This window comes from Falco peregrinus, chromosome 4, assembly GCF_023634155.1.
Source record: "Falco peregrinus isolate bFalPer1 chromosome 4, bFalPer1.pri, whole genome shotgun sequence".
Classification (NCBI taxonomy): Eukaryota; Metazoa; Chordata; class Aves; order Falconiformes; family Falconidae; genus Falco; species Falco peregrinus.
Genome location: NC_073724.1, coordinates 23,964,076 through 24,108,254, shown reverse-complemented (window position 1 = coordinate 24,108,254; position 144,179 = coordinate 23,964,076). Strand labels below are relative to the sequence as shown.

The following is a 144,179-nucleotide window of genomic DNA, read 5'->3' as shown; positions in this document are numbered from 1 at the left end:
ATATTTTGTTATCTAAAATAATTTACATAAGCTGAATGTTTCATAAGACATTTGTAGGGTATTGAAATGTGGTCAAATGGAAGACAGCCATGAATTCACTTACTATACCTTAACACAAAGAGGATGCCATGCTATCAACTACTACAATAAAAAGTACCAGCTTCCATAGCTAATTTAATATTGCCCTGTGGCTTCATTAAGAAGAAGGTATGCATATAAAAGTGTTCTGCTTTTTCTACCTGGCTTTATATGCAACATTTGTAGTGCTGTTAATGAAGTAAATAAAAGGGAAACAATTCCCTGCTGGATACTAGTTTGTTCACTGATGTGAAAGGTGTCATTAAAGGAATGGCTGTTGTGTAAAAGTATTTCACAACATTTTGGATATTAACATTAGAATAAGGAGTGCATTTGGGAGCATATAGCATTTTCTAGCCTTATCTTACTACCATTATCTTGCTATGAAATAAAATTGGAAACATTTAATTATTAAATACACAATTAACATTTCTGGCTTTCCATAGCATATTTGTATTTAGTAATTAAAGATTTGTTTCAAGTAAATAGTGCAAACATTGATATTTAATGCCTGATTGGCAATATTGCTGTGGTATTATTTTGTGAGCCATTTAATTTTTTTCTCTACAGTTATGTACTCTGTGCCACTACAGACACTCTGTGTCATCTAAAAGCTTCTGAAAACATTTTTCATATCATAAAACCAAGAGGAATATAGATAACAGCTGCGTCTACTAAGTGTAAATATACTGCAAAAATTTCTTTGTTATTATATGGCTAAAAATATTTCTAAAATGGTTTTGATAGATGTTTTTCAGCATAGAAGGGAACCATTCTAACTTTTCTAGATTGCTTTGTTCAAAAAACTGTGTAATGGTTAGGAAGCAATTAAAATACAGTAGTCATTGAGCATATTAACGCTTTAATTTTCAGAGAGTGTTAATATTTTGCTTTAAAATAACAATAGGCATTGGGCCCACATATATAGTTTTCACCTATAAAAGAATGTTTCAAAAAGTTCTGAAATGGCAAGGAAGTTTGATAGGGAGAGAGAACCTGTGCAAATAATTATCCCCAAGAAGCACTGTAACTGCAGCAGACCACTGTTGTTCCTAAAGCTATTGTTCTACTGTCCTGGTTTCAGCTAACATTCTCTCTAGGAGTATCTTGTCTAGGAGTGTGAACTTTCCTGGGAAAGCAGGACTGATGAATCTTATTAAAAAAAAAAAAAAAAAAAAAAATTGACTCTGTAAATATACTAAATGAACCTCTACTGGGAAAGGGAAGGAAATAGAGAAGATCAATGATGCTTCATGTGGTCATTCAGCCCTAACTCCCTTGTACAGAATGGGTTTGCTTCCTCCTCTGAAACAGCCTTTAATCCAGTGGCCAATACTCAATGCAGACCAACTACATCCTCACTCTTGGGAAAGAGGACATCAGACCAAGAAGTAAAAATCACCCTTTATCTTGTACTACTGCCTTGGGCTGACAGATTTTCCTGTCTGGTGCTGTGCTGAGCCCATAAAATGTCCCAATCTTCCTACCCATAACTTATGTAGTGTAAACCAGAGTAATTACAGGACATACAGGGACAGATTTGGTTTACCTATTTATTCTACTTCTGATCATGAACCTCTGATTTTTCTTTTTATTACTTTGAAGGCATGGATTTACTTGAATAGTTTCAGCTTTTCAAATGAAACTGTAGTGGGTGTTTGGAGTTGCATAGATTAAGCCTCAAGGGAATGCCTCAGAACAGAACTTCATACTCTGCATCACTTACAATTAATATTTTAGGTAAAAATGGGAGCTTACTTTTTTTTGGCCATGCCCTTCTCGTTCTAATACTTCTTTTTATCAGTCATTTCACATTGGAAAGGATCATTAGATCATATAACTGCAAATGAGTTACATGTAGTTACTTTGCCATTAAAATGAAACTCCAGTGGTCGTTCTGTGTGTTAGAAAAAGCTTCTCCTGCCAAAGGTTGTCTAGTCCAGACAATTTGTAATTGAATCTTAAGCATACCTGTCATGGAAGTGGTCTACTCTCATCACTTCCATTTGCTGCATGGTCAAGGAATCCTTGGAATTCTGACTTCTGGCCAGGATCTTGAGGGAAGTTGGAAAATAACCTGCACAAAAATGAACAGTGTCTTCAGTTTAGTGTGAATTTAAATTTTTTTGGAGAATTTTAATCATCCAGGCAGATAGGACATACTGTTGTTCTCATGCAGATTGCTTGTTTTAGCAACAGTTAAATACTGAGTATTGTGGAAATGGCGCACATTCCATTATTGTGGGGAAAAAATCAGGTATCTGGCCCATCAAAGAATACTAAACATAGATTAAATTCTCCAAGAAATCTCCTGCTTAGGTACAAACCTGCAAAATACTTTAAGTCTGCTTAGTTATGTTTGTGCGCTTGCATAATGTGTGTATCGGTTAGTATGTGCTAATCTTTCAGTTGACATGTATGTGATATGAGACAAAGTAAGATGGAGGGAGAAATTCTGCTAATGACTTCTGTTAGCATTAACTTTCCAAAGGGCCACAAAGACTTGTATCCATACTACAGAAAGAATTATTTTCAAGGTTTAATAGAACTTCTGCCACATGTTCTTTATGTAAAGTTACTGCAATTTTATATATATATATATATATGTGTGTATTTTACTAAACTATTGATTGATGAGCAGGCTGTTTTCTAAATAAATTCATAACTATTAGAAGACAGATCTTGAGGAAGCAATTAAAAAAACTTGGTCAGGGACAGAGTTTTTTCTCAATCTCCTACTATAATTATTCCTTTATTGGAAAGCAGAGGCTTTGCAGAGGATTTTCCCAAATGAATTATGTAGAAGAAAAGAGTAAGATCTTAAAAAAGTGAGAAGGAATACAAAGAGTTTCTGGAGACATTTGTTTTTTGATGAATCAGTCTAGTTATGGTTGTGTTTAGAGCTAAGAAAGGTTGAAGGATGATTTTCCAAGAATAAACCACCAAACCACATATTGTATTTGGGAAGTAGGGAATATGCACATTCAACAAGAATTGCAATACATACTGTAATACTTTAAAATGCTATGATGGTATCTATAAAACTGTAAAATCCTTTAACAGTCAAAATTTAAGCCTCAGGCACTTCATGAATAGTAAACATTTAACAAAAACAACTCCCATCTCATTTTCCTGCTCTTACTGTGTGCAGTTTAACTTATTTTATTGTTTCATATTTCAGTTGATCTCACACTACCTTTTCCCTTCCCACAATACTAGTCGAGAAAGTGTATGGTAATTAGATAGCATGCCTCTGGCACAACTTGCTCACTGCAGTCGAGTCAGAAGAAATTTCTTCCACTGCACAGTTTGGAGTTGCATTATGGGATAATTTAATGTCAAACTCCTATGTCTTTTCTGTGGTTAAAAGAAGCATTAAAGGAAGAAGTGTGAGGCAGGAAAAAAGAGGGGAATCTAGGTTTTTTCCTTAAAACAAGCAGAATTAGGTATGGCTGAAGGCACAGATGCCCAAATCATGCTTCCTCCTGCCTTTGCTGCTGGATTTAGTGAACCCTCCAATTCAGTTTCCACTGCATACAAGTTTTTTTTCTTCCCACATACATTCTTTCCAACTCTAGCACTTTTCCCAGCTGAACACATCTTTTTTTCAAGCAAACTCCCACAACTAATCTTGAGATTCTTCCCACTGGAGTGAATGTCTGGATTTTCCCTTACACGTCTTCTAGAATAGGCAGCAGACATAGCTCAGGAACCTTTGGGCAACAGTGCTAACTTCAGGACAGCAGTCTTAACAATACTTACCCTAAAGAAAGATTATTCTGGAAGACTTTTAAATATCTCCATATAGGAAAAGGCAACAGGAACAAAATAGAAGGGAGCGTAAATAGCAACTGTGTGTCTGTACAAGACAATCCCCTTCCAAAAAGAAAATGAAGTTCTAATCTACCTCTCTCAGGCCCCCAAAGTCATAAAAATCTTTACTTTGGCCTCACAAACTGTAGCTGGCCTCCAAGCATGTTCAGAAGGTATTTTTAGTGCTTGAGTTTCTGATTTCTCAGGGTCTTAGCTGGAGTGTGTTGGTGATACCCTATGGAAAACTGATAAACTTCCATTTTTCAGACATGACTATGGTTCATAAAGCAAATAGTCAATTTACTACACAGATATATCTAAACTGAGTTAACTACAGGGCAAAATGTGTTTTGGGGTATATTTTCCCTTAGCTCATTTTTAGAAATGTCAACAAATGTTTGCTTTCCTCAAAATGTCCAGGTGAGGCTGGCAAGACTTTTATTTGAATATTTTGCAGATATCTTCCGTGCAGATGAAGAGAAGATGAGGCAGGCAGTGGACACCTGTCTTAATAGCATTACTCTGCCAGAACTTCCCTGAGGGAGCCAGCAAAATTTTCCAGCTGGCCCAATACCTGACTTTCATTAATGATTATGTGGCAAAAGAGATACTCTTAGCATCCAGATAATGCCAGACCTGCTCCTGATTTGGCCACATCCTGGAAAAAGGGATGTATCCCAGGAGCCATAAAGAGGATGATAGCACTATTTTCAGTCTTCCTGGATGGTGGATTTTGTATGTAAGCCAGGCTGCATGTCACTGGGCAGGACTGTGGCAGAGATGGGGGAACTGAGCTGGCACATGAACAGGGCCCTGGCTAGGAACGAATGAACCGACCTACAAGTGTTGTGTGTTATCCACAGCATGTGTATGACATGTCCAGATTAGCTTTCCTATGTATGCTCATAAATTTACTAAAACTTGGCTTGGATAGAAGACAGTTCCATGCGGGTTTCATCAATCTGTTCCTAGCCCTCTGCCTTGCTCCAGGATCATACAACTATTTAGAAGGGACCTCTGGAAGTCAGTTAGTCAAAGCAGAGTTCAATTCAAAGTTAAATCAGGTTGCTCAGAGTCATGTTCAGTCAAGTTTTAAATATCTCTGAGGATGGAAATTCCACAACCTCTTGGGACAACTTGTTCCAGTGCTCAACAACTTTCTAGGTGATGTCCCTCACTTTATCTCCAGTTAGAATTTCCATTTTTGCAACTTGTCACTATTGCCTCCTTTTTTTTCCATTTCTGACTGAAAATAGTTTGGCTCTGTCTTCTCTGTAATCACCCATTAGATACTCAAAAAGAGCTATTAGATCCCTTTTTAGCTTTTTTTTTTTTTTTCCCTCAAGGCTACCCTCTCCACCAACACTTTCCAGTTTATCAATAACTCTCTTGCATCAGGAAGCCCACAAGTAGCACAGTGTTCAAGATGAGGACTCACAACTGCTAAGTAGGAAAGAAAAATCATTTCCTTCAACCTGCTGGCTGTAATCCTAATAATGCAGTCCAGCATTCAATTAGCGTTCATCTCTGCAAGATGTACTGCTGATTCAGTCAGCAGAGTTTTTCTGCATAGCTCCAAAGCTAGCCTGTCCCCAGCCTGCATGGACATGGGGAGTTATGCTGTAAGTAAACCTGTATCCAGCTGTGTCCAGCTGTTACTGAACTGTCATTTTGCTTTACCAGTTTGGCCTTGGACCTGACTCACCATCTCAACTTGTCTGATGATCACTGGAGCATTGAAAGACCGTGTTGCTATCATTACCCCTGTTCTGCTCACCCTGCTCAGACTGTGCCCTGATGCAGCAGTGCAACACCCTGCCTGGCCAGGCTCACCTTCCCTGGAGAGAAGTCCTGCTCTAGCTGCTTCCTGAAATGGACCTCAGGACAGGACTTACTTCCAATTGAACAAGTCAAAGTCTGTTCTGCTGAAAGCGGGGATCTTCATTTTGATACTGGTCTTCCTCAGTTTCCTCACGTTCTTAAATTTTGCCATCTCATGGTCACTTCAGTCAAGGCTGCCAACAGCTCATGATTTCTTCCTTGCTGGTGTGTGCATATTCTCCAGTGCACTTCCCATTGCTGTCTTTGAAACTTCATTGCTGCATTTTAACCATTCTATTTGCTTTGTGTTTTGCAAAACTTGTGAAAAAGTTTTCCAAAACTACAAGCCACTTAACCAGGAAATGTGTATGATATGCATTCCTGATAAAAATGTTGAAGAAAAATACAGTAAAGCAAAATTTAAGCAGCCATTTCAAACTTTAATAAAATATATAAAAGAGCTTCTAATTTTCTTGCTTAGTTTAAACAGACTATGATGAGAAGTATTATTTCCACAGCTTCCTCTCTTTACCTTTGAAATGCAAGGTGAAAAAAAAAGAAGCAAAAGCCCAAACAGTATCACTGTCCTACTTTGATAGTTTAAAAAAGCATGCATAAGTGGAATGTAGGCTGTTGTATGAAGGCTCAGGCAAAGTACTAACATGGAGGAAAGGTGGGAATTCAGGTTGCCTAACGAATATTTACTGAGCCAGCCACCTAAGCTACCTTTATAGTCGATGGGTGATACGTTGACAATTTTTGAACAAGATTCATCCAGCCTATTTTAGATGCCTATCTGAGGATGATATGAACCACAGTTTATAAACAAATATTTCTTTCTGCCAACTAAAAAGGAAGAATAACTTGACTATTCAGATGTAGATGTCTACATTTAACCAGATGAGCTGCACCCAAAAACTTACTATCTTCTTTTATTGACTTTGACAGGACATGTAAACAGTAAAGGTCTTACTGATTTTCTTTGCCCTTATCTAAGGCAAGAATATTTCTCTGTAATTTGCCCTGAGAGTTTCAATATATTGCACTAAGTAGGATGGTACATGGCCCTGGCCTCTCCTTCTGTATTGACATGACTTTTTTTGAGGGACAATATACAAACCATTCACCTTTGCACAAAGGAAAACCATCACATGTCCTATTAAAGTTAAGTTTCCCACAGATACACACAAGAGAGCAGAGCTTGTCCTTCAGTTGTACTTTTTGGCTACTCTATACTAGTAAATTGAATAATGTTTGGAAATGTTCCTGGATGCCTAAACTCAACCACCCATGCTCTTACATTGTTAGAATGGTCCTTGTCATGATTTTTACAATGGCCAAAAGGCTTTTTTATGGGCATCTTCTGGACTCATTGTAGGAGTTAGCAGAGACAAGGGATATTCCTCAATATGCAACCTACATACTAGCACCCTTTTTTGGGACTTAAGAGAATTCACCCATACAGATGCAGCCACTGCATGCTAATAGATCTCAATGCTAGAGAACAGTTAACCTTCTGGAAATATTTATTTTTCTACTGCAGACAAAATTCAACACCCTAGACACCTAGGTGAAGAAGCCCATATCTCTCTTCATCTTATCATGCTTGTCAGTATTTTTCTTCTTAATGATACTAAAAATTTTAACTACATGAAAACTTCTTCTGTAATCTCCTCTTTCTCCACAGTCTCCAAGTACTTTATTTTGCAGCAAAATGACTGATCATAATGGAGGAGGCTGTAATGTCAAACCCACCTGATTTTATTACCACTGAATAAAGCAACTGGGAAAATACAGTATGTGTTAATACTTCAGCTTCAAAACAGTCCATAGGGGTAAGGGATAATAAAAAGGTGTATCACAGAATGATGAAGTTTCAGTAAGTCTCTCTAATAAATGTAGCTGTTTATTTCCACAAAGGAACAGTAAAAATTATTATCAGAGGTGCAGATTATTGAAATTTAGACATCCTTAACCTTAAAGTTAAAAGTTGAGATTAATTTTCTGTACCAGTGCTATAGCCTTTCTGGTGTATTTTTCCATAACTTTTTTTTTATTTTACCCTTTTTCTTCCCCCTTTTTTTTTCTTCTATTCAGATTAAATTTATTGTGTAAAATAACTTCTGTCAAATGTGCAATGCATTCCTAAAGAAGAGCCATTACCACATACTGAAGTGTTTTATACTATGAAGGGATATGTAAAATACAACTGAGATTAACAAAAAGGTATTGTACTTCAGGCTGCATCTTCAGGTTAAATAAGTAGTGACTGCAATTAAAGGAGCAACAGAGGTAAATGACAGTGCAGCATAGCTGTTACTTTCATTCCTTACACTCAGTATTTTGCAAAAAATCCTACAACTGTTTCCTAGAAGGAGCATGAGGTTTTAGGCTGTTCCTAACAAAGGATGTAATAGAATTTGGACTCATATTACTTTACTGTAAACAAATGGAAGTCAAAAGAAGACAAGAATCTGGTCCCAAATCCAATTACACTGTCACCGTAGCATCTTTCTGGATCTTTCTTGTTACCAGTTCTATAATTCATATAGGGTTTTTATTCCTTATATGCTTTTTTATGTGGACGATTTTTAAATAAACAGTATTTCATATCTACAGCCTAATAGATTTCACTCCACTACGTGACAATGTATATTGTCTTAATTTTGTTGTGTTATTTAGATATTTGTATTTCTTTCACTATTCTTATCATGTTTTGTGGCTTCTTGGCATGAGGAAAAAAAATCTTTCTACATATCAGAATTGATTTAGAAATCTTTAAGACACTCCTTAGAGTTTTACATCTGAGACACTTCTTCCTCTCTTAGCAGTTCATTTATTTTTTTCCTTCTGTCTTTTATAACAAGACTTGAAAAATCAAACAAACCCAACCTTTCTAAGGAGTGTATTCAATCTGTTTTGTAGGTTATCTTTTTTGAATGAAGGCACTGACAAAATAGGAAGGAGTCTATGGGTCAAAATGTAAATCACAGTTCTCTTTGGCACCAGAAGGGAGTGATACATGTATTTTTTCCTAATTAGTATCTTAGAAGCAGAGATATAATAGATAAAATTAACAAGACATTTAGAGTTGTTCTGCTCTAATTTTGCTAGTTTGCTTTAGTCAAAAATAAGAGATATTGCTTAAGAATGTTGATTTCATATTTATTAATATCATTCATAACCATTCTAATAAAGTTTAATGGAACAAAGCTATACTGATTTTATATGCTATGAGTTTTTTTAAAATTTCTAGTTATTTCTGCAATACAACAATTATTAAATATTTAGCTGAGCAATGATGTATTCATTGAACCTAAGAAGTAGAAATTCATAAATCCAAACCCAAAGATTACTCTTGGTGCTCACTGTCAAGTCAGTTTGAGCTTTTCACCGACAATAATGTGTAGATACTGAGTTATTAAACCAAGCAAGGATTTTCTATCAAAGTCTTTTGGATACTTATCATGACATTCCTCAGTCCTAAAAAGTTATGTCATTAATGTCAAACTCTGTGTTACCAGTTTTTTTGGAAACAAACAGTGAAACAATTTTTTTTACTCACTTTGTATATTTGTGTAAAGTGCAGCTGTGAACTTCTAGCTTGTGTAAAAAATATTTTCCGTATAGTTACATACCAAGCCTCCCAGTCCAGTCAAAATGTGCACTCTATTTTGTATAGACAAGCGAAACTCCTGCTCATGACAGTTTCCTTTGCTCCCTGTGAGACATGGCTCTGCATGGCTACATCTGATAGGTATTGACATCTCCAGTTTGCAGTAACTAGTAAGTTACAGGCATTCCGTTTCTAGTGTGCAATTTGAAATAAGTCTCTTTTGCCACAATTTGCCATATTTTATCGACTGTCACAATGCCCATCACTCCAGAACAAGATGCCGAAGATGGAACATAATGCTTCCACACTAACCTAACAATGTTGTGAGGATATTGGTAAGGCAAATTCCAAATCTGCCAGGAAAATTCTAGGGGGAAAAATCAGCAAGGCTATTCCTGTTCACAGAGGCACAAAAGATTAGGATGCCTAGCTCCCAAGAGTCTTCACTAAGAGTGAAGAGTATTGAAAATGTGTCCACAGCTATTCTTTGTTCCTAGAAGAATGCAATTAGGTGTTGGCTTCTTGTTTTTCTTCTTCTTTTCTTTTTGCATGCTCAGTTTCTTGCCTTAAATTAATTTTAATATAGCTACACAATTAGATGCAAGCACAAGAACTTAGTAATGTGTAAAACAAAAGATTATTTCAGAAACTCATTGGAATAAAAATTGTCCTTCCAGAAATATATAATCAGTATTTCCAAATAAATGATATTTAATACAGCACGTTCAGTTCTGAAGCACGAGGTAGTTGCTTGAGCATATATTTATCTTATATTTCTTATCTAAGAAGACTGTCCTTTGCAAAATTCTTGCCAATTTCATCATGTTGGATGCAAACGTTAACAAACTGATTTTGTATATTTCTCCATCTCTGAATGTAAGGCACAGTGACAGTTTCTTCCCCCCCCCCATCCCCCCCTACCTCCCCCCCCCCCCCCCCTTTTCTGTTTGGTTTGTTGTTTTTTTAAAAAATTATATTCCTTCAAAGGCTAGAAATGTGGGTGCTACAAACTAGCTATATTTTCCTGTATCTATGATTTTCCTTTATATCTTATTTTCTCATCATCTTGTTAAATATTCCTTAGCAACTTGTTCATTAAAAGAACACATAATGTGTAACATTCTCACTAGAGAAACAAAGTTAATGAATTTTTGTATGAATGGTATTTCTAGGGTCTTTTTTTTTTTTTTATTTCTTCATAATATTTTATCCCAAGGCCTAAATAATTTGGTTTTATCCCTTGGTTTTATCCTATGATGTAAATGTCTTTTTTCAGCCCTTTCTCAGTATTCATTTTCAGTGTGAATAAAAGTTTCTAAAGAGTTTTGAATAGTCACCTGTCTTTCATTAATTGCTATGACTCTTGACAGAATGTCTTCTGATGTCTGTACTGCAAAACAATGGTTAGAGTTTTTCATGAGTTTTCAGGCATAAAAGTGGTGCTAATCCTTTTTTGGCACTAGTAGAGACTCTGGAAAAACAAGTTCTGTGTGGACTGTTGGCTGACCAGAGTTCTACAGTTTTTAGCTTAAATCTTTTTCCCTTTACTCAGTTTTTGTTTCCACTCCTTCCCCAATGTTGAAAAAACCACACCCCACCCATTGCAAACACACAATGAAACTGTGTTGAAGCTCCTTTTACTCTGCTAGTCCTTCCTCTAAAATCTGAAAATACATGTTGCATTTTTTTCATATTTTTTGTTCAGTTGCATTAAAAGTACACTTGTAATACAGATGTTTTGTATTGCTACAAATTGGTAATATCTATTACACTAAGTTAAAAGGTATCAAGAATTATGAAAGGAAAATGTAAATGTAAGAAAGATGAAAGATAGTCGTTTGATAATCTGAAAAGTAAATAATTTCTTCTTAGCATCTGTCAGTTCATATATTGAATATAGCTTCTAAATTTGCTTCTTGGTATAAAACTTAAGCCAGTGAATGTTTAAAGCAGGAGGAAGAAAGATGTATTTTAAACTCCACTAGAAAGTTACAATTTTTCTGATTGCCATCCTTCACTTCATTGCACCTCAAGAGACAACAATCAATAAAAGAACTATTGTTTATCAGTAATACTGATGGCTATTACTTTCAGATAGAAATATTGTCTCTAAAAGTAATTTCTAGGTAAGATCAGTTGTTTATATAGTGTCTGTTTAGCAGGAATTTATTTGGTGACTATATCTTGACTAACAAATTTGGGACAGAGTGTTTCTTTCTCACTAAACTAAAATTAAGATCTGTTGCCATTGAAAGTAACGTAAAAAGTCTGCATAGCTGAGAGATTGCACCTTCATTTGTCATCACCACATGATTGTTCATCTGTAGTCATCATCTGAAGATTGCATTCAACAACAAAATTATGACCCCAAGATACCGGGAACTGAAAATTTTTCCTTTTCAAAGAACATTCCCTGTGGGCTTTTGAGCTTAATAGGAATCCCTCAAAAGCCCCACTTCTGTCATGGTTGCATACTGCCCAGTACCTGGAAACTCAACTGGCGACCTTCAAGTTAAAGATACAGACTACCAAAGTCTGACTTTTGGTGAGCTGATATTCTAATTTATTTAGAACAAGAAAAGAGCACACCTTTACATGTAACTGTCACACAGACTGGCTCATTAAATAAAACACATTTTACTCCTACACATTTTTCTCTGTGATGTAATACTTTCCTTTCCAGTCTATTTTCTGTGAACTTCCCAACAGTTTCCACTCTTTCTATGGAATCTGACAGACCTGATCATTCTTTTCTAAGAGGGTAAATCACTGCCAATACAGTTACATCCACAAGGTCAACCAACCTAAACCTGTGACCTACTGATTCATTTGATTGAGACTGCATGGTATAGTATTTCTTTCTATGATAGTTGGTATAGATCACCTATTTTTTCTTCCAGTTTCTTTTTTTCCTGCCTTCTGACATATAATCCTGCATCATCATAAATCTTCTCAATTTATCAGAGGCTATCCTCAAAATTGTCTTAGAAAACCCTTAAGACTTTTCAGTTTTGGTTTATAGAATTTACACGTGATCCAAATTCTTCTTATCTTTCCAGGCAGTTCCATATAAGAGCTTAGCACATGTCCAAACATCTGTAGTGCCAGGTATCTTCTCTCTTTTATTTCTGCCTTGAAAGCTAGTATTCTGTATATACAGATTACAACCCTTTTAATACAGTCTGAAAAGGTGGATAAATGAAGATGCAGCATTTGCTGGAACAGTTGCCTTGGAAAAAAGGCATACCAGGTGGCATGATTTTGAATTAAGAAGGCTCATCTAATAATTAACTTTGGCTCTAATGAGTACCACCAAGCAAATGTAAAATAAAATAAAATAAAATAAAATAAAATAAAATAAAATAAAATAAAATAAACAACTTTGTTCTTCTTGCAAAAACAATCAATGTCAGTACTTTTTTCAACAGTCTAGCACAGAGATACAATTTACATATAGGGGCATAAAAAGCTAGCTCCACTTTCATTGTAGTTCCTTTACTAGTTAAATAGAGCAACTATCACAGCTGTGCTTAGTTCACACTGTCTTCTGTCTCTCCTCTTCCAGGGTACAGTCCTTCAACAGCGACAATGAAAATACTTCCATAGTCAGAATCCCTCTCCACTGATTTCATGACAGTAACATCCCTGCCCTCTTATGCAATGCACAATCTCCCTTTTCCCTCTCAGTCTTCTGACTACTTAAGGAACTTAAGACAGCTGGCTGTGTTAAAGTGGTAAGGTGCATTTATGATGTTGGGTGCTAATGAACAGCATTTTGAGCAGAATGTTCATTGTGCATCACTGTTTCCAGAGGCAAAACATAACTTACTTGAGGATTAGAGTTCTGGTCAGTCCTTTGAAGGACTCTAAAAACACTGATTTAACTCTACACTGCCTACAAGTTTATGCCTTTCTCTGGTAGTCTGAGAATTCTCTTAACACAATTCTATGTCTACAGCTTTATTATTTTGTTAATTTTTTTTATATCTTAATTCTATGCTATTAAAATGTTGACTGAAAGTACATTTAAAAGTAATTTAATATTTTTAATACTACTTTTTACTATTAAAACAAATATGGTATGAATGTATAATAGATCTAAATCAAAATGCCTTAAACGTGGTAGGAAATTGCCTTCTGATTTTGATGGCCACTGCATAAAGCCCTTTTTTTTTGGTGTGTGTTACTTGTATTTTGCTATTTGTTTTTAATTGTTTGCTGTTTTACTGTTCTGTCTGCTGATGAAAGGCTGAACTGCAGCAGGAGGTTTTGGCAAGCTGGGCACTTCTAGTTCCCTTACCAGTTCTCTTTCCTCCCCTGATCAAGATATTCCAACCTCCAGGTCTTTCTTCCTCTCAGTCCATAGGCTGAACTGACCTTTTGGGCTCCTTACATCTGCTTTGCCACAGACTACTTATCTCACCAAGTCAGGAGCAGCTGTCATTATAAATTTGCTGTACTTTCCCTTTCTGGCAAACCCCAGTGTACTCAGGTGCCAAAGTTGTGCACTGCATTCAGCTGTGATATTGCACTTTTGGCCATAGCTGCTTATTTTGAATTATTTCTGCATAGAAAAAGGCTTCTTGCTCCATGGAAGTTCTTTAGACTATGATTTTTTTTCCATCCTGAAATGGGACAGGACATAGATATCTTTGGTTTTCATAAACACACTCCCAAATTAGAAGAATTGATCAAAGTAGTTGAAAAATCTCAAGTTTGAAATATTTATTCTTTAACTTTTTTTTAATATTACTTAATATCATTCTCAGAATGAATATATTACAAACTGATGAAGGAAACAGACTTTAAAAAGTAAAAATAAAATGTTTTAGAAAATATTTTTTTTTCCTTTTCAATTTTCTTTCTCTTTTATTAGGACACTCACTTCAATGAAACCTCTCTCAAGGTGTATAGTTTCTTGATTAAGTCCACAGTTTCTGTTAAATTTTAATGGAATATTTCCAACCTGTTTTACCTGTATGATCAGTGATTCTTCATAGTTACTTGACAGGAAGGAATGTACAGATACTGAAGTGTAATTAGAAACCTGTAAAGAGTTTAGAATAAAATTTAAAAGAGAAAAAAATATCATCATATTTGAAATGATGTATGAACAAACTGTCAAAACTAAGCTGACGGGAATACTAGACATGCAAAGAACTAAGATGACAAAACCCATCTATGCTGTATTTCCCAGAACTGTAATCCTGAAATGTAAAGCATGACTGAGAAATCATATCTGAGAGTCATGCAAGAGCTTCTAATGGCTGTAGAAAATAAAGGGTTTTGAACATTTAGAAGGACATAGGATTGCAGGATAAATAGTAAATCTTTGCTTTGAATGTCACGAAAAAAATAAAACAAAATAAAATTTTAAAAGAACTAGGAAAGCTGAGAAAATGGAAGAAAATCTGAGAGGCAAGCCCTGTAGAAAGCAGTCTAGGAGTAAAAATGAAATTAGGTAGTTGCACAACCGCTACACGTTCAGGAGTCAGAAACTAGTAAGATTGTTTGCCTTTACATATTGATTGACCAGAAAGAAAAATAAAACAATTCACCTTAAAGAATAAAAGGAATAAATATAATATTTTGAATAAAGAAGATGGTATAATTTCATTTAAATTCTATGGCATTTATTAGGAACAGCTGTGTTCCTAACTGATCTCAGTTGCCATAGATTTCTGTTAGCAGACCTAAAAGAGTGACAAAATAACAAAGAGAAACAGATGTTAAGGGAAACTTAAGATAACTAATTTGCAGGAGAGTAAAATGCATCTCTTTGATTTTTTTGGTATCTTTTGTAAAGCACAATTAGTTTGCCTGTTTTAATACCACTTTTCCATGTGCTGCTGGTCAAAGTAGAGCCAGCAAGAACTGCAAATTCCTAAATGGTTTCTTATACGTATTTTTTAATCTGAAATTTATATTTATCTTTCTCATTTGTGTCTATAAGGTTAGCTTAAAATTATTAAAATTTGTCGAGTAACTAGTTCCTCTATTGCCATGATAATTATACTCCATTACTTGTTTCTTTCTGCTTTAAACTTTTCCTCTTCTACCTAAGTATTACAGGTTTGTCTGTTAGTTTTGTTTCTAATTAAGACTTTCCTGATCTAAATATATATTTAAATGCACAAAAGTATTTAAAAAACTGCATTTCACATCTCATGATCTTCACGCACTCTTTGCAAATGCAAACTCTGGCTTTTCCTCTGTGATTTTACTTGGAGAGAATAAAAGTTTGTAGGAGAATCCATTGAATCACAGTTTTGGTATCTCTGCCAATTCAATCTGCAAAGATACAGCTGTGCTTCCCCAGAGAGGTGGTCAAAATTTTCATGTGTGGAAATTTCTAACACTTTGAAAAAGCTTGCATTTCTGGCTGTAATGAAAATGGAAACTTAAATGTAGAAGGAAAAAACCCAAGCAAACTACAACCAAAACACCGAAAATGTAACTTAAATCTTTGATTTCAAGTGCAAACAAAGTCTCTATATAAGACATTTGTCCCAAAAAATATTTTTGAACTTTATATGTTGTGGGTTTTTTTTAAACTAGAAGACTCTCTGGAGAACTGAAACCATCAAGTGTCATAAAGACAGGTCTGAAAGAGACACTACCATCTCCCAGGGCAAGTTGCCAGCTTTCTTGTGCCAGGCTCTGTCTCAGTCCTGTCTTTTAGCAGAATTTATCCAAAATGTCTTTTCTTTTGTTTTGTTTTGCAAAGACTAGATTTTGCACAAAAAAAATTAGGAGGGGTTTTTTTGATGGTGGGCTTTTTTTGTTGTTTTGGGGGGTTAGTATTTTTTTGGTTGGTTGGTTGTTTTTTATTCCCTTTGTTTGCTTGACCCATTCTATTTCCCAGGACATTTCTCCAGGAGACGAGTAGATGAGTACTGAGAGGCAGGGACTTGCCTGGGCCAGCGGGCTATGTCCTATTCTGAAAGTTGTTCTGATCAACATCCTGCCTCGTGTGTAAGGAAGGAAATTAATAATAACTCCCTAACTTAGCACAAACTAAAGCACAATTTGCCTAAAACAAGAACTTTCTCTTCATTGAAACAAGTCTTTTACAACCTAAAAGGAGAGTCTAGTCATGGTGGAAATAATTTAAGGAGAAAACACCCTTGTGCTGATTACTGCAATAAATACAGCCCAACACACTCAAAGCCACAGAGTCACTGTGATACACTGTTTTCTGCTTGATTAGTTCTAACTACATAGATGTAGTGGACTTACAGTTATCCTGTCATTATCAGAAGGTGACAGAAAAGTCAGTAGTACTAAAAGATAACTGTTTCATGCTATCTTTATCTTTAAAGACTTCTGGATGCTGAGAAACAGAAGAGACCTTCTTAAAGTCAGCCTAGCATAAAAAATATAATACTGGCAGAGGGGAAAAAAAAAACAACAAACCAGAAAAACTCCTCTTCTCCAATGTAAAGAAATGTGAAGTACTATCTTCCTATAAATCCATTGTGTATCTGGATCAATAGATAAACAAAACATTAGGCAAGTAGAGGGATATATAGTATAATCATCTACCCTTAGGGATGGTACTTACAAATGCAAGTATTCTGAGCGCTTGTTCTTGTTCCTTACTTTCTTAAACATTCTTCTCTGGTAGTTTGCACAAATGAAATACATGAACAATCCTAGGATCCATCAGTAAAGCTTTATTCCCCTTTGCATGTGAATACTTGGTAGATCAAACAACAAAAGATATTAAACCTTGTATTTCCTGTGTCTGAATGACTCTTGTACTCTTCTCTGTGAAGTTCCAGCTGGAGCAATATTGATTGCTTCTAATACTGAACATTCCAAAAATCCCTGTAGCGTACTGATTAGTTGACCCACCAGGAAATAGGAAGAATCTGAATTTCTTCAGGCAGAATAAAAACTTTGATCTCCCACATTCTCAGTGGATGCTCTGACCATTACACTAGACTACAAAAAGACCATATTGAAGAGTGTGGTTGAAAGTCAGTTTGTGGGTCAGTCCAAGGGCATTTTGCTCAAGGAACTGAAAGAAAAGGGCGATCCTGCTAAACAAGGTTTCACTGTAACAAGCATAAGAAGAACAACATGGCCATCCAGGTCTTAAAAAAACCCCAAACATCACCAACACCTTCCAGTGTATTAGAAAGAAAGCAGTCAATTAGTCCAAAAGCATTTTTAGATCCTCAGCAATTTCTCTCACAAGTAGAAACTCACCAAAGACAGAAACTTAGGGCAATTAAAGTCTATTTCTAAATCTAGTGAGCTGACTGCCCCATGCAATCCTTCCATTTCAACATCATTTTTTTATCATTATTCTGTGAAGAACAGTTTTCCCACATCACTTGTTCTTATCCAAACATGTATGTACCAAATTCATACAGCCTCCTACATATATAATTAACCATAAAATGTGTATATGAGAAAAAGATGCAACTATAGTTATACCCAAATACTTTATCCTTTCCCAACACCATATCATTTTCAAAATGATTTCTTATAAGTTACGGTGGTTTTTTTTAAAAAAATCTTCTGTTACTGTCAGGATTTCAACTAGCTCAGAACTGAATGAACAGAAATACGGAGTGGAATAATTTAGCCAGTCAAATAAGGAATATGAATGTCAGTCACAAAATGTTTTTAAGACATGAGCTCCATGAATATTGATATAACATCATCTTCCTACCAGGAAGAGGTTTGTGTAATACAGAGATCTTGGATAATAACAGTTTAGAAGTTCCCAATAAGTTATTATAACATTACTGTTTTCTTTCTTAATTACAAAAAAATCATAAAATTGAAATTACAAAAAACAGCAATTTTTTTTTTGTAAATGTCAATGAATGGGTAAATATAAAGTACAGAACTTTGGTTTCTGGTCCCATATAAACAATTTGTTTCAGTTCTATTGATATCATTATGAATGCGTTTATAGCAAAGTACTTTTTTTTTTTTAAGACACCATTTGTTACCAGTTTAATATAAATTACAACCGAATCTTAATAGCTATATTAATTGCCAATAAAAATTGAAACATCAATAGACATTTAAGTCCATTGTAATTGCTTGCTACATATTTGTGTATCAGATATCCTATACACACCTGTATATTACTGATGAATTGTGTTATTGTTAAATGCAAATTGAGGGAGTAGTTCATAACTGTCTCAGGTATGCCTTGCTAGAACACATGCAAGTTATCGTAGTATTTTTTAAAAGCTGAATATATTAATAACATGTAATGGAAGTAGAATTTTAATGAGCTGTAAATAGAGTTGTTACAGAGGAATAATACGATATGATGGTATTTAGAAATGTGTACATTATCATAATTGCCTGCAACAATTCCTTGTAAAGACCATTTCTATACACTTAGATTTTTCCTTATCAACCAGTTTATAAAGTCTGACAAATAGCTGGTCACACAGTCTCACTGATTACTGCGTGTGTAGTCTCACACACAAATCAACACTTCCCCAGAAAAGAACCAGTGGAAGTCCTAATATTTCATTTTCTGGACTTTTTTTTTTGCATAGTGTCAAATCAGGAGGGCATATGGAAGTAGATGTAAAGAACCGGAGACTATGGAAATACTTCTGTTATGCACTGCCACGTGCTGATGCGCCAAATGACTCAAAATGACCTCTCTTCTGACCAATGACTTCAAAATGACCCCTTCGCTTAATACAAGAGGCCATGGATGCAAAAAGCAGCTTCTCTCATCAGGCTTTATGAAAGTGCTTTTGCGCTCTATGTGCCAAATAAATCATACATTTTTCAATGCTACCAGTATAAACTTTCCCTGTAGCAAGCATATAATCTTTCACTGAGTGAATAAATAGGTAAGGTGAGTCCAGCAAGTAGAACAGAACTTAACCAGAGGTGAACAGGACAAGAGAAGAGAGAAGGAGATAATGAGCTAATCCAGATCCAGAGGTACATCCAGATTCAGAATTGTCTCTCAGCCACCTGCTCCTTGGAGAGGAACAAGCAATGATTTACGCCTGCCACTGGAAATGCCTTCCCAGAAGTCAGCACAGTTGCTTCTTTTCACCTTAGCAGGAAATATTTTTCAGCTTCTTTAATTCCCTAGGCACATGTGCAAATCAATCCAGAATGCCAGCACATGGTACTTTACTTGGATTTTCTACTTCCATGCAGACAACACAACACGGATTTGCCAATCTCACCCTGACTTAACCTGTCCCTCTCAGGTTGAGGTAAGCACCTCTGAGGTTCTGTAAGAGAAGGCTTACAGTAAAACTAAGAAAAGATTCCTCAGAAGCAAAAAGGAAAGATAGAAAAATACTGGTTAGAAGATTGGAAATAAAAAGCAGCATGGAAACTAATAAGAAATGATATTTTAATTGGAACTTTACAAGCACTTGCTCCTTTAGTTGCTAAGTCTCTCCTCTCTAGAATTTATGGCATAATGCAAACAGCACAGCTGGGGATTCAGTGTTTGAGTAATCCTCTCTGTTTCTAGGTATTCTCTTCTGAATGAACTTTTACTTCCCTCACTTGCATACCTTTAGGGTTTGGTTAGGGTTATACATGTAATGAGTCACACTGCCTGATCAACTATTGAACTGAATGATATAATGTTTTATGAATTATTTTCATTTTTGTTCTGAGTGAAAAATTATTTGCAGTCCAAACATGATCTTCAGGTTTCCCAAAGCTGCATTTTTAGCACATGGACTGTATATTCATATAAATAGTTGCTGGTTTCAGTAAGAAAAAGTCAGATCTGTCTTAACTCAATCTTCTTCAGCCATTAGAGTCTAGCCATTAGAAAAACTCTAGCCATTAGAAAAATTTAAAAAAAAATAATATTTAAGCTATTTGGATTCATTTCCCAGCAACAAGAATATTCAATCATACTTGGAAATGTTACAACTAAAGATCTATCATTCTCCTCAACTGCCCCACCCTCCACACACACACATTATCAAATTGCTCTTAGGACACTAAGATGAAAAGTATATTCACTCAAGTGTTTGAACAATTGCTACTAAAACCGAGGAGACTGAAACTTTCCCATCTATTTATCTTGAAGTTCGGTTGCAAACACAGGTCTAGGTCTGGTTAAGGTTTAGTGCTTTCTGTTTGTGTATTGTCTCACTCAGTGTAGTCTTTTTCTCTTAAAAACAACTCCTATGAACCCAGACAAACAGTAATGAAGCAAAGCCAACTAAGCCCTCAGAGCGAAATACCAGCTGCGGGGAAAGTAAACACTGGGTGAAAATTCATATTGCTGGCAAAATTAAGCTTAGTACGTGGCTTTTTTTTCTCAGGGCATTTCTTCCTTTAGAGCAAATAGAAACAGTTCTATTTCAAGGTCATGATAGCATACACAGTATCACAGGATAGGATAACCACAGTAGTAGCATAACCACAAACTGGACCAGCACAGAAGATCTGAGACTTCAGGGATTTTTTGGTTTGTTTTTTTTTGGTTTGGTTTGGTTTGGTTTTTGGTTTTTGGTTTTTGTTCACAGTCGTGTGAACATTTCTTCACCTCAGCTTTAGTAAATCTTTAAAAAGAATCAAGCTAAGACAAGAAACTAATACTTCAGCATGATTTAAAATATCTAAATTTGTTCCCAAATATTTGATCATTTCACCTATGGTTGCTCTGTTTTCACATACCATCTATGTACCTGTATTTAAATTAATCATATAGGTACTTATGCAACCACATGTGCATATTTAAATTTTAGCATTTCTCTCAGTGTATTGACAATACCTTATACACAGAATTTAGACAGACACCTTTCCCTATAACATGACCTTATTAATAGCATAAGTCTACCAACTATCTTCCAGTAAATTAATTTTTGTGTAATCCAGCATGTAAGACCTTACATGTTTTGCTTTTCTGAGCAATATGAACTTTTATGAACAGTACAAACAATATATGTTTCCTATGGGTTTACTACAGCTACACCACCAACAAGGCTGACTTAAGCTAATTTAGTAGCCTTCTCAGTGACTTTTGCAGCCCACTGTAAGCTCTGAAAAGTGTAGGTGTACTGCTACTAATGCCCAAAACTGATTATAAAAAGTTTTGACTACAGTACAGTGAAGGCAGCTTTCTCATTGTGGCTGTTCTGAGCTTTATGGAAGTACACAACGTCCATCAAAAATACTGCATTCAAGAAACTGCATCAAGACTCAAGGCCTAGTTCTTCCCTTAGACCATTATTTTCCTGTGTAGATATATTTCTGACAACATTATTTCAAAGGAATTAATGCATCACATAAGTTAATTTTCATTTATTTCAGTGATTAACATATAGAAAAAAAAACAAAAAATCTCCCACAAATAAACATAAACCAACCAGTTACAAATAGAGAAAACCACATAATTTAAAATTGAAATTATTTGAAGGTATATAAGTCCTTAACGGTTCATAACAAGAGTTTCATTAAAGAATTGTTTACGGTATGAAAAGTATTAAATACAAAGTAATAACATTATTTTACTATGAACAACTGGTAATAAAATAATATTTTAAGAAAGTATATATCTATCCAGTAAAGGAGTATAGAGGTGAATAGAAAAAAAAAAAAACACAAAAAACCCAACTACTTGTGAAATATTAAAAGTGTGAATATTATCCATATAAGATCCTGACAATGTCACTGAATCAATTATCTTGGTATGTGACAAAATCCAAACACAAGCACATGAGATACCACACATCTGAGAAGAAACTCAGGCACCGGAAAAAGCAAAGTGGTAACATAATCGTTCAGTCCCAGGGAGTCCATAATTGTGTTTTCTCCATATATCAGTTCTAGTTATCTCTAAAATACCAGTATGGATAGAGATTAAGATAGTCTTCAGTGACTCATGGCCATTCAGAACTTTTCATATTGTAGTTTTAGAATAAAGACAAACTTAACAGTTACATGTATTTGCAGAAACTTTCTGAGGAATTTTCAGATATAGGTTTGCTAAAAGAAAAACAAAAAAAACCTGAAAATATTTCATCCAAGTTTAAGAAGATGAATTTTGCAAAATTTTCTGTCTGCTGCAGTGATAAAATGAAAAAGCAATTGAGCTCACTCAAATTACAGGAAGTACAAGTATGACATAGTTAATGAGATCAGCACAGGTCACAAAGATGACCAGAGGGCTGGGACACCTCTGCTATGAAGACAGTCTGGGAGAGTTGGCGTTGTTCAGCCTGGAAAAGGGAAGGCTCCAGGGAGACCTTATAGCAGCCTTCCAAGTACCTAAAGGGAACCTATAGGAAAGCTGGAAAGCAACTTTCCACAAGGGCATGTAGTGATAGGACAAGGAGCAATGGCTTTAATCTGAAATAAGGTAGATTTAGGTTAGATATTAGAAAGAAATTCTTTGCTATGAGAGTGGCAAGGTACTGGCACAGGTTGCCCCGAGAAGCTGTGGATGCTCTCTCCCTGGAAGCATTCAAGGCCAGGCTGGATGGGGTTTTGAGCAACCTGGTCTTGTGCCTATGGCAGAGGGCTGTAACTAGATGGTCTTTAAGGTCCCTTCCAGCCCAAACCATTCCGTGATTCTGATTCTATGACCATCAGGCTCTCTGCTGCTACTATGCAGTCAATTCATTAGGAACTTCAGCAAAAGACCGGTTTTCAGGACCACACTTCAGCAATACCTTAGAACAACGATATAGCAAGTTGTTGTCTGAGAGGCCAATTCCTTCTCGGTATTTATTCTATAGGGCTATTCACATGTTCTGTTTTCCCTAACTAAATGTATACAGTAGGCTTTTAAGTTACAGTCAATGGAGAGAATTAAACACTTCTAAATTGTGATTGATTTAATTTCAAAGAGATATTGGAAAAGACTAATACATTCTCTACAAGTGTCTATTTCTTCTCCATTGTCTTTAAAGGAAACTCAGGTTGATCAGCTCAGATGTGGATGTCTGCACTCTGGATGCCTATTTAAATTTAGTTATTGCATGCCTAAAGGTCTCCATTTCCAATTCTTTCTTTCCCAAAGTCCCTCTTCACAAAGTTTTTTTGAAAAAAAAACATGTCACATTCCTAAAGATATTTCACTTGCCCTTTATTTTGTTTCTGGGTCTGCATACCACACATGTACCAGACTACATCGCTAAATGTGTAGGTTCCAGAAGATCATTCTTGGTCCATAAAGAAACGTAGAGTCATGTTCCCTCTGTTTAGGGATAACTCCCTCTTGTGCAGCTTAGTCCCAGGTCATCTCGTGAATGCCTGGTGTGTTTACATGGCTACCATGCTTATGTGCTCCCTTCCTTTTGATTTAGCAGTGAAAGTGTTTAGATAGTAGTAATAAAGACATTGGTGTGTACAGATAGAAACACAAAATATTTACCTTGGGACTACTTTACTTTGGTTTAGAACAAGTTATGATTCATTTAGGTGTGCACTGTCCTTCAGAGAGCATGTCATTCAGTCCCCATCTGTGGAGGCAACATCCAAGGATCTCTGTTACCACCTTTACCTACCACTATCCACTTCTCTTTCTAGCCTCATTTTGAGAAGAAGTCTGAAAGGTATAAAAGTCTTCTTCATGACATCATTCTTTTCCTATTCAAAAATTGTGTTTGCTTATGTCCAGGAGAAGTTATTCCTGGGCCTACAGCACTTCACTCTAAACAGAAAAATATTCAAATAATCTAAAATGTTTATATGCTTTGATCCTTCAGAGTGCAAGACACATATTCCCATGACTGATCATAGTCCTGGCAGTGTAATGTCTCAGACTGTATCTGTGAAGTGTAAATATTTTTAAATTATACTCTAAATGAAGTTTTATGCAACATTCTGCCCTCTTTAGCTCATCTAGAGACATTTGTGCATAATTCTAAAGACTCAGTGTTTAGGAATGAATCATAGCCCCAAATGTTCTCATACAACTCAGAAATTTCAAAATACTTGTTCTAGACATGGACTTGAGAGCAATATTAGGCAAGATTTTGATATTAGATGTCTATTAAGTGTAGCATTTTAGAAAAGCATGACAGTAATTGCTTTATTTCCTCAGTGTCAGTGCATGCCTATCACAAGAAGATCTGATTTTCTTCATCAGCTGAAGCAAATATCTGAGTTTCTGAATCACAGTCCTAGTGCCTAAGAATTTAAAAATAGGCCACGGTATTTGATGCAGTTCCCCAGAGGTCAGAGCCTGAAGCCTGGCCTGATTATTATTAAAGTTTGACACACTCAGTGAAAACAGTGTGCATAATGACATAACTATTTCACCTAAAACTATACTTTTTATGATCAGAGCCCAGTATCTGCACCATTGAAGGTATTCTTTCTTATACTAGTTGTTATCTAAAAAACCCCCAACATTCTAAATTTTGTCTTCTCTCCACCTTAACCATTGTAAAACAGTTTTGTCTGCTAAACTCAGATGGCATGTTCCTACTTGTGTTTCATAAACAGGACAAAGTGGACACATTCTGTCTTATGGGTAGTTTACATACTTGGAAGCGATTAACTTAGAAATGCAGTGTAATTGAAGATGCCTCATTAAGATTATTGCCTGTTCTTTTTTTTTTTTTTTTTTTTCTTTTTCCCCTAGGCAAATACTTTATGTAGCATAGTACAAAAGTATAAATAGAAAACCTAGTATTCATACATCTTTGTCTTTGGTTTTCTATTTCTGACATACTAATCTTTGTAGTTAAAAAAAAATAATAATTAATAGCACATCTAGAAATGTGTTTGGCTTCCGAGACTGTGTCCAGTGACTGTCAATTTTCTGTTTTGTAAGGCATGTAATGCTTTCAATTAGATGGGTGCTCATGTCAGTCCAAGCTGACCCCTTTTTTTGGTTGGTCAATAACTTGCCAATGGCTTAGTGTGCACCTGCTAAATGAGTTTCCTTTCAGAGAAGTTTTGAAGAGTAGTGAAGTTGCCAGATGGCCATTTAACTTAAAAGCTGTCTCTGACTGAGGCCAAAAACAACTGGCAAAACAAAGAGAGGAACTGTCCGCACTGAATACACAAGCAGATGCAGGAGAAGCACGAGCAGAGTTCTTTCCAAAAGGAAAACACACAGGTCAGATATGAGAAAAACAGGGGCTACTTTCTACAATTAGTGTGATATAACAATGGGACCTATTTTGACAGCTCCATCAGAAGTGGTGGTTTCTGCCTCCTGTCCTGCCTGCCTATTGTATTATCTGCACTTCTTACCTAAATTATAGCTTACTGGAGATTGAGATCTGATACACGTTTTTCTTTACCAATTACTTGGTGGCTGTATGATATTAGAACAAACATAACTATAAACTTGGGTTGTTAGAGCTCTTGAACTGTGCACAACCAGTGTGTGTGGTACTGGGAAGATGAGACTCACGGCAGCACAGTAAAGTTAGACCTGATTGTTCCACAAATGAGTTAACAGTCATCTTTCAGTGAGGAAGACCCACGGAGAGGTGTTCATAGTACTCTCAGTGCTAAGGGTCTTGTTTTTATTGTGTCCAGAAGTCAGACAAGATGTATTTGAGGGTTTTTTTAAAACTTCATTTTAGTTGAGAATGAAGAGGCATTTTAAAACATAAAGTTCCTGTCTTCCAGAAAGTATCTGATGAGCACTGAGGAACTGAACATCCAAACTAATAAAGGGGTATTATTTTTATTTCAAAGAGATGTACATTCTCTCTCACAATTTTCTGATCATTTCGTGACTTAAAAGGCCTAAAATCATAAATTCCCACCAAGACAAGATTTCTTAGTTCAGGTTCCAGGATCAGAACCATGGTCTTCCTTAGCTGCTAGTAGCTGTTGTGAAGTTACACATTTTTCAAGATTCCAGAACATGCAACAAGATTTCCATATAAATAGTATCTGAGTTATAAGTAAAAATAATTAGCAGCAGCACTGAATGTTATATAGGTAATTGATAGTATAAAGCAATGTTTAATAGGTTGCTTTAGTAACCATCCTTCCTCAAGAACCATTGGCTTGCTTCTTTTACAAAAAAATCTCCTCAGGTCTCATTTTATACATAGTGTAAAAGATGGAGCTATACTCATGAAAACTTTTTATCTTCCATAGATGGCAGCTTATTTAGCTTTGCAATAATATAACCAGAGGCTTCTTCCTTCCCCAGAGTAGTTCATTACTGGAAGGAACAAAATTATCACAGCCACCCATACTCTTGGCTTTGGTGTGGGAGGGGGAAAATTAATTTAGGCTATTTTCATTGACATAGAAAAATGATTGGAAGATAAAATAAGAAAACTGAAGACAGCTATATTTTTTCCTGGTTATTTTCATTTCTGTCAAACTTTTTGAATAAAACCAGAAATCATTTAATGAGCAAAATAAAAGTAATTATTTCAAAGTTAGTAGCAGGTATGTTTATTTTTTTATTATTTATATAAAATAATCTTTTAATTATTTATCATACTATGGCATATCAGTAGTCATTTACAATTTTATCTTACATAATACTGCCACAGACTAGTTAAGAAATAGTGAAAACAATCAGTTACATAAAATAAAACAAACCTATACTTCTATTAAACTCAATTTTTTTCAGAACAGAAGATAATTCTTAATGTTACAAATTACTTAGAGATTACTGGAAGGGTTATCTTTTGAAATAAGAACCATTTAATTTTTCTCACAGAATTGAGTTTTGACCATCTTTGAATTTAATTTTCCAAGTTGAATCAAGAAACATGGCAGCAACCCACAAAAGCTGTTGGAAAGTGAAGCAATTCAAATAACATGCAGAACAACTCATCACATTGTGTCATCTCTTGTATCTTAGTTACATCGGTCTCATACCATACTAAGAGAAAGGAATAGGATCGCAGTGGATGCGAAGAGAGAGAATTAAGGGGATGAGTTATCTACAGTTTAAAAATGAGCAGTCCTCATAACTTTCCTAAAGTCTTTCCTAAAATATTTCCTTAAAAAAAGGCTTTGATCTTATTTACTTCCCTCAAAGGCTTAGAAAGAGGGGGAAACTCTTGTAAGAATAGACAAAGAAATAACAGCGCATAATTTGTACTTGGTGCTGAAGATCCCCAAGTGCTCTACAAACACTGAGATACTAATCATCTCAAGATCATTTTTCAAGGAGAGGTGAATGTTTCTATGCTAGTAAAAGAGTAAAAAAAATATTCTCCAATGTTGTGTCTTAACTTAAGGTGAAAAAGTCAGAGAATTTAGAGTTTAAATATTCACAGGTCTTTGACCACACCTTGTGCTTAATCTAAATTCAGCCTTAGAAGTGCCTTGTAATTAGCAGAAAAAAAAAAAAAGTAATTACATTGTTGATAAATGTTATTGTCACAGAAACTTACAATTATACAGTTTGAAAATTTTCAATAAGATATTACATTATAATATTTATTTATTTATTTATTTATTTTTATTTATTTTAAACCATGAAAGGCAAGGCTCCAATTCCCCCTGTGCAAAGCAGAAGAGTCGTTCCAGCAGCTAGAAAGTTGATAGGTCCTCCTATGAATACATCACCTCCTTTTCCTCCAGAGAATACCAGGGAGTTACCACATGGAAGCCCCCAGATTAGGGAACTGGCTGTTGGGTACATTGCTCTAAAACACCATGGGTGTCACCTTCATTTATCTACACCTGCTGCCTATGCTGGCTGTCAAAAGAATTTGAATTTGTATATCAGGCTGTCCTTTTGTTACACAAATTGTTTCATCCCAACACAGGGAGGAGGTGTCCTTAAAACTATAATACTCTGCCACCTATGTGGCATGATGGCTTGTCACAGAAATCAAACGGAGATAGAACAGATCTTGCACAGTGAAAAAGACCTTCATTCAGATCTTTTAGGAAGCTCCACTGGTCCAATGGAGATTCCATGGAGGCAATCTCTCACCTTTCTCTACAACAGAGACATCTCTCCTGCAGCTGCACTTCAAAGGAAGTGCTACAAAAGGAAGAGGGAGGGTAGGGGGGTGGGGTGGGGGGCGGGCAGGGGGAAGGAAAAATGAGATTTTAAAGAATTAGGATGTGTCTACATGGAATTAGGATGTGTCTACATGGAAGGGAAATCTTAGACTTCCTCTTTGTTTGTCAACTCCAAAACTGAAGACTCAGACAGGTGACAACTGTTCATTTTATATCTACAGGATATCTCGTCCGTGAAGGGTGATTATTACTGCTTTTTGTGAGCTTTTGAGCTACTAAAGTCTTTCTCTGAAGTGAAAGAGAAATAATCATCACCCTTCACTGAAGAAATTTTATTTGTTCTGCAAGAAACCATGTCTTCATAAAAGCCTACATTTTAAGACTGAATTAGTAAGCACATCAACTTCAGTCAGTCAGCTTTTATTTCTGCTTGCTAGCACCAAGGAGAAATGCTAGCCTTTACCTCTCCCACAGAAGGAGGCTAAGATCTCTGGCAGAAGGAGATGTCCTATGTAACATCAGGTACATATATGTCACAGGGAATAGCAACCCACAAGCTCTGTGGAGCTCAAACTTTTCCATTAGCTGAAAGCATTTTAAACTTTGAATGCTTCTTCAGATTAAAAATAGGAACAATTTCTTAACAATTTTTCTAAATATATTGGCCCTTCCCCCATGTCTTGGAGAGACAAATTTCCATTTTAAATTTACATATTAACATTATATGATTCCTGTAATGCTTTGAACAACTGCTTTTTTATAAAACACAAATAATTTTCAAAACTATGTGTACTTCTTGATGACTGACCTGGGAAAAAGCAGTGTGCAGCTATAATTTAATTTCTTGACATCCACTCAGGTACAAAATAATTTTCTGGGCTACATTTCTAAGGAGCATTATGTGCATTGTTAAAGGTACCTGGACTGCACAAGTGTATGAAGTTCTGTGTAGTATTATTTTATACTTCTGAAGTACTGCTGGCACTGAATATTGTCTTAATACATTATCACACTGGGTATCATCGTTGCTGAATCAAAAGAGGTTGCACTTATATGTTTCTAATTTGAAAATGGATGTAAAATATAAAATTCAGAGTAGGCTTTCAAGACTCTAATCCCTTAAAAAGGAATGGTAACACTAAGCCTTAAAGAGTGCAAGCAATATTTGCTCTGAGTATTTTACACTTTATACATGAAATAGAATTATATTAACTTCACTGAATTTAGGGTCTATCTTCCCCAATACCTAATTCTAGTGTCTTCACTCTGTAAGTCTTATCTGGATGATGTCACATTTCTATTCCTATTTTAGTTAGCCATTTGCTGTTTTAAACATTTAACAGCTCTAAATGCACTTAGGAGTATGGAGTTATGCTTTCAGGATCTTAAGCTTTTGCCATGCTGCTAGCTGAAAATGTAGGCACTGGCTCATAAGCTTTGTAATCTGAGCCTTCCTATAGGCTACACTTAGTGATTTGTCCTGAAATTTGCATACTGCAAAACACCGTGTTACTGCACAAATTGCCATTTGTAATCATTAGAAAACCATAACAATCTATCATATTCATGGTAAAGCTTCCCTCTTTTTAGCACTTAGAAAGCAGTGAAATCTGTTGGATATATTCGCAGGCGACTTCACTGCTATGAAGCTGCTCCTGAAAGCTGCCCCCTTGAAGCACCCCAGTTTTGATTGCCTTATCACTGCAGGCCCTAAAGGAAGCTCCAGAGACCTCGAGGGGCTTCCTTGCTGCACATAACAATATGTGTCTGGTCCCACCAGCTACCCCAAAGCCTCTGAAGTGCCCAAGAAAAGCCCTGTCAGTCATCTCTGAGCTTATTTGCCTTTATCCCATAAACCCATCATGGAGCTCCAGGTGGAAAGCCCTTAAATGGCCATCTGTGGTCTGCAAAATGACCCTATTGCAATGAGATCAAGTGAAACAATTTGTAACTCATGAACTTGAGAATGAAAGAAGGAAGACAGAGCAGTGGGAAAGACAGGTTTCATAAAGCTGTCACCCTTTCCAAGTCAGCACATAATGAACTCACTACCTAGGGAAAGATTAGGAAAGATACTGATTTTCACCTATCTGAATGCAGCTTGAAAAGCTAGCAATTCATTCAAATAAAATTTTTGAATATTTCTAATCTCACTATTGCTTGGAACAAAGAAATAGTCATCATAAAAAGCAATCTGAACCTTTCACTCCAATCATATCCAAAATGTCAAAGTATATTTCCCATAATGCCATACTATATATACTACATATATACCATACTATGATGTGGTGGTGTGACCTTGGCTGGCCACCAGGTACCTACCAAGATGCTAACTCACTTCCCCTCATCAGAAGGACAGGGGGATAAAATAAGATGAAAAGCTCGTGTGTTGAGATAAGGGCAGGGAGATCAATCACAAATTACTACCTTGGACAAAACACACTCATTTTTTTGGAAATTAATTTAATTTATTGGTGATTAAAAATAGATTAGGATAGTGAGAAACAACAAAAAAAACCACCTAAAAATATTTCTCCCAACCCTCTCCTCCTCTCTCCTCCTTCTTCCAGGCTCCAGTTCATTCCTGACTCTTCTAACTCCTCCCTGCCAAGTGGCACAGAGTGGGATAGGGAATGGGGATTGCAGTCAGTTTATAACACTTTATCTCTGATGCTCCTTCCTGCTCACACTCTCCCTCTGCACCAGTGTGGGGGTCCCTCCCACAAGAGACAGTCCTTCATTAACTGCTCCAACGTGGGTCCTTCCCACAGGCTGCAATTATTCAAACACTGCTTCAGCATGGGTCCTCTCCTCTTGGTGCTGTCCTTCAGAAGTGGAATGCTCCAGCGTGGGTCCCCCACAGGGTCAGAAGTCCTGACAAAAAACGTTCTTCTGAGTGGGCTCCTCTCCATGGGCCGCAGTTCAACCCAGGACCCTGCTCTGGCATGGGCTACTCATGGGCTGCAGAACACATCCACCTGCTTTGGTGTTCTGCACAATCTGTAATGAGGATGTCTGCTCCACTACGGTCTTCTCCACAGGCTGCAGGGAACGCTGCTCCAGTGCCTGGAGCACCTTCTCACCCTCCTTCCTGACATGGGTTTCTGCAGGGCTGTTGCTCTCACATATTCTCAATCCTCTCTCTCAGTTGCTGCACAACATTTTGAACCCTTTCTTAAATATGTTATCACAGAGGCACCACTAGAGTTGCTGATGGGCTCAGCTTTGGGCAGCAGTAGGTCTGGTTTGGAGGCAGCTGAAACTGGCTTTGCCCAACATGAAGGCAGCTCCTGATCTTTTCTCACAGAAGCCACCTCTCCAGACTCCCCATTATCAAAACCTTGTCAAGTGAACATAATACACACCAATTAAAAAAAAAAGAAAAGTCCTGTGGTGACAGGGAGGATTCTCAGATCTCTGATGTGATTGCTAGGTGCCTGTTTCCAAGTAAATGATTTCTAAATGTATTGATACTTAAATTTATCAGCTAAACAGATTAAAATATGGCTAAACCAGCAATTCAGAGTTGTGACATACATAGGAAGGAATATTTTATCTAGGAACAACAGTAAGTGTTAAAAAGGAAAATCAAAAGAAATATAAGTATTAGAAAATTAATCATACTAGCTTGTTATAATCTGTTTTCACTGGAAGTAGACCAGTGAGCAGAGTGATAAGCATATTTGCAAGAATTACAACTGGTCATAAATCAACATCCACACTTAAAAAAAAACGTGTTCTACAGTCTTTAGAACTGAAACTAGAGCTTCCTTTTTGTCAGGTAAGGATAAAAAAAAAATGTTTTTATTATATAATTTATTGCATTACGTGTCCAGATCAGAAGAATCTTAAAATTCATGCCTTTCAGATAATTAACTAATGACTAATGAGGAATGACACCTGATATATCCATGGTTCAACTTTTACCATTTTTCTCCCTCTGCTAACTAGTAAAATGCACTGTGTGCAAGGGGACTAAATTTGTTTGGTGTCTAAAAGAAATTATTACTTAACATATTTGCTAATTATTAAATATTGGTCAACAGGTATACATCCCCAATGACACACTGCATTTTTCATTGCAAACAAAAGGGAAGGAAAATATGTTTATATTTAGAAATAAAAGACCTTTCTGTAAATAGGAAAATACTAGTTTCAAGTTTATTCAAATAAAACACACTGAAGAGCTTAAATATCTTAGCATATGCAGTATAAAATTTACGTACAGAGGGGAACTTTCCATGGCAAAAATTCTGGCTTTGAAAAAATATTGTGTCAGAACAATAAAGAGAAAATCCAGAGCTCTATAGTTTTCTGTCAGACCTTGTCACTAAGCTGCTGCCACTCTAAAGTAACAAAATGGCTTTCTCTAAACCAGTATATTTCTTTTTCAGTAATTTTTAGTAACTGCTGCATAACATTTGGAACTTATTAGAAAAGAAGTCAAAAATTGTCAGAGGTTTACAGTGGTTACCAGATTGTGTTCTAAAGGACAGAAAAAGAAAATGCTGTGGAAAATAAGTACAGCATATGAACACAAATAGCTTAGTTGAGAATTAAATGCACAAATCTCTATTTTAACTCTTCCTTTTTTTAACAGAATAAGAGAAGTAATCAGCTAGAGATGAGTCAGGAGCAAAGATAACTTGTTTCTCAGTATGTCAAGGAAAAACTTTATATATATATGAGGTACTTCAACAACAGAACAAGAAAAGAAAAGCTCTGAAATCACTGTCTTTGGAGTTGCTTATGGCAAGACAAGACACCTCATCAGAGAAATCAATTCCCCAGAAATTCAGAAGGATTCACTAAAAAACCAACCCACTAAGAAATCCTTTTTGCCTGAATGCTCTGTGACTCTAGAAGAGTCTCAGAAGTTAAAATTGTATACTGAACAATAGGAGCTATATACAGTCAGATAAAACTGGTTTTCTAATTTTCTCATTTTTGAAGTAAGTTCTGATTGAGGAAAGCTTAAGTTAATGGTAAACTCCCTTATTTCTCTCAGTCCTGCACAGAATCCTGTTCAGACAAAACATGCAAAATGATATTTCCCCCTCATGATCTGGTAATAAATTGAACTTTAATGAAGATGAAAATTACAGATTAATGGAACCTTTTACAAGTGCACTTTCATCCTATTTCTCATTTTACTTATATGACACCAAAAGACAAGAATAGCACTAAAATATACTTGGCTGTTACTAGCATTTTGGCTTAACTGAGTGATAAAAGTCTGACAGCTATGAAAGAGGTGCAAGTATTCTGGATAAATATCTTAGCTTGTTTTATAACTGCATTACTTCCCTCTGTGCAGGTAAAAATTCCACTGACTTCAGCACTGTTATAGTAGCGCAGACAGGCTAAAACAATTTGTCCATTGAAGGTTTCACTACTTTGTCAGCTTTCCATTCACCAGTTACAGGTGCATTTAAGATTTAAGTCTGCTGATATGTATGGCCTTATTAACCTGAGTTCCCATTTCTGACTAAAGTAGATTAGTCACACAGAAAAATATGCTGCCAGGACCTTTGACTAATGCTTTCCAAACCTTATTTCTTTCTGCAAAAATGTAGTGCTACATTACAGGGAAAGCCACGTTGACCAGTGGTGTGGATTACAAAGGACTGACTGGGAAGGGGCTAGGAAAAAAGGGAGGTGCCCGAGAACAGACTTTCTGGTTCCTCCTCAAGATGTCTGATTCACACTGTCCAGTCAAAGCAATACCATAGTTGTCCATTTTTGGTTTGCATTTCATAGTGATTTCACTAGTCAGGGCTGGAGGATGAGGAGAGACACAACTTATTTCTAGGATGTGATCTGCCATCATTTTATATGGCCATGACCTGAAGATACCAGAGATGTAACTGACTCTTGGGGTTATGAAAGATTATTTTTTTTTCCTACAGGGATTAAAATACTGAAACTTTAATAATTTGTCTATCTTTGTTCACCTCATTTTCAGCAATATTTAGTTCATTGGTATTAGAACCATATAGGCTTGTTCTTTATAATGTATACTTAACGCCCAGTGTGTGTAAAAGAGCCAGGTCATAAAAATGTAAGAGCCCTGAGGTAACAGTGAGCAACATAGAAACAATAAGATTAGAGCCTGATAACCCTTCATAATGCATTTAAATGCCTTGTATGTGAAGGTGAGAAGAAGAAAGAGCAGATCATTCTCTTCTTCATTGTTGAGTGCCACACTGTAATTTCATTAACTAACTCTTTGTCAATATTAATTTCCATATGTGTCTTGATGTTTGCCTTTTCATTTCTGATTCTTGGAAATAGGTTACTGAATGCAGTAAAAAATGCATTAATAGAACACGAGGACCAAAATGGTAGAAACAAAAGTCACTGGTGAGAATGTGCCACACTGCAATGCCCTTGCTACTGCAACATGGTATGCTCTTAAGGTACCTCCAGGCCATCGCATTCCCAGTCTCATTTCAGACGGCAAAGCATATTACTGCAGATTGCACTTGTATGTGTACGCTCTCCTTATCTCTTTTACTGGTCTACTTCATGCACTACTGCCTTCACCTTGTGGTAGTTTAAAAATAACTCATAGCAGAGGCAATGTTTATTGGATTTTTATGCTATAGACTGAAAAGTTTGGATGAAGAATTAGCACACTTTGTTTAAAATACAATTACAACATTCATAGAATAGACATTCTTGCTTACATGAAGCAGCAATGTTTATTCACCTAGAAAGTATTTTGATTATAAACGCCCTCTCCTTCTTCCTTCTCTACTTACTGCAACAGTGCACACTTACTGCAGCCAACAAATGCAGACTTACTGCAACTAGTTGAGAAACAGTGCACTTCTGACATAATATAGAAATAGACGTGCCTTTCTTATGGGATCTGTACTGGTTTAACCCTGGCTGGCAACCCAGCACCACGCAGCCGTTCACTCACTCCCCCCAACCTGGAGGGGTAGGGAGGAGAATTGAAAAGGAATGTAAAAATTGAGGGTTGAGATAAGAACAATTTAGTAATTTAAACAAAATAAAAAAGTAAGAACAACATTAACAACAATAATAACAATAATAATTATAATAACAACAACAGTTATAATGAAAAGGTAGGGAAAAGGATAAAATCCAAAGTTAAAGCAAGAAAGGAAAACAAGTGATGCACAGTACAACTGCTCACCACCTATGCCTAACCAGTCCCTGGGCAATGATCCGCCCCCAACAGCTAACCCTCCAAGTTTATATACCCAGCATGACATCCCATGGTACGGAATACTTCTTTGGCTAGTTTAGGTCAGCTGTCCTGGCTGTGTCCCCTCCCAATTCCCCGTGCCCCTCCAGCCCTCTCGCTGGCAGGGCCCAAGGAACTGAAAAGTCCTTGACTTAGTAAAAACATTACTCAGCAACAATTAAAAACATCAGTGCCTTATCAACATTGTTCTCACACCAAATCCCAAACACAGCACTGCAACAGCTACTAAGAAGAAAGTTAACTCCATCCCAGCTGAAAGCAGGACAGGATCTTAATTCCCAGCTGTCACAATGACAGTAACACATGCCATGGCTTAGTGGAGCAGATTAAAAAAAGTGCTTGTTTTGAGTTCTTTGCATGGAAGCATTTCACTATTGTAATATTTATAAAATGTCATTAAATATGTGAGTTTTTTGCATGGACTGATCTTTTAAATTTAATAAACAGCACAAAGTATCATTGTTTCCTCATTACTTAGGGTTTTTATTTTACACTATATTTTCATTATTTAGAGCCCTGAGACTGCAAAGAATCCAGTTGCTCAAAATTATTGCTCATTTAACTAGATCTACTGTACTGCAAATATAATGTATAATGCACATTTATATGTGTGTAATCCCTCTTCAATAAAAAAAATTTTAAACTGTTATGAATATATTGTTGAATATAATCTTAATTTAACTAGCAGCTATAAAGTACTATTTTTTCATTCTTGTCTCTCTCTAACTCAAACTTTTTTTTTTATACTGGATTTATTTCAGAACACATTGCAGAGAATAATTTTTGTGGGTTTTCCCTACTTTTCAGCTAAACAATAAAAATATGCTCTTGTGTTTCAAAACAGGACAAAGGCTCACAAAACTCTTGACTTTTAACTCTGACAAGTTAATCAGGAAACTTAAGCTTCTTAGATCTTTGATTCTGAAAGTTCATATGATACAAATTATATGCTCTGTTTTATAGTCTTTCTTTGAGCTTGTAACTTGTACATCCTGAGAGACTCATTGATGAAAACTATGAGAAAATTATTATTTTTAATAATAAACTGAAATCTTAAAAAAATAAAATTTCATCAGAAAATTTGAAGGGTTTATTAAAGCTGAAAAAGACCACAGGAAAAAGCACACATTTTCAACATAAGAAATTACTTTTTGATCAAAATACTGATGAGAATGACTTAATCAAACCCACATTTACTGCCTATTTATAACACAAATAGATAAGTAGTTCAAATATCTAAATCAGATGCCATTCTTCTCATATATGTAAATTCCCCAAGCTCCTACTTCATCCTTGCAATAAGTATTTTAAATTAAGGTACTGTCTGATCTTTTGGATATTGAGGGTCCCAAGTTGCTACTCTATAGTGTATTTTCTAACACCTCTTCATCATTTGATTCTTGTTTCATTCCCAGAGGTGGCTCCACTTCCATGCTTCTGTAAATGTTTGAGCAGAACATTTCTACATAAATTTTGATATATATATATATATAATTCTATATATAGAGAGAATCTATATATATAACTACAAAATGCATTATTTTCCAAGTGGAAGCGACAGAATTGTATGTGTTGAATGAGGTATATGATGTAAATATAAGGCAGATGAGTACAATTGTGAAAGGACATTTAGCTCCTGCTTTCAGCACAGTAATATCCATATTTTCTCTGAATCAGAAAGTAGTTTTGTAGTAAAACCTATTTGAACTGGTTTAGCACCATGTATCTCAGAAATTAGTCCACTGACTGTTAAACACAAAGGTATTCTCAAGTTTTGTAGTGGAGGACTTTTAATTATTTGAGTGGTAATGTTGGTTGGCTATGTGAAGCAAACTTGTTTTCTGACTTGTTTTAAATAAATGTAGTGCTATTAGCTTAGGCAAAGATTATACTAATATTTCCATGCTGTTTGGTTTGAAAACACTAGGTCCATAAAATGCTATTAGATGTACAATTTTTTTTATTTTTTTTTTTTTTAACAGAAATTAGAATAATGATGTTTGAAACACCAGTTCAAGAGCAAAAGAACAGAAGATCACATTCAAGTTCTGGGAAAACCATTCCTCAGAAAAACAAAAAAGTAATCTTGCATTTAGATGAAAGTAATGCAAAATATATAAAATCATGTCTATTTCTGTGGAATAGCATTCTCTTGCACACTGTGTTTATAGCAAATCTAAGTTCATACTTAATATTCATACTGAAGAAAAATATAACCTCAAGCAGTTAAAATAATAATGTTACTATGAATCTGTGCATGTGCTCCATTTCACCTGGGTTTAAATGTTCATCAGTGAGGAAGGAGACAAAGTTATGCAAACCCAGTTACACAGCATCATGTTTGCCTTGTTAGCATACTCTACCTGGGATCCAGACCGTGCAGAAAAAGGTTCAGATGTCCTGTAAATCCTGTTTTATATCTATCTGTCAGTTCCATCCTGAAGTCTTTGGTACCAACACTAGGTGCACAGACTTAATCTGCAAAATCATTTCTTCAGATGACTGCACCACAGGGAAAGGATTCACCCTGAGAACAGCCGCCCCTCACTTGGGCAGATGTAGAAAGGTATCAACAGATGAACTAAGCTCTTTATCAATGAAGGTGTAATTATAATAGATAATGCAATCTAGAGAGCTATCAGATAACACTGAAACAATTACCTACTACTCAGTTTGACCTCCTGAACATACATAGGCTTTTAGTAATATTTGAAGTGACCTAATGTATCCTGTCTGATCTTGATTTACTGGTGTCCCATAGATCTTGTATTACTTCTGTTAGACTGACATCCTGGATACAACACAGTATCTCTAATATTGTTAAATTCTTCTGCTTAGAGTTAAGACGAACTTTTAAAGTTTGTTAAGGTAATCTAGTTAGATCGACAGCATAAGCATCATGCCATTTAATCTGTGGATTCTTAATTCTGCTCCCTCTTTTGAACGGTGAGGTAGTTAACCAAAGGTATATGCTTCATAAGAAGATGAGTTAATTCTTTAGGTGAGATACTTTGCAGCAACTTATTAATATACAAATATCACCTCTTACATGCTTGAGAATACTGAAGGACAGCTTACAGAAGCTTTGAGCTTGTGTTTACTGTATATATTGTGGGTTCTTAAACTATCCAAGACATTATTCAGTCATCATTGAAATACTAAATTCACTGCCGTACAGGAAGTATTTCTGATTCATTCCATACAAACTGTTTTTCCTATTTGTATAGACTGTTGTTTCCACCTCACAATGAACTTATTTAGAAATTTTTACTAGTAGTCACATTGTCTAGAAGTTGGTTCCTTTCAGCCAATCAAGCTGAAATTTCTGTTAATTAGCTGGCTTCAATTGATTATGTTGCTCAGCTTTATCTGCTTAGAAATTAGGCTCACCATCTTGTTTTCTCTAAAGACAAACATGGGAATGTCAAAATACAGTTTATTCTACCTAATGTTAAAAAACCAAGGTAAGTTAAAAGTTAATCTAAGAGTAACACCGTTCCCTATGTTTATCTCAAAATTGCAGAAATCAAAATACTATTTATTTCTGTATAACCTGTCACATACTCTGTCTCTGCTTGGTTCCAAACAACTGTATCTAGGCAGAGCATAAAATAATTTTGCTTCAAATGAAAGCAATAGAATGGCCTAAGTTGTAAAATGCAGAGGAACTTTTTACAGAAGTATTGAATTAAGTTAGGTGAACAGGATTTTACTCTGGAGGTTCACAGAGGCATTTATTCCCCTGCTGTGACAGTGAAAATAAACTAGGCTTTAAGAAGTTTACTGCTGTAGAGAACCAGAATTTGGATTCAGATACCTGTATAATAAAGATGTTCCATTAGCAAATAATAAGCTAGAGTAGACTAAGAGGAATCACATTTAAAAATCTTAGGGGTTTTAGACCTAATGTCTTTATTGTAACTAATTCATTAAAATGTATAATTTTTGTTTGCCCCATACAGAATGCTGTTTCTGGTATTTTATATAGGTACATACCACAAGTCATAAACTACATAAACATATTTGAGGCCATGTGTTCTACATCTTTTCAAGGGGTATTGAAGACATACTCTTTGAAAGTCAGCATACATACCTTCAATTCCTGGATATTTTTAGAATTTCACTGCTAACTAGCAGATGGAAACAAAAGTTTCTTTTTCTCTCAAAGAGCTAAGAAGCTTTATAGTGATGTTCAGCAAAGTTTACAAAGCCTTCAAATGGCTAGCACAGATGCAACCCCTTCAGAAAACACAAAAGACACAACGAAGCTCAAAAATCTCCTAATTCCTAGCAGCTGCTCTTTAGAAAGTCTGAAAATTTCATTGCTGGAGACCATAGGGATCATAAGCTCCAAACGCTCTAGCTATGATTTAAGGAACTTAAATCTCCATAGACAGTCTGGGCAGAGGAAATCAACTTTGTAGACTAAATATCTGTGATTTAAGGGGCTTTAACCTGACTCAAAAAACCTCCATAGGATACATCTTTTAAATAACTTAAGAGGAAATTCCAGAGCCCAGACACATTTGTTTTCAAAGAACTACAGGTGATGAACAGGAACCACAGTTTCACCATTTGAAGCATTCAGTGGCAACACTTTTGTCGCAGTGCTCACCACTTGGCTTCTCACTCCCACGCTGTTGTGTGACACCTCCAAGTTGTGCCAAAGCAACTGCTTCTGAGTACAACCTAGAAGACAGTGACTGACTCATTTTAAAAAGTGATTTTCCACTTCCACCTCTCTTTCAAAAAGTTTTTGGTTTTTTACACAAAGCAGTTGCTTCATCTCACAAGTACTGGTGTGAGAACGACTGAGAAGTGGCTTTCTATTACTGGCAACAAGGATCCAAGGGCTGGTAGTACAGTGGGAACTCCTTGCACTGTGCCTATCAGAGGCATCACTTGTTGTAGATTCATGGTCTGAGACTGACTGTCCAAGACCATGCTCTTCGGAGTCTTGGACAATTGACCTGAAGGCAAAACTAGCAGTTTCTTCAAACCACAGACTGATGCACAAAAGCTTCTGAAAGTTGTCATTCAGATTTCCAGGACACTCAGAAAAAATACATCTTTTTCTCCAATACTTAATACTTTTTAAAGAAATCTTGTAGTGGTGAAATCTAGTCACGAGATGTTCCTAGGCTAGAATGGCAAAACAATTACCTCCACCTGGTACTTGGCTTGCTGAGGGGCAAAACAAAAGAGCTTCAGGCCCATGCTCTTGGAGCAGTTGTTGACTGCATCATTCTTTAGTGTGGATCTACACATGGTGTTGATCTTCTGGTTATTTCACTGTCTCTATTCTACAAAGAAGTTGAGGAAAAGTGCTAAATAAATGATACTCTACTGTTATTCTTCTATAAAATAAAATTTAAAAATACAGTGATGGACTAGTTATTTTACTGTTACTCAAGAAAATTATTGCTTAATTGCCTTCCCAGGGCTCCAGCCCCCTATCCATTTTTACTACTTGTGTTGATTGCATTTGTTTGCATTTCTCACTAGAGAAGTTGGTCAGAAACCCAGGTCAGAAAAACAAACAAACAGACTAACAAAAAATCCCCAAATCCCTAGAGAACAGAAAGAATGGTGATGCAAGATGAATTTGGAGGAAAGGAGTTATAGAGTCTTTTTTAATGTTATGAAAATGTCCAGGAAGCCATTGCCTTAATTGACATACACTTTGTGCGTGTTTATAGAAGGGTAGTTAGAATAAAGCTGAAGGTGAAATATTTTTGTGCTGACTAGAAGGCTGGATATACTCTCAGCGACCTACATACATGGAAGCGTATATGTGTATTGCTTTATTGACCTTACTTTTCCAAGAAAAAAGTAAATGCATTAGTAAGCAAATAACACAGTCTTTTTTATTAAAAAGCATCAAGTGCACGCTATGCTCATACAACAGACAGTTTTTCTCTTCCACTGTTATTTAAACAAGAGATGTTTTCAACCCCAAAACAAAGACTAGCTTTTTGGTTGCTGTTCTGGTTTTTTATATGGATTTTAAGTAAATTATGCAAGAAAACAGTCTTGTATTATCTTTAGAATCCGTTTTTCCTAAATTTTCACACCTATTATCCCATCCAATGTCTAAGTAATTACATTTCCAAGAGAAGTTCTTGCCTTCCAGTATGGTTCTCCTATCTTAGATAAGATTTTTTATGCATGTCTGTTAACTGAAAGCTTGTAGGAATAGAATCACTTGAATAAATTAATTTTCCTCTAATAGACAGTAAGTAGCTTAAAATCTTACTGTTGTTATAACAAGTAGCTTCCCTCCATAACAGAGTCTATTATTATAAACCCAGTTATTAAAAAGAGAAATTATATCACTTATTATATAGGCAAAATGCAAACTGGTTTTCAGAACAGTTAAAATACAGAGAGAACAGGAAATCTATTGGGAAAGAAAAATGACAGTGAGCATGCAACACAATAATATTAGGTAACACATTTTCTGTAATAATATACATTATCCTTTGTCATAGCATACTAAGAATTTTATCATTACTGACAGTGGCATAGTAGAATTTCAGGATGGTACACTACTTTGTTGAGATCCTTGTAGACAAGGGAAACACTATAAGATAATGAATAGCAAAAAAAAGTGCTGACTTTCAAAAGTATTGAAATTAATGTATGTCCTGCAACCATCTCCAGCTGTCCTGGTGATTGTACTAGGTGTTCATTGTAGGTCCCTTCCAGCTGGAAGTATCATATTCTGTTCTGTTCTATCCTATTCTATTCTAACCCTAATTTGTCCTTCCCTAAAAGGAATATTTGTCAGAAAAGCAAATTAGACTTTGTGACCAGGACGTTGGCTTTAAGATAGCTTGCATACACTGCACATTATCACTCTCTCTCCCTCACTCTTTGTTGTATTTATGTGCCCTCTACATGACTTTGTATAAATCTACTGGACTGCACAGTAGCTACTAGACTATACAGTAGAGTATAAGAAAAGATAATGCCCTAAACACTAAAGAGGAGACACAAAGACTTAGACCTGCGCAGGAGAGTATTGCTTCCAGGTAGGCAACAAGCAGCCAGCAGCAGGGCTGAGGAACAGCACAGCATGGCCAAAGTGCACAGGTCTGGCTGCAGGAGAGACAAGATCAAATCCAGGTTAGGGGTAAAAATTTCATCTTGTAAAGCCATGTAATAAACGCACAGCTGGTTTCCAATCCCCGGGTGTAAAAGGCAAAAAAAAAAAAAAGGGACTGGTAACTTTTGGTCAGTGAAGAGTAGCAGCACCCTGACAGCTCCAGGCAGGGCTGCCAGCCGGGACAGCGAGCCACTATGGCCAAAGCCAGGCTGGCTTCAAGCAGTTGACAGGCTGAGAATTACTTACAGAAATATCTGCGTGAATAAAGGTAATTAATAAATGCATGGAATAAAGCAACAAATGGCAGCCATCAGTTCAGCAAGGTAGGTAGGTTTGACTGTAGGAAGCAGTCATCACAAATGACACCCAAGGAAAACCTGTCAATACAGCAGCATTTCAGGAAAACACCTGAATCTCATTTCCACCCCTACTAAGCTCAGATTTTCAAGGCAAATGTAATTTGGTGGAACATGCATATCAGAAAAGGGATTAATAACCAACCAATATGGGTTCAAATCCTGGTGAGGAAATTATATTAGAAGCAATTTGTTGGATGAAATTCAGAAACATCTTGAGAGGAGTGTTTTGGCTAGAAATAGTCAAAAAGAAATCATGAGAAAATATAGGAGCTGGATTTCTTTTTCATAGAGTGTAGGATTTCTCAAAGAAATTACTGTTACAGTCAACACAAGATAAAATGTATGGCTAATTTAATTTTTCTAAAACAGCATTTCAGCTGTCTGTGTGGAGAGGTGTACTGGATCTGGCTGTGATGGAGCTAATTTTCTTCACAGCAGCTGGTATGTGTCTGTGTTTTAGACTGGTGACCAAACTCAATGCTCATAACACAATCATGTTTAGCTGTTGCTGAGCAGTGCTTGCACAGTATCAAGGCCTTCTCTTGTTTCTCACTGTGCCCCTACAGTGCACGAGAGATTGGGAGGGCACACAACCAGGAAGGTAGCTTGAACTGGCCAAAGAGGTATCCCTGCCATATAACACCATGCCCAGGAATAAAAAGGGTGAAGAGGGCATTTTAGGGAGGTTAGTCATCTTTTGTTCAGGAACTGGCTGGGTATAGGTCTACCTGTAAGAGGTGGTGAGTGCTTGATTTTGCATCACTTGTTTTGGTTTCTTTCTCTTTTCCACTTATTAAACAATTTTTATCTCAACCCACAAGTTCTTTTGCTGTTACTGTTCCTTTCCTTTTCTCCCATCCCGCTGGGGGTGGAGAGGAGTGGACAAGTGGTTGTACAGTGTTTAGCTGCCCACTGGGGCTAACCCACAACAAAAGGGTACAGGGACAGAAAACTCTCTGCATAGATACATGGCTAGAAAATAAAACTGTTGCAATATGCGAAGAATCACAGGAATCAATACCCCTTAGGCAAAAAAAGAGGTATGCTGGAGTCCCAGAGCAAAATTTATAGTTGTAGCATCCATTCATTTATCTTTACACCTATTTAATTTCCTATATGGAGGTAAAAATAAATAAATAAAATAAATAAATAAATTGGGAATGTGTTTCCAATTTAGTTCGTAAAATTATACCTTCAATACTTACGTACATCCCCAAAGTTATAAGTTTCTATACACTTCACGGTGATTTTTTTCTTTGCACTGTAGTGACAGAATATGCTATGTATTTGAAAAAAAAAGCAAAAAACACATAAGTACATACATCAGTAGCGTAATACATTTAGCTCTAGATTGTGCTAATCACAAAGCATTAGTACACGTTCTGCCTGCTTAACATATCTTCACTTTCAATCTAATCCACTTCAGGGAAAAAAATAGAATATCTCAACATTTCTGATTAAACATTAAAGAGAAGAACCAGCTAGTGTTTTCAGAACTTAGAGGGGTTTTTTTCTTTGTAAAGATGAATATATTTAGTAGCACAGCAAAGAACAATGCCCTAGCTACTAAAAAAGGTTAAGTACTTGCATAATATTTCCATCCTTTCATTTTCTGAAAGAAGTCTAATAATAATAATTACACTTTATAATAGAATTTAGTGGCTGCTTAACTGTGTTTTGATTTCTTAGGATAGGTGCTGTAATTGTTATTCCTTCTGATTGCGAGAGGCACAGCATTTAACCAGTCGGTTCTTATTTAGCATTTCACATGCTGCATCCTTTTTGAGACTGATTTACAGGTAATGAAGTCATCTATATTTAGGTATTTTTCAGGGGATGATTCTTTTGATATTTTTAGTTCAAAGTTAAACATGTACTTTCTAGGTACTAAATGAATAATGCTAATATGCATAAAGTTATGGGATTTTTTTAAAGCTAATGTATTAGTAATTTTTAATTGTGTTAGAACAGAGAACAGAAAATAGACTTACATATCTGTGTTTTATTTAGTTGGAAAATCTACCCTTTCAACACACACAGTATACAAGAGCAGATCAACTGTTAGACTCATAAAATGGAATATTATAATAGTGATTAGGTGCTGAATTGATAATAATTTCAAACAAATGTATTAATTTGTTTTATTTCTTAGCTCGTATAGCACCTGTCTGATATTTAGCAATGTATGACTGAGAAAGGACAGATAGACATTATTAAGGTTTCCAGTTTTCCTTTCAGTTTGTCTTTTCCATAAGGTAAGTTAAAGCATCATTTTGCTCTTGCTCAGTAACAAATAACATTGCCTCTCCACCCAACAGGGACAAATCCTCACTGATTTCCTTATATGAGGCAGCCAGGATTCCACTGTTAAAATTGAACACAAGATTGGAATCAATAGATTTTATTTCAGCTTTTCCAACATTATTTACTGTTTTAAATACCACAGGACTGTGTAAAAGTTGGGGAGGGGGTAGTGGGGGGATCTCTGAAGCACGGCTATTGCCAAGATACATCAGTGGATTCATCATAGCTTGGCCTAATCTAATCTTGAAGGCTCCCAAGGAGGGAGGTTTCTGAGCCCCCCTGAGCAAGCAATTCCAGTGCTGTACAGTGGATTTTCTTTCCTGATGATCACCTGACTGTCCCAAGCTGAAAACTGCAGCTGTTGAACCTTCTGTTAGTGCCCCTTGCACTAACCAGAAAGATTTAGCTCTGTAACTTTGCAACTGCCCTTCAGATAACTGCAGGCCTGTGTTAGATCACAGTTTAGCCTCCTCATGGCCAGACTAAAGAAACCCAGTGTTCTTGGCCTCCCCTCCTGGGTGGTGCCAGCTAGACTGTGAACACACTGGTAACTTCCTCTGGGCAATCTCCAATTATGTCTTTCATGAACAGGAGAGATCAAAACTGAACACAATCTACTGGTGTAGCCTCACTAGTGCCTAGCAGAGGGAGAAAACTTCTCTTTATCTAGTGGCCATGAACTTGTTATAGCAAAGTATGTGGTTTGCAATTTTACCAGCCAAACTCAATTACCTATAATGTAGATACCCACATCTGATCCCATGCTATGTTCTTGTTCTATAATCAATGGTAAAATGAGTTCCATCCACCCCCACCCCCGCTGTAGTGTTATCTCTTACAATAAGGAATGCCTGTTTCTATCCTTTGATAACAAAGGATATCACCCTGTGGTAATACCTAGAGCCTTGTTAGATATCCTAAGGTTTCCAAGTCATCTTCATGGGCTGGCACAGGACATGTCAGATGTCTCTGTATCTTAGAATCATTACTAAATAGTGATCCTGGAAAAGATATTATACAAGAAATGTTGGATCTACTGGAGATATACATCTGATGCACAAGCTCTATGCGGTCAGTATTCAGTGATCTTTTCTGGCAGATACATACTACAGTTCTAGCTGTATTTAGTTTAGGGTAAACACATTCTAGATTTATACATTGTCTGTATTATTCTTGCCTTCGTCTTCTGTCCTAGTGGATTACAGTGAAATAAATTTGATCTGTTACAGTTTATTTACATTTCAGTGCTTGGATAGTTGCATTTGATTTCCTTTATGGCACTTCAAATAGTATGATATAGACAGCAACAAAGGAAAAGGTTTTTGTTCTCTGGAATGAAAGTCAAAGGACTCCAGTATTAGTAATAATAAACTTGAATGGGGTCAGATGGAGCCTTCATACTCTCTGCTTTTCTATTAGGTTTCCAAGAATAAAGAGTAACAGCTCTGAAGTATTTAAAATTCCAAATAGGTATATCTACCAATCTTGTGATTCTGTATTACTTGCAGACTACTACTAATGTCTGTGGAAATTGGTGCAGTTACAAAGGTCCACCTAGACAGAATGAAATGTAGGATGTGAGAATGACCTCTGCTGTTATCCCTATGTATTTTAGGACATGACGCTTTCTAAGGGTATGGGAGCACCTAAAGCTGCATACACTGACATAAACAGTTTCACAGTAAACTGTAATGGATTAATACTAGGAAAACTCTTCTGCTACAGCTATACAAACAGCTCACCCCTGTGTAATGATTTCAGAAAGAATATCTGCTAATACTAGAGGGTTTTTTAATGGGCATCTTTATTTTGCTCTGACAGTCAATTCATGCTTTTTAAAGGGCAAGTACAAAGTCTATGGACATTCAGGTCCCATTTGAGTGCTCATAGTAGAACCAAATGGGAAGTAAATGGTCATGTTATGGACTCAAGGTAAATTCTGCACTGATTAAACAGACCATAGTGTCTCAGTGAGAGACAATGGTTAGCAGTAAGGGTGGAAAAAAGCTGTTCAAGTGATAATGTCTTCTTAAAAGTGCCCTCTTTTCCACTTCAGATATGTAAAATTAAGCCTGATGAATTTAGGACCTTGATTATAGCATCCACCATGAAGAACTTGCCGAAATGCAAACTGCTATCAGGTAAATTGGTGTTTAAGTGCTATCACCTAATTTCACAGAGTACACATACTTACCCTAACTAGTTCCAAACCTCTTTGCTGGTCTATGTTTGTATATGCCACTGCTTTCTCTGTCATCTGTTAATCCACTTGAGAGACTGTTTTCTGTGTTGTCTCCCACAGAGCCTGAGTATCGCATTCCTGAGAGTTAGGACTAACAGCTCTAATTCTTAGTGTTCTAATTGTATTTTGAAATAAAAGGTAAAAATGTCATTTTAATAAAATATGAAATAAAATAACCTTTTAGATAAACAAAAACTTCCTCTTCTGTTGACTCTTTTATTTTCAAAATATTTTCAGATTTAGAGCAATTCTGTTACAAAATAACTGGAAGATCTGTATCACCTATAAACATAACACAAGGTCTGAGCACATTCATAAATTATCACATATATTTTCTGTATGTTTGAACAGGTGATGAATAAGCTGTAGAGGACCGTTATCTGTGGATAATCCAAATGTTTACTCTAAAAGACCCATCTAGTAAGTGTCATTTTTATCCCTTTAATTTTAAATTGATTATTCATACTGTCTAGCTGAATGGGATGATCTTTATACATAGTCCTCTTTGATATTATGGGATGAGATTCTTCTCAAGAAAAGGGACAAAAAGAAATTATAAGGACACACCTCTATGGTATATGCAAATCAGAAGACTTCTGTGTGCTCATCTTTCTTATTTCTTTATAGCATCGTTTGTTTAAAGCAATGTGTATCAATATTCTTTTTTTGTATAGTAAGTTATCACAGTTCTGTGCTCAAGAATTGTTATTATTCTGTGATTTTAATTAGTTTACCCACTTTGGAAAATGAAATACTTTAGTGTGTACACAGAGAAGTAGTGAATAGAAATGGATCCCCACAGAGATTTCCTAGCAAAAACTTTGCATTTATTTTACGCAAACTTGGTGGCCAGTTTTTAATTCTTGCAGTATTTAGTTTATAGCCATATTTATTTAGTGCAGATTTTTTTTGAAACTGATAGCAGTAATAATCTAATGTTCAGAAAATGGTTGTCAGCATTATTTGTACATGTAGTTAGTCTTTCCACATATCTGTGCAGAATGCCAGCTAATATTGCTACACTAGTCATGAAATGTGAACAGACATTGATAAAGCCATCAGTGTAAATGTGAATAGCTTAACCAACTTGAACACTACACGCTGGTATGTAAACTACTATCCTAGAAAATAATAATGTGTCTGTGTTTAGCAGCATTCCAGAATGAGGTATTCATGGACCACTACCCTCTCTTCCACCTGTTTCTAAGATCTCTGCTCCCTGAAACTTGAACTTTTCACATTATTTTTATCATGTTACCTGAGATGTCTGTTCTCTTCTATCATTTTCTTGATTGTTTCTGTTGATACTATTGAGCAAAACCCCGTTCTGATGCCCACTGACATCCTTCATTACTTCCTTCTGTACTACTTATTCCCATTCAGTAAGGGTTTCTCACCTTCATACATGTGTTTTGCCACCTTATTATCCTCTCCACTGGTCAGCAGTGGGAAGCTCTTATGGTAAGCTCACTTGTTATTACACCTTTAGTTACTAACTTTGTAAACATCTCTAAGGGTGGTAACTCTTCCTCATGTCTCTTCCCCTCCTTTCAGTTCATACCACCTGTCCCTCTGCTATCTTTTCTATCCTCAAACTAATCATGCTTAAGACAAATTTCTATCACCATCTCCTCAATTTTGCAACTTACAATTTTTGTGTTGTCTACATTGAATCTCTCATGTTTATGTCTCTTTCATACATGATGTTCTCCAGAGTGTTCTGGGTAACATGCAGACCTGCAAACCTCTGCAGGAGTCTTCTGCCATTCTCAGTTAGCTACTTGTATGCCCTAGGGACCCTGGCTTCATTTTTTGATCTGAGGTTCCATGACATAGCTGAATGATCCAAAAGCATACTACTATAGTATGGCTACAGGGTGACATTTCTTGTGTTTCTTGTGGGCAGGCACATCTGCCACTCAGTAAGCTAGGTCAGACTGGCAGAATCACAGAATGGCTGCGTGGTGTATAGATACACGGACTCCAAATGCAGAATGAAGACCCTTTATTACAATCAAGCAAGCCTTTTAATACCTTTACAGCAGGCTGACAGCCTATAACTGTGCTCCAGTAATTTTCCACTATAGTACTTGTCCACTATAGCAGACATAGCAAGTTAGCAACTTCCTTATCTACAAGGCCAGTAACTAATCTTTTGCAAACATTTGCTGAAACAAACAAGTTCTGCTGACACTGTTCTGTATCTTTAAGTTTCACTTCTCACTCCCATGGCTTCCTTCCAACGGGCATAACTGTGTCCTTTTCCCAGGGCTGGTTTTCATTCACTGATGCTGTCAAGCGGGCTTGAGAAACACCCACAGCTGAGACTGGAAGGCATTTCTAGAGATGATCTAACCCAGCCATATGTCACAGCAGAGTCAGCTAGAGCAGGTTGCCTAGGACTGCACACAGCTGGGTTTTGAGTGTCTCCAGTGATGGAAACTCCACAATCCCTCTGAACTATCCAGTCCAATCACACTCATCCTTTGATCAACCTCACAGTAAAAAAAACCAAAACAAAACAACAAAAAAAAAAGCTCAGACAGAATTTCCTGCATTTCAGTTTGCACCCATTATCTCTTGTCCTTTCACTGGGCAACACTGAAAAGAGCCTGGCTCCATCTTCTTTGCTCCCAACTTTGGATATTTATATCTAAGGGGTATAAATATCAGTGTGGTTAAGATCCCCCTGAGCCTTCTCTTCTCCAGGATGAACAGTTTCACCTCTCTCAGCCTCTCCTCCTTTGTCAGGTCCTCCAGTCCCTTAATGGTCTTTGTGACCCCTTGTTGGACTTGCTCCAGTGTCTGTTGTGTACCAGGGAGCCCAGAACTGAACACATCACTCCCAACGTGGCCTCCTTAAGGCCCAGAAAACTCCTGAATTTCCTATGTATTTCTGGGGTGTTGGGGTATTTTAAGCTCCCCATTAGGACGAGGGCTTGTGGACTTGAAGCTTCTCCCAGCTGTAAGAAGTCCTTGTGTACTTCATCCTGATCAAGAGGTCTGGTAGCAGACATGCAGTGGGCGTTTCCCATGTTGGTCAGCCCACTAATGCTGATCAACAGGCTCTCAGCTGGCTCCATACCCTTCCTTCAGCAAAGCCCCATGCGTCCTCACCACTTTCTCAGAGAAATGACAATTTCTGCCATCGGGTCACTCTCCTTTTTGTCATTTTTGACATCATACAGCCTCCTGACCTCTGCCTGCAACTCCTTTCCTTGGTGACACAGAGGTTCTCCCACTGCACACCTCCTGCAGATGAGTAAACTCTACCTCAGCAAGAGGCACTTGAAGCTGCATAGCTGCATCCTCCCTTGGGAGCTCACTCTGCGCCGGGGCTTGGCTGCAGCAGGGGTAGTTGCTGCAGGGCTGGTTACAGGGACCATGCCTGTGGTGTCACCAGCACTGCAAAGCCTGTGTGTGTCCTTTCAGCAGGACTTCTGGCACCACTTCTGTATGCCCTTCCACACAGGCTACTGCCTCCATTAAGCTGTGCTCTTGGTCAGGGACCCCTAGACACCTGCTGAAATGTTTGGCTCTCCCTAATTATTTGGAACAAAGTCCTTTGACCAGAAATAGCTGACAGGGTTTGAACTCATATTGTCTGTCTCACCCAGCACACCTCTCAGGAGGGCAAAAAAGGAAGGCAGGGGCTGCAGACTTCCACTCAGCCCAGGAAACAGTGAAAGCTTTCATCTCAAATGCTCTGTGCAAAAGGAAGAATTATTGTTTCCTCCAGGCAAACCTGGGGATGTACTTTCCCACTCATGCACATATTTTCCTTCACTCCCAAGTTTCCAATAGAAGTGACTCATAAGTATAACTTCAGAGGAAGTTTCAAGGACACAAAGTTCAAGTCCACACAAGTGTGTCACTGAAGCTCTGGGTAAGATGTTGAAGTCTGAGAGCTAAATGTTTCCTATTTTTGATCCAATTCAGAGGTACTTATTTTCCTCCCAAATATACCACTGGGTCTTTCAGAAGAGGCAAGACCAATATATCTAACCTCACAGATAGTAATGTTGAATACCACAAACAACTTCACTATATAGGATGTGACAATTTGCAAAGATTTGTCTAATATGACTAAGACACATCAGCTAACTTCAGCTGGCTTATCACTTTTCAGAAAGCTTTTTCTCACAGACTAACTAGGCAATTAAGTGAATAGTGGTTTTTGGTGTTTTGTTTTTTTCTTAACCTTATAATTAAATTAATATTATTAATAAGGTTATTGATGTTAGGTGTGAAAAAATCAACTTTGCTGATAAAGTATAAGGCATGTATTTTATACTGTTAATGGAAACAGGGAAGGATGAGATAAAAATATAATTCAGTAAAAAAAATCATAAGAATTAAAAATAGTGATGTTTTTCAATTTAAGCTGTTTTTTCTGCTTTGGTCAGTTCATTGTATGAGCTTATATCTTTTGTATAGTAATGGGCTACTTCTGGGAATTAGCCACATGGATGAGTCATATTTAAAGGTATGATTCACATGTATTTAAAATAATAAGAAAAGGCACATGATTGTATTTAGGCTGAATGTTGTTCGAAGTTATGTAGCACCATAAAAATATTCAGTTATAGCTAACATCTTTTTTATGTCTACTTGTGCTAGATGTTACAGTTCTACTGGTTAGAAGCATCCCTAGAAAGAATAGAAAGGTTGAGGATCTCAGTCTGACTTGTACGTTTTCTCTTCATGAGAACACTGGAATTGTATCTTGATTCATGAAGTATGTATTAGATGCTTGATGTAAAACACTTCAATGCATTGTCACTTCTAAGGTCATATGTTAGAGAACTATTAAATTCTTTTTACATGTCTATGAATTAAAAAGAAATCTTAAATCATTGGAATAAATTAGTCAAAATAGGAATACAATGCTGACCAAATGCAGTGAGGGCTTCTGCTTTTGTGTGTAATGCCAACACAATTATGTTGTAAAGAAATTCAAGCTGTTGTCCTTCATCACTATGGGATTTAATCCATTTGACAATTTAAATGTGTGTAATTTCTGGTGAAAGGTTTAGTAAAGAAAGTACCTGTCCATTTCAGTCACCATCTGAAAGGTTTCAGTTGTCAAAGTAAACTAATTAAACACATGCCTCTTTCAGTTCAATTAGTCAGCTCTTCTTAGACTTAAAATGGTGTAAACACCTGAATAACCTTAAGGTAATAGAAAAAATAACAAGGATATTAAAAAGATAATTTTGTGTAGCTTAGAGATATTTTTGTTTGAGGAAAAAAATACAAAAAAAAAAAAAGTTTGCTCATTGACAAGTTCAAGAATCAATTGAATTTGTGCTTCATTATGCAAATTCTTTGTTTAACAGCATTACAGAAAAATCAATGGAACTTAAGATTTTAATCATGAAAAGTTAGATACACAGTTATGGTTACCAGACCAAAATGAACACTGCCATATTGTTTTATATAATATTTTGTCTCAGATTTTATAATAAAGCTCATCATTTCTTGTATATAATCTGCTAAGATTATTAAAGAATTCTAACAATACTCCACTATTATGCAACTGGGAAAGGTGAAGGCACTACATGCTTTTGCCAAAGGTAACAACATCTATATTTAAAATTAATAGGGCCAGGATGAGAACTCATTTATTATTTAGTTTTTGTTGGAGCTCATATACTCATTTAGACACTAACATACAGTTTCTGTTTATTGGTTAGCAGAAAGCCATCAGAATATTTTTTTAAGAATATCTTGTTTCTCATTTTGTTGTCATAAAATACACGTATAAATGCATCTGAACAGTTGCAGAATAATATTGGGTTGATAACATCTTAATCTGGAAGCTTTCTTAGATCCAAGACAGACAAGGGAGGTGGAATTATGCTGGAATGGGAAATTGCCTGGTAGTTACAGCCTTCACCTGAGAAAGTAGAGACATAGGCTTGGATTCTAGCTTTGGTTAGCAAATGCAGAGTATGGTCATAAGGGCAGATACAATCTCTTTTCCACTAGCCTTCTCCCTCAAGAAATAAATTAGAAAGAGCCTAATCCCCAGGCAGAAACACAAGAGCCTGCATATTGCATGCCAATTCCACCCAGCCACTGGATTATAACTATTTTGGGTGAAATACATCCTTTTTGTATTTTCTTGTCTATTTTTTCAAAATGAAAGAAGAAAAAAAATCACAATCTAATCACAGTAAATTATTTAACTGAGGTCTGTAGAGAATATTTCACAACTGTTTGTATGTCTGTGTGAGGCAATTAAATTACTGTAACTGTGGAAATTCTGAGTCTAACTTAAGTGGGACCTGGCACACCAACTTTTCATCTTCTGGACTATTGGGTACTTAATTTATGACAATTTTTTTATTATTGACTAGGATTCACTATTAATGGGCAATGTAAATTTGTTAACAGGGGAGGTACTATTTTGTTGGAGAGCATGGATGAAGGGGGTTCAGCAACAGTCTGGAGAAGCTCCTGCTTTGCCGCTTGGCGCTGAGTAGAGGAGCTCTCCAGCTGCGCACACTGGAGGGTGTAGCTTGATGTGGGTGAAGAGCAGAAGTAAAGCATAAAGTTGCTCCCTGCAGAGTCAGGAAAATGTGCGAACGATCTCTGTGGAGAGACCTGCTGGGCAGTCAGGTGGATAGTGCACCAAGAAAGGGGGAGGGAGGATTCAGGGCTGAGATGATTGAAGGCTGGTTGGGGCAGAACAATCTGCGAACAGGGATTACAGAATTGCAACACATTTTGAGCAGAGAACCAGGTTGACATAGCATATAGAAGAAACATCTGGTGAGTACTGTAAGAGTTAAATGTATTGAAGTGTCCTGGAAGGTGAATATCGGTATAACATTTTTTATGTACTTTAATTGTCCATATTGTATGTTTTATTCTGAAATCCCTTCAAGTGCACCTGGTGCACCTTTTATCACAATTTCTATAATGGGATTCAGATGGGTTTATTTCACTTCTCTAACTTCTTGGTGTCTCTCTTGTGACATTTAGACTTTACAGGAGTTAAACATTTGATGTTTCTTCATGGTCTGTGATAATATCATTTACTTGACAAGTCAACACTGTTAGTACTAGAGTTTTGGTTTAAAATTTACATTGAAGAGCTGTTCCTTACTGAGCTACTGATGATGTAAGGCATACACTCTCTCCAGATCTCCTTTCACCACCCTTCAGAAAAACCCATACAGGTAGGAGAAATGTTTACAATATCCTGGTAGGTATGTTATACTATTGTTTGCAAAAAATAATTAAATTTGGGTTTATGTATTAAAGAGTAAATACTACAGAGAAGGCACTCATAGACTGAAAGGTTTGAAAACTGTTGCTCAAGGAAAAAAAATGCTGCAGCAGGTGGGAAATCTGGGTGATTGCTTCAGGGTGGTTGGAGCTGGTTCCAGGTCTGTCCCATGAGGGATCCAGGAAAATCAGTCAGAAGGTGGGAAACATGTTCTTGTCATTTCATTTGGGTGAAAAAACAAGGAGATAGAAATTTAAGACTTTTGTTTGTTTGTTTCCCCCAAGGCTGTGTTTTCAACTTTTTACAAGCAACAAACATAGAACATTTTGGTATTTGGAAGTGGGACTAATTTCCATCTGGTGAAAGATGGAATTAAAAAGAAAGTCTGATATTTATTGCTAAAGAAAAAGTAAAAAATGAAAACATCAGTGAAGTTACATATAGCATTAGAAAATTGTTGACAGAAAACATAGATGTTGTCTGAGTGAAGGGAACTCATGCTATCATGTCTGCTATCATGGCACACCTAGTAGCAGTCCAGCCCCCATTTCTTCCCTATGTGCTGTTAACCTGGCATCCATCATGAAAGCTCTATCAGATCATGGTTCCTACAAATTCTTTCCACAAAATGCCTGTCTGCCTTAAGATGTAATTGTGCACATTAAATATTTGCAAGCAGAATGAACAAATTGTTCCTTTTCTATTACTTTTCACTCACATTGGCAAAGGTTTTGTCAAGACTGACTTTCATAAAAGTATGTAGGGGGATGATTACTCAGAAATTTTATTTAAAATCTATTACATTCTTTACATTTTCAGGTAAAAATTAAATAGCATTTCTTTTTCCTTTCTTGACTTTTCACTTAAAGCTGATCGACATTTAAACAGATTATGAAGGGAGGATTGACGGAAAAATGTTGAGGATCTCCAGTCAGAATAATTGTGTATACTTTCTTTTAGAGTAGTAGTATTACAGAAAAAACCTACATTTGAGAACATGTTTTCCTGTTACTCATGTTATTTCCTGTCATTTGTCTTTAATGTTATTCATGTTTCCAACTATGTTTTAAATGTTGTCTCATACCACCATGTTTATGACCTTTAACCTGTTGCATATGAAAATTAGTAGAAATATTTTGGATTATTCCACACCAACATCTGGGAAGTCACTGAAAAATTTTTATGCGTTCTTATAAAAACCTAGCAGTTAGAAAATTACCTTTCTTTTTTTGATTATCACAATATGAGTACCATGTCACCAGGCAAAAATAAGACATTACCTGAACTACTACTTAAAGATCTGGTCATTCATTTTGATAAAAGTGGTTAAACATGACTAGATTCAGAAGAGGCTACCAGGAGATACAGAGCTTATGTTACAAGAGTACATAACAGAATGTTGCTTCTTCAGCTTGGTAAAAGAAAGCTTGAGGAAGAAAATAATTGCTTTCCACAAATATTAAGTAGTTTACACCTAGCCTGAAGCAGGCTCTAAAAAGGGACTTTGTTCTATTTATGAAAGGATTACATTGTGCACATGTCCATGAAAACAGAAAAAGGATTCAAGTTTCTTATCTAATCCCTACTTCATGTCAATTTAATTCACCACTATAGCAGCTATGTATTTACTTTTGCTGTTCTATTCTGCACCTTACTGTTTCTTTTTGCCAGGAAGGAACTATTCTTATTATAGCCGTCTCACACTTTGTGTACTCACTCTCCTACAACTTGAAACTAACAAATATTCCTAGGATTTACTTTATTTACACTGAATTTCCTTCAACAAATCTTTCTTTTTACTGGTCCATGGAAGCTGAACACAAAGCCTTCTATGATTCTAATATTGTGCCTTTTCCCAAGTATAAACTGTAAGTATTTAAGTGGTGGTAAGTACATAAGGGTTATTCAGTAAATAAATCCTATGTGTTCTTAGTAATCAGAAAGCTGCTATTCACCTGTCTTGAAAAATACATGGTATTGTCATTGTTCTTTTTCTATTTAGAAATAATCAGTTCCATAGTCCCTAAATAAGTAGGATGGTAAGGATCCATTTTCCTTACCTGCAGGTTTGTTTGTTCATTAGCATGTGAACATCTGCTGCTCTGTAATTATTGAATGTAAAGAAGATGGAATATGTATAATGTATATATAATTCCATTTAACTTGATGAGTTGTTTTTTTTTTTTAAAGTTAGCTATGTGCTTTTTAGAGTCAGGATTTTTAGCCTTGAAAATATATGTTAATTGTTTTTGTAGACTGCAGTTAAAAGGCACTCAGGTTTGTTATGTGCAGTTATTGTAATTGAATTTTGTAATTTTTATTAGATGATTTAGGGAAAAATGTACAGCTGAATAATCCTCCAACTTTACGATAGGAAAAAACTGAATTGTACTCAAAGAGGAATATAATGATCAGATCATTTCTGAAATGCTGATACAGAACTCTGGAGAGGAATCAGAACCTAGTATTTCATGTTAATATTGTGGTGTAGAGACCATGTTTTGTATGATATTGAAGTCCCCCTCAATATAAAGTTAATCTTCACCAATGCACTGAAATGAGAGATTTTGTGCTGCATTATGTTGTCAGTGTAAGTTAGAAAAGATCATGTATAATACAATACAGTTTTAACCTCTCTTTTAACTTTATGTTGAATTCATACTTCAAAATTTCTGGTTTTGGGGAGGGAAATGGCACTGCATTTTAAAAATTAAAAATAGAATGTTGTATCAGTTTTGGTATTAATCAAGATGGATACTTTTTTATTCCAGTCTGAACTGAAGACAGAAGGTCTGCCTTGAAGGCATCCATTGTGAACAAAGGGCAGAGACTTCAAGACAACTGCTGTGGCTCAGTGGTGTTGGGATTTCAATTTGGACCTCCACAGTGGTACTACAAAGAGAACAGGAACCCAAGACAGCTGCTGACTCAGGCAAAGTAAAGTCCTCTTACAGTCCTAATATATTTTTCAGGTCACTTTAGAGGAATCAAGATGAGAACTAATGAAAATATAAGGTAACAATAGTTATGAATTTTTTGTGCAATTTCAGTGTTAAAAAGTTAATAAATTGAGGTCATACTGAAGACCAAGTTATTTATCGTCCATCTGCTGCCAATGAACATTTCCCTTTTAAAGGAGCAATAAGAACAGGTTAAAGACCTAAATTACATACTGTAATCTTTATATGCTTATTCAGTTTTGCACAGAGTAAAACTACCTTTCCTGGATCAGAGAGAACTCTAGAAAAATCAGAAAAAATCAGAAAAAAATAATAGATAGCTCTTTCTTTTTTTACTTTTTCTTTCTTTCTTTCTTTCATTTTTTTTTTTAAACTTTCTTAATGGCAAATGAGCAATGGGAGAGGAGGGGAGCTTACCAGGCCAGAAAATCTAGCAGTCTGATGTATAAAAAAGTGCTGAGAATGAGGAGGTAGCCCTGGTTATTGGAAGAAACTAATTTTGGGACAAGAAAAGTAAATGAAAGATTGCGCTTTTTTTGATCATAGAAGGGAATGAATTTGCCTGTCTTGCAGAACACTGAATGCCTTTCTGAAGTTTGTGTTTGAGTAATCCAAGAGGAACAAGACCAGTTCATGGAATTAAAAATTACACAGACAGGAATGGAAGAAAAATTATAGCACTTTAAAAACAGGTTTTTAATAATGTTAGAAAGAAAACTTAGGGTCAAAGATGAAAATCACACTACAAAACTACCAGAAAAAGATTTTCTTTTTGCCATCATCTACTACAGGAAGGAAAACAGGACCACCAAAGATGTTCACTCTGTTACATATGTCCCATCATATATTTTGCTATGGTTTTCTGTGTTTTTACATCCATTAAGCATGCCAGAAATCAAGTGATGAGAACACGAAACAGCTGGGAACTGCTGTAAAAAAGTGGGCATGGGTTGGTGGGGGTGGGGAATTTGTGAACTCACACTATGCTCCAGAATGCCAGCATCCTGATTCACGATAATTTTATATAATGGCCTGCAAAGGTGATTTTCCAGTTAATGTTCTGAATTCTTTACATCCCAAATTATTGACAGTGACATTTGTTTTTCTCCCTTTTTGAACATACACAACCTCTATTCTGTTCACACATTCACAGAAACCCTCCTTTGGAGAAGTAATGACAGTATGACCTTACTTTTTGCATAGGTAATTCCTTCTTCCTGGTTTCTGTGTCATTACCCTGACCTGTTCTTATGCTGTTATATAGACACAACTTCTAAATCATAATTTCTTCTCAAAATGATGGAGGTTTCTGATTACTTTTATTTCTCTCTCTTTGCCACTTAGCACAGAGCAAGCCTGCTGCACTGAGCTCTCCAAAAGCATAACTGGAGTCTTAGGTAAGGTTTATATGCTAAAATATCTTCTTAGTGCTAGTTTAGATACCAGCTGTTTATATTGACTATAAAGGTATGCCTAGACAAATAGGTTTGGTGTGAAAATTTGAGATCTAGATAACTGTATTTAAGTCTTCTTTCTAAATCTCCACAGAGCTGAAGTTGCAGCTAAGTTGAGAGGGCAAAGATATGTATGTATACATATACACATGTACACATAAGACTTTTCTTTATTTCTTGTAAAAAAATCTACTGAACTCCTGCATGGCTCCCGGACCATGGCTTAGCAGTCTCCAAAAGACATTGGTTTAGATGGCTTGCTAATATCACAAGGATTATGCCTCTCTGGAGCTCAATGTCAAAGCTCTCATTTGTCTCAATAGTAGTCAGAGGCAGGCATGAATGTTTAGAATAGGTATCTTTTATTTACAATGTTTTTCGTTTCTGCTACTGCATTTGCTCAAGGGCTGTAGTCTATGTAGTTTTCATTGCTCTCACTTAAGGCCGCTGACATGTTGGTTAGTTTTTACTTCATCTCTGATCCACACTGATGGACAATAGTCATTATTCATGAGTGACTGTAGAAGCTTTTTTATGGGAAAAGAGAAGTAGCATTGTTGGTGTGGAATCATCCTTCAGCTTAAACCAAAAGGCGCTGTTTCAATAAATATCAGCTATACAATTGCTTACGAGTTCCAAATGCAAAAGCTAGAACAGAATTTAAGTCTTAAATTTAAGTTGTATTGTGTAAGAATAATAAACCAAACCTAGAAATGTCTTCTTGAGAGTTGTAGTTATAGTCACTTCAGGACAACTATATCTACATAGACATTGGTATCTACTGTGACGTCATCACAGTCTACCACACCTTCAAGGGGGGCAGCGTAAGGGGGAGGTGTTGATCTCCTCTCTCTGGTGACCAGTGATAGGACATGAAGCTACTTCAGGGGAAGTTCAGATTGGATATTAGGAAAAGGTTCTTCACTGGGAGGATGGCTGGTCACTGGAACAGGCTCCCCAGGGAAATGCTCATGGCACCAAGCCTGTCAGAATTCAAGAAATGTCTGGATGATGCCGTTAGTCATATGTTTTAGTTTTAGGTAGTCCTACAAGGAGCAGGGAGTTGATGATGTTTATGGGTCCCTTCCAACTTGAGATAGTCTATGATTCTTTGCTACCATAATTTTTGCTCTTCAGGTACTCATCCAGTAGGCTGCTTGTCTATTGTTCCTGTGTCATATCTGCCACATGCAGAGGTTTGGGATACCTGTGGCATTTCACATGACACTCAGCATCCATAGAAATGGCAACTATATCCAGCCTGGTGGTTTCAAACTTCAGTTTTTCTTTTGATTCCATAATGCTTGTGGTATTGGCAACCCATCTGGAAGGAAGGAAATAAGTGATACTTTGTATCCTAAAGCTGGGAAGGAAAACAAATGCAGTTGAACACTCTTATCTAGTTGTCCATTATAAATTTTTTTTCCTCCCCCTTTTTTTTTTTTTTCTTCCTTTGGAAGTACCCATACTATATACTGTATATATTTATATGCTATGTACATGAACACATGCAGAGTTTTCTATTTGTATCCATTGTATCCAGAGCTAGCCTACTGTTTTGGGATATCTAGGGGCATAGAATGTGAGCAAGTAAGACAGTAAGATCCATATGCAGTTTCACTCTAGATCCCAATTTTTCTTTATTGATAATAAAGAAGAACCTAGACAAATAGATTTGATCTGTAAGTCCATAGTACAGATGTCTGAATTTAGTTCTTTTTTCTAAATACTGGGAGAATTCAGGGTAGAATTCGATGCAAAGGTAGGCAGCAGGGAGTTCTGCTGCATAAGGGTGGCACTTGGCTTAAAGTTAATACTCAGGGCTAGGAATCTGCAAATTTAGGCATCTCCAGCATGAGGGTTTTGTGGAAGAGATCTTTCTAGATCTCTTTCCTGAACCTGGAACTTAATTTTTACCTAAATTTGACTTTTAGTGTGAAAGTATATAGCCTTCCACTTGTTGAAATTCTTATCCTACTTCATCTTAAGATCATAATTAATTACCTATATACTAAGAATTATACCTATGGCCTTGTCATCCTCTACTGTAAATTAAAGTTTGAATGGCAATGACATTGATAGAAGCACTGTCACTTAAACCAGGTATAAGTAAGTGTAGCTGTACATAAATTGACCAAATCTTTGCTGATTTCCATCAGCAAAAGATCTATCATGCTGAATTTATTTACAGTTTAGAAAATTCTGTTGAACTGGTAACTGTGATGTGGCAATTGCTGTGATTTGTGAGATATGTAGAAGCTTTCAGTATATATGAAGTCAATTAAAATGCAATGTAATCCTAGATTTTTCTTGCAAATGCAAAAGAGATGCTGAATTTTTGTTTGCTTTTTTTAAGAAAACAAAGTATTTATCACTGGTTCTGGAATGTAAGCTCATTGTTATTGTTTTATATCTGCTGAAGAAAATCAAGGTTTCATTTCATACATTAAGCAGGGTGAATCAGATTGCATATGACACTTCTCCTGTGTGACAAATGGGTTTGTAAAGTAATACTTGCACAGCATAATGGTAATTTGTCTACTTGGTGGCTGTAACAAACGCATTACATTTTTGTTTAACGGTTATAATTCATCATTTCAATACACAAAATACTTTATTTCTCAACAGGGGATAAATAGGATGTCAACATTAAAGTTATATTTGTTTCCCAAAAGCAGTGCTACTAATTCATTCTTGTGTCTCCCCATAAGTAGGATACAGGCTGTGACTGTGGGACTACATTTTTAAGAACAGTCAAAATTTATACTAAAAAAACCCCTGTGCTCCATGTTCATTTGTGCAGCTGTAACGCTATGTGGAGATGTCATAGGACACATTTATTTTTAAGTTTGAGACAGGAATTTTGACTGCTTTATCTACATTAGTTGATATGGGCTTAGAGAATAAACACCTAAGAAAATCTAAATGATTAAATCTCTTTTTCTTCGCACAACTCCTTAGAAAGTTTTTTTGTCAATGTCAACTTAAAAAAAAAAAAACAAACAACCCTGTCTTTGGCAGACCTTTTAAAATACAGTAGTGAAGCCAAAGAAAAAAAATATTTTCATATTGTGTCAAATATCTGCAATAGAAAGTCTCAGTAACTATATTTAAGATAGATATATACACACCCATTGTGGCTTTTCTGTGAGGATCCAGTAAGAAATGTTTTAAATCTAATCTATTATATAAAACATGTATGATAATCATTACTAATCTAATTTAATATTACTCTGAGATGATCTCAGCTGGATTTTAAGAGCTCAACAGGTTTAGCACAGCAGTGGTCATTTTTATGTGAGTGAATGAGTAATTAAGAGTTGCAGAATTCTGAAGAGGATTTCTTCTCGATCAGAAAGTAAGAAGCAGGTTTAATATTTCTTCAGATGCAGTTTATGACTTTATTCTTAAAGGCACCAGTTTAGATTTCCTTCATGTGTTTGGTATGGAATAGACTATTTCAGTTGGAAGGGACCTGCAGTGATCATCTAGTCCAACTGCCTCAGCAATTCAGGGCTGATGAACAGTTAAAGCATGTTGTTAAGGGCTTTGTCCAAATGCCTCTTAAACACTAACAGGCCTGGGGCATCAACCACCTCTCTAGGAAGCCTGTTCCAGTGTTTGCCCATCTCTTTGGTAATGAAATGCTTCCTAATGTCCAGTCTAAACCTCCCCTGGCACAGCTTTGAACTATTCCCATGTGTCCTATCACTGGATCTCAGGGAGAAGAGCTCAGCACCTCCCTCTCCATGTCCCCTCCTCAGGAAGCTGTAGAGATGAGGTTGCTTTTTCTCTCCAGACCAGGCAAACCCAGAGCTCTTAGCCTGAGTCCACTCCTCATAGGGCATTCCTTCCAGTCCTTTCACCAGGTTTGGTGCCCTTGTCTGGACACAGTTAAGTACCTCCATATCCTTTTTAAATTGCAGGCCCCAGAACTGCACATCATGTTCAAGGTGAAGCCACACCAACGCTGATACAGGATACTCACTTCTTTTGAGTAGCTGGTTATACTGTGTTTGATGCCCCCCAGGATGCAGGTTGCCCTCTTGGCTGCCGGGGCCACTGCTGACTCCAATTGATCCTGCTGTCGACCAGCACCTCCAGATCCCTTTCTGCAGGGCAGCTCTCCAGCCACTCCTCTCCCAAGTTATACTTGTGCCCAGCATTATTCCATTCTAGGTGCAGAATCATGCTTTTGGACTGGTTAAATTTCATGCCATTGATGATTGCCCAATGCTCCAATATATACAGATTCCTCTGTAAGGCCTCTTGTCTCTCAGGAGCAGCAGCATCTCCCAGTTTAGTATCATCAGCAAACCTGCTAATGTTGCATTCAACACCTGCATCCAGATCACTGATAGATATATTGAACAGGCTCTAGAACTGAACCCTGAGGAATGCTGCTGCTGGCTGGTCACCAGCCAGATGTAGCCCCATTCACTACAGTCCTTTGAGCCCTGCTGTTCAGCCACTTCTTCACCCAGCACACCATGAACCCACTTATCTTACAGCTGGACTACTTATCCAGAAGGATACTGTGAGGGACAGTCTCAGAAGCCTTACTAAAATCCAAAACCCCTACATCCACCCCCTTTCCTTCATCCACAAGGTAGGTGACCTTATCATAGAAGGTTATCAAATTAGTTAAGCAGGGCTTTCCCTCTGTTAACCCCTGTTGTCTGTGACTGATGATTGCATTGTTCTTTAAGTGCCTTTTAATAGCACCCAGTGTAATCTCCATAATTTTCCCAGGAACTGAGGTTAGGTAACAGGTCTGGAGTTTCCTGGGTCTTCCCTCATAGCCCGTCTTGTAAAGTGGAATAACATTGGTTAGTTTCCAGTCAGAAAGAACCTCTTCAGACTCCCAAGACCTTTGGCAGATTATTGAAAGGAGTCTTACTGTAACATCTGCTAGCTCCTTCAGTATGCTGGGGTGAATCTCATTAGACTCCATGGACTTGTAAACATTCAGCTGATACAACTTGTCCTTTACAATTTCAGCATCCACAGAAGGAAAGTCCCTGCAGCTGTGGTCCTCAAACTTAGAAGACCGGGCAGACCAATGTCTATCAGTACTATTAAAGACTCAGGTGAAAATATCGTTGAATGCATCCACCTTTTCTTAATTCCTATTTGTTAGGTAACTTTCTTCATCAAGCGTTGGTCCAATGTTTTCCTTAAAGCTCTTCTTGCTATTATTGTACTTAAAAAATATTTTTTTGTTGTTTGACACAACACTGGCCAGTTTAACTCTAGTTCAGCTTCAGCCTTTCATGTCTCCTCCCTGAACATGTGAACAACAGCTCTGTAATTTTGCTGCGAAGCCTAACTTCACTTCCAGACACCATACAATTTATTTTTCCTTTTGAGCTCCATGGGCAGTATCCTTTTCAGCCAAATTGGTCTTCTGACCCACTTGCTTGACTTGCAACATCATGGGATTGCCTGCTTCTGGGCTTTTAAAAGGCTGTTCTTAAAAACTGACTGGCACTCATAGACTCCTAAACCCTCAAAGGCAGATTCCCAGGGTACTCTGCTAAGTAACTCCCTGAATAGCTTAAAGTTTGCTCTCTTGAAATCCAACATAGTACTCTTCTGACCTTTTGTCTCATTACACAAAAAATTTAAACTGAATCATTTTGTGATCACTGTGGCCAAGACAGCCACCTACAATCACATCTTCCACGAGTCCTTCACTATTCAAAAAGAACAAGTCTAGAAGAGTGTCACAAATGAGTGGTTTAGGTTAATTCACTTAAAGAATCACCATCAAAGGTGAGTTAAATAGTTTTAATATGAGTTTGTGGGAGTGCAACTTTCCAAAGTTTGATGGCAAGGTTCACTCTATTAATTATTAAATGAATAGAATACACAAATCAAAGTAAAAATTAAGTTAAAAGAAAAGTCAAATTAAGAATCAAGCTAAAATTAAGCCAAAATTATTTATACAGAGATCAAAGACATAAAGAGTAAGGGAGACCCTACTGCTGAGTCACAAGGTTTAGAGAGAAACCCCTTGCTTTCTAAACTCTTTGGTAGCATTTAGGTGTAACTAGGTAAAATCTTAGCCTCAACCTTGGTCAATGGTTTATGTGTAATAGAAAAGATATAAAACGTAGGACAAAAGAGTAAAGGAGACCATTCTATTGAGTCACAAGGTTCAGAATGGACTTCCTTGCCTTCTAAACTCTTTATAGAGCTTAGGTGTGGCTAGATCCATTCCTAGTCTAGGACTTCAACAACGGATTATATCTAAGGATATATATATAAAGTCAGTTTTTATTCATAGTTTAAAGTTGATCATGGTAGCAGCACTTCATCATCAATTAATTTAACATTTACCAGGTGATCCCATAGGATTTATTTCAATTATAATGGTGATTTGATTATGGACCCACTGTATTGTTTATGCGGTATCTAAAACAATTTGCGCACACACACACATGCATACACAAATAAAAGGGAATGGGTGCATAGAAATATATGTACAAATATACAAAGGTATACCTATTCAAAGTTCCCCATGAATTCAGTGAAATACATCAAATGCCTTTGCATTTCTCAATGGGCAAAGGGTTGAGCATTGAGGAGCAGAACCAGGTCCAGTCCTCAGCTTTTGACAGTGGTCCCCCTAGTATCTCAAACTTGGGAGTTCACAAGCTCTGAGCAGCATCCCACTTGGAAGCAGATGCTGATCACAGCCTGCTGTGGTCCAGGAGAGCTCAAAGGATCTGACTTGGGCCACTGTTTATAGGGTCAGAGAAGATTTGCTTTAGTCATTCATAAAATTCTATCCTGACTGTTATCTGAGTTGGTCATTTTTTGATGATGATGGCACCACCACTCAGGCTACAGTTTGGGTCAGGAATGTCCCAAGGCTATCAGGGGTGACTGATCATCATTTTTGTTTCCACCTTTGCCAGGCAACAAGAATTCCTGGTACAGGCAATACCACTCCCCACCTTAGTCATGTAAGAGCTGTTGGTATGATCAAGAGGTGCCTAACCCTCCAACTCTTTATTCAAACACCAAGGCCTAACAGGGATTTCTGAGGTCATGGAGCAGCCCAGGCAAGGGGGTGAGATGCACAACCACAGACGACATCTTTCCAAGTTGACCCTGAATACCTGTGACAAGACATTATCTTCAACAAACTTCAGGAATTTCCCAGGCTTGCTCATCGTAGCAGAATGATGTTCCCAGTTGATGTCTGGGAAGTTGAAATGTCCCATAAGGACAAGGATTATTGATCTAGAGATTTCTCCTAATTGCCTATAGAATAACTCATTCTGCTTGGCAATTGGTAGTAGACACCCACAATGACAGTGGTGGCTTTTTATAGTAGTTTGTAAAGAAAAGGAAGGTTTTATAAAGGAGTAAGTTTTCTAGTCTGATTTCCCCCTCTCCTTTTGCTGTGCCCTCATAATTTTTACTCCTTGTTCCCACAAAGCAAACAAAAGAACCTTATTAGCTGCTTATTAGCTGTTTAATAAAGTTATTTATAGATGTTTATTAAAATAGTATGCAAAATAATTTGATTCTGAAAATAAATATGAGCTTAATTTGATGAACAGAAAGGTATGATTAAGTCTTACAAACACATTTTCTGTAGAGTTTCCAGTACTGTATCAAAAGTGTCATAACAACATGATACAAAATGTTGATCTGATTGCTATAAATGCACTCTGCTAGTTCAAATCTTTTCAGAAATTTATGGTGGGTTATCATTATACTGTCAAGTTTTATGTAGGTTCAGATATTGTTTATGCATGACTTTATGCTAAATCAGGTATAGTCTGTCCTCTTACAATTGACGTAAAAAGAAAATATAAATTGTATAGGCCTTGGCTATTTCAATGAAAACATGGTGTGGATCAAAGGTGTTTATATGATGTATGCTGTTTGATGTAGTGGTTCAACAGATGTAGGATTAACAATCATGAAACAAATTTGAAAGAACCCCTGCTCCATGAAGTCAGTAAAACTATCCACAATCTATTATGCTATATTAGCACATGTTTCTGTAGAATTGAAGTTTAATATGCAGCAATCAGTGTCCAGGGCAATATAATTTCACCTAGCAACTAACCAGAGGTTGGCAAAGGCCTTATATAAAACTGCTGAATATACCGCACAAGAAAATGTATGACAGTTTCATGTATATTTCTTCATTCCTTCATGTTCCTTGGGAAACAAAAAAATATATCTATTGTGCATGGTCAAGGAAGATGGGAAAAAGTCTCTGAGGAAATTAAGCAACAATTTTGTTCTAATAGTGCCTGTCATCCCAGCTAAAGCAGAAAGATTTTCCAAAGAGACTTTCTGTACTTTTATAACTGTGTGACTCAGCTTAAAAATTAGAAAAGTTAGGTTTATGATTAAAAAATAAGAAATTATTTGATTATATTGAAATGAAACTGAGTGATAGAGAAAAATTATCATTTTATATTATCAAAGTAAGTGATCTGTCAGAAAACATAGCAGACAGAAACCCCATTGATTTTATTACCTAGAAAATAGGCTAAAGAATTTAATATTGGATCTGAAATTCTGCTTTGTTATGATGGAAATAAAACTGAAATTATCAGGAAAACAAGAAGGATTGAAATGGAGAGTGAATGAACACATATAGTTCCCTAAATGGGTAAAACTAGAGAGCACTGATACACTGCTAACTGCAAATATGAGCTAAGATGCTGAGGGCTTAGTTAAAAAGTTTTGAAAAATTCCAAATTAGAAAAAGGGGTGGGGGGTGGGCGAAACAGTGGAATGTAAATGTGTAAAGCAAGTTAGACACTATTTGTTGGTTAACAGAAGTGGTGACCAGACAAACTAACAGAAAACAATCAATAGTCAACATTTTCTCCTGGCCAACTATCTATCTTTTTAATTAAAGGCAATACTAGAAATACTACTTAATATGTTCCCTTGAAGCAGATAGTTTACCATGTCTTTGTGGACAACAGTTTGGAAATCTCTGATTTATACTGATGAACTTCTGGGAATTGAATAAGGAACTACATTCTTATGCTATATATATTAAGCAAAGATCTCAGGATAGCAAAAGTAGGATTTTATACAGGACTTGTTATGATGTTTCTTTTGCAGAAGAAGAAGTGGGATTTGGATTTGGGAAATAAAAATGGTTTTCTTTATTCTTGTCTAGTTGTCTGAATTCTCTCAGCTCCTTAATTCACAAGGGCTACAAATACAATTTTCTCTCAGATGGCTCTGCAGAATTATGTAGGGTAGTAGACACAGTAGGCAAGGTCTTGTCAGCATCCATGCTGCAGCTCCTTAAGGGCATCTCAATGCATAATGCAAAGTAAAACAAAGGAAACTGGAAAGGGAGATCAGTTTTTAAAGCTGAATTTATCTTATGGTTTTCCATGGCAAAAATTAATTTTCATGTCTCTAAAAATTCAGAGTATATATTGTGGTTTTAAGTTACCAGTATAAAAATGTGGTGTCACTGATACTTATACTTGATTATACAGAGAGAATGAGAAGACATGCACACACAGAGGTCATATGTAACTTTCATTCTTTGTAGATAGGCAACAGTATAGTACATTCCTTAGACAAAAAAAAAAAAAAAAAAAGCCATCTATGAGATCTATAGGTCTATCCACATGAATGGCAAATTTTTACATCATAACTATCACACGATTCAATTTTGCATGGGACTGTTGCCAATTAGTTCCCTTGCATGTATAATATCACCTTTGAAAATATTTAGGGGCTATTTTACTTGTGTGCACAGTCTGGAATTTTAATTGCAATAAGCTTAAATGCAGAATATTCAAAGATATACAAAGCTCCAAAGTAGAAACAAATTGTACAAATTCTCTTTTTAGTAAAGAAAAAGCTGACATCTCAGAATTACTTGAGCTGAAGTGAATCTCTTCAGTCACATATTCTACATTTGAAAGGTCACTGGATCCTTAAAAGCATACCATGTTTCTAAATACATACCTTAAAACTGTACTATGTTACTAAATACAGAAAAGTTGTTTGTCACGGAACTGTATGTCAGTGACCTGAGGCAGCACAGGGTTATGTTTAGGGTAAATTATGTCATTTAGAGGAGGAGGAAAGGGGTCTAGCAGAGTCACAAGAACATAAAAATCTATCTGTAGTTCTGAGTACTAACTCATCTAATGAAAAATTATTAAGAATTTGATAATGTTCAATGGGATCCAAAACATCCAGCAAGCTGAAAAGTGGTTGTTCATATGTAGCCAGTGGGCTTGCTAACTGGTACAGGCAAGTTCTGTAACCTCACCTCTCCTCATTTCCTCTATGTTTGGCTGATGTTTGTGAGAATTTTCTTTTATTTACTTGAAATGCACAATCTTCAGTCCCTCTTCTCATGTAGACTTCACTGACAGTATTTATTCAAAGACTGGGTAGTTGTGTTGTGATAGGCAGAGAGGTGTTCAAGCTGCTGTCCCCTATCTAAGAAACAGAAGAGCCCAGGTGAAGTTCCTGTTCAGGCTTAGTAAATTGAAAGTCAGTATCTTGCTTCCTATGTTAATTTGGATGAGGGAATGGGGAATTGGGAATTACTTCCTCCTTTTGAAACTGTGCCATTATATATACACACACATATATACATAAGCAGTATAAAAACACTATTAATGGGGTAAAGAGAAAATATATAAATAAAAATACATTCCTCAGGAATATGTTGTTTTGAGTTCTGCCCAATATTTGATATCACATTTAAATTTAATAACTTGGCACTAAAAAATGTATCATGGAAATAAGGAGTTTCTTTTGAATATGAGGAAGCTAATGAATAATTCTGATGGTGGAAATGTAAAGCAACAAAATATTGCTTAGGGAATCTAAGGAGCCTTAATGAACAAATCTGGAGAAATAAGACACTTGGTAGTTTGAAATGGTGAAAATTGTTTACGGTGATGCATTCTAAAGCAAAGTGAGGTTTTTTGGATTCTTTCTTCCTTACTTCAGACAACAGTGATAGTATGGAACTATTGTTCTACTAATACGAAAAATTATCTCCTTTCTATCTGGGTTGCATCCAATTTAAATGCTTACATCTCCAAGTGGGTGTGGGGACAAATTTATGTTAGATGGGCTTCTTCACAATGGATATATGCTTATGAATAGTGTTGTAATAGAACAAATGGAAACTCTTTCAATGATAAAACATCAATTAGAAGCTCTGGGTAAGAGTCATGACGACACAGAAGCACAGAATGATGGGGATATGAATACCATTTTTAGAAGGAATTCTAGCTAACTTTAACAATTAAACCTGAAATAGATAATTATCTTTCTAGAGGGTCTTTCCAGCCTATCTTCTACTTAAGTATGTATCATGTAGGGACATCTATTTGAGGGAAGCATATACCCAGTACAAGTTGATGGGTGAACAGGGTATTTTTATACCTTTGATATTTATACTTCTGAATGAGAATAAGAACACGATACCTGACAGATATCTTTGTTTGCATGTAAAGAAAAAATGTCTTCAATCCTTAATACCTTCTATTGGACTTTCCAAAAAATAGTGGGGAATAAACAGAGGGTTTATCTTCCTATATTCTATTTCAACAATAATAAAGAAACTTACTATTCTTTCTTCACTTATAATAAAATATGTATATTTGGACCTTGTTGCACCAAACTCATAGAAGTATCGCTCAGTTTATGCAAATAGCTTTGAAACAGCTCCTGTAAAATACATGCAAAGAAATTACAAATCAGAATGAGTGTAACAAAAATGTGTTTAAAAGTGGGGTATTTTTGACAAAACTTAGACCTCATGTAAATATTATATAGCATATTGATAAAGAACTGGAATAATGTTTCTATAATTTCAGAGCCAGTTGGAGGGAACATTTTTGCAAGAATAATTTTCTTTATTATGCGTTTTTTTATGTTAATACACATTATATTTATGTACCATCATTTCTAGTTTAGATGAGAAAGGTTTAAATCACACAGGCAGAGGAGGATCGTCAAGCCTTTCATGTACTAGATGAATACACTAAGCACAAGACAAGACCAATGTTGGAGGAATAAGATAACCCATGTTCTGGCTGACAAAAAACAAAGTGGTTTTACTCTCTCAAATATGTTCTTTCTACTATCAAGGAATAGCTTCTGTGTGTTTCTCATAAAAGCCAATATCCTAATTAGTCCCAGCAATCTGTAAATGAGAAAATGTGAGACTAAGTGAGATCATGTTGGCAAAACATGAGAAAATACAATAATTCCCCTCCCCCCATCCCTGCCCCTTCTGAATATAGAGGACATACTAATTAGATGTGTGTAAGACATTAATAATTTAACATATATTTTTTTAACAACTAGATAAATCAAAATACCTTTTTGGATTTTTATCCCTGAGTTTTGCTGAAAAGGATTTAATCTCCCTGAATTAACAAAAATCAAAGCTAATTTGAAAGCTTGACAGGATAAACTAGATTTGATTAAGAGATAAAGAAGCCTTATATTAAATGGTTTTTCAGTCAATATTTGTGAGACCTATAAATTATGTATCACCGCTTTGAAACTCTGTATAGAAATTCAAGTGAGAGGTCATTTCCTTGTGGACAGGAGATAACCTTTAAGCTATTTTGAAATGGGATATAGAGAAAAGAGGATAGAGAACGAAAGACCTGAAAGAAGTTTAGGTTTATTTCACATAAAACTTGATGTGATAAACATCCACAGCAACCTTTCTTCTTTTGTTAGATATGATAAAACCTTCCTTTCAACAGCTCCTATTTTTTTTGTTTTTTTTCTTTTTCTTTATCCAATTGTAAGATCTGGAGGTAAACCACCCCAAACCAGGATTTTTAAGATGTTGAAAGTCAGATTTCAAAGCTAAAATGAAGTGGTCTGGCTGCTGTTGTGTCAGGTATGAGGGTCATATTTTGCTATTCCCTTCCTAATCTGTTGTGAAAATTAGTTAGTGGCAAAAGCCTACTGGTTTGGGTCCACCAGTGAAGGGGAGAATGCTTGATTTTCAGGTCTCTTGGGATTGTTTTCTTAGAATGAATATATTGACTTTGCCAATGAAAAATCTGATTCCTATAAGCACGTATCAGGAGGCTAATGGTAATTAAAATATATTTGTGAAGGAGGGACAGAACTAAAGAGTTTAATGCCTAAACTATAAAACTGTTTCGGAAAAATATCCCAATTCATTAATATTAGAGTAAGGGAATGAGGGAATCTGCAGGAGAGAATTTGTGTCTGTGAGAAGTTTTATCATTTCAGATTTCTACTTCAGGATTGTAGAAGTTATAAGTAAGATCTCCATACCTTAAAAAAATATAACTCAAAAACCCTTTGGCAAATACCAAGTGTTGAATGATAAAACTCATGTGTATCTCAACTTTTTATTTTCATAAATACAGATAAGTTCTATTTCTTGACATATGTCTATGTTATATTTTGGTTTACTCTTAATGTTATATCCATATACTCTTAACTATATCATAATTAGTTCCAAATTCAATAGCTAAAAATATTGCTTTTCATTTACGTTGACATACTTAATATGAAGCAATAAAATCCTTGGTCTCTGATGGATAGAAGAGTGCTCCCACATTCCTATTTGTGTTCAAGCGAAGTCTTGATTTTGAAAGGTTTTTTGTTGCTTGTTTTTAATTCCTTTGGTATTTCTGTAATCAGGAATTACAGAATTTGGCTTAAGAGTTGCTAATGATTCTTTAGGAAAATGTAAAATCCTATGACTAGACTTATATTCATGGTCAAAATCCATACTTGTCTTTGCAACCCAAGTTATATTAGATTGGAGTACACACCCTTCCCATATAAAAATCGACAGTCCTGAAGTTAGTCATCTAAAAGAAACTGGCTCATGATAAGTCAGCTGAAGAACTAGTATCTTCTCAGTATTCAAAGTGATTCTTGAACAGCCAAGAACAGAAAGTTTCCTTAAAGAATCTCAAGACTAATTGCATTTTTTTTCTATAACAGAAAGTTTCCTTAAAGAATCTCAAGACTAATTGCATTTTTTTTCTATCCTATGTGTACATGTTTCCATACCTGGACAAAAAGAATTATGCTATATGCTATGAAAAGAGTACGTTACTTTTAAAAGCATCTTTCTTTTGGTTTAAATGAACTTGTTTCCATTTGGTATCCATTTGCTGTATATGTTTTTTGGAATAAAAAGCAAGAACACCCAATACATTATGTTCGGGCTCTGATACACGTGTAAACTACTAAGCAAACTAGTAGTACAGTTTGTTTTCTTTCTGGAGAAAAATCTAGTTGAGAGAGTCCTTCCGGAAACCCTTACTCATTACAAGTCTCTGAGTATTTTTGATGGTCTTGACTTGCCTTCATACCTGTTCACACATTATTTCTCTATCTTGTTGTTATTACTACATTCCCTTTATTGATTTAATGATGTGTTTACGTATTTGATTCAGTAACCGTGAGACAGTTATCCTAATTTTACTCCAGTTTAGTTAAGAATAGATACTTTATTCTTCCCATGAGAAACATAGGTTAAATGACTACCCTGTGATATTTTACCTTCCTGTTTTTCTGTTTATTTTCTATTTGTGGTTCAGTACTTATATTTTAAGTTTACACAAGAAATAACCAAGGGTTATTTTTGAAGGGTTATTTTTCCCCCATAAATGTGGTTAAGAAATTTAAGGAAATCTGCCAAGGAAAATTATTCTCCACACCCCCCCCCCCCCCCCCCCGCCATATGTGTACGGAAGCCACCAAGAAATGAAAGAAGATACAGACAAGAAGCTAATCATAATTGTTTCCTGGAGTGTAAACGGCACACCACCACAATCATGTTCAGTAGGGAGATCTTCATTAGAGTTTTTGGAGAGTGTGTCAATCACCACCTTCTGTTGTAAACTTTTGTCCTGGTTTCAGCTGGGATAAAGCTAGTTTTCTTAGTAGCTGGTGTAGTGCTGAGTTTTGGCTATGATGTGAGAACAATGTTGATAGCACACTGATGGTTTTAGTTGTTGCTTGGCAATGTTTATAATAAATCAAGGGCTTTTCAGTTTCTTGGGCCCTGCCAGTGAGGCGGCTGGAGGGGCACGGGGAACTGGGAGGGAACACAGCCAGGACAGGTGACCCAAACCAGCCAAAGGGATATTCCATAGCATGGGACATCATGCTGAGTATATAAACTGGAGGAAGAAGAAGGAAGGGGAGGGGACACATTTGGCATTATGCCGTTTGTCTTCCTGAGTAACTGGCTGAAACCTGCCTGCTGATGGAAAGTACTGAATGAATTTCTTGCTTTGCTTTGCTTCCATGTGCGGATTTTGCTTTTCCTATGAAACTGTTCTCATCTCAATGCTCCAGTTTTACATTCCTTTCCAATGCTCCCCATCCCTCTGCATGAGGAGGAATGAGTGAGTGGCTGCATGTGCCTGGTTGCCGAACAGAGTTAAACCATGACAATTCTCTCGCTTCAATCTAGCAAGAAAGTAAAAGTATTTATTGTCAGTCCACAGTATTTCAGCTGCCATGAGAAAATTTGCAGCTTTTAACAGGGTTCACCACCACTTATCCCTCAGCCTTGTTTGGTACAGTATGTGGCATGTTTACACATGCAGCCTGTGTACCACTGGCACAGTCCATTTGCTGTGTGTTATAGTTGATTTTTTAGACTTTAAAGGAAACTAAGCTGAACATTATAGACAGAATTAATTTGCCATAAAATATGAATCAGTGTCTTAAAACACAGATAAAATAGAATCTACTGTGGTTATATATGATTTCAGGCTACTGCCACATCTGACTGCATAGTGGTTATAAAAGGAGTGTGTTACAGACTGGTCACAGTGATACACTGACCAGCTGAAATGTATAACATGTGTGGGGGTTTCTACTTCTTCCCAAATTATAAGGTTGAAAGCACAATGTATTGCTCCATTTCTACCCGTTTTATCCTGCACGGTGCTTCTTCAGGCACAGCCAGTTACAATGCTTTTCTAGAATGACTTACCAGAGAACTTCAATTTTAGTAGTGATTTTTTTCACAGACTTTGTATTTTTCAGACCTTTAAGAGATAATGCACTAGCTGGTAAAGACAGTGCTGAAACGCTTCACACTGTGACTTGTTCCATTTTCCACTGTCTTCATTCCTGCTACCCCTAGGATATTCAGGCATTTTCTCCTTGTCTTTGTAAAATCCTATAGGATCATTCCAAACACATTTTAAGTCTTCAACAGTTTTCCACCACTTTTGGGAAAATTTTCACTGAGAGATGCTGAAGGTCCACCTAGGCCATCATTCTTTCACTGCCAGAACAAACTAGTGATGTCTAGGCAACGTATAGGAGAAAGGGCTAATACACAGTGATATATTAGTACATTTTCCCAGCATCTCAAAATCCAATTTGTATGTATTTTATGGGTAGAGGCACCATGATTGTGCTTATTAAGCACTGAGAGATCTCGCTTTCATGAATCTTGCTTGCCTGACAGTATGTTTGCTCCCAGATAACATGACTTCTGGCACTGTCCCTGTAAACTGCATGTCTTTTGATACAGACTCAAAACTGCAAGAAGAGTGGGGCTTGATACTGAACTAAGGCTTTTGGATTAGCCAGTGAAAAGCTGACTTTTCAGCTGATGCTTTCCTATGGTGTTAGAAGATTGTTTTGGAGATACTGTCTTCCAAATGAGGCTGGGACAACCTGATACCAAGGCAGGTGGGGTAGAAATTTTGCTCGTCCGAATTGTCTAGAAAATCTCCCACATCATCGACTAGTTAAACATTATTCAGCTAATGTTCAGTAGTCATCTAGGCTCTTTAGAATAACCTGAATTTAGAATAAGGGGTCATAGGACAGCAGGGGGATTACAGATGTTTGCAGTGTGCCAAAAAGGTGCATGGTATTCTGCCAGGTAGAAGACTAAGAGATAGATTATTCTTATTGCCATTTTCCATACTTTTTGTTATCAGTATAACTAGTAAGCAATATGGAAGTCCTTCCTGGCTTAAAGATAATACATAAAAGTACAACAATTAGCAGAGCAATTTCCCCCTCTAGCCCAGAATTTTACTTTCAGGATATTGTTTTAAACATTTTGCAGTATTTTTAAACTTTTATAATGACTGTAATTATGCCTTTTATACAGTTGTGTTTATTCTGTTTACTGTATAGGTGTAATCAAAACCGTGATAAGTAAAAAGGGTAGTAGGTAGACTCAGGAACAGGTGAGGCACTGAAAACTACATTTTTAATGTTTTTTATACTGGGTAAATCAAGTCATATATCTATTACTAGATTTTCATGCTGAAAATGTCATATAATGGTTATTCTGGGGCAGAGTTTTTATGAAGGGCTTTTAGACTATTTCAAAAAATGGTGAAGGACATATCTATGGGCACAATAACAAGGTAGGTAGTTTGAGTCACTAAAACTATTTAAAGTAAAGAAAAGCTAAACAAAGGAATCTGGCCTTTTTTTGCCTTTTTTTTTTTTTTTTTTTTTTTTTTGGTTGCTCTGATCTATATTGATTTTCATACCTAAATTAAAAATCAATAATGTGGCTTTGTACTTCAGACTTTGCCTGCTGAGAAGCCACAGTACTCCAGGCCTCACTTTTAGTGCTCAGTAGCCTGGTAATGAGATGCTGAAAAAATAATAAAATACATGGAATGTAAAATCTAAGTAGCAAATGCTTGCCACATATGGGGACTCATATGTTACATTCCAACTATACTTTCACTGCAAGTTCAGTAAAATGTGCATGGAAATGTTTTATTTAGTACGCACTTTCTAGAATGAATTCAATACTTCAAGGCAGGCTAAAACTGGATAAAAATTTCTTTAAACAGGAGAGAACCCCTACTTTAAAGTGCTACTGACAGGACTGAAGAAGCCCATGTGATTGTGAGACAAATATTTCAGAACTGTGCAGTAGAACTGAACAGAGAAACTGAGCTCCTTTAAGATCAGGGTTTAGAAAAGTTAAATACTCACCAAATGTGAAAGGGAAACTGTCTAGCATTCTTCTTCAGATGGTATGTGTTGTTCAGTATCCAGATAGAGTGAGACAAGGAACTAGGAACAAAGATTTGAAATATTACAGGTACTTCTTCCTCTCATGGTTTTCTGAATAACTAAATGGGGACCTATGTTTTATAGGAAGATATTTCATTTTCCAAAACCATCATTTTGGGGGCAAACTACTCTATGTATGATGATCACAAAAGTCTATAGCTTTAATTTATAAATTCTACATAGATGTTGCTTCACCATTAGACTACAAGAAGAAAAGTTGAAATATATTTTGAGAATGCTGATAGATTATATGAAGCCTGCAGATAAGTTTACCTTTTATTCCCAAACCTTATTTTCTGAGGATTATTTTTTCATCACATGTAGTCATGATACACAAAATATATAGTATTGAATAAGATAAGGAATTTCCCTAAAACCCCTCAGCTTTATGAGCAGAAATTTCATGATCTATTTTCTATTTGTTGCAGGTCTGTAGCCAGCTATACTGAAAAACATTAAAATACCAAAATATTTTGTTGGATTCTCATTACTTTATAACTGAAAGATGAACTGTCTATTGATTTTTCAAGACAGTAGTGAAATTTCATTATGAATATTTCAAAAAGTATTAAAGTATATGAAAGTACAATAAAATCAAGTGTTTTGAACTTTGATACTGTGTCCTTGTCTGTAGTTATCAGGGCTAATATTAACTTCAGAAAACATCATTCTGTCTTTACAATACCCACAGTGAAATGAAAATTATTATTTGCTTTTTGGTAATTGCCCAGAACATTTATCACATGATACAACAGAACAGACTATCATTCATTACTTGGTCTTGAAGTCTGTGTAATAAAAGCTGTACTCTATTTTTCTGTATCTTCCAAAAAAGACACTTGCAATATTTGGAGAAGTTGAGGTATTACCACATTAATATTTTTGGCTTGATGTACTTACGTTGAAGAGAAGTTTAAGATGCTGTGGATATTACAAGGTGTTTTTCACGTCAGTTGTCTCAGCATTTATAAGTTTATCAGAAAGGATAAGAGATATTTTCAGTGATTTTTACTTATGTATTTCTTACACTGTACTAAAATTTTGATCTTCTGCATAGACAGTGCTAATTTTATTACCCAATGTATTCCCTTTTATGACAAATCATTGGAAGTAATTTGTCATCTACTATTTGATCTTACATAAAAATACATCTGGTAAACAAAGCCTTTCAGAAAGAATTCATGTGCATTACATTTTAATTATCATACCCAACAACATGATTTTAGCAAACAAAATCTGAACATTAATTATCTGCTTTATTTGTAAACAAATGCTAATTCTTCAGAAAATCACATTATTTATTAAAAGAATAAAACCTGACAAAACATATGACAAAATAAATTATTTGGTACAGGTTTTTTTGCATGCATTAGGAATCCTGTCTTAGAAAATGATAGAGCATTCTATCTTCATATTATGTGTTTCTCCATTTAAAAAAGCTCAAGGAATTATTCATAACTTAGGTGCAGTAACAGAAATAATAATTGCCTTACTTGAACAGGAAATTTTCCTGCTAGATAATGATTCTTTAGAACTGAGCTTCAAAAGTTTATTTCAGGTATAAATAGTCATTACTTGATTGAAAATTATATTGAAAACTATTTTTAAAAAGTATATTTTATATGTGTATATGTATTATTCATATATAAAAAAGAATATAAATATTCCCCCTTGATTTACCCAACACTGGCTAATTCTGGTATATACTTTTTAATAAGTAGTGATAGCATAGCCACTGGTAATGGAAAAGTTACAGAGTTATGCAAAGATCACACTTCATATCAGAGTTATTAATGGTGGCAAGTGAATGCAGTTCTTTTTTTCTTCCATCTAGCCACTAAATTTGTACTGAATTTTCTTTCCCAAATGTCTGGACACATCCTTCTTCAGCCATCCAAGGGCTGTGGTTCTGTTCTTCTTTACAAAACAAAATGAAACAAAAGGGTCACCACCAGGAATGTGCCTCTGTAAACCAGAATTAACGTTCATTTTTCACATGCTCTCCACTGACACCTTGTGTTACTGTCACATCTGTTTGTCACAGAGCACAGAAACAACATTTTGAATATTTTGCAGAGAGGTTGCTTTTGATTATCTGCTGCTCTGAAGGGCAGGTGAGGAATTAGACTTCTTTGTTCATTTCTCTTGCATGGTTATCAGTAACCTATGTCATTTCAAACTAGACTGCCTTAGTGTCTGGCCATGCTGGGGTTACAGTTGGTCTTAACACGCCATGGTGTTTGGGGGTTTGCTGTCTTCTACCTGCTTTCATGTGCAAGCAGTACTTTGGCTTGATGTACCAAAAGCAATGTACAGAAAGCAATTTCTATTAATGTACCTCTCCAGTATTTGGGGAACATTGAAAAGTATCTATCACTCCCCTGATCATACTTCACGGTCTGAAAAATTTGGCAGTGGATGTCAGAGCATTTGTTCTGAAACATATTTAGTTCTGGGATTTGGTTTACTTTGAGAACTTGAAGATAGGAAGAAGAGTAATAAATTTTGCCAGGTCCAACTGATTTTTGGTTGGTATTCTGTTGTTGGGTTTTGGGTTCTTGTGTTGGTTTTGTTTTTTTTCTTTTTCTTCGTGGTCTGGAGACTACACTTACAGTGTTGTGGGGAAGGACAATTCTTTAGTTCCCTTTCTTCTGTGAATCTTTGAAGCAGAAAGGAAGCTAGTGGTATGAGTGTATTTGCAGATTGAATGGCATTTGCAATAGTGATTCCAGAGTAATAATAAAGAGTCTTTATCCTCCAGTGGAATCAAAAGCAGCAACAAAACCAGTTGAAGAAATGTGTGTGTGTGTGTTCCTCAGCAATTAGTGTTCTGAATCAGGGGCTGAAGAGAGAGGTAGTGGGATTTATTTCCACAGGAAATACCAAGAAAGATCTTAATCTGAGGAAAAGTAGAGTAGAGCCTTTTGTCATTGGGTTCCTTAAGTTCCTTATGTGTGAAAGTCACTGATAGGGGTTTCAGCTTTTCTTCATTCAGCTTTAAAAGCAATTCCTGAGATCAGGTTGCAAAAAACTTCCAAGAAAGACGAATATTTCAAGAAAGTGATTCAACATAAAAGTGTTTGTTAGAAAGTTGCTATTCCAAACTTCTAGTGAAATCAACTTCAAGAATATCTTCATTAAATAGATCAGTCTGGAAAGTCAAAATTTGGAAGAAAGTATAAAAAGTATCAAATAAACAACTATCATTCTTACTAAGTTTCCAACTTTTGAAAAATTACATAAATAGTTGAGGAAGGTCATTATTATTAAAGTGAAGTATTGCATTTGCAACTAGCAGTATCCTCTGGAAATAAATAAATATTCTAATTTTTGTATAAAATGTATAATTTTGAGATATTCCTAGATGCATTCAACTCTGCTGAAAAATATATAGTACCATTGACAATGGCCAAAAAGTAAGTCACATAGAAGCACAGAAAGAAACATTATGATAAAATAGCTTGTTAGTCAGTCTGTAGGAGACATATTTTTTCTGAGTGCTCTGGGCTGTATTATATCCATTATAATATTGTTTCTTTAATTGTTCTGAGTAAGTAAAATGGAATTTTATTTTCTTTCAGAAAAAAAGGAGTTGTGATGAACCTGCTTCCTCTTGAAGGAGTTTTGGTGAACTCCTTTGCATTCAAGACTGTATCTGTGCTTCTTTTTGATGAATATCTAATATTTATTTAAAATAATGGTGTCTTAAAATGTATTGACCAACATGCAATCTCACTGAAGCCTTAAGACAAACATATTTTACAACTGGAAATCCATCAAAGATTGGCTTTAAATCTCTCACCTTCATGTAGAAAACCACCACCTTTTCTTTACCTTTAATAGTGTCTGTAGATGGTAAGAAAAAAAAACAACACATGTTTTCGGCAATGAATACTTTGAAAAGCATAAAGCAGCGCAATCATAAGACTACAGTGGGCTTCTAACAGTCACTTCATTCACTTTCCTTCCAAAAGCAAGATTACCTATACATTTATCATTCTTAACAAATATTTGTCTAGCGCATGGCTAAAGATACCCAGTGGTGAAGGTTAGGTAGCTTGCCTTAGTAACAGATTCAGTAAATCTAATATTATGAATAGTCTGATGGTGTCTAACCTGTGTATTGTGGCAATCAAAAGCAGTGTAGTATTTTTGTGCCTAAGATTTGCATGTCAATACACTGTCATTTCCTTGCCTACTTGTCTATCTCCTGTCCATGTCCTTTATTTCATGTCTGGCACCCCTTCAACCTGCTTGTCCCCATCATAGTATCTGAACAGATGCGGTTTCAGGATTGAATACTGAGCTACCACCCTCTGATTCTAGAAGTCTGCTCTATGGTGAGTTGGTGAGTTCATTGATTGAACCGAAAATTAATAATCTTATTTTAACTTTTCAGTGTTTATTTTCAGCTGCAACAGTCACGACATTCCTGGTGTTCATGCAAGGGACTACCAAAAAACCCACAAAACTGAATGCTGCTTACATCCCTCTTGGAAAACAGTTCTTTAACAAAATAGAAAAATAAAATCTGTCAGCTCCAGTTGAAGTCCAATAATATATTTTTTTTATTAAGACAAATTTTTTAATTAAGAAAAATAAAAGATAATTTATCTGAAATTGATAACCTATATGAAATTTAATAAGTTCCCCATTAGAAATGTAAGTAATACTCACAGTTTTTTAAAAAGTATTAAATACTGTACCTGTAAGTACTAAAAGAAGAAATGTTATTCATAAATGCTAAAATATTAATAGTAGAGCAGGAAATATTCTGAGAGTGTTGAAACACAGATTACTACAAAAATCTGTAGGTGAACCTCTAAATCTTTTCCCCATTTCTTCCTTTAAATTGTTTGAACCCTGTGTTTTGTTATTTTATTTTTAGTTTGCCTTTTCTTTGAATCTTCTGCTTCATCACAGCTAGACTGAATTTTATTAGATAACCTTGCTCGAACAGTATAGCCTCTTGAAAGCCCAAAAGACAATGATCAAACTGAAGGTATCTCAGTGCTGCGAAGAGATCTGGTTTAATGCTTTTTTTTTTATTTTTCTTTTCTATAACTTTAGAGGGGTGAGAGTTGGGATTTCTTTGGGGGTGCTTTTCCCTCCCCCCAGGATCTGGGAAGCATACTATAAGTACTAGAGTGCTGGGTATTATGCAAAACTCTGAAACAGTTTCATTAATACCTGCAATGCCAGTCTCACTTTGTTACCTGGTGAAACAGTGAAGATTATACTGGGAGCTATTGAAAAACACTTGAAAGACAATGCAGTTATTGGTCAAAGCCAACATGGCTTTATGAAAGGAAAGTTATGCCTTAATAAACTAATATTCTTTTTTTTTTTACAAATTTACCTACCTAGTGTACAAAGGGTAGGCAGCAGATGTGGGTTTTTTGGATTTTAGCAAAGCTTTTGGTACTGCCTGTTGTAGTACCTTTCTGGACAAAAAGGCCAACATATGGATAGAAATGTGCACAATACAATGGCTGAACATTGTATATATACAACGTATAATTGGCTGTGGAGTCAATTTCAAAGAGTTGTAGTAAATGGAGTAACATCTGGCTGGTGGCCAGTCACTAGTGGTGTTCCACAGGGCTCAGTTTTTGGAACAGTTCTCTTCTGTGTTTTTATTAATGACTTGGACACAGGATTTGACTGCACACTAAGTAATTTTGGCTATGATTCTAAATTGGGAGGAACCGTTGATTCCCTTGAGGGTAAAGAGGCCTTATAGAGAGATCATAATAGATGAGAGCTCTAGGCAATCATGTGTATATGTATAGGCTGGAGGGCAAGAGAATGGGGTGCAGCCCTGCAGGAAGGGCCATGGGGGTTTAGGTTGATGGTAAGCTCCATATAAGTCAACAATATGCCCTGTGGCCAAAATGGCTAACCATACCCTGGGGTGCATTAAGCACAGTATAGTTAAATGACTGGAAGAGTGATTGTCCTGCTATACTTAGCATTAGCGCAGACTCACCTCAAGTACTGTCTGCAGTTTGGGGCTCCATGATGTAAGAAGTATATGAAAATGCTAGAATGCATCCAAAGGAGGGCCACAGAGATGGTAAAAGGACTAGAGAGCATGACTTCAGAGGAGCAGCTGAGGATACTGGGTTTGTTCATTTTACAGAAGAGGAAACCTCATTGCTGTCTACAGCTTTCATGAGGGGGAGCAGAAAGGGAGGTGGTGGTTGCTCCTCTTTGATATCCTGTGACAGGACACAAGGGAATGACTTAAAGCTGCATCAGGGGAAGTTCAGGTTTGAAGTTAGGAAAAGATTCTTCTCTGAGAAAGTGGTCAAGCACCGGAACAAACTCCCCAGGGAAGTGGTTGTGGCCTCAAGCCTGTCAGTGTTGAAGAAGAATTCAGACAACACTCTTAGATATATGGTTTAGTTTTTAGGTTACCCTGTGTAGAGTCAGGAGTTGCACTTGATGATCCTCATGAGTCCCTTCTAAATCAGGATATTCTATGGTTCTACGAACAAACTTTTAAAAGGATGTAATTAAAGTTACTAGAACTGGTTTTGGAAATGCATGCTCTTCCATTTCTGTAGTTCAAGGAGGGATTTCTCTGTGTTTAATTTGTACAGAAACTTTTGTGATAAGAACTGTAGTGACCTGTTAGGTCAAACCACCAGTTCACCTAGGCCAAGAAGCTGCCCACAACAATGTCATTTAGAAGCTATTTAGGAATACAAAAATTTTGTACCCATTTTTTTCTGGTACCCTAGGCACACAATACATTCCTACACTCTCCCTTTACTGTCTATTTACAGAGCTCCTATTCAGAAATTCAGTCCCTTTTGAACTGTGTTTTCCTGCCTCCACAATCTGCTGTAACAGTGAATTTCAAAAGTTTGGCACAGCTGTATTAAAAATATACTTTTTTAACAAAAAAAAAAAAATCTATTTTAAATAGATCTCCTACTAGGTTCAATGCATGTCCTCTACTTCTAGTGCTGTGATATTTGATGAATAGCACTTCTGCATTAACTTTACCCACTGACTTTTTCACTTTGTAAGCTTCAGTCATACCCTCTTCTCACCCTTCACTCTGTACAGAGTCACAGCCTTTTATTCCCTTCTTGAAAGACAAATTATTCACCCCCTTATTCATTTTAGTTGCTCTTTTCTATACCTTCTCTTGTTCCACCATGTCTTTCTTGAGAGATGATCAGAGCTCTACATATCAGAAATCAAAAAGATATCAGTGAACCAAAATTTTGCATAAACCTCTACCTTGTTCTCAGTCCCGTTTCTGTTAATACCTGAGATTTGTTAATTATTGGGTTCCTACTATATATTAAGTTGGTGATTTCAAAGAACTACCAGTGGCAACTACAAACTCTTTTGTGAGATGTACCTGCCGTAATTGCTTTCCCTCTCCAGTAGCACTGCCTTGATCTTTGCATATGATAAGCAGAATATAATTATTTTTTTTAAGAGTGACATTTGTCTATTTTTGTTTTCCAGTGCAGAATCTGTCAATTCAGATAAAATATACAGATATATTAATATACAAATGATTCTAGATATTATTTTTTTGCAACTTAGAAAGCTTCTGCTGTAGAGCTAGAAAAGCTCTGTACAGGTGTCATATTTCACCAAAGTTTTTACAACTTTTTCTGATCTGGAACAAAAAATAGGAATGTCTAAACTGTTCATGATTATTTTTTTTTCTTTAACAAATATTTTTAATAGGTCTGGTTTCCATTTGAAGTTACAAAGTCCTCCAACATATCATAGAAAACCAGAGAGTTATTCTATATAATACAGCTTGTCCTGAAACAGAATTGCTGTATGTGTATTTGATTTGTCTACTCTGCTTCTGCCAGCTTTAAGAGTGCAAGCTTCCTGTTGAGCCCATGGTGCAAGTTAGCAGGAATATCACAAGTACTTGATACATGCTGTGTAAGTAGAAGTTGCTCAGAAGTTTGTCAAACTGCTAAGTTTTCACAAATCATATTATTGTGGTTAATCATTATTTGAAAATTTGACAATTCAGGTTGACATTACCCAGTTGAAAATCTACTTTCCAGTTAAATGATTTTCATAGCCCTATTGTAAAATGCCTCAGTTCCCACCTTCCTCTTCTACCTTCTCAGGTTTCCTGGGTTTTTTCCTTTCTTCTTTCTTTTTTCTTTTTTTTTTTTTTTCCTTCCCTTTGCTTGTTTAGTGCAAAGCCATCAAAACAATGTAAATGATGTTTTAATGTTGCACACAAAAGATTTTTGTTATTTTCCAGTGACAATACTGGAATGTCATGGTAGAATTTGATCACAAATGAACACAGATTAGACATCACCACTGCAGGTTGTCAGTAAGCTTTTCCTTTTATTGATGTCTGATTAGCACTTAAATTGTTTCACACCATTAGTTGCCTAGGATTTAGTGATCATTAGTGGGTCTGAAAATGAACAAGATAAAAGGAAGCTTTGTCTTCAGTTCAGGGGATGGTTTACTCTTTCCACGCAGTGTCATTTACCACTAAAGAGGTGTGTGGTGTTGATTAAAGTTTAGTTTTATGTATTGTTATATTCTGCTATGAATATTAATGGAAGTTTCAAGTTAGGCAGGGTATTCTTCACTTTCTTCGCTAAATGTTGTGTATTTAGTGGTGTGCATCTGCATGAGTTCAATGTAGTTTGCTTTAGTATACTGTTCACATTCATTTCCACCATCAGCTGCATTTCAGTACTGTGCTCTGGGTATGCTTATGCCTATGTAGAACATGTATCAACATAAACCTGCACAAAATGGATGGTACAGTTTCACGCTGGCTTGTGTTACTGGTACTACTGTCTCTGACCTAAGGTGTGGTGTACCCCACATGGAACTGAATTACTGTGAGGTTGGATACTACTGATGCGAGAGCAATACTTAATTTTAATTAATTTTCAGGTCTTTACTGTCAGTATGAAAGTGTAATGATCCTGTAAAATTTAATTAATATGCCATTTTTTTAATGCCAAAACATGACACAGAGGTTAAAATAGTTAAGGATGTTGTGACAAAATCACAAATAAAGGTATCTTAAGTTTTGAGTAGGTGAGTTAGTCCGTTAGCTTCCATTGCCTCTTTGCTTTTAAGTTATCTGTATGACTAGTGTAACATTTTTTATTTCTTTTGTTCTGAAAGTAACAACAAACAAAAAGAAGTAAAATATATGATTATTTGTTTCTTACAAGGCATCCAAAAAGAAAGTGTTGAGTTTTTTTCCTGAATCTCCACCAGAAATCTGCTTGCTGTTGCCAATGTATAGCACTTCTAAAGAGAAAATCCAGACCTTGAAAGTTAAAGGCTTTTCATTTATTCCTAGGTGAAAGATATTGACTATTGTATTTGCAGTCAGTTGATGGTATGGTGGTGAGGTGGAGGAGAGGTAGAGAGAATTTTTTGGTTTTGTCACAACAGTTTGATCCAAGGGCTATGAAAAACTGTATCTGGGTAAGTAGATATTTAAAATTTGCTCTAAGTAACTGTGTTAACACATTTTTTAAAAAATAAATTTAGGAAGTGATTGTTCAGTAATTAGAAGAAATTGAGTCTGATAACAAAAGTCTACTTCAGACTGCTTAGCTTGTGGAGTTTTGGTTCAATGACTGTAGTAATGTGTTACAATAAACAAAAAATACACCTTGAAGTTTATGATATTGCTGGCACTGTAAGAAGCAAACAGTGGCACACAGAGACAGTTCACGTGCAAGAAAACATAATTGTCTTTTCTTTATTGCTTGAAGAAAGGCTCCCTGAAGTCCTGACTGGTGATATTTCGGAGTTACATGGTAGAAGAAAATTTTCACGTTCTTCTTCTTCATCACTGTCATGCAAAAAAGACATTCTTGTCAACCTCACCTGAGATAATCTGTTTGGTAGTCCTCATTATAGAAACCCTGTAAGCAGAGGAACCCTCTTTTATTCTTTCAGCACACAGTAGAGCATAAAGGTTAATATGGATGTTGTTAAAACACAGAAGCATGCAGTTTTGCTGTATGATTGATACATGCCTTGCTGCGCTAAATTCGTATAAGCTTTTGAGAATGTACAGCAGCAGCCAAAGCTAAGAGACTTTACTAAAGAACCCTGAGTATCTTTAAGGAAAGGAAACATAAGTTTGCTGAAATTGCCTTTGTGAGTATATAGATGTAGATAGCTGATCTTTGAATTGAACTTGATTCTGGGTTTGGTTGAAACTCTGAAAGAGTTCAATGTATAGAAAAAACCTGAGAGTCTTACTGAGCATTTCCAGGAGAAGTTACTGCAGGTCTCAGTGGAAGTGTTATGATATTTGAGTAACAGTCTCAAATTGGAATCACAGAAGTCATTGAACATAGCCACCCCCTTCTTGAAACAGAGCTGAAGAGAAGCATCTTCCAACACAAATGTAGTGTGCATATGTAACAGTTACTTTCCAACATGAAAAGGATGTGTAATTTTGCCATTATGTATTCACTTTTCCTTACCTGGGGTGATAATGAAGCTATCTCAGAGCCATTAAAGGTGCCTGTTGGTGGCTCTAATTTCAAAGCTTTCAGAACAGAATAGTTGTCAACACACTTACCTCCGCAGGCATAAACCAACTGCAATTGAAAAGACACCTGTGTATAAGCTAGTCTTAAGTTTGTTTTACTATGCACCACAGCACCACTGCTAGGTTTTATATCCTAAAAACATAGTGCTATAATTAATTTTCTAGTTGTATAAAGATTTGATTTGATTTAAGAAGCTGCAAGTTGTCTGTGCTAAAGGTTAGGCACCTCTATTTAAACACAATTTTAACTTCCTACTGTTGCTTTGATCAGTATCTTTATAAGAAAAAATTAGGATCAAAAATACTATTGTAAAATGCATGTTTAATTGTGACATATGCCATATTATCTCTTTTGCAATTCCCTTTTAATTGCTGAACAAGGTCAATAATTAAGTTCTGAACTTACAGCCCTGGGTTTAGATGGTACTGTTTGTTAAAGGAAAGAGGTTTTAGCACTATAGTGAGTGTGAGAATTTCTGCATTCATGAACATTATTTTGACTTTAGTGACAAATTTGAAGAAGCACTAAGTTTTCCCTGTTTTTCTCTTTGGTGAAAACATGGAGAATTACTTTGATTTAACAGTGATTCAATCTCAGAATAACCCTATTTTTTGTTGTCTAAGCAAATACCAGAAGAAAAAGGGAACACAGAGTAAAACATTTTGAAATTCAGAAGTAGAGGGTAGGTCTCAATTCCCTCTGCTTAGTCACAAAATTCAGGAGCTGCATGTGGTAGTCTTGCTCTGTAAGGAAAGAGATAGACTCATTCAGAGATGGGTGAGATTACCTGAGATCTGAATAGCTCTGTAGAAGCCTCTCCCTCTAATCCATATTGGATGGGCACTAATTTTCCACCTAGGACTTTTCAGCCTATTGTGATTTGCCACAGAGCTGTGTTGATCCAAAAGCAAGTAACTGATGAATGATCCAATCCCTCCAGCTCTTCTCTCTACTCTTAGATTATCTTTCTTACCCCTTTCCACATGCCAGCATTTGGCATTGGTTTGATTCTGAAGTGATTTAGAGAACCAAACAATCAAGAAACTATTGATTCTTATAATGTTAGCTTTTGATGCCTTATGTCTTTAAATGGCTTCAGCGCATAGTCAGTTGAGCATTAAGGGCCTCTTATGTCACTATCCAGTTGGTCAACAAGCCCAGCTTTCTCATAAAACCTTATCGTTAGCTAAAAGGTGAAGAGAATGGTACAGGAATAGTATGTTAGTTTGTATGAGGAGAATTTGAGGTTTGAAACATTTACATTTGAATCTGTAGAAGTTAAGATAAATTAATATTGTATATCAAAAAATTACTGAGGTAAGGGAAGAGATAACATTTTAATAACTAGAGTTCAGTGTCTCAGGTTAAAACTGACAGATATCATTCTCTGGGTTTTCTTGATTCATATTTGTTCAGAATGTCTTTTGCAAGTACGAAGATGAGAAAATAGCTTCTTTTAGATGAAGATATAACTGTGAACTCCAGCTTGTCATTTTCATAAAGAAGTGCCAGTCAGCAGAGTGACACAAGCAAATTATTGTGCCACATAATTCAAACAAGAGTTTTCCATAGGTCATGCAATTTGCTACGTGTTCTATCACTTTACTAAGTGAATTGGTAATCTATATTAAATTATTTTTATTTTTTTTCTACCATAACCTTAAATAACAAAGTCAATAATTATAAATTTGCCACAAAGTTTACCATAAAACCCCCACTTTTACAAACAATCAAGAATTGCAGGAACAGAATACATATAGAAAACTCAGTTTGATATTCTGTCTTGACATCTCTAAGTCCTATTTCCTCTGTGATTCCACTTTTAAGAACAACTTCTAAACAAATTTGAATCAAAAAGAACATAATTCAGACTTTCAATTACATTTAAAATGAAAGACAGACTTTGCAATATTCGGACAAGCTAGGGTAGTATATTTAAAAAGTATAGATGCTTTTTATATACAGAGAAAATACCATAGCAGAACCTGAGATGCTTTTCTGAGTTTATGAAAATCTTGAAAATACTGCCTGTGTTACAAGGAAGTTTTTGGTTTACAATATTTCCAGGTCAAATTTGTAAACTCATCAAATTTGGATTGCTTGCATTGAGAAAGTGAAATTGTAGTAGAATTGAATCTGAGCCTTTCATATTGATATTGTTCTTCTTCCCCACGTCAAACTCATTAAAATATTGATAGATTTCTCAATTGCACTGGTGAGTACAAACCTTTAAAGTAAAAGGTAAGGTAAAAGCTCACTGAATATTATTTTATTCTGTAGAAGATTTCTTTGTTATTATTTATTATTGGGTTTTGTTATTATGAGTTTAAAAAGTCCTCAGGAAGAAATATTTTGATGCTAGTGCATCAAACTGAGCTAAGAAATGCTAATGCTTTTAAATAATATTAAAATAATACTAATACTAATAATACTATCAATAATAATAATGTGCTTCTGAACATCTCTGAAAGTTCTTCAGTGTTAATGAAACATTGATGATCTTGTTATGTTACCTCACCATGAACAATCACAATGAAATCCACTTGGTGTTTGGTGTCCAAAGATTATTTTATTTCTGCTGTGTCTGCAATTAGAAGTTTTAGTCCACAGAGGTGTTTTTAATACAGATTTATCAGAATAATCATGGCATAATCCCTGCCATGATATACTCACCAGAAGGGTATTTATGAAGAGTAAATGCTGATTTGCTTTTGAATACGGGCTATGAGAACCCTGCTAAGGAATGTGTAGTCCAAAATACCTAAAATCTCACACATAAAAGAAGGATACTTAAATTCAGAAAGACTATATACATAATAAACACTATGTGTAAAGATCATTGGTTTTCACTATTGAAATTATTTTCAAAAGAATGCAAGGCATTTTTAGATTTTTTTAATATCTCAAATATTCTCAGGAAAATTTATCCTAGAAACTTTTTGGCTGGTTTTGAAATTGAGAATGTAATATAATAAAATGTCAAGATCTTTGAATCTCTCTCCTGAGCTCTGCTCTGCTTAGTTCAACTATGTAAGTGAAAGACCTATGGCTTAAAACTTGGGGTGAGGGAGGAACTAACCATTAGGTGCGTTGAACTTTTGATTTTCAAAAGGCTTTCTTTCTTAAGACCAGCATCCTATTCCAACTACATGTAGTTTCAAAAAGTTCATACAGTAGTCATTCTCATCTGACACTACTATATGTATATCTTCCAGAATGAGAAACTACAGTAATGACTCTTCCTCCCCACCAACTGCCTTTGCATATCTTAACTCCTTCTTGTTCCACTTTCGACCTCTGAAAACTTCTGTTTTATCTCCCCTTCCACATCATCTATATAAAATGGTGACAGTTATTTTTACAGAAAACACCAACTGCATAAAGAGAGGATAATCTAAAAATGTGATTTTAATTGACCAGAAATAAATTTTTACATCTAAGAATGCTACTGGAGTTAAAACAATTTGTAAACATCTTAATTTTATTATTCCTTCAGCCTATTTGTGAGACACTGGTTTGGGCAAAAATTCTAGACTACAGCAAGAGACACAGAATACTGGGTGGAGGGTTGTTTTTTTCCCCATATTGTCTAGATATGCTCTAAATGAAGTGATTGTTTGTGGTAGAGAAAAGAAAAAAATCTTGACAGTCATTGAAGTCTGTTTTGTTAACAGGGTCCAAGACAAGTGTATATAGCTCACATTAAGGTCAATGGTTTTCAGAGCTTACTTAATGAAAGAGTGTGAAATAGATGTCACAGATGTCAAAAGGATTAAAAACACTGGAGAACTCCTTTCAGTCATGCTTATAGGATGATATCTTTCTAAGCTTTTCCTGGGAGACTACAGAAGAGGTTGAATTTGCCAAAAAAAGAGCAAGGGTGGGAGAACAATCCAAATAGCTATAATGAATAAACTCTTTGCTATAGAGTGCTTATCTTGAATTCTGCTTTACTAGCTAAACAGCATAATTTGTATCACTACCTTCATAACATTCTTTCATGGATGATTAGATTAAAAAAGTATAAGGGTGAACATTATTTTACTTTAGCATGAACTTTTGTTTATTAGCAATCTCTTACCAAATGATGCTGTGTCAAGCACATGACATCTGGTGAATCAAAACCACATTTTTAAAAAGGTACCTTATCTTGATTCAGATATGAGACACTGGAGATAGTTATTACGGTTTATTACTGTACCACACTTATTCAGGAATACTAGTTTCCAAATGGAAATTTCCTTTTCAGTGGCTGCCTCTAGGTTTAGCAAATTGCTTACACGCACAGCAAAGCTTTCTACACAGCTCCTTTTAATTCTTTTTTATTGTCTCAGTGGTCTGTCTCACTTCGTTAAGGCACATGCATTTCAGGAATTTCAAAATCTAATTACAGAATAAATTAGATTGTTTTATTATGGTCCCATCCTCCTCATCTTGGTTATCAAAATGCCTGCTGATATCTGAAACACAGTTCCACTTTCTACAGGTGAGACCTGTATTTGTAGTTCTGAGATGTATGCCTTTTCATTTAACTGTATTAAAACACAGGCATGAACGTATCCTAGCCAAAGGAAATAACCTGTCTTGTTTAGTTACCACTCCAGCAGTGCCTGCAAACTTTATATGTTTTGCCAGTGTTCCCGTGTTATTTCAGACATCTGATAAGGTTTTCAGTAGACACAGTCAGAAGCAGCTTACTATATATGACTAAAGGTAGAAGTTATGTTCATGGTTATTTCTTTAGATGTGTCATGGAGCTAGAGTTTAAGCTATTGAAATTCTTTTTTGATTTGCACACTGGCAATTGCTTTAATAAAAAGTCTCGGTTTTCTCTTCCACACCTTGAATAAGTTTTGTGATATCTGAATTAGCAATCTCTTACCAAGAGATTTAGATCTCTTACCAATCAAAATTGAAGCAGATCTGCTGAAAATCCCCAAATCCTAATTCTAAGAGGTTGCAATCGATGCAAATTTCTGAAGAGCTCTGAACAGGAAGTGTTGTCAAGAAAAGTTACAGACAAGAACAAAGAAAAATTAATTAGCCTTTTAGTACAGTAAGTTCATTTCTTAATTTATGAAGCAAGCTCATTTTAAAATGGTAAAACTCAAAAGGTTTGTGACAAAATTTCCTATCATAGGCTGAAAAAATGCCTACTGTGATAACTGAAAATTCTTTAGACCCCACTGCCTGGTGTAACGTTCTAAACTTAATCACTTTTACAAATCAAGTTTTTTACGTAATGATTTCCAGAAGTCTATCCATGTGCTTCTGAAAAAATCCACACTTTAGGATTAGACCGGAAATACTTCTTCAAATGAATTACATCTCGTGTAAGTGGACATTCACATAGACATTAATTCAGTTAAGTATCTGTGTACTTCTAGTAGTGCAGCTATCACAAAACTATTTACTTTCATTTTCCAGAAAGAAACCTTGTATTGGAAGGAGCTACCTGAGGTTTTTTTGTTTGGTTGGATTTTGTCTTGCTCTTATTGAAGAGGAAGCATAGATCTATATTGACAATAAAAGGAAAAATTCTGAAGCTGTTCTTCCTAGGGACAAGTCCCAAATCTCATCATTTCTCGAAGTTCCCTGTGAGACATTGTTTAGATCCATATTGACGGTCTCTACAGCAAGGGACTGATATTTGTTTGAATATGCAGACAGGAAAGAATTTATTTGGAAGATTTAAGAACAAAAGAATCACATAACAAGCCTTCTAATGCAGCTTCCAATGTTATCTAACAGTGACTGTCATCAGAAAAAGGCTCTCTAGGTGAAAAAAAATATATTTTACTGAACTTCTGTAGATTCCAACACAGAGGCTGAGAGAAAACAACAAAAACACCAGGTCATTTTCATGGAAAATTCTAAATGTAAATGTTCTAGGAAAAAAAAAATCTAGTATGATTGCAAACCTCCCATACGGTTCTGGTAACTGAATTTGGTTTTGCATGCCTTTTAATTGTTGTTATGGTTGTCACTGTTAATAAACCTGGCTCAATCTAGTAGATAATACAGTGACTGTACCATAATGCCCTATGCATTTTCCAAGCTGGCACATTCAGCTAATAATGTCATACTTCATACTCTCACACAATGGAGAAGGTTACCAAGAATTTTTGCAAATCTCATAGTTATCTAAAAGACTAACTGGATTATCCAGGATGGGGAATCTTTTGTTTGCTCAAGTGGTTTGTCCATGTAAGTATTTACAATAGAAGATTCCTGCAGTTGCAAGCATGAGTTTACCACTGTGTGCAAGAAAGAGACAGGCCTCGATAGCCAATTAAGAGATGCAGTGTAGTGATTGCTCCAGGCTGGAAAGATGTCAACATCAATTTCGGGTTTCTCACATTAAACCAATCAGCAATAGACTTTGTTTCAGCTTCTGGTCTCTTGTAGGTTTTTGGTTAAATTAAATTTTATAACAGGTAAATTGAACTGAGCCCTTCACCGTTTTGAAGAAGGTTTTCTGTTTGTGCAATTGAAGGTTAATAGGATGTGCAAATATCATAGGCATACCAATAATTCTTTTAAAACGTTTCACCTTCTGCACTCCCCTTCAAGTCAATTTCCTTCCACACAGAAGTGCTTCACACTGAGTTCCCTAGAGTTTAGCCATTTGAAAATATATAGCCATCATGAATATAAATTGTATTAAATATTCCTGGTTTTTAAGTGATACCCAAACAAGATGTGTTGTCCAATTTCATTTAGCTACAGTGATTTAATGGTTTCTGTAATTTAATCTTGTTTCAGAACAACTTCCCCTCCAACACAGAGAAGCAACACTTTCCAGCTCCTCTATTAAATTCATGGTTGCTATAGTAAAACATCTGAGAAAGTGTTCTGCTGAAAAAGCGGTAGAGACATTCCCCTTCTCCCACTATGTATGTATAAGGTATAAATATAGGCTTCAAGAGCAACTTTCATTTTTTTCAGATGAATATTAACTCTCAAGTACATCTGTTGTACGTTTCAAGGGCCTTATGTGCTTTTTTAGCCCTAACAGTGTTTCCTGAGGAAATGATCAGATTCTGGTCTTCCTAGCTCAGACTTCTTCCTGCAAGTGTGACTGTAACTTTTCAGTGCAACAAAGCTCAGGGGAAGATAGCACACTTTTCCCACAACTAAGCCCTCAGATAAAATTTTCCTTCCCTACTAAACAGACAAGCCTTTCAAGCTGATCTAAAGAATAAATCATTTGGATTAATCTGATCCAGCCATGCATCAAGGGTGTTCTTTCTGTAAAAAAAAAAAAAAAAAAAAAACAAACCAGGAAAGAAGACTCATCTGCTATATTTTGACAGTTCCAGGTCTCTGGACTATAATCATCACAACTGCTCTGATCAACCCGTGGAAAGGTGTCCTCATGAGTTGTACTGCTAGAATTATAAATGCAGTTTATGAGGTTTCCATACTATGGATGCATCAGAGAAGTTGTCTGTACAAACATGGACAGAATCCTCCCTGTCACATGGACAGCATCTTCCCTGTCAGACAGTCCTTAAAATCTGTCCAGATTTCCTGATGCTGTTAAAGACATCATAGGGGTGAAGATTTTATTTGAAAAAGCATTTGAAAAGAATCTGGGCACAGATTATTTCTGCTTCATACACTTCTTTGTCATGGACATTTAAAAACAATTGGTACAAAATTTGTCCTTCTACAATCGCATTTTCTCCTGAAAACATCTTAGCACCTAGTCTTGTCCTTTCCTTCGTCCTATATAGCTTAGTCGTAGACCTTCTGGCTGAATACAGATATCCTCTGCAAACAGGTGATTATGTGATCCTTTCAGAATCAGAACTTTAAAGATTTATTTATTTTTTTCATTGAGATACAATCAAACATGTAATTAGATCACAAGACCATTTCTAGAAGAGACCTTGGAGACTAGATACATATTCTCTTCAGCTCTTATGGGTTTGTTTACTTAAGACTATCTGAAATTTACATCACCAAAGTATTGTCAAATGAATGATGACCTAATTTGTGTATGAATGTAGGTCACTCTCAGTTTGCTGCTGCTTCTCATGAAGCTCCTGGTGCTATGGCAGACTGTAGCACCTTAATGCAAGCTTAATGCTAGCCTTGCCATTGTTAGTAGTATCATGCTTTATCTTGTACAGTTGCTCCCAAATTAAGTAACTAAATCCGCTAAGGTTACACGTTTGTTTGAGAGAAAACAGCTTTTTGTGAGTGTTTTGGTTTTTTTGCTTGCAATAGGAAAGTAAATGGAAAAATCCAATTAAAAATATGTTTGTTATCAATTGTATGAGTTGTATGTTTTTCACAGAAAGCAATACACCTGTACTCTAAGGAATCTCATCAGGTAGTTATCTGATTTTATTCTAGTACTTTGGAATATGCAATGTGTCTCCTCCATTCGTATTTTAACATCTCTGAATGCAATGCAAATGTTACTCTCCTTTGGCAAACGCTGTATTGCTCCATATGTATTAGCTGCTGGTTGCAACGACTGAATGCTTTGACTGTTGAAATTACCTTATACCTTTCTACCAACAGAATATATTAAGGCTTAAAGTTACTATTTGGAAAGAAAGTTAGCTACTTTTGTATGTAGCAAAGATATTCCATTAGAAGATACAGACATGCTTACTTCAGGAAGAAATTCTTGCTTCTTATTTTTCATTTCTTTTCTGAGTTAAATACTTCTATAATTTCTTGAGAAAAGAAAAAAAAAAAACAAAACACAGGAGAGCTTTAAAGAACTTTTATCATCAGTTCAGGATTATCTTGTTCTGAATTTGTTTTCTAAGGAAAGGAGCTGTATACACTCCAACTAGGCTAAGCTACCCAAGTTCATGACAAATGGAATAAGTAGAATTTCAGGCCAAAATAAGATAATGGAACATTTTGTCAGTAATATTTAAGAGTATCTTGGTCTGACAATAAGACGACTCCATCTAGAAAGATGATTCCAAGTATAAACAGCATGAGATACTTATGGTTTAGTTAAGGAAAAAGTAATCCTATTATATTACCCAGCTTCTGGGAATCAAGTTTTAAGTTGAAGACTGCATCTAGACTATTATGTTTAAACATGATGCCCAACAACATCTGACATGTTTTGTTGTCTTTGGTATATTTCAGCAATGCGTTGCACAATGCAGTCATCCTCTACATTAAAAAAAAAAAAAAAAAAAAAAAAAAAAAAATCCTTTTTTGCTGTCTTGATATTATGTACTTTTTAAGATGTCACCCCTGTTCTGTTCTGAGAATAAGTATTTCCTGTTCATTCTCTGCATACCCTTGGGATATGTAGACTTCTTTGGCTCTTGGGCTTTCCAGTTAGGACATATGATTTCTAGAATATTTAGTCAGTCTACTGAAGTGTCAGTCTACTGAATTTAAAAAAAAAATCACTTGCACAGAATGCCTCGTCGTCCTTGATGATTTCTCTGTAACTTTCTAGTTAAAGGATTTTCTGTTTGAGATGGAGTAGCCAGAGAATAATATTCAAGATATGGACTCACCAGCTACTGTTAACACCACAAAGTTGTTTTCTGATTTATTCTCAGTACCTTTCCCAACGATTTTCCACACTGTGTTTTCTTTTTGACTGCTGGGGAAAACTGAGCTGACATTTTGAGAGGTAAGCAACTGTGGCTTTGAATTCTCTTTTGTAGGTTATCATATCTAATCTAGAGTCTACTGCTGCCTATAGGTACAGTGATGACTCAGCAGTTTTTTTCAGGTTGACCTCTTTTAGTGAAAAATAAGAATGCTTCTCCCTCCCAGTATAGTTTCTTGCTGCACGAGGATTAAAAAAGCAGTTGCCAAAATTCTGACTGAATTCCTCCATATTTAAAATTGTACTTGCATCGAGGCTTCCCTCTGCAGATCTCAAAATCCTCGAAAGACAATAACATTTCTGATCCAGCAAACAATTTTTCTATGTCTCTAAAATGATCTGTATTTTTTACTCTAGTTTATCTACTTTTCCTTTCTTAAATTTGTTCATTCCTTTCTTCTGTTTGTTCACATTTTGTATCACGGTACCTAATGACTTTGCCATTTTGTATCCGTATTTCTTTATTCTTTATTTGCTCACTGTGGTATGTGATGCAGTTGTTGAACAACACTCTTTTCATCTGTTACTGTGAGAGCCTTTCCCTTCATAAAAAATTTGCTTGCGCTCTACTGATTTGCAAGGTCATGGTCAACAGAAATGGAGGTGTGTAAGAATCTGATGTTGAGGCACTAGACAAGATTACAATATTATTTCTTTGTGTATATATGTATATTTTATATATACATTTATAGATATATTTAAATATACAGACAATCTCTCTCATGTGTTTATATGCTTTAAAGGAATTGGTGCTGATATACTTGACCAGAAATAATTAAAATGAAAAAGTATTTAATAAAAATTACGTATAATTATGTACTTATATTAAAATTATAAATGGATTTATATAAAAGTTATAAATGGATTTATAGAAATTATTAAATTATGTATAAATTATGGGTTTATAAATTGTATGTTTAATATGTACAGAATTGTTTAGGGAAACAGTTAAGAAAGCTAAGAATTTTAAATACATATCAAGAACAAGTAAAATCACAGGTCATGTATGTTCATTGCTAAATACTAAAAACATTTCAGAAACCTTTGACAAATGCTTCTGTGCTGCATCTCAGTCAAGCACAGCCATGTATAGATTCTATATGATGCTGTAGCAAAGAAGTGAGAGACATCATGGCTAAAATTACACATTTATAAAATAGCTTGTTGATATAATGCATGCTAAAAAATCTTAAAAGAGCATCTCCGAATTCTCTGAATCCCTCATGTGAATTATTAGCACAGTGTTGAAATCTTAGGCAATGGTAAAGAATGAAGCACAGGGGATGACTCTAGGAATTATATAGCAGTTGGAATGCCATGTTAATCCTTAAAATACACTAAATGCCATGCGTTTTAAGCACAGTAACAAATTTGTTCTTCTGGTGCATTACAATTCAATTAACCATTGGAACTTGTTGCCCAGAAACCCTGTGGAAACCATCTTTGGAGGTTTTCATGACGTGATTTAACAAAGATCTAAGCAACTGGTCTGAATTCAGTGTTTACCATGCTTTATTCATAGAATCATAAAATGGCTTGGGTTGGAAAAGGACCTTAAAGATTAACTATTTCCAACCCCCCAGCCACGGGCAGGGACACATTCCACTAGACCAAGTTGCTCAAAACCCCATCCAACCTGGCCTGGAGCACTTCCAGGGATGGGGCAACCTGTTTAATAACTTCTCTGGGCAACCTGTTTTGATGTCTCACCACCCTCACAGTAAAGAATTTCTTTCTAATATCTAACCTAAATCTACCTCTTTCAATTTTAAACACTTGCCCCTTGCCTTGTCACTACAGGCCCTTGTTGAAAGTTGCACTCCAGCTTTCTTTCAGGCCCCCTCTAGGTACTGGAAGGCTTCTAGAAGGTGTTCCCAGAGCCTTCTCTTCTCCAGGCTGAACAACCCCAACTCTCTCAGCCTGTCTTCATAAAAGAAGTTCTCCAGTCCTCTGATCATCTTTGTGCCGCTCCTCTGGACTCACTCCAACAGGCCCATGTCCTTCTTATGTTGAGGGACCCAGAGCTGGATGCAGCACTCCAGGTGGGGTCTCACCAGAGTGGAGTAGAAGGGGGAGAATCACCTCCCTCGACCTGCTGGCCGTGCTTCTTTTCATACAGATCAGGATTCAGTTGGCTTTCTCGGCTGGTCTCTGCTTGGACATTGAGCTGTTGACCACAACTTTTTGAGTGTGATATCTAGCTAATTTCTTATCCATCCCTCCAGTGGTCCAACCATCAAATCCATGCCTTTGCAGTTTAGAGGCAGCAATGTCATGTGGGACTGTGTCAAATGCTTCGCACAAGTCCAGGCACATAACACCAGTTGCTTTTCCCTCATCCACCAGTGGTGTAACTGTTTAAGCAGAAGGTTAGTCTCAATTACTAGTTTGAGAATTGCTCACTCTTTATAATTTCTTGCAATTTTGTAGCTGGCGCAGAAGGACATTTGGCAAGATACTGTATAGTGAGGAATGACTCATGTTAGGTTTAGATGAAATTTGGAGGGAAGTATTTATTCACAATATTCAAAACCAACAACAAAGATAAAACTGTGACACTGACAAAGAAACATAAAACGAATGTTCATCCTGTTCACATGAATGCTTTAGTTCTGCAACAAATGAGTATGTAAGTGAAACAGGAGATGGGTGTATACAGTATCTCCCTTTTACTGTAACAGTGTAATCATTGTGGAACTCATCTTCAATCTTAAAATCAGAAAGCTCTCCTGGTTAATTTTCCCAAAGACCTATTGTAATCCTTCTTTTAATGCATGCTTGTTTGAGGTCCTGCCCTCTCTTGCTCCATATACTGCACCTCAGATTGGGTACTGCTTGGAATAGCTAGAAATATCCCATCTCACCTTTAAATCCCTCCAGGAGGATTTTAATTTTCCACCCCAGTTTAGTTTAACACTTTTATATGCAAGATGTTTTCTAGTCATTTGTCTTTACTTATACGGCTCAAGCGCATCTTTGTGTCATCACATGCTTAACTACCAAAATACCTCTCCTTGTCTCAGTGGGGCATAAAACTCTCTCCTCCTACTTTGCTGTTGGTAGTGTGCATGTGCATGTGTGTTGTTTAATACGAAGTACTTCCTTCAGCAGATTCTTTCTGAATCAGCCTGCTCTTTAACATACTTAATGCCAACATCTTGATAGAATAAATGCACTGATTTAGATGAGAGACAAACATCACCTTGGTACACCTCCAGGTAAACGGTGGGTTTGTGTGACTGAGCTTCACCATCTCTTTCTGAGATACTGTACATTAGGAAATCAGATTAGATAGTTTCCTTGTGCACATCAGGTTTTAAGTGTAAGAAATTTAATTCTTACAGATGTTTTTTTGTGTGCCTGTTCACAGATATCATTCACATTCTGGGAATTGTCTTCACAGGTCCTTTACCATAAGCTGTTTCTCTATATGGATTGCTCAAACAATGCAGTCTCTCATTTACATGTAAAAGTTTTATAGCAACATCTCTATATGTGTTGTTATCGTTACTAGACTGACTTGGTTTGGAGCATGACAAATAGAATGAGTTTGTTCAGACTTGAGCCAATGGTTTCATAAAAGACATTTTCTAACTCCCCATTAAGAAGAATAAATGAACACAGTAAGGAAGTGTAAGTGTTCAAGACAGTGAGATAAATCTTCCACTTTTCCTCAATAACAAAAATATATTTGCTACAATTCTCCATTAACTCAAGGCAGAGATGATACTGACTTATTAACACACACTGGGAATTCATGCAGATGACATGTTTTTTCTTTTCACAGTTAAAAATGTTTTCTTTTATTTCAATAGCACTGGTTGTGCCAAAAGGACTATATTTTTAAGATATGCATATCTGTAAACCTTAAACATTATTTCTGCTACTATTATCATAAAATATGGTTTGGTATGAATGCATATCCAGTTAAAATATCTTTATTTTCATCTCAAAACTGAGCTATGTAAGTTTAATCTCATTCATGTTGTCTTTGGTGAGATCAATAGCAATCTTAATTTACTAACAGAAAACATTAAAAGACTTTCCATGAATATTAAGCAAAACAAATCAATATGAATTTGTAATTAATTACTTGTTCTAGACAAAAGAAACCATGATTTTAATTTCTTGAAATGTCTTTCAAGTTCATGAAGATGATACAGTTCTGTTGTGTTTATATTGTGTTTATTCATAATGTTGCTGATACGGGAAGGGCTACCAAACCCCATACCCTACCAGAAATCTTGTACCTTTATGTGCTTAAGGATATGAGACAGAATTAGTTAAATGAAATTGCAGCCATCCTTTCTCTCTATCAGTGAGAGGTAATTAATGTAAATCATAGAAGACAGCAGCATAAATTAATACAGTTCAAGAATTTTGTTTGTAAGAAATAATTTTCTGGAGGCAACTGTTTTATGGTTGGTCTATATACAGGAGGAGATAAAGGTAGTGTTTATCATATTTTCTCAGTTTCCATCTAAATAGAAGTTAGTATTGAGTCTGCCTCAAACTAAGAGCTTTTCAGGAAAGGAATCATTACACAGATTCCAATCAGTCATCCCACTGTAAATCTGGATTGCCTCTATTGAGCTCACCAGTGTAAATCTGGAATTACTGCAGTGTAATTTGGCACATGCAGTATAACAAGACAAAACCCCCAGTGGCGTGATACAAAATATATCTATATATGCACATAAAAATCATAATTCCTTCTGCAATGCATTTAGCAGATCTGTGTAAAGTTCTTCACAAAGGAGTGTGCCAGAGAAGCAAGTTAAATGATATGTACAATGTTCCAAGCTACCACTGCAGAAGCTGATTTTTCTGTAGCTGGTCTTTGTATCTGCTCACTACCACAGTAAGCAGAAGTATAGACAGCCTAAGAATCACTTCAGGAACTGCATGATATAATGGAAACAGTCCTTGTGTGTACACATTCTGTAAATAATTTTAAATGGTTTAATTAGGTAAAATAATCTAAAAAGTGCTATTTAATTTTTTTTTCATAAATCTCTTTTTGAACTTGAAGTATTTGTTTTTACCATCACTGAACCTAGAAAATATTGAAATCAAACCCAAAGATTTCATAGATTACATTTGTCTTTCAAGTAAGGAACTTTTCCTTGTTAATACTCCTGTGTGTATAGTCAAAATATATACAGTTGTGTGATAGGAGATAAAATACTATTCCCATGAATTAGGATGGCTGCAATTCACAAGACAGGCAAAACTGCCAGTGATTTGTATAGTTTATCCTTGGACTATGTTTCTTTAAATTTTTCATATTACATGATATCTGACTTTATTTCAGTATAGAATTCATGACTCAAAAAATCATATTACAATAGTTTCTCTAAGTAAAAAGATAAAAAGGTCTATTTTCCCAGATGCTTTAGTTCCTGTTTATCGGTTTTGTAAACAAAATAAAGCTAAATGAAAAGCAACCTCGATTTAAAGCCCAAGATAGACCTTACATATGTAAAAGTGACACCCAAGAAATATAGTTTTTTGTAAATACAATTTATTTTGGAAAACTGTTATGGACTCTGTGTTTGGGAAAGGTCATTGACAAGTGAAATAAGAAGACTCTCCTCCTTAGGCAATTTGACAGGACAGTATTTCCTCCTAGCTTTGGAATCTGCCTTAGGATTGAAGGAAAATAGATACCATAACTGTACACATGAACATTCTGTGAGGAAAAAAATGCTCAACTAACTCTATCTACAGTGTTATGAAGGTCTTTACTAATTTTCTAGCTATACAAATACATGAACCCCACTAGCCAAACTAAACCCACTCCACCAATAATAAACAAATTCTAGAACATTTACAAACCATTAAATATTAAAAAACATTCTAATAGTCTTGAAATCTGCTGTTCATTACCTCCTGCCCCTGCGCCAAATGCAAATACACACAATGTTCACTGGCTAGTTGCCAGTATCCCAAACAACTACCCACTTGTTAAATTATATGTGGCATTTTTAAACTGACAGCCTTGTCAAGTCTCTCAAGTCTGCTTCTAGGAATCTGTCAAATAAAATATGTATTAAATAAGAAAATATTATATGTTGTGCTCTAAACACAGTGCCTTTCATAACAGGAGAGTGAGTATAAATGAAAGAAGTGGAAAAAAAATAGCTGCTGTGCTGCTCATGGAGCTGGTGATACATTCCAAATGAAGGGTAAATAAGCAGCACCTTATTTCATGAGCTTTATTTAAAAGGAAAGATGTCTATTCATCCTGTTTACAGTGCATTTTTTTCATCCTCATTTGCACATATCACTCTCCTCTGTTCATTAAATATTTTTGATAAGCATTGAAGGATAAAATCTAGCTTTATTACAAAGGTATAGGGGCTTGTCTTTAGTTAACTTTTACTTTAAAAAGTGTATTAATTAACAGAAACATATGGAATCAGGTCTGGCATCTTGAAGAGGGTAACTTTTTTTTTTTTTTTTTTTTTTTATTTATTTATTGAGGGTGGTTGGAGGAGTTTGTATACTAAGTTTTCTGATACCCCCAGCAAGTTTCCCAGTTTCCTCCTATTTGAAATTATTGGAATTTCAACAGCAAGAGACAGAATTTCCAATTTAAAAAGAGTTTTGAGGGCCCTTCATCATCCTGTGTCCATCTATGTGTTGTGCTATCCCATCCTGTCCCTCTCCCTTTCCGGAATATTTAAGATTTTGGGGGTGCTTAACAGTTTAAAACCATTATGAATAAATTAATTTTTAAATTTACATAACAATTTAGATGAAATTGTGATGTTTTAATAGATCAAATAAATCAAGAGTATTTGATTTGCTCAAGCATTTTGTCTCTAATCATCGTGATAGCCTAGAAAAGCAAGCTAATGAGAGAAACAAAATCCTTCACTTGAATCATTGACAGATGTTGGAAAAGTTTGCATCTGAACTTTGTGGAGCATACTTTTTTTTTGCTTAATGAGCTCAAGCTTTGTTAGCCTACCTAAAAAGTAGTAAAATAGAGGATCTTCAAATGCATTGCATGCATACCAAGGCTGTGGAAAAACTTTACTGCTCCTGAAGTTAAATACAATGCAATTGATGCATCATTAGAGATATAAAGTTGGAAGTTAAATTAGTTATTGAACTACCTGCAGGCTGATGTCATCTATTTAATTGTGACTGTAAGACTGACAATCACATAAATCCTCATATCACACCAGAATTAGTTCAATATCTCAAGCAGATAGATACTGTTGTCCTTGAAAACACTGTTAAGACAAAAAGGTTGTTTTTTGTGGGGCTTTTTATTTATTTATTTCTGAATGACAAATAATCCCAGCTGCAGAAGGATGGCTGTACTGGATTTGAAGAAAACAGGGTGCATGTGTCCTGTGTCATGACATCACAAGAAAAGTTATGTCTCATAATCATGATGGTCCAGGTGGTCCATGTAAACAGAATCATCACAGAATCATAGAATGGTTTGGGTTGGAAAGGACCTTAAGGATCATCTATTTCCACTGCCTTGTCATGTGCAGAGACACCTTCCAATAGACCAGGTTGCTCAAAGTCCCATCCAACCTGGCCTGGAGCATTTCCAGGAATGGGGCACCCATAACTCTGGGCAACCTGTTCTCATTATCCTCACAGTAAAGAATTTCTTCCTAATACCTAATCTAAATCTACCGTCTTCCAGCTTAAAGCCATTCCACCTTGTCCTATCACTTCACGCCTTTGTAAAAAGTCCCTCTCCAGTTTTCCTATAGGCCCCCTTTAGGTACTGAGAGGCTGCTGTATGGTCTCCCCAGAGAGTCTTCTCCAGGCTGAACAACCCCACTCTCGCAGGCTGTCTTTACAGGAAAAGTGCTCCAGCCCTCTGATCATCTTTGTGGCCTTCCTCTGGACCCACCCAAGCAGGTCCATGTCCTTTTCTTGTGCTGGCAACCCCAGAGCTTTCTTTTTAATTTCTTCCTATGAATTTCTTCATAGTATCTAGTCTAAACCTACATTCTTTTAGTTTAAAACTACTAAGCTATCATCTCGTGAATGCACATGCACAATCCTACAGTGACTCAACAACTTCTAAGTTAAAAATTTTGCTGGCTTTACTTCCTTGTTTTATGTGATTGTATTGTTGACATATTTTCCCTTTTTTTTTTTTTTTTATTTTTTTCCCCCTTTCCTAATGGCATGGCTATTCATACAAGATACGGGATAACATAAAACTGGTCTAGGACTTGCCCCAGTCTACACCTGGTATCCTAAGAAAAGTGGTGTGCTTATCCCTGTTCCACTCATAATGCTCAGAAGACCCTGCATATGGGTAATAACAGAGTCAATAGTAAACATACTGCAAACCCATTTGCTAAGTTGCTACTTCAGACTTGCTTCTGTTAGGAAACTTGGGATAATGTTGGAACTGGTAAGACAGATTGGTTTAATAATGCATTCCAAATGAGTTGTTGGCCATGTTTCCTATGACAGATTCAATGGCTCAGTTGCAGGCACTTTTAATAATGCATTCCACCATAGCTATCAGCCATGTTTTCCGTCACAATGGCTCAATTACAATCACTTTTTTAAGCAACATTTTATCTACATATTGCTGTCTGTGTACAGTGAAGTAGAGGGTAGTGTCCTACTCTGCATCTTCAGGAAAAGAAAGTCCACTCACTGCATAAGTTCATGGATAATACAGGAGTTACTACTGTGTCTTTCTCAAGCAGCTGCATTTTCATAGAGCTTTGTATCAGTAGTATGCATATTTATACTTTAGAAGATACTTATAAACATAGCTTGCTTAACATACAGAAACAAGACAAACATCTTTCTGAAAATGCTGTTTCATGATGTGCTATTTCTTGCTGAAAACAATTTTTGAATTACAAGGAATGATACTTGGGAGATAGCTTTATTACCCTGTACAAGTTGATTTATTTCAAATAAATTCCTTTGTGATGAAACAGGCATATTTCAAAATTTCCACCAAATAAAACATTGTGTCTGGAAATTAGCTCAGACATGTTCCAACCAGGAGCTGTCACAAATTACTACTATGACCGCTGGGATATAGCGAAGTGAGGTGAATCTCTGGCTTCAAATACGGTTTCTAACTTTCTCACAGTAAGTTTTATTGTAACATTACTATCAAAAAAAAAAACCCACCAACCAAACAACAGGCTTTAATACATTTGATCTTTTCCTATTATTTTAATCCATGTAATTCTCAAGAGAATTACAAGTGCTTCAGACTGGTCCAGAAATTGGGCAGGCAAACTGAAGAATATCAAGTATAAAGCATGCTTTTGCTAGTGACCAATGGAGCGTGAGCCAGTGATTTCCTGCAAACACCTGTGCTTGTAAAGAGACACACCATCATGGAGCTCTCTCTTCATCCTCTATTGAAAGAAGAACCCAAAGGAAGGCAGCAAAGTGTGTCCCCCTTTTCTCTGCCTTTCTGTACTCTAGTGACTGCTGTCTACGTAATAGCATAAGTAAGATTTTAGTAAAAGAATATGCATATAGTTAGCTGCTGCTCAGAGAGAAGCATGTTCATTTTAAATTATGTTATTACAAAAAAACAAGTCCAGCTATATGGCAGCCTGAAGCCCGACACTGATTCTCTTTTTTCTTAGCAAGGGTTGAATGTCATGGGTTGAATGGTTTTGATATCTAAGCTAGCATTCAGTTCATTCAAACTTCAAACAGTTCTATGCAGAAAATTATACTCTGGATATAGGCATAACAGGACAATGAACTTGGAACAATTTTGAGATCAGCCAAGTCAAAGACCAAGTAAAGATAATAATTTGGAGGTGTGAAATCTTCTAATGGTAGTTAGGAATATTAGTGTGTAGATTTTTTTTTTCTTTAAAAAAATTATCATTCTATGAGCTTCTTTTTAAATTAATTTTTGTTATTTTTTTTTAATATTTCATTTTTGCTATCGGTTATTTACTGAGCAAGCAAGATTAAGTAAAAATGAGAGAAGAGTTTTTGAAGCTTCTTTTAAGGATGCAATTTGTGTTTGACAACTTACGTGTATTTCTATGTGAGTGTGTGGTGAAAGGGACAAACTAAAAATGTTAATATTGCAAGTATAACTCACATATTCTTTTATTTTCCCTCATTAAGTTTATACATAAAAATTGTTCAATTCAAGTTCCACTGCAGAGTAGACATTTTTAATGATAAATGAATTAATTTATTAAAAATAATGTAAAAGTGACATTTATCTTTTATAAAATGATGTTATTTCAGTAATCTTTTTCTTTCCCCCTGAAATGTAAAAAATCATGGTTGCTGAATTTTGTAAATGAAATTATTATTTTCTGACAAGTTTTTTATGAGTCATTTAAACTACAGCATTGAATAATTACACTAGCTTATTTTATTTGCTGAATGTGATGTAAAGTATGATTAAAAAGAAACACAGTGACAAGTCTTTGTTTGAGTAGTGTTTCTTTTTCCCCCATTGACAAGTTTTTTTTCCATTGGGCATCTTCTTTTCCCTGATAAAATAATATCCAGTTTAATGAATGTTCAGTCTGTCTCAGCTAAAAATCTACATTTTTGGGCCTGATCCAAAAAGAAGTGAAATCAATGAAAATCTTTCCATTTGTTTCAGAGGGCTTTGATTCAAGCTTTTAGCTAAGCAGCTGTTTGGTACTTCTAAGCAGTATAAATCACTCTTTTGGAGGATATGCATTTTTCTGTACTATACAGCTACTTTATGTAAATTTTGAGTTTAATGGCAACATGTCTTTTTACAGGTGACATTCTCCAATTTCATCCTGTGTGCCTAATCTGAATATAACTTGTAATAGGGATAATTGTTAAAATGTGATAACTAATTCGACTAAAGTAAAAAACAAGACTGTCAAACCAGAAATGCTAAATAACACTGTTTCCAGGAAGCAACTAACACTGGTGACATTGTCATCTATTCCTGTAAAAAGCTATGATGAAAATGAAAGATCTCAAATACAAATTCAGATGATTCATGTCAAATGCAGCTTTTAAAATACTGTCAGGATAAATGAAAAATGTAATGTCATTTGCAGCCAACTCTACATAGTTCTGCCATTAGAAACAGTTGAGGTTAAAAATAGCTATTTTTACACAAAGCCAATACTATATGTGAAACAGACAATGTAAGTTTTCTCCCATCAAAAACAGTCCTTACATACATACAGTACGTCGGGGAGAAAATGTTAAATACAACAGGAATACACTGGAAAGGGTAACAATACCTCCATTCATGAAAAGATATTGTAGCAGGAGAACATTGCTAATAACATTATTGTTCTCAAAATGGTGCGCTGGTCCTGAATGGTCCTAAATGAGACAGACTGTTGGTCTAACACTCCATGGACTAATAGTATACCGTAGTACATTGGCTAGCACAAAAGTTTTGCTATATTAGCATAGCACTACTTTCCAGAAATAGGGGAATGGTTGAGTCATAGATTGTGTGTATGGCCTCAGTCTGCTGTAGTTCTGTACAGACATTGTATTGCTTCCCTTCTGCTCCTGAATGTGGATTGCTTTTCTCTCCCCATGCCCCATTTCTTTGTTACCTCTCCAAACTTTCAAGCTATGAAAAGGTGTAGCTCTTAGAAAAAGCACTGCTTATATTCCAAGTTTCATTTTTTTTCCTGATAAAAATACTTCAGATGTTGTATACTATGCTGAATATTAATCTCTTGCACCCACTGGAACAAAATACTACAATGTTCTTAAACAATGTTTGCAATTAAAAGAGCATGCAGATCATTGTTCTGTCCAGCACATTATGGTCTGGGAAATAAACTTTTCCCTTAATTGCCTAATGGGCTTAAATAGTTGGGTTTTTTTTTCTGTTAAAAATCAAAGACCAATGTCATTTTAACTTACAAGGGTGCTTCTGAAATTCTGAAAGACTTTGCAGGAGCTCCATGCTTATGTTTAACCTTCTCAGTAGGAAATAATTTAATTCAGATTATTTAATAAAGATTTTTTTGTGGTTGTTTTAAAAAGTTACTGGATGTTAGTAAAATGACTGTTTAAGCCCATTTTTGCAAAAGAGGGTTAGAAATGTCAGTTTGGCTTACAGCTAGGATAAGTTTCCCTTGTCTGTCTTGTACCTTGAACACAGAATAGCACACAGTGTCACAGGATGGTTGAGGCTGGAGGCACTTCTGGAGATCTTCCAGTCTAACTCTGTGCTCAGAGGAGGGTCAGATAGGGCAGGTTGCTCAGGGCTATGTCCAGCCAAGTTTTGACTGTCAGCAAGCATGGAGGGTCCACAACATCTCTGGGCACCCTGTTCCAGTGTTCGCCCACATTAGAAGTGTTTACTGACACTCAGTGTTTCCTGTGTTTCAGTTTGCGCCCATTGCCCCTAGTCCTGTCACTGAGCACTGATGAGAAGAGCCTGGCTCTGTCTTCCTTTATCCTCCAAAGGGATATTTATACACAGGGACAAGATCCTCCTGAGCCTTCTCGTCTCCATGCTGAGCAGTCCCAGATCTCTCAGCCACTTATATGCCAGATGCTACAGTGCCTTAGTCATCAAGAAACTACAGGAAGGGCTGTTTCTTGTGGTATTCCTGTATAGCGTCACCATAAATGCTGGCACACAAGTGAGAAAGGGTGGGTCAGTGAAACAATATTTCAGTAATGTCAGAACCAGTCCTGGCATGACAGAAATATCACTTTATGTCTATTGTTCAAAATAACATATTTCCAAACCCGTATTAATTCCTGTATGACCTACTTTCAACAACAGCTCTTATTTCAGCAACAGAAGATTCAGATCTCCGAGTACTTCATATTGAAACTTAGTGAAGTGCCAGCTTCTCATAATCACACCAAACACAAGCAGCAAAATTAGATGTGATTGTTGTCGCATTCGACTGTATTCATACCAACACACATTTTTTCTTCTTGCCCGTACCTAAGGCTTTGACCTTTCTGAGTCACTAGGAAAACTGAACCTGATAGGCATAATTATTGAAGTAACTCCTAACAAAAAAAGAAAAAGTGGAACGGAAATCTGTGGCCATGGAAAAGTTGAAAATAACTGAAATTTCAAGAACTCCAGCCTGTGTAGCACAGATTGGGAAGCACTCACAGTAACAAATTTGGTTTTGGTTAGATGAATACAAATGACTGACTTATTTGGTAGCAGTTTTCAAACACAATTTTCTTAGGGATTTTTGATTTTGATTTTCTGTTCCCTGTTTGTTATAACAAGGTAAAAGAACTTGGGGCAGATGGGAACCCACTAAAAACTGGGTAAATTGTTTCTGAGAGTGTTCTTCCATCTGTTTCTATTTTCTTCTATTTTGTGACTTTTTTCACTCCCTTTAAATGGTAGCCAAATAAGAAGGAACAAATTTTTGGATCTGTTCTTAGAAAAAGATTTTTTTTTTTCTTTGGTTCAAATGCAAAGCCTGCAGATCCTTTCCTCAACAGCTGCAAAACATGACATAAATTGGGCATCAGTATATATAATTTTAAAAATACAAAACTCACTTTTCATGAAATATTTTGTATTATTTCTTTCCTACACTGAAAAAATATATATGGAGAAAAATATTCATCCTTCTGCTGAAACATATTGTACTTGTAGAAGGCAAATGGAGCATGTTTGTTCTATGAACTTTTTCCTCAAACTTTTGTTTTCATGCCATGTGATGGGATATGGCCACTGAATGTACTTCTAATATTAATTAAAATTTGTTAAAATTACTAAAGAATTTACTATGCTACTTCAGTATGGATTGTAGGACAGTGCAACAGTAAATTATAGCTTGTCTATACAGAGACTAGTTATTTTACACTTTTCTAATAGTAGTAAAGACATTAACTGTTTAAAAGGCTTAAACCCACACTCTTCTGGTATTTAATAGAAATTTCCAAAATGGAGCTAAAAAATATTAAATTAATAAAAAATTTCTTCTTCAGAGCCTTTGGGAACTTCTGGAAAGTCTATTTTGGTATAGATTGCTTTCATAAATTAACATCAGCTCAAACAGTGTCTGTGAAATGATCCAAAACTTTTTTTTTGGGGGGTGGGGGGCACGAAATGGGTAACTTTTCAATTTCCTAGTACTGTGACTTCATGACATATATATATGTATAGTATCATGTCTCTTTCTAGAATGAACAGGTGCTATTCTGTTGTCATGATTTCATCACTACATAGAGAAAATCACGATTTATATGAACAAACACTGGAAATGTGAATGTTGGGTGGTGGGTTTTTTTCAATTCAGCTGATGCATTTCCTGCTATTTTTAAGGCTGAGTGCTCAGGACAGTCTAAAAAGTTAAAATTCATTATACTTAATGAAGCGTGTGAATTTATAGGATTTCTGTAAAGTCAGATGGGGGCAGTAAAAGTAATACAGTACAATAACCTAACAAATATTCTAGATTAATCTCTTCTTCTGACAATGTGAAATCTAGCACTACAATGTAAGGTTAAGAATACTTAAAAAACGTAAAAGCTTCTAAATAAAAGGCAGGAAACATCTGAGAATTCAACATACTCTGTAAACTGTTAGAAGAACAAAAGACATTTCTTCTGTAAAAGCACATCATCTGGCACAGTGTATGGTTACGTGGGCTATTTAACCCTTTCATTATGTGAATATTTAAATGTACAATGTCCTTTAATACTCAGAAATCAACATCTGTGTTTTGTGTGGGGATAGTTACTGAACAGTAGAGCTATAATGGCATAACCTAGCTGTAGCGCTGAGGTAGAAGTTACAAATAGACTTACTGATTTGTTCTTTTTTTAGGTAGTGTTATGGTGAACTAAAAAAAACAAGTGTGACTATTAAAGAGATTTAAAAAAAAAAATGAACACATTATTAGAAATTTGTGTATTTGATTTGTGTAGAAAGGTTTTGGTAGCGGGCAGGCTGCAGGAGTGGCTTCTGTGAGGAGCTACTAGAAGCTTCAGCGTTGTCCAATACCAAAGATGAGCCCATCTGTGACACTGGTAGCACCTCTGTAACAACATATTTAAGAAGGGAGAAAAAACTGCACAACAGCAGCCAGGAGAGAAAAGTGAGAATATGTGAGAGAAACAATTCTGCAGACACCAAGGCCAGTGAAGGAGGAGGGGCTCCAAACACCGGAGCAGAGATTGCCCTGCAGCCCATGGTGAAGCCCACGGTGAGGCAGGCTGTGCCCCTCAGCCCGTGGAGGTTAACGGTGGAGCAGATACCCACCTGCAGCCCGTGGAGGACCCCATGCTGGAGCAGGTGGATGTGTGAGGGAGATTGTGACCCCATAGACAGCCCTCCCTGGAGCAGGTTTGCTGGCAGGGCTTGTGACCCCACAGGGAACCCATGCTGGAGCAGTCTGTTACTGAAGGACAGCACCCCATGGAAAGGACCCATGTTAGAGCAGTTTGTGAAGAACTGCAGCCCGTGGGAAAGACCCATGTTGGAGGACTCTCTTCCATGGGTGGGACCCTACACTGGAGAAAAGGAAGAGAGTGCAGAGGAAGGAGCAGCAGAAACAATGTATGATGAACTGACTGCAACCACCATTTCCCACCCCCCTGTGCCACTGAGAGGGAAAAAGTAGAGAATTTTTGAGTAAAGTTGAGCTCAGAAAGAAGGGAGGTATGAAGGGAAAATGTTTTAAGATTTGTTTTTATTCTCATTATCACGAAAAAATCACCACCATCAGCCAAAATTTGCCTTTTGTAGTGCTACATAGAGTGCAGTAGTCTTTGTGCCTCAGTTGTGGAGCTGTGTCATAGTGAAGTCAGTTCACATGCTGCATGACATCTATACTACCTTAAGTGATAATTAAGGCATCATAACAAGAGCTGATTACGATTTCACTACACACTAGAATTGGTGCAGATCCTCATATGCATATACAATTTCATCTTCTGAATTCTGTCTGTCCTACTTTTCTGAAAAGATACCTTTAGTAACATAGCCTTTACCTTCTGGATGCAGTGAAAATGTGGGTGTGATTATAGAGCTGAGTGTTAAGTTAGCAATGGACATATATATGTATATATGTATACACATCCATTGTCCATACCTATACATATATATATATATATGTAGATAGTGCAACATCTATTTTGAACACCAGTTCACAAATTTGACACCTGTCTGGCATACCATTCCAACTCTCCCTAGCAACATACCAACTCTTCACAGTAACAATCCATCTGTCTGTGTTACCAATCCAACTGTTCACAAGAAAACCCAAAATCTTTCCAGGATCAATCAGTCTTGATATCCTGCCAAGCTATGTTCCCCTCCATGCTAAAAAGACACAGGTTCTTATGCAATAAACTACTGTATTTTTTAAAAGGTCAGATCTGTTGTGGTCCACTGGTCTTCAGACAGTCATGTAGCTCAAATTTCAGTTACAAAAATTAGATAACTAAAAAGGACAGAGGAAAACTAATTAAAGTTGAGGACCTGTGCCAGATAAAACACAATAATATTTTTTAGAAATCATATACTCTTACAACGCCTTCAACACTGGGCACATCTCCATATGGGAGTACAATGCATAACTTTGAACTGAAATTGAAAACAAGATAATTTTTTGCAATCATAGAGCACATTTCACACTAGAAAATATGCAGTATTTCTTTGGGTGAGTGCTGAGTACTTCAAATATATTGCAAAATTCTAAATGTAATTATCTGTATTCATTTCTGTCTCTCTCTCTCTAACGTTATGAAAATAACCATTTATGCATGTCATTTACCCTATTTCTAGTCTTATTTATTCTGTCTTTAAGCTCCAGTGACTCTGTGGTTCCCTGTTCCATTTTTCTTTATCTCACAATACAGGATCACAGAATAATTCCAGTGCTTTGTTTTCTATCGTCCCAAAGGATAAAAGAATCTGACAGGAACCTCAGGAGATCTCTAGGGCACCCCACAGCCCAAAGCAGAGCCAGCTATGGGGTAAGACCAGGCTGTTCACAGCTTGGTCCAGTTGTGATTTTAAATCCCCCAAGAACAGAGATACCACAGCTTTCAGAGCAACATGCACCACTGCCTTACTGTCCTCACAAGGAAAAAGTTTCTTCTTATATCCAGTCTGAAATTGTCTTGTCTCAATACACAACTGTTGTTTCTTTCTTTCTCTCCCTGAACTTCTGTGAGGAGCCTGGCTCCACCTCCTTGATGACCCTTGTGTCAGCTGTGGGGTCTGTTAGGTGCACTGAGGCCTCCTTCTCCAGGCTGGCCCAGCCCAGTTCCACCAGTCTCTTGTCACAGGACAAGTGCTCCAGCCCCCACCACCTTGGAGGGCCTCTGATGAGCTGCTGCCAGTTTGTCCATGTCTTCCCTGTCAGGAAAAACTGTGAGAAACTGTATTCTGTATCTAGATGTCTGAAGAGTGCCATGTGGAGGCAGTCAAGTTATTCCCTCAACCTACAGGTTACTCCACTGTTCATACAGCCTGGAGATTGTTGACTGCCTTTGCTGCCAGGACACACCATGGACTTGTGTTCATCTTGCTGTCCACCTCCATCCCAGGACCTTTCCCGCAGAGATGCTTCATGGCTTCTCCATCCCCAGAAAGTGTTGTTGCAGGGGCTGTTTTCTCCCTGTAATGGGAAAAATTTCCTGGGGTTTGCAGAGCTTGGCATTTGCCCCTGCTGAATTTCATAATGTTGCTGGTGGGCTGTACATTGAGTCTTGTTGAATAACAATAGAAACACTGAAATTACACATTTCTTCTGCAGATGGCTTAACATTTGATTTCAGCTGAAGTTCTATTCATTTTCATGGTACATAAATTCTTCTAGGTATGAATTACTGATATAAAGTTTCTGACTACAGAATATATCTTGAAAATGTTTGCGGGGGGTTATTGTGTTGGCTCCCTGTCATGTATACTGTTGCTTGTAAGATGTCAGTAGATGTATGGACATTAAAATATGAACAATCAACTGAGGAATTCCTGAATGATCTTAAGTTAACCTGCTCCTCACTCAAAGGAAATTCAAGCACTGTTTCAAACAGTCTAAAGATTATTCTTATAAATTAATAATGTAGGCCTGAGTACACAGATTTGCTAATTTCAATTGGAAAACAGTAGCAATTAAATATGTTTCCTGAGAGTTTAAAAAACATTTTTTAGTGTTTTATATTGTTCTCACTACTGCAATACATCTAAAGTTCAGTTTATTCTTATTTAGTTTGCTGGTCTTCTAAGAAAGGTTGACACCTTATTTAATTAAAATATTTTAAATTACAGGAAAAAAGCCAACACGACATATCCTAGTAAGTTACTTTCCTGCCTAGTCTGTTGTAAGTAACTGGTATTTTAGATCAGTCTTTAAACTGACATGACTGGATGGCTTTTTAATCCCATTCACCTGCACAAGAAGATGGCTTTACACTGTTTTTTGTAAGCAGAAACCTTTATTTAATCTATCTTCTGGTGGTACTGTCAGCATTCAGTGGCTAGAGTACTCACCTTATAGTGTCATCCTCAAAAACCTTGGCAACTGGGAAACTAAGGTGGGAGTGGGTACATTTCTTGTGCATGAATTTTTGAGGTGCCTGTGGAGAACACTGGTAACACAGAAAACCTCTAATACAGGGTTTTCAACTCCTGCTGCTGGACAGTGCTAATAGGAGAATTAGAGAATTGTGTGCTTTATTTTGCTTTATTGATGTATGAAAAACAGTTTTAGTTATGCTTATAGCACAAGTACCACATCTTATTGGTCCTACTGGTTTTTAAAAATAGCCATCTCCTTGTAAAATCTTTTGTGAAAATTAGGTCAACTTTATTTTTTACTTCCAAATCAGCACTGAGATTATGGGGATAATATGCTTTTTGTCCTTTATGCAAGTTGTTCCACACATGCACATGCAATTATTATTGTTTATATTTCTCTACTTTTTTTCCAGTGTCCACATCTCCTTAAAAGGAATTAGCATGTTAAAAAATGGATCATACAAAATATGTAGTGAGTGAAAATATAATTTGAATGAAAAAAGGAGCAAAACTAATAAAATGATTACTAATATTATAAGTAGGTCCCTAGATATTCTTGGCATTTGATTAGATAGAAAGATTTAAGTCTGGAGAAGTAACCTAATAGTCCTGGTTAGTAGAATCTAGCTCTCAACAGATGTCTTTAGTCAGATGAGTTGCCCTGTACATCCTGAATAATTAGATTGTACATGGATGGCTTGAACTTCATTGTTTGGTGCAAAGAGCTGACTCACATCTTTTCAGGTCATGTGAGCTTAATTTGGGATCTGTAATGTAATGGAGGGTAGGCTTTGTTGCACAATTCACATGCCAGACTAACAACAGGATTCTTAGGGGTGAGAGGGTTGAATGGATAAAAGCACTGCTGTATTATAGACTCACACTTTAAACCTAATTTGGAGATAGAATTTCACCTTTGTAACTCTTCCCTGCATTCAGTCAAAAGGCACAATTGCTCAAGCTTTACACATGCCACAAATTTGACCCTGCAGTCATAAGCAGAGATGTCACAGTTGATCTAAAGTGTGTATCAGCACTAGGCACCACTTAGAAAAATGCTTAAAAACAAGTATAACTAAGTGCTGAGCATTCAGTTGTGGACTACCGTGTTAAACTGATGAGACAAAATGTGTTACAGAGTCTTATGGGAAGCAAATGGAGGAAACAGCTGTAGAGCTAATACTGCAGACCTGTTCCCCTCCCTGGAACACTACAGAAAGAAATAAAAAGCAGAGGTGTTTAATTTTTCATGTTCAGTTTTACAGGTGTTTATATTTATTAATTTTTTCTGATTTTTTACAGTAATCAAAGAAGGAAACTGATACCATAGTTATATTTCCCTTTGCTTACTTGCTTGCTTTCTTGTACAATGACAAGGGATGGTTTCAGTGTTTCACATGCCCTTCTCAATTACTGAAGGGTAAAGGATCACATGGTTCTAAAAACTAGGTAGTAGCAGACAAGAAAAGGTGACGTAGGAAGGAAAAGAAAGGTAGATTGAGGAAAAAGAAGAGAGCCAGTGAGCCAGAAATATAGCCTGATTTTTTACATCGATAAAAACACAGGCAAAGTAGATTTCCTACCACAGACAAATTCTGTAGGAAATGGGGGGGGGGGGGGGAAGATCCTGTGTTACACCACATACATTTCATGTACGTGATCATATGATCGGGCTATTTTCTATCTTTCTGATGAAATTACAAATAAATGCTATAATAATAGCATCCTCTATTAATGAACATGCATAATATTTATTCATTTTACATTAGAAAAGGGTCTGGATGAAGAAAGATTTTCTATTTGAGATCCAATTCACATCTCATCTTTATAATCAAACTGACTTGTCTTGTTGTGTTAGATGGAACACAGATGGGTACTAGAAGACAGACAAAGAGGAGCAAATTGGGACAAATATCACAGGAGAGTCTCATGAAATTAAGTACAAGAGTTTGAGTGCTTTATCTGAAAAAAGCCAATAAATATCTCTTTGAATCTTTGATTTCTGCTTGTTCTATTTAGATATATTTTGTAAAAAATTGAGCAAATAAATGTTTGGCATATATTTTTACAATCACAAAAACAGTCCTTACTGTAGTGAAATGGGATCATCTTGAACTTGAAAGTATGATGCAAATTACTATACTTATCCTATAGCAAAACGTTCTGCATCTAAGAGCTGTGCTAGCCAAGACAATAGTCAATGTTTAAAAATAAATAATGAATGCAGAAAATAAAGCTTGAATTTTAATTCTCATGGCATGTGGAAACATAGATAGTTTTTTTTTCTGTGGGTTACATTCATGTTCATAAATCCAGACCAAACTTCAATCTTTAATCATAGTCCCAGAAGTTCTGGAAAAGAAACCAGAAACAATCAGAAGTTTTCATTTTAATATGTTTAAATGGATGTCATGGGATAACTCTTGAAATGATACATTTGTTTACAAATTAGATTTCCTAAAAGAATCACAAAGTTACAGACTATTGAGGTTGGAAGGGACCTCTGGAGGTCATCTGGTCCAACTGTCCAATGCAAGCAGGGTCACCTAAAGCCGATTGTCCAGGACCATATCCAGATGGCTTTTAAATATCTCCAAGAAGGAAGACTTCACAGCACCTCAGGGCAACCTGCACCAGTGGTCAGTCACCATCACAGTAAAAAAGTATTTTCTTATGTTCAGACAGAACCTCCTGAGTTTCAGTTTGTGCCCATTGCCTCTGGTCCTGCCACTGGGCACCACTGAAAAGAGCCTGACTCTCCCCTCTTTGCACCCTCCCTTCAGGTATTTGGAGATATGGATCAGAACCCCCCTGAGCTTTCTCTTGTCCAGGATAAACAGTCCCAGTTCTCTGAGCCTTTCCTCACAGGAGAGATGCTCCAGTCCCTTAATCATCTTTGTGGCCCTTTGTTGGATTTTATCCAGCATGTCCATGTCTGTCTTGTACCAGGCAGCCCAGAACTGGACACAGTACTCCAGGTGTGGCATCACCAGTGCTGGGAAGAATCACCTCCCTCGACCTGCTGGCAGTACTTTTATCTAATGCAGACCAGGACACCATTGCCTTCTTTGCAGCAAGGACACATTTCTGGCTCATGTTCAACTTGGTGTCCACCAGGACCCCCAGGTCTTTTCCTGACAAGCTGCTTTCCAGCTAGATGGCCCCCACTATACATTAGTCATGGGGTTGTTCCTTCCCAGTTGTAGAACTTTGCACTTCCCCTTGTTGAACTTCATGAGGTTCATATCAGCTCATTTCTCTTCCTGAAGAAGAACCCAGAGACTCCTGCAAAAACTGCTGTGTCGGTGAGCTGCCTCTGTTACCTGTGCTATTAAAGAGATACCTCTGAATAACCCACTACAGCAGCAGGGCAGCTGAATTGTTGTAGTACCCTTCACAGGTCAATTATTTCTGACAAGAAATAGACTCTGTTAACTTTGCTGCATGTTCTAGCTAATGTGGCCATCCAGCTTTAGTGTGTACTGTGCAGACACACAAGATTTCTCAGAGCTAGGCTATATTTCTGCACAATAAGTCTATCAGTGTAGAACAATATTGTATGCAGATCAGTTAAAAGATCAGCATCTGCCTCTTACGTTCATTCAGCTTTCATTCTGTTTTCTGTCACTTAGAATAGCCAGTTGCTAATTGTATGAAGCAGTTCAATTATAATTTTTTTCTTTTTATTTTTCTTTCATTCTATTTTTTTTTTAGGGAGGGAACTAGTAACAATTGTAATTTTCATGGGGGTTTTTTTGTGTTTGTGTATTTTGCATTTACAAAAAATTACAAGAAACATTATCTATAATGCATGCAAGGATATATGAAAAAAAGCAGCTATTTAGATTTAAGACTTATAACAATTGTTTGGAGTGAGGCAATCTGATTCTTAAGGGTATGAGAAAGGCTTTTGAAGGATTTGGTTCCTCATTTGTATACCGAAGCTTTGTCTAGTAAACATAAGCATCTAATTGTAAAAATCAGGATGAAAAATCTTAAAGACCTTTAGTCCATTCTGATATGTTTCCTTTTATTATTATTTTCCACAGTAATAAGAAAAACTTTTGCTTATATATCATCCCCATTTAGATCAACCAATACAATTTGTAGTTCCGTCTACCTGTCTTGGCCAGTAGCTCTTGTTCAAAGTTCCTGATTCCAACTTTCTGTAACTGTTATCTCAGCTCAGGTCTTTATTGTGAACTTAGATAATATCAACAGTTTCATTGCACAGATTTAACTGTAAACAGAAACATGTGCAGGCCTGTAACATCAGTCTCTTTTTAAAAAGAGATTGTTTCATTTATTTATTTCAGGAAAAATAGGAAGTCAATGCCATTCCTTTTTTATTCCAAACCTCTGACATACTTTTTTAAACATTTTTAAACCTGGGGAGTTTTGATAGTGAAAAGCTTGCATGGAGACAGGCCCCATTAAATAGTATGTATTTTAAGTTTATTTTTGTAAGGTAGAAAATAAAGAAAGCAGAGAATTTATTTGTTCTGGTTTTCCAAGATATGCAGGTAGTAAAGATTCCTGAACGATGGCTGCAGTGAAAACAACGGAACAACGTTGCTGAAAAGTAATCAGGGCATCTAGGGGCTGGGAAGATTTATAAATAAAAGTGTTGTGCATGAGCTCCTAGACACCGTCAAAAGGTTGGAATTAACTTTGCTTCAGTATTTTTCCTAAAACTCTGCAAAAATGACCAGCAAAAAAAAGACACTCTCCTTCACACCGCATGAGCTGTTTAGGAGAGAGCATTCAGGCAAAAGTACTTCTTGGTTATAGAATCATCCTGTTACGAGCCTGAATGCATTTTATATTGTTAATGAGTTATAACTCACCGTCCTTCTCTTACAGCCTTTATCATAAGTTCACTTCTTACATCTCCTTGCTTCTCAAATATGAAATGGAAAAATTCTTTACTGGAAAAACCAAAAAATCCAACAAAATTGTGGAGCCAGATGTTAGTGACGTTCTAACCCTTTTTTCATGCAAGAACTGTAATACGCTCTTCACTTACATAATGAAATGCTCCTTCTCATGTAATTTATTCTTTCTTGAAACCTTAAAAGCTCTTGAGTTTGATGTTTCACTTTTTCTTCCACATATAAGAGTTAGTGCTTTTAAACAAGCAAGCATTGACTGTACTCTATTATAACTGATATTTTTTTCTTTGCTCTTCTTTGTATTAAAACTCCATGGTTTTGTGTGTTCAACATCATAGATAACCACCCTTCTAAAAGTACTCTTCTTGAAAAGAGATGTTCAGATAAGCACTGTCTTCAGATAGCCTCTGCAGAAACAGGGAGGGAGTAGCCATTAACTAAGGTGAGCTTCTTGTTTTATTACCACATGCAGAGATAAATTTTACGCCTGCTAAGTTGTAGATGCTTTTAAAGATAACTTAGAAGTCATAGATATGAAATATACATTTATAAATTAACTACATTGCTGGTAAAATAGTTGTCTAGCTAATATACAATATTTTTTCTTTTCTTGGCAAGCAGAAGATCCATACTTTTATTCAGGTACCAGCTTTCCAAGTCAAATTTTGTAACCTGTTAGTTACAAGATACTGCATAACCTCCAAGGTATCAGCCTGGATTTAAGACCAGTAAATAAGTAATTTACTTATTTTTTTAATTTCCTTCAATTAACATTCTTTCAGAAAAAAAGAAAAAAAAAGAAAAAAAGGAAAGTCAGTTTAGAGGCAAAGTTAATCTTTTCTTGGACCAAATGGACCAGAATAAATAACTATCTCTGATTCTTCGCTCCTTATGAAGGCAAAGATCCCTTTAAGGTTATGAGTAAAGGCTACAACACTGGGTCAAAGTGTCTTTGAAGGGAAAATAGATAATACATTCTCGTGATGTACTATGTCTGCTTTAGGAACACCATTAGGTGTTCCTAAACATTTAGAAACATTTATAAAAATGTAGTCCAGACTTGCCTGTAGTCTCAGGCTCATATATACAGATCTGATGGCACAAAGTAAATGTAAACCTGCACAAAAAGGAACCTGAATTCAGAATAAGCTAGATCATGACACCTTTATCCATAGCCAACATTTTCTTACTCCAGGAGTGGTTTCACTGTAATCCAACTTACCTCATACTGGTAATATATGCCTGCTTTCTTCTGGTGTGCCTCTGTGCAAAGTAATTTCTAGTCAGAGTGACAGCAGTTGATACCTGTTTTGCACAGGTGGAAACAACTACAAAACAAGAGAATCAAGTCCTTAATAGACATGTATAAACCAAAACATCCAAAGCAATTATCTGCAACAACACATACTAGAGGGATTGTTTCCTCTCCTGTGAATTTTGCCTTAATTTTTAATAAAGAACTGGTTGTCCTGGTTTCATCTGGGGTAGGGTTAGTTTTCTTCTTAGTAGCTGGTGCAGTGCTGTCTTTTGGCAACGATGTGAGAATAATGTTGATAGGACACTGACGGTTTTAATTGTTGCTGGGTGATGTTTATACTAAGTCAAGGACTTTTCAGTTTCCTGGGCCCTGCCAGCGAGAGGGCTGGAGGGGCACGGGAAACTTGGAGGGGACACAGCCAGGGCACCTGATTCAAGTAGCCAGAGAGGTATTCCATACCATATGATGTCATGCTGAGTATATAAGCTGGGGGAAGAAGAAGGAAGGGGGGGACATCCAACATTCTGGTGTTTGTCTTCCCAATTGACCATTACACGTGCTGGAGCCTGTCTTTCCTGGGGATGGCTGAACACCTGCCTGGCCATGGGAAGTGGTGAATGAATTCCTTGCTCTGCTTTGCTTGTGTGTGAGGCTTTTGCTTTACTTATTAAACTGTCTTTATCTCAGCCCTCAAGTTTTCTCACTTTTACTCTTCCGATCTTATACCCCATCCCACTATTGGGGTGTAAGCAAGTGGCTGTGTGGTGCTTGGTTGCCGGCTGGGGTTAAACCACGACACTGGTAAAAATGCATAAAATACATCTAAGTATACTTTGAAGACTATGTGATTTAAGCATTTTCTGTTACAAATGTCAAAACCAGGTCTTGTGCATATCAGATACTTGGGCATTTCTATTTGTGCATATCAGATACTTGGCATTTGTATTTGTATTCTCTAAGTAACATCATGAAGGCTACAGACTGGTATATATTACAAAAACTAGTGGAAAGCAGTAACTGAAGCTACTATAAAACGCTGATGCAAATGCAGGACTACTAGTTAAAAGATTTCTCTCGAACTTCTAGTGGGAAAACCTTAAAAAATCACTGTAAGCAGAACTCTGATACTTCTATATACTTAATATGTAAGTTTCATGTGGCATAAATGTTTTAATAGCTTTTCTCCTCTTTTCTTGCTTTATATAATGTATTAATAATATATTGCAAGTTTTACAAAAATAAATGCATCAAGGAAGAGGAACAGAGTTGTCTGGCACAGCATCCCAAAGGGATCTTGATTTAAATTCTGGTGGGCATTTCAAGACTCCCCCCTAGGAAGAAGATTTTTAAAGCAGTAGGTTCAAAATGCACTAAACTTTTATTTTTAAAAAATGGTCCTACAGTATCAATTTTAACAGAATTCCTCGTATTGCCAATCCTGGTAACCCTATCAAACTACACTGTAAACAGCTGTCTTGTACCTACTGTCTTAAAAGGAAATCTTATTTCTTGTCCCATATGCATAAGTCTATGAACAGTATTTTTCTGTTTTCCAGAAACAGTATGTTTCTGGAATGCAAAATGACAGTGTGTTGGAGACAATTACAAATCATGATTAAGTGTATTCTGCATGATTCCCGCAGAACTGCTGCAGATTATTACTGAATACAAATGAATAGTGCCATGGAGAAGATGAAGGGTATTTTAATCCTTCATTCCAAAGTAATGAAATAACTGTGAAGCCCTCTAAGGAGCACAGACAAATGTTTTAGCAGTGTTGTATAAAAAATATACATTTAAGTCCTTGTGGTTTACTAATATTGACATTTCAAGGTCAAAGTTCTCTGAAGTAGGGACATATCATGTAAAATGCAAACACATGAATGGACATTAAAATTGAATTGCAGACCTAAGAGCAAATTTTCGACACAGAGTACAGAAAATACACATGCAGTTACAATAAATAATGAGAATTTTTGTTTCCGTTTTCTGAATATTTTGTAAATTAACTCCACTGGATTTTCATAATGAATTGTCAAAAAAATACTTTCTTCATTCTATTTCAAGGGTATTTGTATTTTTAGCAAGTTAAAGAATATTTTTATGAGTTTAATGAAACTTTTTGAAGCCTTACAAGTTCCCTCAAAATGACACGTGAAGGCTAGGAATGCCTAAATGGTACATCTAGTTCCAATCACCAATTAGATCTTGTATTAGCTAAGTACTACCTTTCACATTACATCTTGGCATTAATTTCTCTGACCTTTTCATCAAATAACATATAAAAATCACTTCTCTAGTCAGTGGAGATGAGCAATTGAGGTGTAAATGTGAAAGTTCTGAGTCTCTTGAGAAGTGCCTCTCTCACATCAGTGCCTATAGAGGGAGCCTGGCTGCCACATTTTTTAAATTCTGTAATTAGGTGAGATAAATCCCCATCCCTAATATGACAGTATATGACCTAACATTCCTAACAGTTAACCAATTAACTTCAAATCCCTGCACCAACAGACGGTATGTGTTATAAAACATAAAAATAAGGAGCTTTTCCTAAGAAACACCACATGTTATTAGGAAAACAATAACACAAGCAGTATATATAAGATTGTTTCAATGTAATGTTAAATGGTCCGTGAGTTGAGCACAGATTTTACCTGTGCTTTACTTTCTATCTGTCATTAGTGGTGATTAATGTAAAATGATAAAGCAGTGAGAAAATTGTGAGTAACGAGGTTTGGGGACACATGCCATATCCCATTACACTAGAAAATTCAGGCAAAAAGGCTTCTTTTCAGACAACTGGGAAAATATTTCTTAAGTATATAGCAATAACAAGGAGATAAGTAATACCAACATGGTTTGTCAAGAACAAATTATGCCAAATTAATTTAGTTTCCTTCCAAGACAAGGCAACAAATGTTTTAAACAAAGAACAGTTATCACATATTTTGAATTCCAGGTCTATTCTGTGTTAAACCTTATAAGCAAATGAGGGAAACAGAGAAGAGTTGCTAATCACTCACTATAAAACCAAAATTATATATTGCGTGATACTACTCAAGGTTCTGTCTTGGATCTCATTTTACTGGCTTTATTTCTGACTTGCTTTCTGTTGCACTAAATTTCTACGTAAAGGCAGACTGGGAAGGACAGTAGCAATGGTGGAGGACTGGAGTGCAACACAAAGAGGTCTTGACAGATGTAAGAAAAGGGCTGGAAACAAAGATTAAGAGGCAATTCAGTAAAAATATATGCAAAATTTCACACTTCTTTTCCCTGTAAATACATCTGAATGAACAGACTGGACATCAGTGAAAATTGGTGGCTATGGTATTAGGTAGCCTAAAGAAGAAGAGCTTGAAATGAAACATCGTAACAGTTTTTGGATATTCACAAATTAACTACTTATTCCTGATGTCTACTGCTGCTATGAAAAAAAAAAAAGTATGGATCAATATGTAATGAGAGAAACTCAAATTATGCAGAAGAAGGAAAAGACAATGGTGATGATGACAAAGGAATAACTTTCCAATTCTAAAGCTAGTGATGCCTGGGAATCTCATGGGACCTTGTTGGTCAAGGAGCAGTGGACAAGATCTCCTCTTAAACTTTTTCTAAGCTTACATGATACCATGACTCTTTACTTTGGAAGTAGAACATTCTGAGTTACATTTCGTACTTGTTTCTTATGATGAAAATGGATTTGTGCTTCTTCCAAATATATAAACTAACTGGTGAAAGAAAATCTTTAAATTTTGAACTATGCTAATGAGGTCATCTGCCCTCCTGTTAGCTTTTGTGATGGTTAAAGGTGGATCATTAAAACCACGGAAGGAGGGTCATCTTTTCCTTGCACTATAAAGGCATATGTGATGACCTATAGCACCTTCTTTTTAATGTTGATCTGGGAGGAAAAGGAGATCTCTTTTTGGCTTTAATTTAGGAAATGCTATTTCTAAATTAAACACAAATACATTTTTAAAAAGGGAAAATCCAGGAAAGCTTCTTCCTTTTTTGGACTTAGTATTACCCATAACTAGGTTGGTAATGATTTAATGATGACTTTGATAGCAGTATGATTAGTCTTATAATTTGTTATTTCTGAGGACAATTTAATAGGGGTATATGTACAATTGATAAAAACTGATGCTGCAGCAATACCATCATTAAAAAATGCAAAAATCAAATCCTTAGTCTTAAATCTGGCACAAGGTTGGCTCTTTTAAGCACATGCAGTGTTTCTACTGGTTTAAAGGGAAACATGAAGATATATCTAAGATAAGATTTTGTTGCAAGCAACAAAGAAATTTCTTCTCTTTTTGGAAGCAAAGTCTTCAATATGAATTTTCTTTTAATACATTCTCCATGGATAAGCACAGTAACTCCAGAACTATATGGAAATATGATATTTCAGAAACAGCTTCATAATTATTGCTATCCAGTGGTTTAAAATGTCCATTAAGATATTGTTGCTCTCTCTTATAACTGAAAAAGTCATGGCAAATTTTAGTTCTGATACATAGCCATATCAAGTGTTCACAATACTTCCTTAATTATGGTCTTATATTTCAATAAATAATTAGAATATAAAAATCTTATAATCTATTTTATACTCTTTCCAGTACACCTCCCTAACTCCACAGAATTTATATTGTGCTTTGTGTTTGAGGTGACTAAGTAATGTGATTGACTAAAGAGAATATAATGTTGGACTGAAATGTTTTGTGTGACCAAGCTGACTGAAATGGCAAAGATGATGACTGTTTATTTCTTGCTGTGTCACAATAAGTCTCTAGAAAACACATTTCACGGCATGGCCAGTTAGCTGGCAACCATGCAAATAAGCGCCTGAGATATAGGCAGGTACTACAAAGAGTCATGTTCTTCTGTGATTTTTTAAAATTCAACTTTGCAAAATCTACATCTTTAAATAAATAATTCATGTTCATTGATTGTAGCCAGTGACTTCAATACAGAATGATGTTCAGAAAGATGTCAGAAAATTTAATCTTTAATCATTAGATTTAATACTTAGTGACTTGTTCAGAAAGGAGTACAATTTTTTTCTCCCAAATCTGGTAAGAGTGAGAAATATAAGACCTACCAATAATTTATTTTTCTATTGCACTTATGTTACTACATCTCAGTAATCATCAATGCTTATCTGCTGAAACAGTGCATTTCAAGTTGCATGACTGAAATCTTGTAACTGCAATACTGTTTTCTGCTGAATAAATAATGATGAATATGTATCTGAATATATGAGCATGTATACATCTATATGCTTTGCTACTAAAGGTAAGTAAACTTCTCCATTGATTACAAACAGCAAACATGTTTGTTGCTGTACTACGTTACTGAGCATTTGGAACCTAGCCATGTGTAATCCAGTGGCTGTTAGAAAAGAAAACAGAATAAATTAGTATTATTTTGTAGCTTCTTTGCCTGACATCAAAAGTTTAAAAACTCGGAGTCAGACTGCCTCTGTGGTATGTATTCATGCTGTTGATTTCTTAGACTTTGTGTTCTCTTTGTATCAATAAGAATAAAGAAGATTCCAAGAAATATAGAAATATAGAAGAAATACGTAGACTCGTAAAAGCAGATTATTTATTGGTAACTTAGCTGTAGAAAAGTTCTATGTATAGCAGAATTCGAGAAAAAGAAAACCTGCAAGAGAATCAAGTCTTAGATATTAGCAGAGCTCAAAAGCAACAACAGTGTTGAAAGCTGAGTGAAACAAAGCAATGTATTATCCTAGAGATTGATCTTGTGTGTTTAATTGTATGCATTCTAAGTACTTCCAGCAAAGTCATTGAGACTACTTGGAGTGCTTGAAGCATGTGCATAAATCTTTACAATAGCAGGGCTCAAAAATCAATACAGTATGTACCTAATCATTTTATATTAAGAAAATACTGTCGTAAAAATATGAAGTGCCTCATCTGTCAGGATCTGAGGCATATTCTTGATTAAAAATGACTACTTATAGGGTATGACTCTCCAGTAGAAGAAAGCCATCTCCTTGATCACTAGAGTAGCTGATAGAGAACAGATTTTAAAGATTCTTTTGCTGGTTTTGTTTTAATTATTTTCCTGTACTGTTTTGGAAAATAGGAGAAAACAACATGACTTTCTTTGTGGAAATAGTGACAGCTTCAAAATTTTGCAAAAACTGAGGGAATAGAGCAATGCTTTACTTTGGCTATGACAAACTCAGCAACCTGTTCATTTTCTGAGGAAGGAAAATATGAAGAAATGTCAGGAAAACTTACTAATTATATTAATTGAATATCTTCCTTCTGTCTTTTAAAAAGAAACTTTAAATATAATTTAGAAAAATATCCTGGAATTATTTTTATTTTTGTTTTTATTTTTATTTTTTATTATTTTTATTTAAATTGGCAAGGATGAGATTCTATTTAAAGTTTAAAACAGTTTATGATAATGGACTGAACTTGCCAGAGTTTGTTGCAATTAAGTATATAAAACTCTGACAATGCTGACTGGTGAGTGATCTTCAGAGGTGGTAGTAGTGGGTATATACTTATAGGGATCAAACACATCTGATTATTGAGTTCAAACTCTGAAATGCTGTGTATTTCTACAAGAGAATTACAGTAAAGTATCAATATTGCTATAGTTGAGCATGAAACCACCTCTCTGTATCAAGGTCAAGACTCCTATCTAATCAGATATTAACACATTCATTCAGATTGTCTTGCAATCCTTTGTCCCTCATGGACTGCACGATAGGCTTAGTGACCCCTAATTATGGTCACAGAGAAAGTCATTAATGAGATAGTGCCCTTTGGCTCACATACACAGAGCAAAAACAGAAGCAAAAACCCTAAACCCAACAATAAAACAGCAACAAAATGCAACAAAACGCCAACCAACTAATGAAAACATGCTTCCAAGCCTCTCCAAATAGAATGAATTTGAACCCAAAATTTACAGTATCTGAGAGTATCTATCTATCTATCTATCTATCTATCTATCTATCTATCTATCTATCTATCTATCCATCTATCTATCTCTCTATCTATCTATATCAGTCAAATAAGGTAGTTTTCCCTCCCAAGTTCTGTTTTGTTCTGGGTTTAGTTTTCGATCAAGGAAATGGTGTGATTGAAGGCAGCAGGGGGAAAGACACATTGTGGGGAACCCAGAGTAATGCTGGAAAGCAAGACAAGAAGTGTACTGGGGCCATAAATTTCTGCTGCATTCTAACAGAAATTGGGAGGTGGCTGGGTAGCCTAGTGATGAACAGAAGAATTTATAGTTTTAAATATTATCCTCAGTGTAAGGGAAAGGGATGAAAATTATAACACATGTGGTACTATTGCTATAAAGTAGGCTAAGTGTTTGAGTTTGGGGCTAACATAGATTGCTCCTGTTCAAAAGTTCTCACAAGGTTTGCATTAGCAACCAGAAGCCACCATAGTCTGTCCATAATTGGCCATTTGCCATATTTCCAGGGTATTCTGCATCATCAGGAGATGAAAGAACAGAATTAAGTTTGGATTGACATATGTATATAACACTGTTAATTGTTTAATTTCAAGTGGTAGGAGTACTGTTAAATCTAATATGCTGAAAGGCTAATTATGACATGTTAACAAAGGTATATTTTATACCTTTTACATATATATTTATAAATATTTGTATATATGCTTATATACATGAGGACACTGGTGTATGTATATATATATATATACATGTACAAACAGAGTGGGCCTAATTTAGAAGCTTAATGTGTTCTGTCACCCTGAAATATGATTGTCAAAACAGAAAGAGCAGTTCAGTTCATCAGCCATACCTTCCTAAACTGAATAAGAGAGAAGCAGGCATCCCTGGAAACCTATCAAGACAGATCATATCTACTCAAGTTGGAGACTTCCTTCTCTAAGTTGACTAGTTGCTGTGGAAAGAAGGTCAACTAAATTGCTATAAAGACTGTAAGTAGATTTAAAGCCAGCCTGGGAGTGGGTTCCATTCTGGTTTTATTGTATGTATTATTGTTCTTAATCTTTTTAATACCTGTTGAATGCTTCTAATTCACATCCCAGATTTAGATTATCTGCAGAGATGGTGGCTTTATCCCAGTCAGTGTCCAAACTCCAATTAAATTAAATCCAGGTCAAAGGTTCAATTCAGATTGTTGATACACAGGTATCGATTCATACCAAATATGTATGGAACAGGACTGGAAGGTAACCTATTTGCAATTGCTCCTGCTTTACTCCAGCAGAGATTTGTTTTATTCTACCAGTGTATTCATCAGTCATTTGCCATTCTTTCAAGTTTTGGGCCTAGTAAGTTATTACAACTAGCTGTGAAAAGATATTTGTTGAATACACATTCAATGGATTTTTTTTTCATCATTTTCTACCCTGAATTTTAGTGTCCATATAAGCACAACTTGACATACATAGTATGACAATTAGTACCATTTCGTGTATTCTAATATGAAAACCTGAAGAAATTCAACTTTGTGTTTCAACACCCAGCTGCTGTTGACCAATGGGCACAGTACTGAGAAGGTAACACACTGCAGGCAATGTCACTCAGACTTGGTTCTTTGTGATGGCTTCAGTTTTAACTGATGTTAAAGGTTGAGTTAAGAAATTTTAACTTTTGCCTGTAAGTAATTGTTTCTTATGGACAGCATGTTGCCTGTGGCCGTTAATTGAGGTCACTGATTAATAAAGGCAAACCTTATTTTGATTAGAAAAATGGAAAAATAAAGCTATGAACAAGAAAAGAGAATTGTAAAAATCTGAGTCAATCTTTTAATGAATATATCAAAAAAGAAATGGACTTTAAGGAATAAAGCAATTCATATAAATAATTTATCAAGCGTATTTTCCTCATTAAGGATAAATTTACTGTTGCTGGGACAAGTGTTCAAGCTGTTGTGAAGGTTTCACTCACATTTGGTAAGCAATGCTTAGTGATTCATTCTCAAGAATGGGACTTAAAATCCCTGATATCGCAAGATGCTTGAGGTGGATGATGGCATAACTGCCCGTTGGAGTACACAATTTTTTCTGGTGTATATTTGTTTATACAAACAGATCATAAGGAAAAACCTTAATATTAGTTAAATAACTACATAAGGAAAGAATAAAACTGAAGAACTCCTGAAAGAGACTGAGGATAGGAAAATTTTTTACTGGATATATTTTTTGTGAAAACTATATGCCTTATAAAACATACTGCAGTTTTGAAACGTGCCTCTACAGACCATTCAAGAATTATTGATTTTCAGTGATTGCCAAATATGTAAGAAACCAATAATAAAAAGTACATAACCATCTACATTGAGCAAGTACTAATTCTGTCACATTGGATAAAATGGTATGGGACAGAATTTTATATAAGATACGGGCATTCATATTTTGTCTAAATGTCTATCTTCATATAATGTACATGTGCACTGGATCTGGTTAAGAATTTTCTTGAAGGACTGATGAAGCTCTGAGATCTGAGCGCTTTTAGAAATTTAACCTGTCAAGAATTATCTTGATTGTGTATTTGAGATTGAAACAACACATACTTTTGAATGATAATGTTTCCTTTCTCTTATCCTATTAAAGTTTTTATAAACTGTAATAGGAACTATACTTATCTAACCAGGAGTAGGGTTTCCCTCTACACTTAAGATAATAATTCTATCACCTCATAAATATTTGAACAAATCAGTTCTGAGAGGAGTAGGAAAAAACAGGCATCTAAGGTAATTGAACTATAAAATCTTCTGGAATTATATTTTCATGCTCGTGTTCTGAGCTTTAACATTGATGCACAACAAACTAAAATCCTCTTACACAGTAAAACTGAAAATGCCATTTCAAAAGAAAGAGAAGAATATCAAGTATTTTAAATGTTGCAGGGCTTACTCATGAGTCTAGAATATCAATAAATCAGATTCTGTAAAAGGATCCTGACTCTCTTTAATTTTCAGCAGAACTTGATAGAATAATGTTTCAGTAGTTTTTCTGTTCTTTCTAATTAAATAAACAAACAACACCAACCACTCCCAAGATTAAAATGCATACAGAACTCAAGAGAAATTTAATTTAAAACAACTTTACAGGAGGGACATAAAGGTAGCTCACTGTCTTAGCTTAAATAAAACTCTATACAATAAACTGTATGCATTTACCAAAAGTCGGAGAAAAGAAAATTGCACATACGAGAAATGAGTGTGTGTCTTGCTGTGTTTCTCTCAGAAGCTAGGGGAGTGAGTATTGCTGGGGAATGTGAGAAGGGTGACAACAAACTCCCTAATTTTGAGAATCCTCACAATGACATCCAGAAAATTTCCCTGCAAATAGATATTATTTTTCATGTGAAAGTGTAAAACAATATTTTCATAAAAGATAATCTCAGCAAAGTTTTGTACTTCCTAAAGTATATACTGGTATGCATGACAATGGGATATTTCATGGGTGGTTTCAAACAAATGCTAGGAGAAAACTGGGTCACGAGTGCTAGAAATGGCATAGATATACTGTTAAGGGATAAAGCATAGATATACCATTACAGGCTAAATAAATGAATGAGTTGGGCTACCATGCAAATGTTTCTTCAGGTGGTCCTATTTCTTTGTAGAAAATTAATTAACATTTAATCCCAATTTTTTTTTCCATATGGTATTTTCCTTTTTGTTGAGTACCAATTAAAAAGCTGTTACAGGAATAATCTATAAGATATGGTCTACACTCTATAGGATGTTAACATACCCTTTTGATGTAACAGGATCTAGTAATAAAGGATGAGATAAGAATTAAAATGTTGGCGAGGAATTTTTTAGTGTGTATTTTTGGTAACATAGGGCATCACATCAAAACCTAGATGTCTACACAATATGTGTTCAAATTCCAACACAATTTTTCTCTGAAAAGTTTTCCAGCTCAAAATGAAATTTTGGATATAAATAGGTGGGCAACAAGGGCTAACCTAACCCATCACTAACCCAAAGGTGTAAATGTGACTCACCAGGAAGACTGGAGACCGAAGTTTGTCTTCCTGCTCTGTCTTGAACCTGCATCTTTTATATTCAAAGTGAATGCCATTACCAGTGAACTATAAAGTTAATCTCTTTCTCTGACCTAATGAATATTCATTTATATAAACAAAATAGAACAGTCTCAGTAACAAGGAAGGAAAGACAGAGAAATGTAGGTTATTCATATGTATTATACTGATTACAGGGGCCAGAAATTCAAAATGAAAGCTGACATTCACTCATTCTGCCAAAAGGGAATCACAAAAAGCATGCTAAAAGCAAATAAGCAAACAAGACTAGTAAATACTGATAAAATTACATGTTTTAAAGATTCTGCATGTCTGTAAGAATGGCTTGTTTCAGTAATAGCTTGAATTTGTAATTTCCAGCAAATGGATTCTTCTGTAATCCTTATGCCCCCTCCCACACCCTTCCTGTTAATTAAAACTCTGCTTGTGCTGCTGCTGTCAGCTCATCACAGCTGCAATATCAGCCTTAAAAGAGCCAGGCAAACTGGATCCATCTTTTCCAGAATGTATGTTACAGACAGTCATTTGTCTTACATCACTTTTTTACAAAAGAAAATTTATAATCTTTGTAAGTCTCACAAATGTAACTTCTTGTGCCAGCCAGGACATCAGTCTCTAATGCTTTGCAAGATACTTTTGTATGTCTCTCTTTCTGGTTTGGATGCCTAAATCTAAATTACTTTTGTAACTATTCAGATTGATTTAAACTTTCTTCAAAAGCTATCACTCCCATTTTAAGAGGAAAAATTGTAATCCATGCATGCCAGATTTATGATGAAAAACTGTCAAAATGAAAAATTAGTGGCATAAGTGAAAGTTTCAATGTTTCGTATTGCTAAAAGTCATAAGATTTAAAAAAGTGTAAAGAAAGGTAAAAAAAAGGTATTCTATTTAGATTTGGGTTTTTTAGTGAAATGTGTACTTATTTTTATAGATGCTTCAAAGTAATGAGGGGAAAACCACTTTGTTGAAGAACTTTTAATTTATACTTTCAAAGCATACCCATATACTGATGTCATAATCTGGAAAGAAATATCCTTAATGTTTATCCCTAGAAAATAAATCAAAGTACCTAATTATAGGTTTTGAAAATCAATATTTCACTTTAAAAGCTCCCATATTCTATTACTTAATGTTTCAGCTGAAGGCCTGCTCCTCTTGTGTGTGAGTTCCCAGCATTTAGAAGTATAATCTTGCTGTTATTGTCCCCAGTCACAAAAAAAAATAATGGAATTCCACTACAATGTCATATTCATACTCACTTAGCAATACTCATTACCCCTAACCTTTTGCCTTAATGGTTCTTATATTTTAAATCTACATTTGTAATATTTGATGTAAAAATATACACCCATTGATTCAGCTCTAAAGGCCACCCAAAGAAAGAATGTGAGCTAAAAGGAGAGGGTGCAGGACTATCAACTGTTCTATGTTAGTTGTCAGTTTTCAAGTCAGGATACTTTAGACACGTTTTTAGTCCTTTGCATCCTGTTAAATGAGTTTTAAGTAGGTCAGATGGGGTTCTCAGCATAAAGGTGTCTGTCTCTGTGTAATGTGGTTCAAATGGCTGTAGGGGGGCGTGATTCATTGTACATTCCACATCACTTCCAAATATAACCCTGCTTTTTTTGTGTGCAGATCACTGTATAAAGAAGTTATTTAAAGAAGATTTAATAATAGTGATACCATATATTTTTCTATATTGTGCTATATCAATTTCTTCATAATAAAGAATAATCAGTTTATTACAATGACGTATTTTTGATGGATTGAATTGAAATTGTCATTCATTATTATAAACACTATTATTTAAGATCATATTAAAAATACTGTAACTAGCATTTTTCTTGATATCTACTATTTATAGTTCATGAGTATATATATGTGCCTGTGAATATGAAAGAGATGTAAACAAAGTGATACCAGGCATGTGGGGAAATCAGCTATTGTGTTTACACATGCCTGAACAGCAACAAATTTTCTAAGCTAATTGGCAATGTGTGGTGCATTTCGAGGGCAGGAATCAACATTATTAATAAGCTGAGAAAAGATATAGATATTTCAAAAGAATAAATTTATTTAGTTAAGCAGAGGTTTGATATTAAAGTTATCCACAATATGAAGGTATCAGTTTAATAGATAATATGATTTTCTTATTTCATTTGTACTAAATATTTAAGTCAATAACAATTTTAATTAATTTATTTTTAAATGGAATTTTTGCAAGGGAGGTGAGACAAATCTTAGAGGAATGTAAAGGACTACCTGCCCAGTTAAGAAGGAGAGGTTGATATCACCTTTATGGTTAATTTCACCCAGAATTAGATGGCTGAAGAAGGAAAAAAGTGCCTCTGGGCATAGCCATCCATAGGGGATGACTGCATGATTATTGTGTTTGGCTTTTAATCAGTTTTTGCTTGATAACTGTTTGTGTATCAAATGGCTGCAGGCTTCATGTTGAAAATGTTAACTCAAGAGGGGACCCAAAGGTCCCCTGGCTTAGCGCTTTCTCTCCAAAAGCAGTCAATAACCGTTGCCTAGCCAGAGGAACGTAGTGCAAACACAGTGTGATTCTCCTCTTGTATGCTCTTCTTACCACCTGTCAAATATCTAAGCAATTCCTAAGCCAGTGCAGCCATCCAGACAGTTGTGGTCTTCCAAGACTTCTTGTACTCTCCAATCTCTTAACAACATCACAACACAATTGCTCACCACCAGCTGACTGATGCCCAAACAGTCCCTGAGCAGCAATCAGTGGCTCTGAACACTTTTCCCCAATATATATACTAAATATGACGTTCTATGCTATGGAATATCCCTTTGGCTAGCCTGTGTCAGCTGCCCTGGCTGTGTCCCCTCCCAGCTCCTTGTGCAGCTGATCACTGGCAGAGCATGGGAAACTGAAAAGTCCTTGATTTAGGGTGAGCGCTACTCTGCAACAGCTAAAACATCAGTGTGTTATCGACCTTATTCTCATACTAAATCCAAAGCACAGCACTGTATCAGCTACTAGGAAGAAAATTAACCTTATCCCAGTTGAAACCAGGACAAGAGGTTATTACTAGGCCATTACTAGGTTCTTTCTTGAGTTAAACTGTAACTGAAGGAGACATAGGAAATAGAGGAGGAGAGGAGAGGAGAGGAGAGGAGAGGAGAGGAGAGGAGAGGAGAGGAGAGGAGAGGAGAGGGGAGAGAGGAGAGGAGAGGAGAGGAGAGGAGAGGAGAGGAGAGGAGAGGAGAGGAGAGGAGAGGAGAGGAGAGGAGAGGAGAGGAGAGGAGAGGAGAGGAGAGGAGAGGAGAGGAGAGGAGAGGAGAGGAGAGGAGAGGAGAGGAGAGGAGAGGAGAGGAGAGGAGAGGAGAGGAGAGGAGAGGAGAGGAGAGGAGAGGAGAGGAGAGGAGAGGAGAGGAGAGGAGAGGAGAGGAGAGGAGAGGAGAGGAGAGGAGAGGAGAGGAGAGGAGAGGAGAGGAGAGGAGAGGGGCTGCAGGCCCAAAGTCTGATAATGTCAGAATTGCAGAGCTACAGACAGTGCCATGAAGAATGTCTGTATTGCACCGCTGGTAAAGGAAAGGATTGTGCAAGATATGGACAAAATCTGTAACTGGAGGGGATGGTGAGGGGCTCCATTTTGGAGTGCAGAGCCTTTCAGAACCAGGAGAGACCAGTTTAACCTTTTCAGTAAAACCATGTAAGGCTAAGACTGCCAAGGTAGTGGTGTGAGACTTAGCAAATCTGGGTATGGGTGCAGCAAAACTGAGACCAAAGAGGGAAAAGTAATTGTTGGTGTGTTATTTGGGAGGAGATTGGGGGGAGAGAAAGTGAAGCAGAAGAGTGATAAAAGGGGAGGGCGGAGGAAGAGGGAAAAGGGATAAGGAATAATGCAAATCAAATGATGATGTGCCTACTGAGCAGTCCTGGTCTTGATCCTTGCAATAGAAATTATGGCAACAGAATCACCCTACTGCTCTGACCATACTATGTATGTCAAACACACTTTTCCAGTCAGGAGGACCAGAGGGGAGAGGGTGCTTTCTCTGACTGGGAAAGGACCATTTGGTGTGACCAGTGTTGATGGTCATATCCAGCCTAAGGGTAGTGGCTTCTTCTAAATCTCTTCCTGATAATGACTCAGGTGAGTTTTTTACAATGCACAAGCTATAATTTGGGAGTGGGTCTCAGCTTCTCATTGATGTTATTTGTGCAAAGAGATGGATCTCCAGAAAATGAAAAGAAGTTTTGTGCAGCCAAAGCATCTCAGCAATAATCCATCTTTGCACCCTTTGAGGCTGTATCGCAATTCCCTCCAGTGCGTTTAAAACTCCCACCCTTTACAGAGATACTGTTTGGTTTTTTACATTGCCGAAACGACATAATGAAATGTAAGAAGTCTGAACATCTCATCTTATATTTTTGTTGTTTGTATCATTTACAGATGATCATTGGACTTTAGTTGCAACTTTGCTAATTCATGTTACATATGTGACATTGCCCAATTGCAGAAGGATATGGCCAATTAGTCCTCTTGGATATGAAGCAGTAAAGATTTTCTTTATATGTGAAGATTTTCACATAAAATGAAGGGGGAAAAAAGAAAGAAAGAAAGAAAGAAAGAAAGAAAGAAAGAAAGAAAGAAAGAAAGAAAGAAAGAAAGAAAGAAAGAAAGAAAGAAAGAAAGAGAAAGAAAGAAAGAAAGAAAAAGAAAGAAAGAAAGAAAGAAAGAAAGAAAGAAAGAAAGAAAGAAAGAAAGAAAGAAAGAAAGAAAGAAAGAAAGAAAGAAAGAAAGAAAGAAAGAAAGAAAGAAAAAAAGGAAGAAAGAAAGAGAAAGAAAGAAAGAGAAGTTGATTTAAGTTATAAAATGCAAGTTAGTGAAGTTAAGAAGATGCTTTCTGGAGCTTAATTGTAGATTATCAGTATTAAAACTTGTACTAGACTCTTGGGTAGTACACATAAATAAAAATATCCTTTTGACTTAATTCCTAACCCATTCTATCATTCACTGTGCCAAGTATCTTCTGTGAAAAAGGGACCTTCAGCCTTCTTTGGTGAAAAGCATGTGTACAATTCTGCTGTACTTTAAGAATTTCCAGTTACTAGATGGCTCTTCATGATCATAGTTACATAGTATTCACAATCCTGTTTAGGGTACTCTTATCTTTCAGCTGTAAGTAGCAGCAGTAAATAACCTATCTAATTTCTATCACTGCTTTCTTAAAGTATAACAGCTGCCAAGCTTCAATTTTTAAGAAAATATTGGTGCATGTTTTGCCTCCAACTTCAGTTTCAACGTACAGTGTTATGATTGAAACGAATTTTTTTTTAAAAAATTTTCATTGCTTAATAGATTTTAAGTTATTTGTAAGAATGTGTTCACTTTATATTTTCCTTCTTACTCTGTGTTGCCCTGTTATGTTTTTAGGGTTTTGCTGTTATTCTTGGTTTTAATACCTTCATATGAATCTGATTTTAACTGTTTAAAATGTCAGTAGAGACATAGCTGGATGGACAGACTCCTCACCCCATGAGACTGTAGCTGTGGAGTCCAATTTATTCTTCATTTGTGGCTGTTCAATCCTCCTGATTCTGCAGGGTTTGTAACCAAACACTATTTATCTTTTCATTTCTGCTTAGAGAAGGTAGCTCCACAGTGAAATGTGCTCGCTCATCATCTTTTACTCCATATATACTCACACAAGTACTCCATTACAGGTCAAAAGGTACTGCCAGGTGTTACAATGTAAGTGGTGCTCTACCATAATTGGGAGTATTTTATTGTCTCCAAACATTTTCAAGTGAAGTAAGAATATGCTTTGTCTCAGGACTTCATACTCCAATGATTTAGCCTACCTGCTAAAAAAAAGCAATCCTACCAAGAGTAAGAATTCTCATGCAATATATGAACCTTAGCTTGGGTAGGTAACTTTTGCTCTGTTTTGCTTTGTTTTGTTTTAAGTGAGGATGAAACAATAGATTTCCGTGGTGTATCATGCATGCGCTTTTCACTATTTTGTTGGAAAAATTAGAGATTTAAGTCATAATGCAATCTTAGATGTATAATGCATTTAACTGTATGGGCAGATGTATCGTAATTAAATGTTCTTAATAACTATGGTTTATTATGATTAGTTAGAGAATCAAGGGGTCAAAAAATGTTTAGAGAGGGACAGATTCAAACTCCTTTTTTAAATATAATTCCAGTGCAATTTATGCTTTTTCTTCAGTTTCATGAAGGTATAAATAGCTACTTTAGTTTAAATAAATCACATACTATTTCAACCTCCCCAGTAGTCTATTTTTGGTGGATTTATTGTTTGTTAAAAATAATTTAGCCAGTTTTAGTGATAAGGGTTTTCAGTACTTTTATGCATCTTGTCTCAAAAAATATGTTGCAGAATGTGACTTATCTGTGTGTAAAATTCCACTAGTGAACTGGTTTTGGGTTGGATTCTGTTGGGTTTTTTTTCTTTTTCTTTTCTTTCTTTTTTTTTTTAAATTGTATTTGAGGATCTGTGATTTTTCATTTTTTTTTATTTTGCAATTCAGTAATCAAATGTCTTTGAATTATGGTATATACTAGCTAAGTAATTTAGGTATTTATTAAAGTCCCCTATTTAATGATATAATACTACAATAAATATTTAATTGCAGTGATTCCTAGAAAAAAAGATAAAAAATGGGAAAAAAGGACATTTTGAAAAGGTGTCTATAGATGAGGGAAGAGCTGATGTTTCCCAGTCTTAAAAAAACCCAAAACACAAAATTGAAACTGAGACAAATTGGAGAAGTATCTAGTTCATTTGAGATTCCTGACAGGCCTACACCCAAACTGTGGTCTTGTCCATGTCCTGTGATCCTGCCTTATCAAAAAAGTAAAGTGAGAGGTTGCAGAATTGTTACTGCAGGTCCTCCATAAAACTAGAAACTAGAAAAGTACTGACTATGCTTAGACCACCTTTCCAAGATACTCTGTCTTTCCAAGAGTGATACTTATTATGAAATAAAAATGAGATTGAGACTTCCTGCTATGTTAGTAAGAAGAAGAATCGTATTGTCTGATAAATAACCAAAGTGATATTACAATTCTAATAATAACAATAAAGTAATAAGAAAGTATTTTTGAAACAAATCTTCACATCATCCTGTGCATCCACTCCTCTTGCTCTTCCTGGGAACGGCCACAGCGTTACCTGCACATGGTTTTTCCCTGCCTCTAGGGAGTAGAGAAAAGGTCTGGGACTGGGTACTTCCTTCAGAAAGGTGGCAAAAGGAAGAGAGCTGCTGCATGTGAGCTGTCCATGTAGGACTGGAGGAGGTGGCTGGAAGGATACTAGGTGGGGTGCTCATCTGTGATAAAGGGTTTCATGGCTTAGAGCATAACTGCCTCAGAATAGGGTCATAATTATTCATTTTCATATTGCTCAGCAACTTCCACTAGAGAGGAAAGTCTCTGGTAATATTCAATTAGTTGAAGAGTAGGAAAGGAAAGAGATCTACATCCTCCACCCACATCTTTTCAGGCCTGTTCAAAGGTTTAATGATAATGCTTACCTAGATGAGAGGAGGACATTTTCTTTGGTCTCAGCACTGTGAAATGTTCAGATGTCATCACCTACTGTAGTGCCTACCTGTGCTCAGAAAGAGTCTGGTTGCAACCTGACTTCAGAGATGCTTTGTGATCACAGTTCACTTCCTGGAAGAGAGCATATATATCACAGAAAGACTTGTCTCTGTATCACAGTACATTCAAAATGAGACTTAGACTGAAGTCAATCTGTTAACTACAGCAAAATTAGAACATTGGGGGAGGAAGAAATTAGGCAGTAAAGCAACATGGTAATGTCTCAAGGTGGTATGAAATTACATTTTATAATCAATAGTGAAAGTAGATAAAAAAGGAAAAGAAATGCCTGGATCACTTTTGTACATGAGTAGATACCTCCACACTTTACAAAGGTGACTAACCAACCTCCATATCTTTATGAAGTATTGTTTAGCAGTAAATAGGCAAAAAGATTGAACAGAAGCTGGACAGCAATTTTCTCTTTCTAGATTTCTTTTAGAAGAATAAAAAAGGAGCTTGAATAAAGCATCTTGGACAGCAGTGTTCATGTATTGCTGAGAGAAGCATTAGTTATGAGATCTGAACAACAGTTTGCAATCATGGAAATGTCCATCTGAAACCTTTGTAAGTTTAAGGCCACAGTGTTTTTATCACCCTTAAATGTTGACTAAATCCCAAACATGGAAGAAGTTGGATGCATTTTGTTGGCCATTTATACACTTCAATTCATTAAACACAAGTTTGCTTACTGCTTTTGAGTCAGAAACACAAGAATATGAAAAAAAAGAATCAGGTCTTCACCCTACATATGACTTCAACTACTTTTACTTGTGGATTTTCCTGCATTGTCAGCTTGGACCTTATTTTTTTGTTATCTTACTTCATTGCTTACAGTGCTTCCATGCTAGATGACTGTCAGGATCCCTTCTGGAAAGGGATAATTCCATCTCTGAGAAAACCAAGGAGTCATTCCTGCAGTCAATGAGAACCAGATGATGTGAGGTCTCTGTCCCTCTACCCAACTCAGTCCTCAGGCTTTCTTCCAGCATTTATTAAGCCCTAACATATGGCATGCATTGTGTGCTAGGAATAGCCACAAAGACCTCCAGTCATTTACCCAACTGGAAACTGTTCCAAGCATTTTTCAGTGTGGGCACAAGTTAATGCCCAGGAAACTGGACAGGCCACAGGCTTCTTTCAAAAGCAGTTTGAGTTCTGACACCCTGATTTGAGAGGGAAGAAACCTTAGCCATATGGACACAAGCCAGATCATGCCACCTAGTCTTGGCAATGCAGGAAAGTCCCTGGACTGTTTTATTTACTTGTTTTTATTATGCAGACATAGTACTAGTTACAACTTAACAGGGATGATGACAGTAAAATCATTCTTTTTTAACATGTTTTTGTCATTGTTGTCCTTATTAACATTCTGATATGATCTGGCAACAAATAACAAATAAAAAAGAATACAGTGAAAGAGTAAAACCATTCCAAACGCTGTAGGTAATGCAGGAAATACTGATGTAGACTTGAAAACAGAGCACTTCTTCAGCAAAGGAGAGGGTAATTACCCTGCAGAGATGCCATTCTTCTCTGCTACAAATCTTCACCTACCGCCTTTACAAAGGTGTCATGAACAGAAAGATGATATCTGATTTTTTTTCCAAAATTACATTAATTTTGATTTGTTAGTTACTGGAATACATGTGAGGAAAGGAGTAGATCATGAGCTGCTTTCAAGTTATGCTGTTTAATGCAAGATCAGGGGGCTAATTATTTTAGTATTATCTTCCATTATTCAGGCATGGCTAGGGCTCCGAACTTGGTGTATAGATATTGCTAAAGGATAATACAAGGCAATTATGGCTGTAGCTTTCTGTCTCATAAACATAGCACAAGATTTTATTCAAGAGCATGCTAATTATGCAGACTTAAAGCCCATAATCACAGCAACAGGACTATCTGGAGCATATGTTTTCAGACTCACAGGACCTTGTATAACCCTACACACTCAATATGGCAAATGGTAGGCACTGTCAGACAGGAATCCACAAGTAATCCACCCTCCATGACTACACAGGCCTTCATAGCTCATAGGAAAAGAGCATGCTATGCTAACAACATGCCATGGTAATATCTGTATATAAATACATTCTCAAACATGATCTTAGGAAGTTTTAGCAGGAGCTGTGACTGTTTCATCTGTATCTAAATGAAGGTATCCTCTTGTCCTGGAAAAAAAAAAAGAAGTGGAAAAGGATTTGCGTCTGTCTTATGCTTGAACGTAGGATGTGGTTAAATACACTTTCTGTATATGTAAAAGCCGTTCTGAAAAGTTTTGCAGCCAGTATTTTCCTAGCTGCCTGCTAATGCCACTATCCATACAAGCACTCTTCTATGCCACTGATAATGACACTTTCTCACTCGGCATTAAATTATGGTATTGGTGGCAATACTATTCCATGTTTTTAGTATGTATTATGGCAGAACTTGTGTCTCAGCATAGTCAGTGAACTGGCAGGGTAAATTAGAGCTTAGTGGCTTGCTCTTGTAATGCAATGCAAAGCACATCAAAATCACATACCTAAAGTGCAGGTATTCCTGCTAAATTAGAAGTTCACAATCACATAATGGGATGCACAGCAACATGTAATGTATATATTCATTACCATTATCATATGAACAAGAAGAGATCTGGCTTCATGTTTCTCACATGACCTCAAACACCAAATGAGGGCTACAGGGATGCTGAGAAGCAGAAGCTATTTATTGACAGCCAGAAGCATTTTTGGGCCCACGCTGTACTACGCAATGTTTGAGAATCTTGACATAAGTCTTTTGGTTATATCTCTGCAAAAAACATTTTCATATGTAATTTTTTAAAATGCAAGTTACCTACCACAAATGGTGTATTTTAGACTTAAATTTTAAAAAAAAAATATATTAAAAATGTCTTGAACAGATTGCACTGCAGATGCAATGCTACAACTTGTGTTGTTTAAATAGCTTGTTTGTTTTTCCCATTGCCAGAATGAAAGAAACTATCTTCTTCACTTTGCTTCACTTTGAACAAAATATATTACTTTATGCACAGAGGGGTTAATTAATTCTTCAAATGTTATGCTTTTCATAAGTTTTGTTTAGTTTTAAGTAAATTTCAGAATGCCATGTACTTCTTTACTCCTTTACATTTGAAAAAAGTAAAAAGTGTCATCTTTTATTCTTAATTTTTAGACTTCATGTGCCTCCAGGCCTTTTTATTATATTCAGGAATAATTAAGGAAGTCATCATTTAGTTAATGTAATGCTACACTACTTTTCAAATAAACCTCAGACCTTAAATTTCATCCATTTGTAGTCATAATCTACAGAACTATAAAAAACTAGAGTGGTCAGGTTCTGTTACAGTATGTAGGGGAGTGTGGTACACAGACTCCAGTAAGTCATAGGCAAACAGATTATTTGTACCTGGATACAAAATTTCAAACTTCTTACTTCAGTGCACTATGTGATGTCTACTTTGCACATCATTGTGGTTGGACACAGTACTGACCACAAGGTGTCCACTTTTAGAAAATTGCATCTGTGAGAATTTTGTATCTTTAAACTGTAATTATTTTCTTTCATTCC

General features: G+C 36.0%; 1 long non-coding RNA gene across 1 annotated transcript; it reads left to right on the top strand.

Moving 5' to 3' along the window:
• The first annotated feature begins 77,125 nt into the window (after window positions 1-77,125).
• Window positions 77,126-137,503, top strand: LOC114013008 (uncharacterized). Its single transcript, XR_003555834.2, has 3 exons — window positions 77,126-77,205; window positions 97,276-97,349; window positions 137,424-137,503. It is a non-coding gene; the product is annotated as an uncharacterized LOC114013008 (long non-coding RNA).
• Window positions 137,504-144,179: the final 6,676 nt, after the last annotated feature.